This window comes from Phodopus roborovskii, unplaced genomic scaffold (assembly GCF_943737965.1).
Source record: "Phodopus roborovskii unplaced genomic scaffold, PHOROB, whole genome shotgun sequence".
In the NCBI taxonomy this organism is placed as follows: Eukaryota; Metazoa; Chordata; class Mammalia; order Rodentia; family Cricetidae; genus Phodopus; species Phodopus roborovskii.
The window spans coordinates 13,086,941-13,225,494 of NW_026126599.1; the positions used below are offsets into that span (position 1 = coordinate 13,086,941).

At 48.2% G+C, this 138,554-nt stretch overlaps 9 protein-coding genes across 19 annotated transcripts; 6 read left to right on the forward strand and 3 right to left on the reverse strand.

The window, feature by feature from the left end:
- Positions 1–9,134: 9,134 nt before the first annotated feature.
- On the forward strand, positions 9,135–30,358 carry Camsap3 (calmodulin regulated spectrin associated protein family member 3). 8 transcript variants are annotated; one of them, XM_051205341.1, is made up of 19 exons: positions 9,135–9,429; positions 18,783–19,036; positions 19,635–19,757; positions 19,840–19,935; positions 20,125–20,157; positions 21,218–21,265; positions 21,535–21,673; positions 23,217–23,356; positions 23,453–23,546; positions 23,638–23,695; positions 23,817–23,890; positions 24,636–24,705; positions 24,810–26,289; positions 27,656–27,795; positions 27,894–28,198; positions 29,055–29,154; positions 29,458–29,570; positions 29,648–29,766; positions 29,860–30,358. In XM_051205341.1, exons 1-19 carry the CDS (start codon positions 9,282–9,284, stop codon positions 30,163–30,165), a joined length of 3,840 nt encoding a protein of 1,279 aa, XP_051061298.1. In that variant the 5' UTR covers positions 9,135–9,281; the 3' UTR covers positions 30,166–30,358. The 8 variants fall into 8 exon arrangements, with proteins under 8 accessions (XP_051061298.1, XP_051061299.1, XP_051061303.1 ...); XM_051205342.1 differs by having other exon boundaries at positions 23,641–23,695; XM_051205346.1 differs by lacking the exon at positions 21,218–21,265.
- Positions 30,359–31,438: 1,080 nt separating this feature from the next.
- Xab2 (XPA binding protein 2) lies at positions 31,439–43,596 on the reverse strand. Its single transcript, XM_051205350.1, has 19 exons — positions 43,467–43,596; positions 40,349–40,497; positions 39,947–40,070; positions 39,484–39,681; positions 37,486–37,620; positions 37,230–37,394; positions 35,642–35,786; positions 35,207–35,358; positions 34,997–35,116; positions 34,761–34,892; positions 34,540–34,671; positions 34,342–34,455; positions 32,998–33,160; positions 32,719–32,909; positions 32,480–32,602; positions 32,215–32,386; positions 31,887–32,016; positions 31,672–31,781; positions 31,439–31,571 (listed from the first exon to the last, which is right to left on the reverse strand). The coding sequence occupies exons 1-19, from the start codon at positions 43,515–43,517 to the stop codon at positions 31,510–31,512; spliced, it is 2,568 nt and encodes an 855-aa protein (XP_051061307.1). The 5' UTR covers positions 43,518–43,596; the 3' UTR covers positions 31,439–31,509.
- A 115-nt stretch (positions 43,597–43,711) lies between these two features.
- On the forward strand, positions 43,712–46,541 carry LOC127237233 (protein PET100 homolog, mitochondrial). The gene is made up of 4 exons (XM_051205364.1): positions 43,712–43,799; positions 44,534–44,620; positions 44,794–44,826; positions 45,386–46,541. Exons 1-4 carry the CDS (start codon positions 43,773–43,775, stop codon positions 45,467–45,469), a joined length of 231 nt encoding a protein of 76 aa, XP_051061321.1. The 5' UTR covers positions 43,712–43,772; the 3' UTR covers positions 45,470–46,541.
- Positions 45,601–47,901, reverse strand: Pcp2 (Purkinje cell protein 2). Its single transcript, XM_051205366.1, has 4 exons — positions 47,851–47,901; positions 47,158–47,272; positions 46,866–46,990; positions 45,601–45,720 (listed from the first exon to the last, which is right to left on the reverse strand). The coding sequence occupies exons 1-4, from the start codon at positions 47,899–47,901 to the stop codon at positions 45,601–45,603; spliced, it is 411 nt and encodes a 136-aa protein (XP_051061323.1).
- A 5,722-nt stretch (positions 47,902–53,623) lies between these two features.
- Stxbp2 (syntaxin binding protein 2) lies at positions 53,624–64,781 on the forward strand. Of its 2 annotated transcripts, XM_051205355.1 has the most exons (19): positions 53,624–53,715; positions 54,746–54,795; positions 55,026–55,107; positions 55,975–56,051; positions 56,594–56,672; positions 56,767–56,870; positions 57,243–57,391; positions 58,085–58,169; positions 58,251–58,381; positions 58,466–58,573; positions 58,822–58,879; positions 59,005–59,070; positions 59,158–59,238; positions 59,759–59,897; positions 61,738–61,847; positions 63,112–63,207; positions 63,742–63,827; positions 63,906–64,063; positions 64,636–64,781. In XM_051205355.1, exons 1-19 carry the CDS (start codon positions 53,679–53,681, stop codon positions 64,719–64,721), a joined length of 1,782 nt encoding a protein of 593 aa, XP_051061312.1. In that variant the 5' UTR covers positions 53,624–53,678; the 3' UTR covers positions 64,722–64,781. The 2 variants fall into 2 exon arrangements, with proteins under 2 accessions (XP_051061312.1, XP_051061313.1); XM_051205356.1 differs by lacking the exon at positions 64,636–64,781 and having other exon boundaries at positions 53,635–53,715; positions 63,042–63,207; positions 63,906–64,053.
- An 8,472-nt stretch (positions 64,782–73,253) lies between these two features.
- Retn (resistin) lies at positions 73,254–74,866 on the forward strand. Its single transcript, XM_051205363.1, has 3 exons — positions 73,254–73,384; positions 74,271–74,348; positions 74,591–74,866. The coding sequence occupies exons 1-3, from the start codon at positions 73,261–73,263 to the stop codon at positions 74,725–74,727; spliced, it is 339 nt and encodes a 112-aa protein (XP_051061320.1). The 5' UTR covers positions 73,254–73,260; the 3' UTR covers positions 74,728–74,866.
- Positions 74,867–80,368: 5,502 nt separating this feature from the next.
- Mcemp1 (mast cell expressed membrane protein 1) lies at positions 80,369–83,903 on the forward strand. Of its 2 annotated transcripts, none has more exons than XM_051205362.1 (7): positions 80,369–80,645; positions 80,874–80,963; positions 81,967–82,098; positions 82,225–82,275; positions 82,368–82,514; positions 83,151–83,204; positions 83,291–83,903. In XM_051205362.1, coding segments are annotated over exons 1-7 (531 nt in total). In that variant the 5' UTR covers positions 80,369–80,590; the 3' UTR covers positions 83,293–83,903. The 2 variants fall into 2 exon arrangements, with proteins under 2 accessions (XP_051061319.1, XP_051061318.1); XM_051205361.1 differs by having other exon boundaries at positions 80,370–80,660.
- Positions 83,904–95,262: 11,359 nt separating this feature from the next.
- Trappc5 (trafficking protein particle complex subunit 5) lies at positions 95,263–98,173 on the forward strand. Its single transcript, XM_051205360.1, has 2 exons — positions 95,263–95,354; positions 97,568–98,173. Exon 2 carries the CDS (start codon positions 97,577–97,579, stop codon positions 98,141–98,143), a length of 567 nt encoding a protein of 188 aa, XP_051061317.1. The 5' UTR covers positions 95,263–95,354; positions 97,568–97,576; the 3' UTR covers positions 98,144–98,173.
- Positions 98,174–100,084: 1,911 nt separating this feature from the next.
- Fcer2 (Fc epsilon receptor II) lies at positions 100,085–110,681 on the reverse strand. Of its 2 annotated transcripts, XM_051205357.1 has the most exons (12): positions 110,443–110,681; positions 108,715–108,814; positions 107,548–107,667; positions 107,265–107,318; positions 106,288–106,350; positions 106,012–106,074; positions 105,819–105,881; positions 105,653–105,715; positions 105,462–105,551; positions 101,403–101,554; positions 101,189–101,292; positions 100,085–100,865 (listed from the first exon to the last, which is right to left on the reverse strand). In XM_051205357.1, the coding sequence occupies exons 2-12, from the start codon at positions 108,734–108,736 to the stop codon at positions 100,667–100,669; spliced, it is 993 nt and encodes a 330-aa protein (XP_051061314.1). In that variant the 5' UTR covers positions 108,737–108,814; positions 110,443–110,681; the 3' UTR covers positions 100,085–100,666. The 2 variants fall into 2 exon arrangements, with proteins under 2 accessions (XP_051061314.1, XP_051061316.1); XM_051205359.1 differs by lacking the exons at positions 108,715–108,814; positions 110,443–110,681 and adding an exon at positions 108,410–108,452.
- Between the last annotated feature and the right edge of the window lie 27,873 nt (positions 110,682–138,554).

The window sequence follows — 138,554 nt, forward strand, 5'->3', positions numbered from 1 at the left end:
CCACATAATTTGTATCAGTGGGCTGGATAATTTTGTGTCGACTTGACACAAGCTATAGTCATCGGAAAGGAGGGAACTTCAGTTAAGAAAATGCCTCCGTAAGATCAGGCTGTAGGCAAGTCTAGAGGGCATTTCTTGACTAGTGGTTGATGCAGGAGGGACCAGCCCATTATGGGTGGGGCCATCTCTGGGCTGCTGGTTCTGAGTTCTATCAGAAAGCAGGCTGAGCAATCAATGATGAGCAAGCCAGCATCCTTCATCCTTCCATTGCTCTGCATCAGCTCCAGCGTCCAGGTTCCTGCCATTTGTGCCCCTGTCCTGGCTTCCTTCAGTGATAGACTACAATGTAGAAGTGTAAGGCAGAGGAACCCTTTTCTTCCCAACTTGCTTGTTGGTTGTGGTGTTTCATTGCAACAAGAGAAACCCTAACTAAGACAAACAGCAAGGGGAATGTGGGCTGGAGAGATGGCCCAGCAGTTAAGAGCACTGGCTGCTCTTCCAGAGGACCAGGATTTGGTTCCCAGCCCCCAAAGGGGATCTCACAACCATCTGTAACTGTAGTTCCGGGGGGATCCAACATCCTCTTCTGGCCTCCATAGGCACTGCATGCAGGTGGTGCACAGACATCCATGCAGACAGAACACTGATACACCTAAAAATATATAATAAATTTGATGACACATCCCAGCACTTGGGCAGCAGAGGCAGGTGGATACCTCTAAGTTTGAGGCCAGCCTGATCTACACAGTTAGTTCTAGGCCAGCAAGAGCTACATTGTAACACCCTGTCTCAAAATGTCTATAAATAAACTGGGTGGTGGTGTTAGTGGTGCATGCCTTTAATCCCAGCACTCCAGAGGCAAAGGCAAGAAAATCTCTGAGTTTGAGGCCATCCTGGTCTATACAGTACCAGGACATGGCTATGTAGAGATGTAGAGAGACCCTGTTAAAAAAAACAAAACAAAACAACAACCCAAAAAGCAAAAACAAAACAAACAAAACAAACAAACAAACAAACAAACAAAAACCCAAACAGGACCCAGTTTTGGGGGGTTTACTAGTCACTGTATCTATATGTTACAAACTTCTGGCCTCCTTGATAATCCCTTGAAGACCTGAAACTGAATCCAAGCAAAGTGACACTAGCCCTGCTCTTCCAGCCCCTCATCGAGTGTCCCCATTTCTGTCCCTAGAAGCATCAGCTTCCTAGTAAAGGCAGAGAGATCTGAGCATTTCAAGGCTCCTCCCCCACCCTCCCACTCCTGCCCGCCTGAGTACATTCACTGGCAAGTTCTGTCAATTCTTGAGTCCCTGCATTCTTCCTGGCCCTAAAACCACACCCTAAAGTTGGCCTCCTTAATGGAGCCTGTGTGGTCCCCCGGGTACCAGTAGGAATGTCTTAGAAATGGTGGATACCTCAGGGCCAAGTCAAAGCTCATATATGTACATGGGTACCTCTGGAACATATATGTTCAGTTAGGCTCTGTCCCTCACTCACCTTTGGTCACCACACCCCCTTCCCTGCCTCCCTTCCTTGTGCTAAAGGATTGAACCTGGAGCCTCATACACGCTAGGTCAGCGTTCCACAGCTGAGCCCTACCCCAATGTCACTGGTGGTTTTTGGTGGGTATCAGAGTTCCACTGCTGAGCCCCGCCCATAGTGTCACTGGTGTGTTCTAGGCAGATGCTAGTCTTCCGAGCACCACCCCAGCCCCTCACTGACAGTTTTGAGGCTCTTCCAACAAAGTACCTTAGACTATAGACTATTTAAAGTTTTTATTTATTGTTAGAGAGCTTGTATTCATGAGTGCAGATGTGTAGGCTGCCACAAGGTGTGGAGGTCAGAGAAGGTAAGAGGACAATTTGTAGGGCTTGTCCCCAGTCCTGATGACTTCTGTTTGATTCCTAGGAGCCACATGCTGGAAGGAGAGAACTGACTTCTCCAAGCAGTCCTTTGTTTGAGACACACACATGCTAAACAAATAAAAGCCTACATTTTCAAAAGTAAGGAAGCATTATATTAATTATACTTTTAACTTACCATTATTAGCTCAAATCCACTCATTGCTTTGATTGCCTCAGTTTTCCTAAGAATGCCCACCTTGGATCCGAAATGATTTTTGTGTGAAACCCAGGGCCACAAGCAGGCTAGGCCAGTTCTCTGGGCCACACTCACAGGCCCACATGTCCCATAGTCAAGTCTCCTCAGATTCCTTTTGGCTGGGACAGTTTCTCTTCCTGTCTGATGCTCTTGGCAGACTGGAGGAGGCTAGGGTGTGTGGCAGGACCTCTGTCTTTCTGTCTCTGTTTCTCTCTCTCTTCCTCCTCCTCTTTTGTCTTGAATGGGTCTCCAGTCTCAAAAGCTGGCTTCAGTAACCAAGGATGACCTTGAACTCCAGTCCCTCTTGTCCCTATTTCACTACCATATCCTTGGTTTGAGGGTTGCTGGGAAGGGATCCAGGGATTCATTCCCTAATGGCAGGCAGATTCTCCTCTCTCTCATACACACACACACACACACACACACACACACACACACACACACACACTTCCTCACCTCTCTCTCCCCACCCCTCCTTTTTTCTTGAGACAATCACTGTATCTCAGGCTAGTTTCCAACTCTTAGCAGTGCTCCTGCCCCGGCTGCCCTAGGTTGAGGTTACTGGCATATAGCACAACTAGTCACCTCGTTTTTTCTTTTCTTTTTTTATCCTTTTTTACAGACTGTCTGGAACTCCTGCCTCAGCTCCCCTACATGTCTGGCAGATGCATTGCCTTGTGTTTTATAGATTATAGGAAGACTGAGACAGGAGACAGTATGGGATTATCAGAGAGAGCAAATGCAGGAGCTCCTTTTTGGGGTAGGGGAAGTTTGAAACAAGGGTTTCTCTGTGTAGCCATGGTTGTCATAGAACTCTCTCAGTAGACCAGGCTGGCCTCAGACTCAGATCCACCTGCCTCTGCCTCCCAAGTACTGAGATCAAAGGTGTACACCTGGCCTACGAGCCTTTTAAATTCCTTATCCCACAGGGCTCATTCCTGCCTCAGGGCTTTGCCCTTATAGGTTCCTGTGTTTGGAATGTTCTTTGTAAAGATGACTCCTACCAACATTCACTCCAGCATCTATTCTACCTCCATTGCTCCAGGAAGCCTTCCCCTGATAATGAATGTCCTAGTATATATACTTGTTCTTGCAGAAGACCTGGGATCGAGTTCTGTGGGCACCTGCATGCATGCACACACACATAATTAAAAATAAAGAAAACAAAAAATATTTAAAACTACATTTTATTTATTTATTTATTTATTGTGTATGTGTCTGCTTGTATTGGCATACTTGTGCCATGATGTATGTAGAGATTGAAAGACAGCTTTACTGTGTGGGCTCTGGGTGCTAAGCTAAAGTTGTCAGACTTAGTGACAAGTTCCTTCAGGCACTGAGCCACCTTACCACCTCCATGTTTAGTTTAGTTTAGTTTAGTTTTGCTTTTGAGATAGGGTCTTGCTATGTAGCTTTGGTTGGTCTGGAACTCTCTGTGTTGACCAGGAGGCTATCCTGGAACTCACAGAAACCTATCTGCCTCTGGAGTCTGAGTACAAGGTGTGCACCACCACCCTGTTCCTTGGTAGGGTTTCATGGAGCCCAGGCTGACTACAGTTTTTTTTTTTTTTTTCAAATTTTATTTTATGTACATTGGTGTCTGCCTGCATGTATGTCTGTGTGAGGATGTCAGATCCTCTGGAATTGAAATTACAGACAGTTGTGAGTTGCCACATGGGGGCTGGGAATTGAATCCAGGTCCTTTGGAAAAGCAGCCAGTGCTCTCTCAACTGCTGAGCATCTCTCCAGCTCCCCACAAATTTATATAGCTAGAGATGTCCTTGAACTTGTAATCCTCCTGCCTCTACCTCCCAAGATCTGGAATGACAGGTGTGCCCCATCATGCCCATTGTATAGGGTGCTGAGGGTGTAGGGCTTCCTGCATGCTAGCCTGAGCACCCCACCTGCTGAGCTACACCCCCAGCCCAGAGTCCTTCATCTCAAGGGGGAAGCCATCCTATTAGCCTGTTTCAAGAGTTAAATTATTATGTTGATTTTGAGGATTAAATGAGAAAAAAATGCACACACAAGAAAAAAATCTTGCGGATGACTTTTGTGGGAATTCCCTGACTCCCCCAAAAGTAACCTTGAACACCCCTGACCTATAAACCTTCTAAGTCATCCCCACCCCCAAGCTTAATAATCTTTCTGTCTCATGAGGCAGGAGGCGTGAGAGAGTAAGGATCCAGGTGAGGGATGAGGAAGGAGGCAGGAATTTGCTGGAAGAGTGAGGGAGGCTGCTGGTTGGGGGCTGCCTGTGTACACAGAAGAACCAGTGTGTCTCAGGCTGCCCTGGCTGCAGGAACAGGCCCCCAGGGGCAGGTGGGACCTCCATTCCAGCCTGCCTGGCCAGTGTGTGGGTGGGGCGGTCTAACCCAGCCAGGCTTACAGGTCTGCCAGGTGTGGGGGCTGGGCCCCATGAGGGCCCTGAGGGCCCTGGGGTTAGAGCACTTAGCCTGGCTTCTGCTAGGACACTTTCATATGGCCCCGGCCCTTCCAGCCCAGTGTGAATGAAAGCCTGCAGCCCTCTCCTGGGATGGAAAACAAGTGCCTACATGTCCTCCTTGTGCTCCTGAGTGTTTGCTGCAAGCTGCAGGAGCTATGGCTCACCTGGGCTTGTCCTTGGGGTCCAGAGGTCATGAGAACATTCTTAGGTAAACAAGTGGGTGAGATGGATAGGACATGCCAGGCTCACCATGGTAGTGACAGGATGGTAAAGGGAACACCCATTCTTGCCAAGGAGTCTCTTTCGGTGTTCCCCACCCCAGGAATACAGCAGATAAGGAAACTGAGGCTGAGCACAGAACTCACCTGGTATGCCTAGTCAAGAGACTGGGCCAGGAGCCAGACTGATGTGAATGTGCACGTGTTCTCCAACACACTACACACACTGGCCGCTTTGTGCACCCACACCCACTCCTGCTTAGGCACATCCAGACAGGAGGACACATGCCCCAGCTCCCCTCCCTCAGGCACACCCATCCCCCTGCCCAGTCACATGCTCTGCTCTCCACTGGGAGACCTACGCCTAAGTATGTGTGTGATGTGCAGCAGGACATTGAACTTTTAACAGAGTTGGCTGTGGAGATGGGGAGCTTGAGGACCTGCATTTATTATTATATGAAATAGTAATAATAATAGTGATAACTCAAGATCCAGGTGATCCAATGCCCTTCTGCAGCATACTGGCACCAGGCATGAATATGGTACACATATGTATATATACAAATAAAAATAAATAAATAAATATACCGGGCAGTAGTGCTTTAATGTCAGTACTTGGGAGGCAGAGGCAGGTGGTTCTGAGTTCAGGGCCAGCCTGGTCTACAGAGTGACCAGGAGAGCCAGGGCTACACAAAGAAACCTTGTCTCAAAAAACCTAAGCAAATAAATAAACAAATAGTCTGAAAAATAAAGATAATAGCATAATATTTGCATATTCTCACACACTTTTTATATTGCATGCAAGTGTGTGGCACATGCACATGGGTGTGTGGGTATTCGAGCATTTGGAAGCCAGAAGATGTTGAATGTCGTCCCCACCACTCTTTGCCTTGTTCCCTTAAGACCTGATCTCTCACTAAATGAAAAGCTTACCATTTCAGCTAAGCTGGATGGCCAAGGAACTCCCAGGACCTGCCTGTCTCTGACCCTTGATGCTGGGATTATAAGTACACAAAGTCATACCTCTCTCTTCAGGAGGGTTCTGGGGATTTGAACTCAGATCTCCCTGCATTTACAGCAAATGTTCTTATCCTACTGAGCCATCTCTTCAGCCCGTACCATATATATGGAGAGAGAGAAGCAAAGAGAGAGGATAGACAGAGAGACCGAGACAGAAGGAGACACAGAGAGGGTGCCAACATGAAGTCCAAGCTGGCTTTGCCTTAAACTCACAACAATCCTCCTGTTTCAGGTGTCAGAGTAGTAGGATTTCACCTTGCATGTACTGGTTCTTTTTTTAATGAAGCAGAGTTGGGGTTTAATAAGGGCATTTTAACATAGGCTTAAGCAGGAGAGATGAGAGAGAGGAGCTCAGAAGAAAGTAAGACACATGGGAGCATGGGTGGGGACTTCTTAGATTGTGGCTAAGAACTCTTTCTTCATGTGGGTTTTATGTAGCACAGGCTGGCTTTAAACTCCTGATCCTCCTATCCCTGCCTCCTAAATGCTGGGATTGAACCCGAGTCTCTTGTACTTGGTAGGAAAGCATTCCTACAATCCCAGCCCTCATATACTTTCAGTCATCTCTACATGACATGATTATATGTGTGCTGTGCATACTGTCATATTGTTTGTTTGTCTCTTTTGAGATAGGATTTCACTGTGCTGTTCAGGCTGGTTTGGAACTTGATATGTAGATCAGGCTGGCCTGCAACTCATAGAGATCTGCCTGCTTCTTCCTTTTTGAGTGCTGGTATTAAATGTTTGTACCACCACGCCCAGTTCTGTCATCATATTGTATTGCTTGGAGGATAACTTTTTAAGTTTACATTTACAGTTTAGTTAAAACTCCAGTCTGGGAGCTCGAGAGATGACTCAGAAGTTAAGAGTTTGTGCTGTTCTTGCGAAGGACTGGAATTTAGTTCCCACAATTTACACTGGGAGGCTCACAACCACTGGACATTTCAGATTCAGAGGACTTGATGCCCTCTTCTGGCTTCTATGTGCACATGCACTGATGTGTGCACACACATGCAAACTCAAACACACACTCAATCTCAAACACACACACATACACAAAATAAATAATTTAAAAAATACTTTTTTAAAAAACCTTAATTTCTTGATCCTTCTGCCTCCACCTCCTCCTGAGTGTTAAGATGACAGGTGTGTGACATGACACCTGGGTCTTAGACACCATCTGATCTATTTCTTATTGGTTGGTTGGTTGGTCTGTTGTTGTTTTGAGACAGTTGTACTATATAGCACTGGCTGGCCTAGAACTCACATTGATCCATCCGCCTCTGCCTCCGAAGTGCTGGGATTCAAGGCTCTTGCTTCATTTTTGAGACAGAGTCTCATTCTATATTCAAGGCTGGTCTTAAACTCATGGACTGTACTTCTGCCTCAGCCTCCTGAGTGCTGAAATGATAGAAGGAAGCCACTGTACACAGCTGGACTCCATGATTTTTCCAAATGCCCTTTTTCTTTCTTTTGAATCATTTATTTTCTGACAAGTTCATACATATATAAAATGTGTTTTGATTATATCCACCCCAATTCCTCCATCCATGGTGGCACTCACCCCAAAATCCCCCCTCTCAGCTTCATACCACTTTTATTTTATTTTATTTTGTAACCCACTGGGTCCAGTTAGTGCTGTCTGCTGCAATATTGATGGATAGTGCTGGCCTGGTCTTGTGCAGGTCTAATGCAAGTAACCACGGCTGCTGTGAGTTCATGAGTCCCACAACGGAGTCCTGTCCAGAGACTGCTTGTCATAGCACTGCTCCCCATTGTCCTGTCAGTGCATGTTTGTGTGAGACACAGATGGTCTATTTTTTTAGGGCTGACCACTTAATAGCCACTTATTCTCAGCATTTTGGTCAGTTATTTCCAATCTGCTATTGATTGAAACCACGGCTGCCAAACCTGAAAACACAAAATACAGACTATGTGTGTGCAAAGTTACACATCTAGAAATCATTACTCACACACACACACAAAGCCCTATGCATACAACCACACCCACATACTCACATACAAACCTACTTAGAGCCAGCATATCCTTACTGACACCCACTTCAGAGTCCTCCCTCAACAAACACTGCAGACACCAAAAGTACACACGTGGACATTTGCAAAAACACCTAGTACCAAACAGAACCACTCTCATATACACAGCCTTTCTCCGCCCAAATACACCCACTCAGTATGTCCACCATCTTCCTGTCTTGACAGAATCAACAATCACACCCTTACATGATAGACAAGCTTACACACACACACACTTCTCACCGGTTTCAGTCTTGGAACACAGAAACTTTAATAATACAAATCTTTGTTATTACTTATTTACCAAGTCTCATGTAGACCAGGCTGACCTTGAACTCACGGAAACTCTCTTCTCTCCACCTTCCAAGTGCTGTGACTACAGGCCTATGCCACCATACCTAGTTTATGTGGCGCTGGGGAAGAACCCATAGTTTGTGCAAACACTCTACCAACTGGAGTACAGCTGAAGCCCTGTATTACAGATCATGCACATACAACATGTGTGAAATAGACACAGATGACATCACATAGCTAGATATCTAGGGACAGAGATGGTCCCTTGAATCCATTCACAGGTGCTCTCAGGCACATGTATATAAATACATTCTTTTTCTTTTTAAACTAAGATGGGGCCTTGGTTGGCCTCAACCTCATAGAGACCCACCTGCTTATGGCAGGATCAAGGGCATGTGGCACCATTATTTTTCTTATACAGTTGTAAATCTAATTTAAAAATCACTATTAACGGAAGGTGTGGCATGGAGGTCAGAGAACAGCATGTGGAAATCAGTGTTTGTGTCCACCAGAGATTGAATTCAAGTCTTCAGGCTTGTCAGCAATTTCATTTACCTCTTCACCACCAGCAGTAACCATTCCTATACCCATACAATTATTAATAGAACAGGGTGCATCCACACACACCGACTGGGAAAAGCAGTATAACCACACAGGTGCTCACTCAGCGACCTGAATGTGGACACGAGCCTGCGTGGATATCCACCATCCCTAAGCCTCTCCAGGGTTCAGGCGTGAGCAGGATTACACACACACACACACACACACACACACACACACACGCACGCGCGCACACACACACGCACACGCGCACATGCGTTCCTCTGCAGCCCTTCCCTTCTCCGCCATCACCGCAGCTCTTTACAGCAGGACGACCCACAGAAGCATTGGTGGTGCGGGTGTGGACCCGTGGGGACCTAGGGGACTCAAGAAGATTGAGTCCAACCCAGGGGGCGGGGCGCACCTGGGCTCCGCCTCGGGGCGGGGTCGACGCAACGTCGCCAGCGCGATCGGCCGCACCTGGTTCAGCGGCGCCTCAGCAGTGTTAGCAGCAGCAAAGCAGCAGCAGCAGCCTAGGCAGCGGGGACAGTGGTGGCGGCCGCCCCGCAGTAGCGTAGCCCAGCCTATCCGAACGCTCCGATCCGGGCGGCTGCAGCCCCGGCGTCGCCATGGTGGAAGCGGCGACCGCGGGGTCCGGGCCACTGCGGAGGACTTTCCTAGTCCCCGAGATCAAGTCATTGGACCAGTACGATTTCTCTCGGGCCAAGGCGGCGGCGAGCCTGGCGTGGGTGCTGCGGGCCGCATTCGGGGGAGCAGGTAACCCGAGGGCCTTTGGGGAAGGGACAGGGGCGCCAGGCTGGGGCGCGGCAGGTGCGGGGGGGCGGGGCGCCAAGCCGGGGCCGTGGGAACAATAGCATCGGGGCTGCCCAGGGTCCCCCGAGCTCTCCGTCTCTGCTAAGCTGGGCCTCCAAGCTTCCTGCCCGGCCCGGGCCCTTGGACTTTGCCCGCCTGGGTCGCTGGAACGCAATGGGGGGGTGGGGCCCGCCAAGCGGCTGTGCACCGGGGGGCCCTGGGATTAGAGCCCCCAGGTGAGCAGGGGCGGGGTCTGCAGACCAATTTTGGGTGTGTGGGGGAAGGGTCTCCTGCTATAGTTCTCTGCTTCCCGCCTCCACCCCATTCCTCAGACCCCAGGGCCTGACTGCTTGGCCAACTCCCCTTTTACACACATCGGAAACCTATGAGGATTCCCCCTACCCCACCCCGATACCCACCACGCTGCACACATCGTGGCTTGGGCTTCCCAAGGAGCGTTTTAAGAGCCCAGATCTACGGCTCTATAGCTCTGTGACTGGGACACACACCCTGCATTGGCAGTCTGCGTTGCGGGTGGCCAGAGTGTGTGGGGGGACTCTGGAAAACCCCTCTTTTCATCTCCATGGCTCTTGCTACTGGATGGCAGCTGTGACTTATTGCCCCATTTATCTGCGGGCATAAAAGGCTCATCCACCAGGTGAACTGCGGTGGCAGCCCTGGCTGGCAGGCCTTATTGAAACCGACCCTCCTCTGCTTCTGCTCCGTTCCCCATGCTCACAGGCCTGAAGGACTAGGACCATCCTTACTGGGAAGAATAAGGGTGGGTTATCCGATCTGGGAAGGCTCTCCAGGTTCTGGCTCTGGGCAGCTTCAGCCACCTCAGGCCAGAGCTGTGAGGCCAGGCCTGGTCTTGGGAAAAACAGGGGTTAATTAAGGTCTAGGCCTTCTTTGGGAGCAGCAGCAAACTCTGTGTGTGTGTGTGTGTGTGTGTGTGTGTGTGTGTGTGTGTGTGTGGTGGGAGATGCCCTGCCCTCCTGATCTTGGCACTAACTGGGTGCAGCCCCTCCCCCGACTCTGTTGCCTTCCCAGACCAACCTGTTCTGGGTGTGGGTCTCCTGTGACAGCTGTCCATCAGTTGCTTCTGCCCAATCCTGTCTTTCCCACTTTGTTTTAGTTTCTCTGTACCTTTTCCTGTGTGGCCATCTAGCTCCGACACCTGCCCACCCTCTGGGATTTGCTAGAGAAAGAAAAGATTTGGGAGTTGGGACCTATGTCCCAGTCCCTCACATGCTGAAGTAATTGGATTAGAAAGACTGGCTTTGTAGGCTTTTAAATTTTACATTTTCATTATTATGTGTGCACGTAAGTGTGGGTGTGCGACACATCATAGACATGGGGGTCAGAGGACAACAACGATGGAGTCAGTTTTCTCCTTCAACCTTTATGTGAATTCTGGACACCTAACTGAGGTTGTCTGGCTTTGGAAGTAGGCACCTCTACCCCCTGAGCAGTCTTGCCTGCCCAAGAGCACAACTTTGTTGCCATAATTGAGTTTGAGCCTCGGCCCCTCTACAACATAGAAGAATAATTCAGGTTCCTGTGCCCATTTTGTATCCAGGCCTGAAAACACATAGAAGTTGCTTCCGTGTGGCACATGCTGTGGTTTTCCACCCCAGTACTTTTTTCTTCCCCTGAGACAGAGTTTCTTTGTGTAGTCCTGGCTGTCCTGAAACTCTCCCTGTAGACCAAGCAGGCCTTGAACTCACAGAGATCCCCCTGCCTCTGCCTCCCTAGTGTTGGGATTAAAGGTGTGTGCTACCACAGCTGGTGACCCCAGTGTTTTATTTATTTATTATTTATTTGTGTGTGGGGCACATATATGGAGACTAGAGAACAACATAAGTCCTGAGTATCAAACTCACATCGTCAGACTTGGTGGCAAGCACCTTCATCTGCTGAGCCATCTCACTAGCCTAAGACCCCCTTAAGAGCCAAGTTGCTGAGAGGCGAATCCATTGTATTATGTGGCACAAGCCACAGCTTGGTGGGTGCTCACAGTGGCTGCTGCTGGGAATGGTGAGTGTTTTTTTGATGCCTTTCACTGTTCCTTAGCCAGAGGATGGTGCAGAAATTACTATGTCATTTACAGAAGGGAAGGAAAGCCCTTTGAGGGAGCCCCTCAAGCTCGGATTAACCAGTTCTCTTCATATTGATCCAGCCCCATCCACTGAGTAACTCTGCTCAGTGGCTGCAGCTGTCCCCAGGATCAAATTCAAGTTGTCATCTCCCTGTCTCTCCCAAAGGGTGGAAGGGGCTGGAGGAAATGATGGGGAACTAGGCTAGATCTATCTGTCTATCTATCGATCTACATATACATGTAAAAAAAAAATATATATATATATATATATATATATATATATATATATAGTGTGTGTGTGTGTGTGTGTGTGTGTGTGCCCCTGGGTGCTACAGGGTGTGTGTGTAGAGGTCAGAAGACAACTTGGGGTTGTTCGGTCTCCTTTCCTGGTGTATCAGGACTTGAACTCAGATTGTTTTTTTAATTGCCAGAACTTGGGTTGAAGCCTAGACCTAGGATGCTAATAAGTGCTCTCCAGCTGTGCAATTACCCCAGCCCCTCATTGGGGACTCTATGGAGGTCCTGTGACAGGAGCCATACGTCCAGCTCCTCACTGGTGCCTCCTAGGTTTACACTCTGCTACTGAGCCAAAGCCCTACCCCTGTTTTTGCTTTTTATTTTGAGACAGGGGTCTCATTAAGATGACCGGGTTGACCTATGCTCTCTCACTCTGTAGCCCTGGCAGGCTTTGGACTTTTCTGATTTAAAATAATAAATATTTTTGTATACACATGTTTACCACAGAAGGCATGTGGGGGTCAGAGGACAACTTTCAGGAGTTGGTTCTCTACTTCCATCTTTGTGTGGGTTCTGGGCCTAGAATTGGGTCACCAGGCTGGCTTGCATGTTAAGCACCTTTACCTGTTGAGCCATCTCCCCAGACCCCAGCTTTGAGTCTCCTGCTTCAGCCTCCTGATTTGATGAGATGGTAGGCTTATGCCACTAGGGTGCTTAGGGTGTGGAGGAGATGCTGGGAGGGATCCAGGAGAATGGAGTGGATACCACATTAGATCCTGGATACCTATATTGGTAAGACCTGGTGTGGTCCAGGCAGCTGGGCCTGCAGGAGAAATTCCCAAAATCTTCCTAGATACCAAGGAGTAGGGGCGCCCCCTTGAGAAGCTGTCTTGAAGGTCACCAAGGGGAGGAGCTTGAGTATACAAAGAACTTAGAGAAGAACCTGAAGCTCCTCATGGTGGCTGGAGGTCAGAGCAGAAGGATGCAAAGCAGGTTCCTAAAGGAAGGTCTCTCAGGTCTCTCAGACCAAGAGCGGAGGGCATTGGGAGTCAGAGAAAGTGTCTGAGGACCAGCAAGATATGACAGGCAGTGAACTGAGGCTTGGGGAGGGGTAGTTCTGTTGTCCCCAAGGCATGGGTGTGAGGAATGCGGGCTGGTGGGCTCAGAGGAGACATATCCAGAAAGGAGTCCATGTCATATTGATAAATACCAAATGCCACTCTTTAGGCTTTGGGAGTATGAGAGAGTTGCTGAGGGAAGCTGGTTTCATTTGGGCACCACCATTTACTGGTGTGTGATCTTGGGCAAGTTAGCTTAGCTCTCTGAGCCCAGGGTATTAGACTAAATGTCTCAGGTATTAGAATAAATTAGAATGGAGCTCAGTCATACACAAGACAACAACAGAAGTATGTTTTAGGATTAAACACACAGAAAGTCATGGAATGGACAATATCTACAATGTTATAGAAATGTTCTGGCCAGTAGGGTTGGAACTAATCCCCATGTGGTTATTGAGCACTTGAAATCTAACTAGTGTAATCCAGATGTGAGGTAATATAAACACTGGAGCAAAGTATGGTGCTCCACACCTATCATCTCAGTACTGGGGATGCAGAAGCAGGAGATTAAGGTTCAACACCCCTATTTTAAAAAACAAAACAAAGCAGCTGGGTGTTGGTGGTACACACCTTTAATCCCAGCACTCAGGAGGCAGAGGCAGGTGGATCTCTGTGAGGTTGAGCTACAGAGCGAGTTCAGAGTGAAACCCCGTTTCAAGAAAAAAAAAAAAAAAAAAACCGAACAGAACAAAAAGTCAACAACAAACAAATCTCAGAGTGTGGGGGGTGTGGCTCAGCTGATACAGTGCTTTGCCCAGTGCACAGGAAACCTTGGGTTCGATGCCCAATGTCATATAAACTGGGCACGGTGGGGCACACCTGTCATCCTCAAACTTGGGAGGTAGAAGCAGGAAGTCAAAAGTTCAAAGTCATCTTCAGCTGAGTCTGAGGGCAAGCTAGGCTACAAAAGACCCTATCTCAAAACCAAAAGTCAATATCCTCTTAATGTTTTGATACTCTTTATGTACTGAAATGGTGTTCAGTGTGCATCGGGCTGGATAAACATACCAGACTAATGGTGTTTGTTTCTACTTTTAACTTTAGTTTTAGTATTTTCTCATTATTTTTATTTTTTAATTTACCATTATTTATTTATTTATTTATTTCCTTTTGATTTCTCTGTATTGCTTTGGAACCTGTCCTGGAACTCGCTGTGTAGACCAGGCTGGCCTTGAACTCATAGAGATCTGCCTGCTTCTGTCTCCCAAGTATTGGGATTAAAGGCATGCACCACCAATGCCTGGTACTCTTTTATTTTTTAATTAAATTTTGTGTGTATGTGTGTGTGTGTCCCCCATGCATTGCATGCATGCCATGTACGTGCCGTGGTGAGTGTTGCAGGGTCAGAGGGCAACTACTTTGGGAATCAGTTCTCTCCTACCATGTGGGTACCAGAGATTAAACTGAAGTTGTTAGGTGTAGTGTCAAGTGTCTCTATCCTCTGAGCCATCTCGCTGGTCCTTTTTGTTTTGTTTTGTTTACATAGTATTATACTCTATAGTTCAGGTTACTGTGCAGCCCAAGTTGGCCTCCTGCCAAGTGATCCTCCTGCCTCAGCCTCTGAGTGTTGGGGATGCAGGCATGAGTTACCTCTCATCTGGCAGTTTTGCTTTTTTGAAACAATTTTACTCTATAGGATAGCCTTGAACTCATGACCCTCTTGCCTTTGCTTCCTAAGTGTGGCACCATGCCCAGCTGGCTTTGTCTACATTGGAGGAAGATGGTACAGTTATGAATATTGACCAGGGATTTTCCTAACCTCAAACAATACTACCTTATTTCTCCTCACCCCAAGTGGAAGGTCACCGGTGTAGAATGAGTACTTAATAATACATCCTAGACAGGAGCTGTAGATGTACCTTAATTGATAGAATGCTTGCCTAGTATGCTCAAGACCCTGAGTTCAATCCCCAGCAAGGCATAAACTAGGCGTGGTGGCATTTGGGTGGTTGTACTCCTGGCACAGGAAGATTGGAAGTAGAGTTCTACCTTGATTACATAGCACATTTGTGGCTCACCTGGGCGACTTGAGACCCTGTCTCAAAACAAAATGAACCAAAAGTCAGTGATAAGGGGCCCGAGGTCACTTTTCCTCCTCAGGGAATGTCTTTACGCTTTGTTCTTGGGAACAGGAAGAGGTCAGTGGGGGCTGGGAAGATGAGAGTCAGGATTTGTGTGATGTTGGGAGGCTGGATGCAACATGGGGCAGGTGAAGGCAGGGTGGTGATTTATTATTGGGGTGTAGACTGGGGGGTGGGGTGGGAGATGCTAGGAACAGTAGGACATATCCTGGTCTGCAACAGGTGGAAATCAGGTGGCCACACAAGCCTACACAAGATGGGGTGGGGCTTGTCCCTCTGGAATAAGATAGCAGGAGGAAGGGCTCTGGAAGGAGGTACTGGGCACAGAGCCTAGGTGCATCGTGGGCCTGTGGGTGTGTGTTTGGCTGACTGCTGTTGGCCTTGGGGAGGCTAGGAACAGGAAAACAGAAGCTGGGTCTAGGATAGAAGCCCGGACAGGGAGGTTGAAGCAAGGCCAGTGTTAGGGCAGTAGGGGTAGGGAGCAGGAGGAGTTGAGCCTTTGAATCATTCATCTTTCTTTAAAAATGTAAAGAGTACATAAACAACCATGTATGGGCATGCACCTCTTGTGGCACATGTGTGGAGGTTAGAGGACACTTCCATCACAGTTCAGTCCTGGGCACTGAACTCAGGTTTTGAGGCTGGACAAAAAGTGCCTTTACCGGCTGGGCCTCCGGCCAGCCTGAAATCCCTCATGTTTCAAGGAGCAAAGCTAAGGACAGGGAGGTGCACTTGAGTCCCCATAGGGGTATTGCTCCTGGAAGGTCAAGTGTGGTTTTAGGGGGTGTGGAAGGAGATGTGGCAAGACCCGGTTTCTGTCAATGATGCCAGGTCCTTATGTCAAGTGGTCTTGTGGGAGCCTGGCTTTGAAGAATGAATGATTTGGTCTGATGTATCTTGTTCACATTGTTGATGTATCTTATTTACTTGTTGTGAAGACAAAAGGCTCACAATTCCTTTAAAAAGGTTTTCCCCCCTCTGGTGCTGAGCCACACCTCCAGCTCCTCACTGGGGGATTCTAGGCAGGAGCTTTACCTCTGAGTCACCCCCCTCCCAAGTGCCTCACTGGGGGCTCTACCCTGAGCCCCTCCTTCAGCTTCTCCCTCACCTACTTTGCTTTGTTTTGTTTTTTGAGACAAGGTTTCTCGGTGTAACTCTGGCTGTCCTGGAAATTTGTCTGTAGCCCAGGCTGGTCTTGAACTCACAGAGATCCACCTGCTTCTGCTTCCTAAGTGCTGGGATGCCTGACTCCCTTACCTACTTCTTTCACACACACACAGTCAGCTGGGCTGATTGAAGCAGTCCTTGACCAAGTGATCTTAATTAGTCAGCACCTCCACCTTAACCAGGAGTTCTTCCTGGTTTTCTCCTCTTTTTAAAATACACTTTGTTCTTCATACACATATTTATACAGTGTATGTTTTTATCCCATCCACTGGCAACTCCCCTCTGACTCTCCCTGTTTGATTTTTATTGTTGTTGAGTATTTTGTTTGTTTTTGCTTTTCAAAATGGGGTTTCTCTGTAGCTTTGGAGCCTGTCCTGGAACTTTCTCTGTAGACCAGGCTGGCCTCCAACTCACAAAGATCCACCTGCCTCTGCCTCCCAAGTGCTGGAACTAAAGGTGTGTACCACCACCCCCCTGCTGTTGTTTTAAGATAGGGCCTCTCTTTGTAGTTCAGGTTGACCTGGACTTTGCAGGCTCAGCCTCTTGAGTGCTGAGATTACAGGTGTGGGCCACCCCTTGCTGGTTTCCGTGTGTGTGTGTGTGTGTGTGTGTGTGTGTGTGTGTGTGTGTGTGTAAGGGCTGTTGATTGTTGTTGCTGTGGTGCATGTATGGAGGTCAGAGGATGATACTGTGGAGTTAGTTCTCTCCTCCTTTATGTGGGTTCTGGAGTGACCTTAGGGTTGTTACTTTATCAGCAAGCATCTTTGCCCACTTGCCCATCCCATTGCCCCTCCCTTTTGATTATTTGTGTGTGTGGGAGGGGGGAGGTCAGAGGACAACTTGTTGGAGTTGGTTCTCTCCTTCCACCAAGTGGGTCTTGGGGATGTAACTTAGGCTGTCAGGCTTGGTGACAATGTTTGAGCCATATTATTGACCTTTTTTTTTTTTTTTTTTTTTTTTTTTTTTTTGAAGGCAGGGTCTCACTGTAGCTCTGAGTGGTCTTGATGTCAATTTGCTTGCCTCTTGAGTGCTGCAGTTACAGACACGGGCCACCATACTCAGATTTGGTGGGCTTTTTGAGTTAGGGTGTCATAGTACAAACTGGCTTGTTACTGCTTCATAGCCATTCTTTCTCAGTTTCCCGAGGCTAGGATTGTAGCTGTGCACACTGGGCCTGGTTCTCCTCCATACCCCTCAAGTGTGTTTTCCTGACTGACTCAGTATTCCCCTAAGTCCCTGATCCTTATGTCCTCTGCTTTACGATGTCCCTAAGGCCAGGCACACCCAGCTTTTACCCTGTCATATGGAGCCCTGGTCATCTTCCCCTCTCTCCTCTTTCTCTTTATCACTAAATTTAACACCCTCTGTTTCCTCAAGGAACCTGGTCTCTCCCTGCCTTTGGCATGTCCCTGTAGGTAGCCTCATAACCACCCAGCCACAAAGATGACAGACGGCCTGAGTCTCAGTCCTGGCATCGGAGAGCCCATAGCCTTAGGCTGGTCACTTCCTTCCCTGTGTATTCTCTGTAACATTAGTTCCCATCTGTAAAAAGAAGTTTCCAGGGCTATGGATGAGGCTTGCTGGGAAGAGTGCTTGAGGAGCATGTGGGAAACTTCGTTCAGTCCCCAGCAGGGCATAAACTGGGTGTGGTCATACATGCCTGTAGTCGTAGGACTCTGGAAGAGAAGATGGGAAATCAGAAATTCAGATAATTCTCAGCTCTGTGGCAGTTTTGAAGCTAGCTTGGAAAACTGAGAAACAACCTCTAAAATCTAGACAAACAGGGACGGAGGAGATGGCTCAGTGGGTAAAGTGTCTTGCTGGAAAATTATGAGGAACCGAGTTCAGATCCCCAGCATCCAGAGGAAAAAAAAAAAAAAAAAGAAAAAGAAATGGACACACTATAACCTAAGCCCGGAACAGGTGAAGTCCCATGGATCGTAGAGGGCTTCCTGGCTAGCTGGTTCAGCTGGGATGGCAAGGCCCAGGTTCAGTGAGACTCCCAGATTGAGTGAGACTTTGTCTCAAAACACCAGTAGAGGCTGGAGATATGCTCAGGTGTCAAGAGTTATTGCTGTCCTCCCGGAGGATCCCATTCATTTCCTGGCTTCCAAGTCTGGTGGCTCACAACTACCTGTAACTGGCTTCTGGGACTCTGATGCCACCCTCTTCTGGCCTCCAAGGGCACCTGTTCAGGGCAAGCGCGTGTGCACACACACACACACACACACACACACTTAAAAATTTAAAAGCCACAGAGAAACATAATTAGGAGGGGACCTCTGGCTTCCACAGGCACACAGACAGGCATGTATGTACACCTGCATACACACTCACACACACACAGGGAGAGAAAAAAAGGAGTACCATGGTGCCTGGGCTACTTTCTAGATTTGAAGCCTTAAAATGAATCCAACATTCAGAATTCTCACTCCCTTGCCAGCTCAGGTGGTCTGAAACACCCTGTAGTAGCCCTGGTAAATGGCTTGTACCTGTGTGTATGGCTCCATAACCCCTTCCTAGGCATACCTCCTTTCCGTGGGATCATGTCTTTGTAGGGGGATGACAGGGTGGGCTATATGTTGATCCGACCCGCTGTGCTCCTCCCTACTGCAGAGCACGTGCCCCCAGAGCTGTGGGAACCGTTCTACACGGACCAGTATGCACAGGAACACGTGAAGCCCCCGGTGACTCGTCTGCTGCTCTCTGCGGAGCTCTACTGCCGGGCCTGGCACCAGGCACTGCCACAGCTCGAGCCACCCCCCAGCCCCTCTGCGCTGCTGGCCATGCTGGCAAGGAGAGGCACGGTGCCCTCCCTACCTGAACACCCGGTCCGTGAGGCTGACCTGAGACACCAGCCAATTCTTATGGTAGGCTCTGCTCCTGGCCTGTGAGGCCCCGCCTACCAGTCTTGGCCCCTCCCCTTAGCATCCCTAAAAGTTCTGTTCACCTTCCTCCAAAGTTTCTAGTGTCTCTCCTGAACCTCCTTTCAAATCCACCCACTAATCTTGGCTTTTCCCACCAATCTTTTACTTCTCTAGCCACACCTCCATGCTCAACCCATTAGATATAGCTCCTCCCACAAGCTTAGCTCCTATCAAACCTATCTCCATTTTCCAAACCTAGCTTCCCATCAAGCTAAGGGCATCACACTCAGTTCTGCCTATCATGCATGACTCCTCCCTCACTTCCTATAGCCTTCCACTCCACAATCTCCTCCAACCAAGCCTGATTCTGCCTTTGATTTCCCTACGTGGGCCACTCTATTGTAAATCCTGGTAAAGCCTAGCCCATCCTGTGTGCCTCTTCCCTCTAGCCCTCAAGTTCCCACCTGCCAATCCCTAGCCCATTGCCTATTGCTGGCCCCACTCCTCCTACTTTCAGGTTTTTTCTTCTTTGGAAGTAGAGGCAGAAGGGTAGTCCCCTGCCCTGCCTTCTGGTCTCATCTCCCAGCCTTTGCCCCCACAGGGAGCCCACCTAGCTGTCATCGATGCCCTCATGGTTGCCTTCTCCTTTGAGTGGACAAAGACACTGCCTGGTCCCTTGGCTCTGAGCAGCTTGGAGCACAAACTCCTTTTCTGGGTAGACACAGTAAGTAGGGTCAGGTCAGGCCAGGAGTGGAGACATCGGCATTGGCCAAGAGACCAGTCACTGACTACTCTCTGACCCCCAGACTGTCCGGCGGCTGCAGGAAAAGACAGAGCAAGAAGCAGCCCAGCGTGCATCTCCTGCAGCTCCTTTGGACGGGGCTGCTCCTGCCCAGCCCTCGGTGAGGCTCGGGCGATGGATGGATGGATGGATGGATGATTGTAAGGCTGGGTGGGAAAGGATGGGCTTTACCTCCTGGCCGTTGCTGAGGTTGGGGGCTGGCCTGGAGGTGACTCTCTTTTCCTCTTTCTCTCTGCACCTCTTCTTGCACCGGCCCCTGCTGTTCCCTTCTCTGTCCCTCTGGCAATAGTGCCCCACACGCTGGTACTGGAAGCTGGTTCCTGTAAGTGGGGCTGTCTGTCGGTCTTGTCTGCCTGTCCTGCTTGTCTCTGTTTTGTCTGTGTCTGTTTCTGCCCGAAGGCCTGCATCCTCCCCTGCCCCCAGCTGTGAGCAATGGAGGTAGCCCCCTGGCCCTGGGGGTTGGGAGAGCTCTGGAACTTGAGATGTGGGGAATCTCTGCCATTAGCAAAGGTAGATGTGGGCATGCTTAGGCATGTCTGTAATCCCAGCCTCTGGGAAACTGAGGCAGGAGTATTGCAAATTTCAGGCTAGCCATCTGGAGACAGTCTTAAAAGAACCACAAACAGACAGATAGAGGGTTGAAGCTGGAGAGATTCCTGTAACTGCAGCTCCAGGGGATCCAACACCCTCTTCTGGCTTCCATGTATACTACATGCAGATACATATAGCCATACATAGACACACACACATACACATATGATAAAAACAAATCTAAAACAAAACAAAGTAGATGAGCATTCCATTAACTAAGAAGGCAAGACTCCCTGCACCTGTCCTTAGCTTGAGGAGCAGGGCCCCTTCACCTACCAGACACATAGACACTGACCACAAAGTGCAGGTACATGGAGGGAATCTTCTAGCCAAGAGCAGGTCAGGAGTGGGGTTGAGGTTTAGAAGATTTTAAGTTCTCTCTCTCTTCCACTAATTAGCTGTGTGATCTTGCAGTTATCTGAACCCTCCTTGCTTCATATCATTTATTCCTGTAGTCTATAAATAATGGAAAGCGGGGGCTGGGTAGGGGCCCCCACCTTTGCTCACTGCTTCTCCCCACCCTGGGGTCTGGGTTGGGGGGTTGATTATTTCTTCTGCCTACCTGCTTCCTTTGCATCTTCTTCCTAAGCCGGGGCCTGGGCTTGTCATGGGAGGCTGCTTGGTGGGGTTCCTTAGGGCTGGGAGGAGCTGGGGTCCCCGAAGCTGGCCAGCATATAATTAGGGAGCTAGATGGCCAAGGCTCAGGACAGGGGGTCAGTACTCCTCCTTTCCCCAGAGGGGGCTTTGGGGGCCCAGCAGGCCTTGCTGACGGCCGCTCCTTCCCCCCCCAGCACGCAATTGCCTTCTGTTTGAAGGAGTCGGGGAACAAACCCCCTATGGTAATGTATCCCCCTTCCCTGGGGTCGCAGGAGGCCCTGTCCCTAGCCCCTGCTGCTGGCCTGGCTGCTCGCAGACAAGTCTTCTGCCTCTTGCTGCTGTCCTTCCCTTGCTCCAGGCTGGCCCTCCCTCCCCTCCCTCTGGCTCTGGGGATCCCAAGCTTCCCACCCCTTCATGGCAGAAATCCCGGTCTTCCCTGTTCCAGCCTGCATGACTGCCAACCTGGGGAGGGCCAGCCCGACTGCTAACCTCACTTTGCTCCTGTCTGCAGATTCGATACCGAAAGGACCGTGCTATTGCCCGACGGGCCCCCTGCTTTCCAAATGTGACCACCCTTCAGGACCTGGCCAGTGGGGCAGCACTGGCTGCCACCATCCACTGCTATTGTCCCCAGCTATTGCGGCTTGAGGGTGAGTAGTGGATAAGCCAGTTCTGATCCTCGGAAGGCATCTAGTCTGCAAGGCCGGTATGATTCAGTATTGAGCCGGTCTCACACAGCCTGGGCTAGCCGTGACCTCACTTTGAACTTTTCATCTTCCTGCCTTCCCCTCCTAAGTGCTGGGATGACAGGTGTGCTACCATGTCTGGTTCATGCAGCGCTGAGGTTGGAAACCAGTGCTTCATGCACACTGGGAGAATACGTTGTCAGCTCAGCCACACCCCCAGCCTCTAAAGTCTCCTTCTAGAACCAGAACATTCAGGCTTGCATCTCTTTCTTCCCTTAGCTCTGTGACCCCGTAAGATAGTCTAAACTTCTCTGTGCTTTTAAAAATTTATACTTGTTAAAGGTCATGTTCCAGATCCCTCTTAGGTGCCCAGAAACAGGCAATTCTTGACTTCCTAGACATTCCCATTGAGGAAAAGAGATAATGAAGTCATCTAGAAGTATCGTTTGGGTAAATAAGGTGCCCAAAGGGCAATGGTTGGCTAAGAAAAAGAGACATTGTTTTGAGACAGAGGTCTCTTTGTAACTCAGGCTGGCCTCAAGCTTCCTATCTCCCTCCCTGCCCAAGTCCTCCCTTGTGCTGGGATTATAGGTATGTGCTAGTACATCTCTCTAGGAAAAAGTGTTTTGTTTTTTTTTTTTGTTTTTTTTTTTTTGAAACAAGAGTCCTATATAGCCCAGGCTGGCCTCAAACTCATTATATAGCCAAGGACAGCTTTGAGGTCCTAATAGTTCTGCCTCTACCTTCCACGTATTGGGATTACACACATGTTTCCCCAAGGCCAAATTTATGGGATGCTAGAAGTGGAAGCCAGGCTTTGTATATTAAAAGCAAGCACTCTTCTAACTGACCTATGTTCCCAGCCCTTGGGAAGCTGAGTTTTTGTTTTTAGGATTTAGTTTAGTGTTCGGATGTGTGTATATGTGTGTGGGTCTGTGGACATGTGAATGCAGGTAACCCTGGAGTCTAGAAAATGGCGTTGTACCGCCTGTAGCTAGACCCATCTGATAAGGTGTTGGGAACTAAAATCAGGTCCTCTGCAAGAGCCGTGCAAGCCTTTAACTGCCAAGCCATCTCTCCAGAAGATGTGTTTTGAGGAGGTTGGGAGATGGTTCATTTGATAAGCTGCAAAAACATGAGGACCCAAGTTCGTGTTCTCAGCCCCCATGTGAACATTTCCGTATAGCAGTGAGTACCTATAGTCCAGTGCCATGGAGGTGGAGACAGGAGGATTCTGGGGACTCACTAGCCAACTCGTCCAATAAGCAAGCTCCAGTTTCAGTGAGAGATTCTGTCTTAGAATCTTAAGGTAGAGAGCGCATGAAAGAAAGATGCCCACTGTCAACCTCTAGCCTGCAGACTTGTGCATACGCATACAGAGGGCGAGGAGTTAAGTCTTAGGGGGTCAGCACTTACAGTGTGCACTTTGCAGAAGGTAGTAAACCTGGGACTCCCATTTTCCTTTCCTTTCTGCTGAGTTGGAGACCCACACATACTGTCCCCACAGAGGTGTGCCTCAAGGACCCCATGTCTGTGGCAGACAGCTTGTACAACCTCCAGCTGGTACAAGACTTCTGTGCCTCTCATCTTCCTCGTGGCTGCCCCCTGTCCCTTGAGGACTTACTGTATGTCCCACCACCTCTCAAGGTAAGGCTATCTTGGGAGAGTGGGGATGAAATTCAGGGCCTGCGGTCCACACCTAGGCTTCTTCCACTAGTTGGCTAACTTCCCTTTGGCCTGCAGGTCAATCTGGTAGTGCTGTTGGCCGAGATGTACATGTGCTTTGAGGTTCTGAAGCCTGATTTTGTGCAGGCCAAAGATTTGCCTGATGGACATGGTGAGCCCTGGGGTCCTGGGCTTGCCTTGGGGTCTGGAAGAGGAGGGTACAGGAGCCCTGGCCTGCCTGATCTCTTCCTTTGTACATCTAGTAGCTGTCTCCCCCCGCGGTACTGAGACTTTACCATCTCAGAACAACAGCGGTAGCAGGTATGGGTCCTCATTGGGCAGGATTTCTTTCGTGGGGGTTCTTCCTGCTACCTGGGTGCTGGGGCAAGACTAGGGACACCTGTGAGTGGTGACTTAAGGTTGATGTGTATCTGTTTGGCAGTTCTCCTGTGTTCAACTTCCGTCACCCGCTACTGTCACCTGGTGGTCCCCAGTCCCCACTCCGAGGATCTACAGGTGAAGAAAGACTATGGCTTTTATTACCAGGAAACTTTAAACACAATAATGAATCCCCAGCTGACTTCATGTTGAGTCCTCGAATGGCCCTCGCTGGGTCTTTCTGGCTTCCTTTGTGGCTAGCTTCAAGAAACCTTGAATCAGCTGGGTGTGGTGTCTTATACTTTTAATCCTAGCACTGAGGAGGTAGAGATAGGCGAATCTCTGTGTGTTGGAGGCCAGCCTGGTTTACATAGAGTGTTCCAGTCCAGCCAGGAGTATACAGTGAGATCCCATCTCAACAAAACAGAGAAGACTCCTTGCATGACACCATATAGCTCCAACTGTTAATATTTGGTCATTTCATATCAATTTTTAAATTGTATTTATTACTTGTATATGTGTGGGGGTGAGCATGTACCTCAATGCATATGTGGAGGTTCAGAAAGGATAACTTTCAGAAGTTGGTTCTCAGTTCATCCAGGCTTGGAGTTAAGTGCCCTTATTGTTGAGCCATCTCATCAGTCCAAAAGAAGCTGCTAACTGTGTTTCACAATACTAGAGATTGAATCGAAGGCCTCACACATGATAGGCAACTAGTGTATCATTGAGCCATGGCAGGAGCTCCAGCCAGCCATTTCTGGAAACCTAGCACAACCAAACACATACTGACCCATCCATCAGTGACTCATTTGGTGATATTACGGAGGTGGCCCCAGATACTAGGCAGCCCCTGCATCAGTGACCATGTACTGTCTTTCCCCAGGATCCCTAAAGTCATCCCCGTCTATGTCTCACATGGAAGCCCTTGGCAAGGCCTGGAACCGCCAGCTAAGGTGAGTGCATCTTAAGGGGCCCCGCAGCCTTGGAAAAGGGCTAATGAGGGCAGGGCAGGGCAGAGGCCTGTCCCAGGGGCTGACCCCTCCCTCTGGCCGCCCAGCCGTCCCCTCTCCCAGGCTGTGTCGTTCAGCACTCCCTTTGGCCTGGACAGCGATGTGGACGTGGTCATGGGAGATCCTGTCCTGCTCCGCTCCGTCAGTTCAGACAGTCTGGGTCCCCCACGTCCTGTGTCGTCGTCGTCATCATCCCGGAACCCTGTTCAGTCAACTCCAGAGTCGGGAGACCTACCCACAATTGAAGAGGCCCTGCAGATCATCCACAGCGCTGAGCCTCGGCTGCTCCCAGATGGGGCTGCCGATGGCAGCTTCTACCTCCATTCTCCTGAGGGTCTCTCCAAACCACCACTGGCCTCTCCCTACCCTCCTGAAGGAGCCTCAAAACCACCATCTGATGGGCTCAATAAAGCACCCATCTATATATCCCACCCTGAGACCCCTGCAAAACCATCTCCCTGCCCAGCAGGGGAGGTGTTGAAACCACCACCCCCATCTGATGGGTCCCCAAAAGCTGTGGCTTCATCCCCAGCAGCCAACAACTCAGAAGTGAAGATGACTAGTTTTGCTGAACGCAAGAAACAGTTGGTGAAGGCTGAGGCCGAATCAGGAATGGGATCTCCAACCTCTACTTCCGCAGCACCTGAGGCCTTGAGCTCAGAGATGAGCGAGCTAGGAGCCCGACTGGAGGAAAAGCGCCGAGCCATAGAGGCTCAGAAGCGACGCATTGAGGCCATCTTTGCCAAGCACAGGCAGAGACTGGGCAAGAGTGCTTTCCTGCAGGTGCAGCCTCGGGAGGCTGCAGGGGAGGCTGAGGAGGAAGCTGAGCTGGGCTCAGTTCCTGGAGGGGAACGACCAGCAGGTGAGGGCCAGGGTGAGCCATCCTCACGGCCTAAGTCAGTCACCTTCTCTCCAGATCTGGGCCCACTGCCCCCAGAGGGACTGGGGGATTACAATCGAGCTGTCAGTAAGCTGAGTGCTGCTTTGAGCTCTTTGCAACGGGACATGCAGAGGCTTACAGACCAGCAACAGCGGCTTCTGGCCCCTCCAGAGGCCCCTGGACCTGCCCCACCACCTGCGGCCTGGGTCATCCCTGGACCCACCACTGGGCATAAAGCAGCATCCCCTAGTCCTGCCCGTCGTGCCCCAGCTGCCAGGCGCAGCCCAGGGCCAGGCCCCAACCCAACACCCCGTAGTCCAAAACACACAAGACCGGCGGAGCTGAAGCTTGCACCCCTAACAAGGGTGCTCACACCACCCCATGATGTAGACAGTCTTCCTCACCTACGCAAGTTCTCGCCCAGCCAGGTACCTGTACAGACTCGCTCTTCTATCCTCCTGTCGGAGGAGACACCTCCTGAGGAGCCCACCACCAAGCCTGTCCTCATTGAGATCCCCCTAGCCAGCCTAGGAGAGCCTACTGCTGAGGAGGAGGGAGATGGGAGCCCCGCTGGGGCTGAGGATTCCTTAGAGGAAGAGGCATCTTCAGAGGGAGAGCCCCGGTCTGGGCTTGGATTCTTTTATAAGGTGAGTCACCCGGGCAGGCGAGGAAGGGGAAGAGTGAGCCAATAGATGATGTATGGATGGAAGTGGGGTATCCCAGGGGGATGGGAGGTGGTGGATAGATGTTGGGTGGAAAGTGGGGGTGTCCTAGTAAGGGGATGAGAGGTAGTGGATGTTGGATGAAATGTCCTAAGGGGACAAAAATGGGATGGGAAGTGGTGGACAGATGTTGGGTGGGCAGTGGGGTGTCCTAGGGGACTAGTAGGGAGATGGGAGGTACTGGATAAACGTTTGGGGATAGAGCTTTACTGATGAGTAGGTAGACTGACGAATATATAGACTGGGTGCATGGATGGGTACCTGGCTGGCTAGGCAGTGGCTGGTTTGCTAGCTCTTATGGATGGATGGATGGATAGATGGATGGATGGATGGATGGATGGATGGATGGGTTGGGTAGGTGGGTGATTGATTGGCAGGTAGAGAAATAGGTTGGCTATGTGAATGGCTAGCTAGGTAGGTTGATAGGCTGATTAGGTGACGGGTAGATAGGTTAGAGGGAGGGTGGATGGATAGGTAGATGGATAGGTTGGTCAGACAGATGAAAGAGGAATTGATATGTGGATAAGTGGGTGAGGAGACAGAGGGAAGGTTGATTGGTAGACAGACTAATAATTGCTGGGCAGATGGAGAGGGTGAGTGTGAGACAGACAGACAGGTGTGGGTGGTTGGACAAACAGGGCTAGGGTGATCCTAGAGTTCCTCTTTTCTGACCTGTCCATCTTCATCCCACCTGTAACCTGGGCCACAGTGGTGTTGCAACTGAACAAACCTGCTTATTTTTGTTCATTTGTTTGTTTTCCTGAGCAGTTAGGGATTTTGACTGTGCCCTATTTCCCTGAGAACAAAAAACCCTGTCCATTGCTTTTTTTTCTGATTTCAAATTACACCATTCTCCCCAGCTCCACATCCCAGACACATTGGTTTGTTCTGGCCTCAAGGCCTTTGAACTTTCTATTCCATCTGTCTGGAAAGTTCCCCTGACTTCTCCCCAATTAAGTAAGTCCCTTTCATTATCCCCCAGGAGTACTTTTGGGAAGCCTTGCTCGGTGCCCCAGAGTAGGATAGAGTGTAGTCCTGTCTGGCGGCACTCCAAGCATAGTTATAGCATTAAAGGTCTGTGTATCACTTGATTGTTCCCCTTTGGGTCAAATGCTTTATGAGTGCAGCTCCCAGGTCTGTGGGGCTGTGCATAAAGTAGGCACCAACTAAATACTCTTGAGTGAGGACTTTAGAAAGGTCAGGTGGGCCACAGTCTGGGTCAGTAGAAAAAAATCAGACGTCAGTTGTAGCAGTGAGGGGTGGTCTGCTGGACTCAGATGTCATCCTCCAGGACGAAGACAAGCCTGAGGATGAGATGGCTCAAAAGCGAGCTAGCCTGCTTGAGCGACAGCAGAGGCGGGCAGAGGAGGCCCGGAGGCGCAAACAGTGGCAGGAGGCCGAGAAGGAACAGAAACGGGAGGAGGCGGCGAGGTGAGTCTAGAGCTGGAATGAAGGGACCCTGGTCTTTGATATTGCTGCCCCAGTGCCCCCGTATTCTATTCTGTTTGCTCCTTCTGTTTAATCTGCAGGCTGGCTCAGGAGGAGGTCCCGGCCACCCCCATAGCCTCTGCTGCCCCAGTGGCCACCCTGGCTCCTGCTACCAGAGCCGCAGCCCCAGCTGAGGAGGAGGTGGGCCCCCGGCGAGGGGACTTCACGAGGCTTGAGTATGAGCGTCGGGCACAACTGAAGCTGATGGATGACCTTGATAAGGTGCTACGGCCCCGGGCCTCAGGGACCGGGGGACCAGGGCGGGGCGGGCGCAGGGCCACCCGGCCACGCTCTGGTTGCTGTGATGACTCGGCCCTGGCACGAAGCCCAGCCCGCGGCCTGCTGGGTGAGGACCCTGTGGGAAGGGCCTACCTTGTGGCTGGGAGAGGCTCCATGGTTGTGGAGAGAGGGACGCATCTGCTGTGGGGCAGTGATGGGGCACGTATTGGGGGTGAGCAGAATTTCAAAAGAGGTGAGGGGACTTCCCTCCTTGGCTAAAGAGTGAGGAACTCCCTTGGATGTTTGAGAATGCTTCTAAGCAATGCTTCCTTCTCTGTAGGTATGTGGATGGGAGGGTGAAGTGCAGGGCTAGTGTTTGTCTGGAGTATATGATGCCTTAGGTTCAGTCTCCAGCACTAGAGGCTGGAACAGGAGGATTTTGATTTTGATCCCAATCTGTCCTACTGAGCAGGTTGCAGGCCAGTTTAGGCTACACATTGAGATCCTGCCTCAAAACACACGCGCGCGCGTGCACGCACACACACACACACACACACACACACACACACACACACACGGGACAAGTTCAGAATAGTGGTGATGTGGCCCAATTGGTAGAGTACTTTGCCTAGTATACAGGGAGCTCTGGGTTCCTCCCCAGCATAAACAGGTATGGAGGTGTAGGCCTATATTTCCAACACTCAGTAGAGTCAGGAGACTCGGGAGTTTCAGGTCATCCTCAGCAAATAGGGAGTTTGAGGCCAGCCTGGGCTACAGTGGACCCTGTCTTTAAAAAAAAAACAAAAAACAAAAAACAAAAAAACAAACAAACAAAAAAAAAACCAATGAGGCAAACACAGAAAGTGGAGTAGTCAGATTGCAAAAGGCTGTCAGGGTTTTGGGAAGGGCAGACCCTGGACCCTTGGGCACTAATGGAGGTAAAGGGGCCTTGGGTAGGGCTGACGGGTCCTATCTCTTCCTAGGCTCACGGCTCAGCAAGGTCTATTCCCAGTCTACACTGTCCCTGTCAACTGTGGCCAATGAGGCTTCCAATAATCTTGGTGTGAAGAGACCCACATCTCGGTGAGTCTGGGCAGGCAGGGTTCTCTCTGGAATCTAGAGAGGGATATGGATGGATTGTGTAGATGGAGGGAAACATGTATATACAGATAGGATTTGGGGAGCCTGATGGAAAGGCCTGGAAAACATGCCCCCATGTCATGTGGGTGTTATCAGAGGTTAAGCATATGGGAGGGCATTGCATGGACTTGGATCATGCAACATACATGTACCTCTCCTGCAACTTACCTCTTCCCTAATGTCACTGTACATTGGGGGGGGGGGGCTTCACACACCACTGACCCCACTTCCTCCCCTCCCATATAGGGCCCCTTCTCCATCAGGCCTAATGTCTCCAAGCCGCCTGCCTGGCAGTCGAGAGCGTGACTGGGAGAATGGAAGCAATGCATCCTCCCCAGCATCAGTGCCTGAGTATACAGGTAAGTGAGGCTTTGGATAATGGGAGAAGCCATAGGCTCTCTACCTGCCCCAACCCTGCTGACTGACTGCCATCTAGGTCCCCGGCTGTACAAAGAACCCAGCGCCAAGTCCAACAAGTTTATCATCCACAATGCCTTGTCACACTGCTGCCTGGCAGGCAAGGTGAACGAGCCCCAGAAGAACCGAATTCTGGAGGTGAGCCCTGCATCTGCCTGGGTGTGTAGGGCTGTCTGGTGGGTCAGTGGTCCAGCCTGAGCAGCTGACCAGCTTCTTAACGCCATCCCTTAGGAAATCGAGAAGAGCAAGGCCAACCACTTCCTGATCCTCTTCCGGGACTCAAGCTGCCAGTTTCGGGCGCTCTACACTCTGTCTGGGGAGACAGAGGAGCTGTCGAGGCTAGCAGGCTATGGGCCTCGTACTGTCACTCCAGCCATGGTTGAAGGCATCTATAAGTATAACTCAGACCGCAAACGCTTCACCCAGATCCCTGCCAAGACCATGTCTATGAGTGTGGATGCCTTCACAATCCAGGGACACCTTTGGCAAAGCAAGAAGCCCACCACGCCCAAGAAGGGTGGCGGCACCCCCAAATAGCACCCACCTTGGCCAGTGCACAGGCTGGGTCTGCTGTGTCTGGGCCACTGCACTCTTGAAGGACAGTGATTGGTTATTCCTGGACCCTGTCCTGGTCATGCTTTGGGGGGCTGAGCTGGGAGCTTCAGGGACTCAGGGCTCAGTTCAGCCCCCGTCTGTCCTCCTTTCTTGAATAAAATAATTGAAAAGAGAAGCTGAGACATGCTGTCTGCTCCCTGAGCCAGACCTGACAGTTTGCCTGGTGTTCTCACCAGCTCCAGCCGTCTTCACTGCCCTCTTGCTGGCCGAGGCAGCTTCTGCCAAGGCCTGTGGTGACACTGCTTCCCCGGGGATGTTCTCAGCCACCTCTGAACTGGCCTGGCAGGAGGCTCTGGACCAGCTACCCTCCCCTGGGCCTTCCCCACCCCCACCCGCTACTTTCCCTTGGCCATGAGGCGGCTGTTGTTCATCTTTCTTGGCATTTGGTGTGCAGCCAGCAGCTTCTTACTTGATCTCCATTTCCTCCTGCCAACCTGCCTTCATTTCTGGGCTCAGTTACAGTCTCTGAACCGGGGGTTCTGTTTCTTCCCCCCGAGTCCCATATCCAAGGACCCAGGTGCCACTGAAGGTGCAGGGCTCAGGTGTAAAGCTCACTATGCCTGGCTTCCCAGACACCGCCAAATCTTACACAGCTCACCTCCTAAAGCGTGGCACCCACCCCTCAGACTATCCCATGATCCAAGCCAACAGCTGTCTCCAACTGCCCCCTGCTCACATGGCAGCCTGCGTGACCTGCTCAAAACACAAATCTGATTATATCCCTTGATGCCAAAAGCCCCTAATGGTTTAGAGGCAACTAATGGCTTTCCAGAGCTTAAGCAGTAAGGCCTCCACCCAGGATGTGGCCTGTGTACAGGGCCTGGTTCCTGGCCTCCAGCCAGCGATACAAATGCCTCACTGGTAGGTTCACAGGGCCTGTTGACTACATGGAGCTCATTGGTTTGTGAAGTCCCAGAGCTGTGACAGTGCACACAAGTGGGGACAGGTGTCCCTCAGCTTGGGGCTCAAGGAGACTTCTTTACTGGGCAAGCCTGACAAGAAGCCTGGGGTGGGGCTGGGAACTGGCCCTGCAGGGTCCAGAACTGGCTCTACAGGGTGAGGGCCCGATTGTCCACCTGCCACCACCTCAGACTACCCCACCTCCTGTCCCAGCCAATCAGGGCTCAGGGCCAGACAGCTCTAAGGTAGCATGCCCTGAGGCACCTGGGCAGCAGGAAGGAGGCTGAGACAGATGTACAAAGAGGAGCTGTATTACAGAGGTCATTATGGGGGAGGGGCCACGGAGGGAAAAAAGTGTGGAGGGTGTCAGTCTTCCTTTAGGCTCCCGAACACAGCAGCCGGCACACTCTGCTGTTCCAGTCGGACTTCTGTGGGGGAAGGTGGGATGGGAGTTGTTACTCCGTTGGGGGTGGGGTGGAGAGTGACCCACCTCTGCCCTTGACCCTGGCCCCTGGGCAGGCCACTGACCATTGGGCTCCAGGTCCATCTCATCCTCGTCCTCATCCTCGCCCAGCTGGATCTCCTCGGGGTTGGCCTGTTGAGCCAGCTCTGCCAGCTCCTCCCTGGATGCATCACTTCTAGAGTTGGAGAGGGAAGGTGGTCTCAGTGGACTCTTCCCCCACAGCCTCCCTGGAACACCCCTTTCCTAAGAGGAGGTGAACCATGACCCTTCCTGCCCTCACCTCACAAAGAAAATCTTGCTCTGGGCCCTAGGAGGCTGGTCCCGCTCTGCCTCAGCTGCGAGCTGCTCTGCCCGCTGTTCTAGCAACTTCATGTCATCCATGCCGCTCTGCCCAGGAGCCAAGTCAGACACTGGAGGTACATACAGGGTGGGTTAGAGGAGAGTTCAGGGTCAGACCTCAGGTGCTCTCCAAGGCCTGCCCAGGCTGAGGTTTCCAGGACTGACTCCAGGTGCTTCCAGACCCAAAAGTGAGCACTCTGGGGTGGGGAAGACATTATTGCCCCATGTAGCCTGGTCATGGTAAGAAAAGGGAGGTGACAGCAGCTCACCGGTGCCTGTGGCACTGCCCGACACCTTGAGCATCTGTGAAGCCATGAAGTTGACCTGAGTATTGTATGTGGCCTGCACACTCCGACGTATCCTCAGCATCTCCCTGATAGTGTCCTCATTTCCGTGCCGAACCTCAAAATCCTTCCATGTTTGCCAGAATGCCCCAGTTGTCTGTGGTGGGGTACAGGCATGTGAGTAGACCAGGTGTTTGGTACAGATCCCCATTGCCCACTCTTACCTTCCAAAACCCAGGCCCAGCCCTACCCTGGGGTCACAGATCTGGGAGCAGAAGCTGTAGATAGCCCGGGCACGGTCGATCTCACCAAGTTTGCACTCCATGTCTGCAAACCGTAGGCACATCTCACGGGCATGCTCATCAGACAGCACCTGGAACCATGCAGTCAGGGAGAACAGGGGTGAGGGAAAGGGGTCAGTACCTGGCTTCAGGAAGGCCTTCTACCAGCCTGAACCTCAACCCCATACCAGGTACTAGTAGCAGGTACCTCAATTGCCTTCTGATAGATGCCACGAGTGTGGGTGACACCATAGATCTCAGCAGCCCGCTTGATGTAGATGTTAAACATATCATACTGCTGGGCTGGCTCCACCGCCCTGGTAGCACGATCATACACTGCCATAGCATGACGGGCAAGGCCCCACTCCTCCTCCAGCTGTGCGTAAAGCAGGTATAGGGCTGCACAGGATGGAAAGGGCCAGTTAGCAGTTCACAGCTCAACTCACACCACTCATCCCAATGTCCTGTGACAGCCCAGACTTCTCACTCTTGGCATATTTGGGTGGGCAGCCATCTAACGCCTGCTCGAAGAGGTCCCGTGCACGCTCCAACTTGCGGCCCCCATAGCGGGCAATGAATTTGGTCAGGTAGGTGCTCCAGATGTCTGACACGTTGGGCCACTTGAACAGTGAGATGCCACGCTCGTATGCCTGTTTCCAAGGAAGCCATAGAGGTGTCAGCACCCAGCTGCCCTTGGCTCATGTCTTCTTTAAGCCTGCCCAGGGCCCCTTCTTTGCCCCCCCCCATCATGGCACATATAAGTGTGTCACGCTCTCTCCCTTCACCAACTACAGACCTTAGGTATGGGTACAACAGGGACTTAAAACAGAATTTGGTACCAAACAATCAGATATAGGCACCCAGTGTCCTGGGAAAGGGGTCACCTTCCTAGGCAGAAGGATTGGGGACATGTGAATAAATGCAACCTACATGCAGCATACATATGTATGTATCTGCCTATGGCCACCACAAACACAAAAGCACCCACAGCCACCAGTGCACCTACTTACACTCTACTACTTGAACAGTGACCAATGGGAACTACTCATGTGGCTCCCAATTTGTTTTGTTTCACCTAAGCACTTGGAGAGACTATCTGACTACGGGGGAAATGCCCACATCCCACGCCATTCATACGCATTTTATTTGGAAACGAGGAGACAGACTTAAAGTGGCATTGTTAGGGTAGGCCTAACCAGTCATGACTAATGGCTTCACATGAGATTCAGGACCGAGATGTCCTTCAGTGGTGAGAGGCCCCAGTCTGAATGTCAAAAGGGGTAAAAACTGCCCCCCCCAACAGTGACTGTTGTTGGCTTAACAGTATTCCAAAGTCAAATTAACAGGACTCTAGAATAACCTAAGGAATAAACTTTAGTCATGTCTGAAGGATTATCTTACTTAAATAAGACAGGAAGATCCACCCTAAATGTATGTGTTTGTGTGTGTGTTCCATCCCATAGGCTGAAATCCTACACTACATAAAAGAGGAAACTGAGCCAATCACAGATATTCATGCCCCTCTGCTTCCTGACTGCAGATGCAACATAAATAACCACAAGATGTTTCTGTTGCCATGCCTTGCCTGCCATGATGGAATATAGCCTCTGATCATGAGCCAGAATAAACTCTTCCTCCCTTCACTTGCCTCTGTCAGATGTTTTGTCCCAACAACAGTGAGAATAACTAATACAAGCCCCTACCCATGGTCCCTACGTGCCTACAGATACATAAAGACAGTGACAGTGAGGACACAAGTGGACATCTGCAGACACGGAGGAACTGCCTTACTGTGCCTTGGCCTTGACTTGCAGCCTCAGGCATGCCTCACCTTGAAGCTCTCCTCGAAGTACTTATGCTCCTCCAGGAACATGGCATAGTTGATGACAATCTGTGGTGTGGCTATGCGCAGGTCCAGGATTCGGTCATACACAGCCTTGGTCGACTGTGGGGACACAGATAGGTCAGGGAATGCTCTGCTCTGGGGCTGAGAACCAGCTCTTCCTTGCCCCTGCCCATGGCAGCTGACCTGGAAGGTGCCCAGACTTTCCTCCAAGTCAGCAAGCATGGACCACACCTTCAGCGACTTGTACACACGGTTCTGCACGGGCTCCGAACCATCAAAGTACTCAGCCCGGCGGGCAGGCAATGCTGTAGCTTTCTGTACAGAGATAGTGGCATAGGCAAGGAGACAATGAGTGGCTGTCCTGTGCCCCACCACACATCCCTGGCTGGTTTTTACATCCTTACCCGAAGCAGCTTCAATGCCTCATCATAATTCTCATGCCGGAGCTCCAACTCTCCACACTGGCACCACACGCTTGCCAGGTCATCCACTTGCTTGAAGTTCACCTTGGTGGCCTTCTCTAGGATCACACGGGCCTATGGTGATAGGCAGAAAACTGACTGAGGCCCTGCCACTTGGCCACCCCCAAGCCCCACGGTGAAAAGACCTGTATATAGATGCATATATAAAAGCAACTCACATCATCTAGCTGTCCATTATCTTCATAAAACTTGGCAAATGCAACCCATAGTGTGTGAGGCTTGCCTGTGGCCTTGAAGGGGTCCACCGTCTGCACAGCCTCTGTGTATGTGTTGATAATCTGGAACAGGAAGTCAGACAGGAGAGGGCAGGGTTAGGCCATTGCAACTATAAGGGGCAGGGCAAGATGGGTTGGGGGACTGTCACCTACCTCCCGGGGGCGGCCCTGATGCAGGGCCACACGCTTGTGCCACTCATGGACATGGTGTGGGTTCTGGCGCAGCAGGACGCTGTTAAGGAGTAGGGGCCGCCGGCTAATGAGTTGCTCAAAACGGGCCAGGCGCAACTCCAGGTCCACATCATCTGGGGGCCAAACATGTTCATGAAGCTAGAGGTTGGTACTGACAGCACAGGCCCTTGGCTCCCTGTCTCTAAGCTTCCTTCCTTCCCTCCAAACCCGAAAGAGCCAGGGGCGGACCACCCAACATCTAGCCCTAGTCCTCCTTCATGCCGGTACCCCCTTACAGCTACTCCAGGACACCCTGGCTCCCGTGTCCACCCAGCTTCTTTCCTTGCTAGCCTCTGTTCCACCGCAATGGCTGGGGAATCAACTCTCTCCTCCCCAGCCCACTGTTCCACATCGCACCCTCCTCCTCACGCCCCAGTTCAGAGGCAGTCTCCATCTTTGCCGCAATCATGCTCTCCTCGAACTGGGCGTAGCTGTCGAACACCTGGGTGAAGTCCCGCACAGTCATCACAGTGCGTACAGCCTCCTCATACACGTCCCGAGCCTGTGGGGTTCAGACACGGCATGAGGAAAAGTACAGCGCAAGGGAGGCAGATGCAGGAGGATGTCTGTGAGTTCCAGGCCAGCCAGACCTACACAGAAATGCTGTCCCGAAAACCCCAAACAAAAGAAGTGAGCAGCGACATTCCAGCTCCCACAGAGCCCGGAGCTCAGCTTGCTGTGAAGCTATTTCTTTCTAATTGCAACATTCCCCGTTCTGGAGGAAGGAGGAGGCGCCTAAGGCTGGGAAAGAAAATGAAACTTGGAAGACTCATGAGACCCCCTCCCCAGGTTACATAAGCAGTGATAACTGCTAGGGAGGGGGGTCTCCAACCAGCCCCCAAGGCCCAGGCCGTCTCAAGTCACACAGGAAGGTCCAGGAATGCACCTTTGTAAACTGTTACCCAATCAGGTGGGTTTTCACTGATGAGACTACTTTCAGTCATCCATGTCCCTCACCCATGTTTCTGTAAGGAAGTCCAATAAATTCACTGGTGTGCTATGTGTTCGCATTTGTAAAATACAGAAATAAATCACCAGGTACTCTATTTATGGTGAAGAGACATCTCTTCGTGTCTTACCAGGGAATGTCCCACAACTCATGAGCTCGTGTTTATCTAGACTTTTTATACCCCTACAGAGCACAGTCTCATTTCTGTACCCCATATCCTCATGTAAGCACCAGGGGAAGGGCATTTGTGAGCTTTGCAACTATCTTGCCTGGACCCTCTTGCCTTGCCCGGCCCAACCACTGCAAATCCCAATCCCCTGATGTTACTCACTCACTTCAGGCTTCCCTAGCAATTTCTTTAGACTATAGTAGCCCCAGTTAGTCCTCCGGAGACTCTCAAAGTCCCACCCAACCCTCTGTTCCCGGCACGCCTCTGGAAAGCAAGGCAGGAAGGATAGCCAGTCACAACATCACACCAGGCACCTGGTCAATACTCTCTGTTGCTGCACCAGTTCCTAGCAGGTGAAGTGAAGCCGTCACCCTCACTTTGCAAATTGGGACATCTGTCACCCCACTGAGACTTGGGCTGATTCAGCTGACTGGACTGCCTGGGCAGATGTCCTCTTCCTTCCTCACTGTACCACGTATGTCCCTCCTAAAGCTGCATGCTATGTCACTATGTCAAAAAGGACAATGTTCCTTGAATAGAGAAGCCTGGGCTTCAGTCAAGGGTACATGAGTGGCCACACTCCTTCAAACAAGCTCACAAATAGGATGCTCATGCTTACAAGGTCCCAAACTACACAGCTAGGAGGTAAGAGAAGCAGGCCCAGAGTCAGCCGGCCCTGAAGGGTCACCTGTCTACAGGGCTGCTGCACCTATCCTCTGGAATGGCAAATATGTGTATGGATGTGATGTGCCATACATTTCCTGCCCATGCACTCCGAGCGTCCTCCAGAGACCCACCTCATAGCTGAGGCCTAGGTAACCACATACCTTCTCGAAGTGGCCACTGCGGATGTAGTAGTCAGCCAGGGAGCACCACAGCTTGCCCAGCTGGTCAGTAAAGCGGGTGAGCCCACCACGGATGATGGCATCTACATTGAGGGACTGTACCTTGTCCGGATTCTGGGAGATAAGGTCGCACAGCTCATGCCATAGCTGCAGGACACAGGGTGTCAGGGGAACATCTCAGTCTTGGTCCAGGAGGGAGGACGCCTCTCACCCAGCCTCCATCTCTCAGTAGACCTACCTGGTAGTTGGACTTGCCCGCCTTGGACACAAAGCGCTCATCATTCACCACCGTGGCCAGGCGCTGTGCAGCCTCATCCAGCCGGTCACTGGATTTGAGGTACTCGATGTATTCCTCAGCACTCTCAGGACTGAGCTGGAGAACACCCACCCAACTTGTGAACGGGGCAGCAGAATATGACATCTCCCTCCTCACTAAGGGTCTCTAGGTCCCCCCCCCCAACTGCATGCCCCTGTTTATCAGTTTTTAAGCAAATAACCAGCCATGATTAAGCCAGCCTCAGCTCTCTTGTGGTCCAGCCTCAGACCTTACTGGTCTGGTCTTGGCTCCTCTGGATCTAGCCTGGCTACAGTACTTATGTGATGGTCAGTGCTAACTGTCAATCTGACAGAATCCAGAATCACTCAGAGCTAGGCCTTATAGCATGTGTGAGATTATCTGGACTATGTTAATTTAGACAAGAACATGTTATTTATGGATTTCCAGGCAGGGACCTTGTATAATGTGCAAAGAGTGAACGGCACACAAGCACGCATGCATAGCTATTTTCTGATCTTGGATGTGATGTGGCTAGCTTCTCTTCGATGCACCCCTGAACCAGGGTGTTTTGTCACAGCCACGGGAAGAGGAAGTGACACAGTAATCTAGCCGAGGCCTTTAGCCTCAGCCCTAAGTGGTTCAGCCTTGGCCTTTCTTCTAGCCTTGACATCTCTCTGATGGGAGGTCCTTCTGATGCTATGAATATGTTTCTCTTACTGGTTGATGAATAAAGCTGTTTCAGCCAATGAACAGGCAGGACGTAGTCACACAGAAAGTATAGGTGAGGCTACCAGACCAGAAGGATTCTGGGAAGAGGAACAGAGAGTGAGTCTAGAGAGAGAGGCCATGTAGCTGCCTAGAAGAAAGAGGTCCAGGCATCACCAGTAAGCCAATACCATGTGGACATACATAGATTAATAGAAATGGGTTAATAACTAAGAGATAGCCAATAAGAACCCTGAGCCATTGGCCAAACAGTTTATAATTAATATAACCTCTGTGTGTTTACTTGGAACTAAATAGTTTTGGGACCAGGCTGGACTGAAATTTCTGTCTATACCTCTGCCCACCCCAAACCCTGTCCAACACTCCTATGTAGTCCAACTCAGACCTGCTTCTCTCATAAGCTGCTACCCATGCAGTACCATGCTAAGGAATTCACCATAATAGACAGCACAACCTGAGCACACATGCTCTGCCTGCAATGCTGTCCATTGCACACATGTCTTATTTCTGGCTCTGGTTTTGGTTTTCTTGTTTCACACAGCTGGTTCATGCATGTGTCTATCAGTTAGACTGAAAGTCCTACGCAGGTGGTGATAAATGCCTTATGCATGATGTCCCTAGCTCTCATCTCTATGCTCACAGTGGAAAAGGTATAAGCCAAAAGCTAACTACTTAGAAACTAAAGATAATAAGCCACAGGGTTAGGGAGAGCATTTGCCTTGTAAGTGTGAGGACTGGAGCTTGCATCCTTAGAACCCACATAAACATTGGGTAGCATGGTAGTACTGGAGAGCCAGAGAGAGGGGTTGCTGGGGCTAGCTAGAACTAGCCAAATCTGGTTCTAGCTGGTATGCTCTGGGATCAGTAAGAGATTCTGCCTCAATAACGTGGAGAGTAATTAAGGAAGATATTCAGTGTCAACTTTGGGCCTCTACATGCATGGGTATGCAAAAAACACACACCACAGGGGAGGGGGTGAGGGAGGGAGGGAGAGTGAGGGAGGGAGGAAGGGAGAGGAAGGGGGAGAGAGGGAAAGAGAGAAGCAGAGAGAGAGAGGAGGAAGGGAGAGAAAGCGAGGGAGGGAGGGAGGGAGAGAGAGGAAGAGATAAATCACAAATAAACTCTATCTATACATAGGAGCCTCTTCCTGTACCCTGGTGCATGAGGGCCCTTATGCCAGTGAGCCAAGGTTTGGAAGCTGATCTGGCAACAAGGCTATTCATTGGTGCTTACCTTGAGGAAGCGACGGTAGCCTCTCACAGCAGTCTCAGGCAGTGGGTGGGAGCGCAGGAAGCGAAGATACAGGGGCCAGATTCGAGAGTGCTGTGTGATGGGTAGTGCCCGGAGAGCACGATCAAAGGTGCGGCGGGTATGTGTTACTCGTCCCTGATCCATTAGGAACTGGCAGTAGTCTAGCCACAGACGTGGCATCTGGAAATAATGGAGAGTGATAGGCCAGATCTGAGCCACAAGCTCCACGGCATGCTTACCATCCATATCTAGGGCATAAGGGCAGCAGGGAGGCAATAGGTCTCATTATCCCTCACTCAGGCTCTGTGAATAACCCTAATAAACTCGTTAGTTCCTCAAGTTGGTGGGACATTTTGGTGGACGCACTATAAGGAATGGGCAGTCATCTGTTTATATCTCCCTGGGGAAATAGTTCCCTCTGGCTATCCCTTCCCCAGCTCCCCACCTTGTGCATGAACACGAAGGCCCTCTCATGGCAGTTGTTGACATCTTCATAGGCAGGGTCAGTCACGCAGCGATGCTTCACCTGTGCCCGGCGTGCCTTCAGATAGCGGTACCAGAGTTTGTAGCTAGAGAGCAGTGAAGATGGATATGGCTTATAGAACCCTTCCTTTGTTCTAGAGGCAACTGTGCTACAAAAAGGGACTGAGGAGGGGTGAGAGAGCTCACAAGGAAGGGAAAGACTGGGACACGAGGGAAGGGACATCAGGGGCTGTGAATATACAGGAGATACAAGGGAATATACAGCGATCACCTGGGACATATTACCACTTGTGTGGGACTGTATGTGGAGGGGTGGGGGCTGGCGAGCAGGGTCGCTTGCTCGCTCGGGGAAGGCCATATGCACCTGCAGGGAAGCAGCTTGAGTGCCCGCTCGTACAACTGATTAAGCCGGGGTTTGGGGGCCCCCTGTTTGAACTCGATGTAGCGGAGCCAGCATTTGACGGAGAACTGGTTCCGCATGATTTCTTCTTCATAGGGAAGATCCTCTTCCTCCTGCCAGGGCCAGGGAAGGGGAGAAGAGAGGCCTATCCTTAGTTTCAGTGGAGTCACACCCCACACTGGGGCTTAAATGCCAAACTCTAGGCTTTTACTACAATTCCATGCAGCACCAAAAGACAGTGGTGCAAGCCTACACTCCCAACACTTCGGAGGCAAAAAGGTCTCAAAGAATAAAACAAATGGGAGGCTGGTGAGAAGCCCAGTGTGTAGAGGCACCTGCCACCAAGCCTGAGGACCCAAGTTTGATCCACATGGTAGGAGTGAATCAATTCCATAAGCTGTCCTCTACTTTTCACTTGCACACAAGTGGCACACATGATTTACCTCTTGTACATGCTAAAATTACAAAAGATGGCCCAGTCAGTATGCATGAGCATGATTACCTGAGTTCAGATCCCCAACACCCATTTAACGCCATGCATGGCAGTGTGTATCTATAATTTCAGTGCTGGGCAAGCGGACACAGGGAGAACCCTTTAGCTCATTAGCCAGCCAGTGAGCTTCAGGTACAGTGAGAAGATTGTCTTAAAAAATAGGATGGAGAGCAACTGAGGAATACAGCTACCATCTATTTCTGGCCAACACACATTCACACATTACCAACACAGTATACTTGGAAACAAACAGGGCTGGAGACATGGCTCGGCAGTTAAGAACATGTAGTGCTCTTGCAGAGGACTTGAACTCAATCCTCATCTTCCCTGCTCTCATGTTAAGCCACTCAGAACTACCTGCAACTCCAGCCTCTGGCCTCTGTGGATACCACACAAACACATACAAACATGATTTTTCTTCTTCTTTCAAAACAAGGTTTTTCTGTGAAACAGTCCTGCCTGTCCTGGAACTCACTCTATAGGCTAGGCTGGCCTCAAACTCAGAAATCCACCTGGCTCTGCCTCCCCCCCACCCACCAAGTGCTGGGATCAAAGGTGTGTGCCATCACCACCCAGCTCACATAAACACGATTAAAAAAAAAAAAAATTCTTTAACAGGCAAAGAAACACAAAATAGCAAGGTCCCAGGCATGTTTTCTTCTTCTGTTGAAACTGGATTACCAGTTTTCTCAGTGTTTCTCAGCCTGTGGGTTGCGACCCCTTTGAGGGGACAAAGAACCCTTACACAGGTGTCACCTAAAACCATTGGAAAACACATTTACACTGTGATTCATAACAGTAACAAAAAACTAGTTATGAAGTAGCAATGAAAATAATTTTATGGTTGGGGGTCATCAAAACATGAAGAAAAGCATTAAAGGGTCACAGCACTAAGAAGGTTGAGAACCACTGTGCTACAAGTGTTAGTTCAGGCCTCTGGCCCTCAGAGCTCAATGTCCACACAGACTTCTTGGTCGCTGGTGTTTAATGAGACCCCTGCCCAGACATGAGCTTTAGCCAGCAAATCCTACTGCCCACTCCCTGGTCCCAATCACCACACTCTAAAAAATTCTTTGGCAATTTCATACACACATATTTCCGCCACCCATTATCCTCTCCCTTGCATTCCCCATAATCTCCAGACTCACACAGCACCAGGGCACAGCTCCAGCTGCCAAGCCTTTGCCATGGACAGCAAGTTGTATCTACTTACAGCACACTTCTTCCCAGACATTAGGGTTTTGTTCCCCATGCTCATACCGTCACCATATCTTCACACCAGGCCCAGATAATGAAGCCTCTCTCTCTCTCTCTCTCTCTCTCTCTCTCTCTCTCTCTCTCTCTCTCTCTCTCTCACACACACACACACACACACACACACACACACACACCTGCCAGGGTCTCATTTTTCAAGAACTCACTCTGTAGACCACATTTACCTCAAACTCACAGAGATCTGCCTACCTCTGCTTCCCAAATGCTGGGATCAAAGGTATGTGCTACCATACCTGGCCCAAAATTTTAATGCTTTTAGTTTCTTTTTTCTTCTAGCCTCCTCTAGGAGGCAGGTACAGATGGATCTCTATTAGTGCGAGGGCAGGCTGATCTATATGGTAAGTTCCAGTCCAGCCAGGGCTACATAGTGAGATACTATCTCAAACAAAACGAAAATAATTTTTGAGTGTGTGTATACATTCATGAACACACACGTGGGAGCTGGTGCTGGCAGAGGCCAGAGGTCCTCTTCAATTGCTCTCCACCGTACGTTTGAGACAGGATCTCACTAGCATTTTATGTAGGTGCTAGGGCCCTGAACTGAGGCCCTTCGCTTATATAACAAGCAAGCACATTACTGATTGCACCGCCTCCTCAGGCCCACGTGACTAAATGTTTACTTAAGCCACCTAGTTCATCAAACTTCTGGTCCTTCTGGGTCCCGTTAACCTGTACTTGAGCTCAACTTTATCCCAGACACTGCAAACTAAAGGATTTTCTCTCAGGAAGTGGGGTGCACATGTGCGCGCGTGGGGGTATAGGTCAATTGTGGAGTGCTTGGTTTGCATGCACGAGACCCTTGGTTAAACACACAGTGCGGTTATGGCCCTTAACCCAGAACACTATGAACGCGGTTTAAATATGGGGCCTGTATTTCAGCCACCGAATTTTCACCTTTTTAGGATTCCAGGGGCCATCTGCATCACTAGTCTTTTTACATACTCCAAGGTTCTTGTAGCCCCAGAAACCAAGGTGCTATCCAGAAGCCACAACTCTAACCTTGCCACTATGCCTATCAACATCCATGCCGTTTCTTTCCCTGCTATCCCATTCCCCTCTTGACCTCACTTCTTCCGGCACGAGACATCAAGGCCTTAACCTCAATAGCAGTTCCTCACTCAGGCCACGAAGAATCCGGTTCTTTAATCCCAGCCTGGTCAGTGTTTTGACATGTCGCCTTAGACTCGCTAGTGTCCCCATGGATTAACATGCACAGTCTGGGCCTAAAGTCCCAAGAGCCAGATTCCGATCCTAGAAAGAATCTAGCTTCGGGCCTTCCCTCGAGGAGCACCCTTGGTCTCGCCGCAGACTTACAAAAACAAGATCCGGCCGCTCGGGACGCGGAACTCGCGCCATCACCACCATCTTCCTGGCTCTCCAGGTACAGACGAGAGTCGTTCTCTGATGGCGTCATTCACAGAAGGCCCGCCCTCTCCGGCCAGACCTGTATCGTCGAGGCTGTGACCGGAAGCAGAAAGGGGCGCCATAAGATGACGTCACCACCAACCGGTTATTGGCCACTGAGCTTCAGTATTGGTTGTTGAGATGCACCAATGAGATTTCGCACTGCTGGAGAGTCGCCTTTGGGCGGAAGTGGCTTCGTAGAGCCGGACAAGCGAGATGGGGGTGAAGCTAGAGGTGTTTCGGGTCAGTGAACTCAGGAGTGTGTTGGACGTCTGGACCCAGGCTCTTTCTGAATTTGAGAATAGATCTGGGAAGCGAGAGAAGTGCAGAGTGGGGAGTTCCACGGAGAAAGTATCTGAGCTGTGTATCGGATCCTCAGCGGAAGGAGCGTTAGATGTGGGGACTTAGAATGGAGAGTCTGGGTTTGGTCAGAGGAAGCGTCTCAGAGACGGGTGAAGGGAGGCTTTAGATCCAGAGCGGCATTTCCAGAAGGAGATCCCTCGGCTCATAATGGGCCTCAGATAGGGTTACTCCTAGATGTAGGAGAATATGATTGAAAAAATGAGGCCCCTCTATTTGAAATGCTTCGAAGATCAGGTTGGGAGGTAATAACGTCTCAAGGATGTCTTTGTAGTAGGAGCTCTTGGACTGTTGGTCTTTCCCGTTCCTCCGTCCTCCACCCCCGCGCGGCTTTGTGCCTGTGTGTGTGTGTGTGTGTGTGTGTGTGTGTGTGTGTGTGTGTTTGAGAATGAGATTTGGACAGGACTATTACGAATAAAGCTTGCTGAATCATGAAGGCCAGGCTTTAAGGTGCCTGGTTTGCGTTCTGGTAGGATTTCTGGGGTTCCTAGGGAGGCACGGAGACCGGGATCCCGGCCTGTGTAGGAGGATAGATCTGTCTTTTGGGCTCTCCTGTAATCTCCCTGTACTAGAGTGGTGACAGTTCTGGGCCCTGTCCATCCATTCTGCTTTTGCAGATGTCACTCTATCTCACTTTCCCCGTCGTTATGTTCTGGATCTCCAATCAGGCAGAGTGGTTTGAAGACTATGTTATCCAGCGCAAGGTGGGTATCAGGAGAGTGCTTGCTGGATCATTCCTAGGGATGGGGAAAGCAGGGTATGAGGCACGGATTTGGTGCTGGGGACCACTGCCTGCCTCCCATGAGTCAGCCCTGTGCTGCATATTGGACTCTGGATTCCTCTGGCTTGTGTTCTCACCTGTGACTTTGTCCCACAGAGGGAGCTGTGGCCACGAGAGAAGGAGGATCAGGTAAGTAACCCATTCTTCCAGGGGGCTCGAAATACATTTCACCCTCAGCCATAGATAGGAAATTGGAAACAGAAAATGAATAGGAGTTCCCGGCTATCCTGAGCTAGAGACCTCGTTTCCATGCATATTTCTTACTGTTTGTGATGGTATACACCTGTGATCACTTGGAAGCAAGGGTAGGAGGATTATCAGATTGAAACCAGCCTGGGCTGTATAGGGATAGAGAGAGGGAGCGGGGAAGAGGGGGCTGTAATTCCAATATTTAGGAGATGGATACAGGAGGATTGGGAATTCTGGATATTCTCTGCTGCATAGTGAGCTCAAGGCTAGCCTATGGTATGTGAGACCCTGTGTTAAAAAGTGGGGAGGACACAAATTTCATATATTACCTTCTCTCTGAAGGACGAAGCTGAACTCACTGGCATGGTGGTTATGATTGGCATGGGGTTCCAGTATGGATACTGAACTCTGAAGCCAAAGGGAGGGTAGTGGGAGTAAGTCCAGGCCCTGAGGTGTGTACCCCTCCTTCCTTTCCATCACAACCCTTTCCTCATTCCAGCGCCAGGAGCTAGAAGAATTCAAACAGAAGATCCGGAAGCAGAGGGAAGAGAGACTTCTTCAAGCTTCTCAGCAGAGCTCCTGAGACCTCCAAATTCTCAAGTCCCCAGCCCCACCACCCAGGAAATAACACACACTCAATTCTTCGTTACTAGTGCCAAGTGTTTTATTGTTGTTTTCAGGGGCCAGTCTGGGGGCCCAGGATGGCTAGAACTCTCAAGGAGCTTGTGTCTGGGGTTGGGGGCTGCTGTTCCTGCGGAAGCCAAGTGCAGCAGGGTCCTGAGGGGTGAGCAGGGGTTGAGGGCTGAGAGTCCCAGGTCGTTTCTGCATTCCATCCTGTGGATGAAGAAGAGTCAAAGAGGGAGGAGACCAAGAAAGTACAAGCCAGAGGTGCCTTCAAACAACATTTTTTTTTTTTTTTTTTGTCTGCCTTTGTCTGTCAATCAGGGTTGTATTTGGTGTGACATGGTCAGCTCTCAGTGGGTTCTTGATCAGAACTTGGGCTATTGGTTTACACCCGTCATCCCAACATTCAAGAAGAGGCTAGAGAATTATCTCAAGTTCAAAGCCACCCTGGTCTACACAGAAAATTTCAAGCTCACAACCCTGACTCAAAAACAAACAAATAAATGTGCTGAGGGGATAACTCAGTCATTAAAATCCTTGTTATATGTACATGAAGACCTGAGTTTATTCCCCAACCCCAAAGTGAAAAGCCAGATGTGGCCTTATGCACTTGTAATCTCAGTGCATGTGTAGAGTCAGGGGGATCTCTAGGGTTTTCTGGCCAGAGAGCCTGGTCTACTTGATGAGTTCCAGGGCAGCAAAAGATCCTGTCTCAAATAACAAGGTGATGGCGCCTGAGGAACATTATTGAGGTTGACTTCTGGCAAGTGGACCTGTAACATGTATGCTAGTGTACACAAACACAGCATTGGGAGTACAGCTCAGTTGACAGAGAGTGCACCAAAGTTCTGGATTCCATCCCCAACCACACAGATGCTCTTGGTGGCTCACACCAGTAACATTAGCACCTAGGAGGTACATATAGGAAAATTAAAAGTCTAAAGTCATCATTGGCTTGTGCATTTGAGGTCACCTGGAGCTACATGAAACCCTATTTCAAAAACAATAAAACAAAACACACCAATACAGAACCAATGTTAATGCGTGGATGTGTGAGCTCATATGCTTTCCTCCCAGCAGCATCACCATAGGAAAACTGCCTATTTTCTCCCTGTCCCCTCTCCCAGATACACAGATATAGCAGGGGCTTTAACCTTTTGCCGTGCCTCTGATACTGGAATGAGCCCTCCATGATCTTCAGCTCCTCTAACATCCACCTGCACTTTCCTTTTCCAGAGTTCAAGACGTGTAGAAGATGTGTAGAGACAGGGTCCCACCCTATCTTGGCTGGAGATGGGGCATAGACCTACAGAGCTATATTGCTACACTCTACAGATTATCTAGACATCACCTACCTTGGGACCGATAGGTTGGAAGCCAGGCAGGGAATTGACTGTTACCCGCTGGTCGTCCATGCGGCGGCCCTGGGTGTCTGCCAGCATATCCATGAGGTTGTCCATCTCTGGAGCAGAGCCACCCTCTGCTTGGAGCAGAGACAGGTGGTCACGAATACGGACTCCAGAGGAGGTCACATAGTGCTCCTGACCCTGACTCCCACGGATCACAGAACTTCAGAACCCCTTCACCCCTGGCACATTTGTGTCTCAGGCAGCACCCCACCCCAGTCCTGCGACATGTCCAGCTTACGGCTTTCTGGGGTCTGGCCTGGACCAGTCTGCAGGGAACAGCGCTGCTCCTCCATCCGATCGCCCTGCACGTGGCTCAGCAGGTTGAAGAAGCCTTCCTGGTCCGGTGAACCTGCCTTGGGGACAGATATGCTTGGTTTAGTTGGATGCTGTGCCGTTGCTGTCTTCCATCCAGCTCCCACCTGAACTGGTGCCTGCCTTCCCATCTCTGCTCTCACCATAGTCCTCACAGGTCTGTAGAGTTGCTCCAAATGAAACATGAGTCTCCTTCCCTGACCTACCCCTACCCCCCCACCCCCACCCCCCACCTCCCAGCCTGGGGCCCCAGCCTGCAGCACAATTTTACAAGGTACTGCCTCTAGAGACAGTATTCCACCCCTGTCCTAGATCAAGACCAGGATGGGGATGGTTTGGGGGTTGGGCACTTCCAGGGAAATGGGGCTCAGAAGTGCCCCTAAATCATAGCACCTACTATCTCTTGGGGGGGGCAGTATTAAGAATCCATCCATTTGCCCTGGGCAGGGGGAGGGCAGTTATACCCTCCTACTATACCCCCCATGTGTTACGGTAACTGGGTCAGGGAACCCCAGAGATTTGCTTACTAATTAGATGCCCTACAAATGAAGTGATCCTGTCAGTCACGGGTGCTGAGACCTCAGGAAGCTGGTGGTAGAGTCAGACAGAGCCCTCTTACCTTGTCCAGAAGGTCTGCGCCCCCCTCACCCCTTTCTTCTTCCTGGTCCATCATGTGTCTCTACCACACTTTCCTCCTGGCCTGTGACAGGTCCCCCACACCTGACAGGGCCTTTTAAAAGGTCAGGATGTGGGGGAAGAGGAGGCAGATACCTTTCCCCATCCCCAAATCCCCAGCTCACATCCCATCTGCTACCACCCACGCTTAAGCCCCAGAAAGATGATCTCTAGGTAATTGTTCATCCAGACTGATGCTGAGGTGGGTGTGGGTAAAGGGAGTAGGGCAGTCCATGTTAGGACCTCACTGGGCACAGCCATACTCACAGGGCCTCGAGGACTCTCAAGAGGGGCCAGGAAGAAGCCAGTGCAATGTTGAAGAACAACCAACAGGAGGGTGGAGCCTCCAGGACGTCCCTGCCCAAGCCATCCAGTTCCTGTCTGTAGGTTCATCCCCTTGCAGGGCCCGTGGCATCTGTAGGAGGATAGCCAAGGAGGGAGTTGGGGGTCTACAAGTCCTCTTCAAAGTCCTGCACCCTCCACAGACACACAAGTCAACTTGGCTCAGGCTACTCACCACCCCTGAGGTCTTGTAGTGCCCCCAGGGCCACCCTGAGAGAAACTCAGCTCTCCTATCCATCTGTCCCTCAAAGGCCTAGTTGAGTATCTTCGGTCTCTCATTCCCACATGGAACAGGAGAGGAAGTCCCCGTCTACCCCAGCAAACAGCTGTGGCTTTGTGCCCTGAGAGCCTGGTCCTGTCTCCAAGAGCCTTTCAGGAAAGTTAGGCTTTTCCAGAACTGCAGACTCCTGGGTAAGAGCACGGGCTCTTCAATTCCCAGCACCCACCTAGCAGCTCACAATCATCTGCAACCCTAGTTCAAGAGGATCTATTGCCCTCTTCTAGTTCCCTGTGTACCAGGCAAACTCTTGGTGTACAGACATACATGGAGGCAAAACACCCACACACTTAAAATAGAACAAACCTTTTTAAAAGTTCAAATAAGTAAAGTTTAAAAGTTACTCTTCTTCTTTTGGGGGTGAGTGGGTGGGCTTTGTATATTTAGTGTATGTGTGCACATGTGGTGTGTGCATGATCTTGTGAAGACCAGAGGGTACACATGAGGTATCTCCTTCTTTCGATCTCTACCTTCTTTCAAGACACAGACTGAAAAAATTAAACCTTGAGCTCCTAGATTCAGCTAGACTGTCTTGGCATCGAACATCCTGGCTTTAAATGTATTTTTTATATTTATTTTATGTGTATGGGTGTTTTGCCTGCATGCATGTATGTGCATCACATATGTGAGGTGCCCAAGAGAGGTCAGAAGCAGGCATTGGATCCCTTGGAACTGGAGTTATGATGGTTGCGAGACACCGTGTGGATGCTGGCAATTGAACCTGGGCTCTGTGGAAGAGAAGAAAGTACTCTTAACTACTGAGCCATTTCTCCAGCCCTGGTCCTGGCTGTCCTAGAACTCATCCTTCCTTCTGATGCTACCAGAGCCCAGCTCTTTTTTTTTTTTTTTTTTACATCCAGGCTCACATGCTCAAGGATGGCACTTCCCACAGTGGGCTGAACACACCATATCAATCAGCAATCAAGAAAACGTCTCCATAGACATTTGCACAGGCCAGTCTGATGGGAGGCAGTTTTTAACTGTAGTTCTCTTTTTCCATGTGTGTCAGCAACCAAGACTAGTCCTCACACCCTCCTGAAGCGATTCGAACCAGCACCCTTACCACCTGCCCTAGCTCTGCCACAACCATCCAGGCCCCAGTCCTCAGTAAACAGTATGGTGTCCTATTCATTGTAGAATGTCTGCACTTCCTAAGGGCTGCTGGAGCAGAGTGTCCCTCGTAAGATGGCTTAAAGCTGCAGGAATTTATTGTGTCAATAAAGGTTAGGGAGGCCATATTCCTTTTGAGGCCCAGGAGTGGGGGCATTCTTCCTTGCCTCTCCATACCTTTGGTCTTGGGATTCCTTAGCTGGCAGCTGCTGCCCTTGGGTTCCTGCCTATGTAAACGCATGGTACTCTTTCTGTGTGTCCTCATCTGTATAAGCTAACCAGCTTTGGGTTTTTGTTTGTTTGTTTGAGATAGGATCTTGCAATGCACCCCCAGCTGGCCTAGAGCTTATTGATCAAGCTGACCTTGAACTTGCAGTGACACTCCAGTCTCTGCCTCCTGAGTGTGCCACCATGTCCAGTGGCTGTAAGGCCATTTGCATTTTTATTCATTTATTGTTGTGTGGGGGTTAGCTCTTCTTTCGCCTTCATGTGAATTCCTGGGATCTCACACAGGTTGTTAGAATTGCACAACAAGCACTTTCCACTGAGCCATCGTGCCAACTCAAGGCCATTAAAAAAAAAACCTGTGTGTGTGTGTGTGTGTGCATATACTCATATGTCTGCAGGTGCATGTGTGTGTACATAAGTGTGTAGGTCAGAGGACAACTCCCTTGCCAGAAACACTGTCCACTTCCTTTGACACATATATCTGTAAACCCAGCACTCAGGAAGATGAGTCAGGAAGATCTCAAGTTCAAGGCCAACTTGGACTACTTAGGAATGTCCAGGTCAGCCAGAGTTACGTAAGGACACCCAGGCTCAAGCAACTGTGAGACCAAACCAGGAACAATATACCTTGAAAGTTAATGTGGAACCAAAGCAGGAATGATATACCTTGTAGGTTAAGGGTTCTCTTTGCAGTTAAGACAGTTAAGAATAAGTTTGTCCTGTGCAGGTTAAGGTTTCTGTTTGTAGTGAAAGAATAAGTTGCTGTTTGTTGTGTGTTTAAGTCCTTGCAAGTTAAGGTTTCTATTTATAGTTAAGAATAAGTTCCTGTTTCTGGAAAACATGTTTTCAACCTGCACTAAACTTGTGACCCTATTCATGTGACGTATATCCTCACACTTGTTCCCTCCCTTTCATTGTACCTTTCTAACAATGTGTGACACGCCTGTGAACACCTCTCTCCTGTAAGAGCGACCTCAAGAGGCGGCCAGGGGCCATTCTCCAAAATCTCAATTTAGGGAGAAGCAGCCGGACTTGTCAGGCCCTGGTACGCCTCAAAATACAGCTTGCTTTAAACATTCTGAATGAAAATAAATAAATAAAGAGGGTGAGAAAGGGAACATGACTGCTCCTATGTATGATGGAAGAGAAGGTTTATTGTAGATATGTGGGACGACATAGCCATTGTCAGGGACAGGGACATCTGGGAGAGTCCAGAGTGGACATGACCAGACTGAGCTCTTCCATGTGTGGAGGGGGGGGGGGAAGAGGGAGGAGAGGTGGGAACCAGATGCAGCAGCCAGGAGGCCCGAAGGTCAGAGGGTGGGTAACTGAAATGGTTGGATTACATAGGGAAGGCCAGCCCAGCCCCTGGGCTGGAGAGGGGGTGGGGCATGCCAGCCAGGAGGGCCCTGTAACAGGTAGGGACTGAAGGATGCTGGGAGAACCTGGTGGCCAGGTCCGTTTTGATGTGTTAAATAGGCACACAGATGCAATCAATTGTCACCCTGTGTGATTCTTTTTGTTTGGTTTTGGTTTTTTGAGATAGGGTATCCTCTGTGTATTTCTGGCTGTGTTGGAACTTGCCCTTGTAGACCAGGCTGGTGTCGAACTCACAGAACTCCACATGCCTGTCTCCCAAGTGCTAGGATTAAAGGGGTGCATCACCACCTCCCAGTCTGTGTGTGTGGTTCTTGATATACTAAGACTGTAACAGCTGGAGTTGTATGTAGCTCAGTGGTAAAGTGCTTGCCTAGTACATGTGAGACCCTGGCTTTGATCCTCAGTCACCACCCCCCACATGCTTTTTTTTTTTTTTTTTTTTTTTTTAAAGAAGTAGGAATCTACTCAAAGCTCAGAAAACATATGGAAGAGAGGGGCAGGACAAATGTGAAAGGAGGAGGAAGTGCTATAAAATGCTGTCTTCAGGACATGACATGCTGTTACATTCATGAAGTCCCTGCACTAAGGTGTTACCTGCACAAGATCAGGCCAACCGTGTCAGTCAAAATTCCAGTAGGCAGCACTAACTGGACACAATGGGTTACAAAACACACAAAATAAAACAAGAGAAGACATGAAGTGGGAGGGATATGTAATGGGAGGTATCTGGGGGAGTGGGGGAGGAATTTGGCTGGATATGATTGTCACAGGCTCAGAACTATTGGAAGTTAATGTTTCCTGAAGGAGAGGGAGACATTTTCTTCAGTGATGTAGCCACTGGGAAGTTGGCTAATGCTCTTGTAAGCAACCCCAGTTAAAACCCATCGGGACACACATACACATACAGGTAGAAGAGGGACACTAGCCCACTTAAGCACATGACTGGCAGGCCTTGCTCTTCTTCCCTGTTCCCTCTGTCTTGCTAAATACCATTAGATTATTTGGACACTTTCCTATGCCAGACTCATTCCTGAGTATGTGCACCAAAGTCCAGCAATCAAAAGGCCCTTTGGTCCACCTAATTAACATGCCCCATCAAAAAATGCCCCTGCATCCTAGCCCATCCTAACACAGACCTCTCTGTTTTCCCCTCTGAAAAATTACATCCATGATATCCATGATGTCATTTGTTGCTGCTTTCTTCCTGAGTCAGAAAGGAGCTGCTTTATCTTTTCTTCCCCACTTAAAGGATCTCGGTGGAAACAGATGTTTGGGTATGATTTGGGCATAATTCAGGGTCCAGGAGGGAGCCCAAGCTGCGCCAGGGATCTCCTTTTGGGACTAGCTGGAAAGGGAAGTGGGAACATAAGAGGGGAATAAGGATGAATGGCCAACATACATTACATGCATGCATAAAAATATGTACAGGCAGGCAGTGGTGGCACACTTGGGAAGCAGAGACAGGAGGATCTCTGTGAGTCTGAGACCAGCCTGTTCTACAAGAGCTAGTTCCAGGACAGCTTCCAAAGCCACAGAGAAACCAGGTCTCGAAAAAACCAAAAAAAAGAGAAGAAAAAAATATCATGGAGGCTGGAGAGGTGGCTCAGAGGTTAAGAGCACTGTCTGCTCTTCCAGAAGTCCTGAGTTCAATTCCCAGCAACCACATGATGGCTCATAGCCATCTGTAATGAAATCTGGTGCCCTCTTCTGGTGTACAGATACATATGGAAATAAAGGCAGATGTTGTGTATATAATAAATAAAAAATATTTAAAAAAGAAAATATCATATATGCTGATATAAAAGGCTGGGAAGCATTTCTTCATGAACAGGCACAGATACATGGTCACAGCCCCCGGGTCTTATGTTTCTGTTTCAGCATGAGTTTCTCACAGAATGATCAGACTGTGAGAAAACTGCATAGAAAAAGTACATAGTACATGGTGGGGTCTCCAGGCTTCCGGAGTCTACCTGATATTGCCCAGTCTGGTGTTACTAGTCTTTGGATTACAGAAGGCAGTTGTAACAGTTCTAGATCTAGAAGGCCCGGTTGTCCTTTGAGTGGGCACACTATAATCACAGATGGAACTTCTGGACAGGATGGTCCTGATATCTAGGTGAGATGGGTATTTTTACAGTGCTGTCATCGCGCTGAGCAAACTGATCTCAGTATGTGTGAGCTAGGGAACACTCCCATGAAGGACTCCTCCAAGGCGCACACAAACTGGGGACTGCCGGTCTGAGACCCTGTCAGTGCACCTGCTGCACTGGGACTCAACTTCCTGGAGGCGGGGAGAGAACCGATGATCGCGGGGCGGGACCAGGTGCGCAGGGGGTGTGGTCCGAGCCCGCGGGGTGGGGCCCACGTGGATGACGGGCGGGGCCACGCCCCCACCTTGGGACCAACCCGGAAGCGGCCTTACTCCTTAGGGGAAGATGGCGCCCTCGGGGCTGAAGGCGGTGGTGGGGGAAAGTGAGTGTCACCCCAGGGCGGGGCTCTGCTTTTCCCTCGGTTGTCCTTTGGGGGACCGGAGGCCTCGGGAGAGGGGCGGTGCGCGGATTCTGGGATCCCAGGACCCTGACGGTGGGGAGAGCACCTGACTCTTGATGGGACGGGCGGGGGACTTGGGCCCAGCTGGGCTGCCTGCCCCTCAAATGCAGCTGGTGGAACAAAGTTAGGACGCGGAGGACTCAAGGGATCAAGGAGAGGGAGGTACATGCTCGAGTCTAGACGTCTGGGCCTGCTCCAGCTACAGGCTGTTGAGTGTCTTAACCCGGAAAGTTCATTGGCTGGACTCGGGAGGTCCTACAGTGCCTTGGTCAGCGACCTCAAGTAGCTTGTGAGCACACAGGTGGTGTGCACATTCCCCAGGGAGGTGGAGAAGTGGGTGCTCTCCTTTTTGCATCATATCTAGGAGCTCCTTGCAACTGAAGATTGGCTTCTCTGCCATTCAGGCTCAGGTTCTTGGTGGGGAGAAGAGGGTTTGAGGACTCCCCTCCCCCACCTCCAGTAGTTCCGGCCTCAGCTGCTTCTTCCGCCTGATAACAGTGGACTCGACACTTTGGTGCACTGGCCAGGCCCTGGGCAAGGCTACCTTTCTTTCCCCTTTCCCCTACGCCTTCCTCTGGGCAGAACAGGCTTTGTGGAACGGTCCGATACGTCGGTGTTAGAAAGGACCTTGCCTATGCAAGGGTTAGTGGGAGATGGGGGAAACGGGCTTGGAGGCTGATGAGAATCCTCAGAGCTGGGAACCAAGCCTTCTAGTCCAAGGAACACCAGGAGGCCCTTACTTCCATTCATTCAGTTCTCTAAGATGTATCTCTGTTCTGAGCATTGTTCCATCTAGACATGAGGGTGCTTGGGTAAGTTGCCTGACCTCACAGAACTTCAGTTTGAATATCTGTAAATTAAAGGTGATGCCAGGAGCTGTCATGCAGGATCCTGGTTGGGGTCAGAGGACAAGTGTCCCAAGCCCTCTTCTCCCCTTCTTCCTTCCCTGTAGAAATTCTAAGTGGCGTTATCCGGAGTGTTAAGAAGGATGGCGAGTGGAAGGTAGGGCCGAGGCACAATGTCTTGGTACCCAGAGGTAGTCTTTTACCCAGTCTGTGCAGGAACCCCAGAATGTGAGAGTCCCCTCAAGAATTCCTTGTAGAAGCCTTTGGTCCACTGGGATTCGGTTGGGTGGATGGGTACCCCACTCGCTCTGATCCTTGTGGGGCCAGCTGTAGGCCCTTTTTGCATGGCTCACCTTTCTGTGTCTGTGTGTCCATCCATCTGGACAGGTGCTCATCATGGATCACCCAAGCATGCGGATCTTGTCGTCCTGTTGTAAAATGTCAGATATCCTGGCAGAGGGCATCACCAGTGAGTGGATGCCTGCCCCCCCTCGTGGTCCCCAGATAGAACCTGAGTGTGGGGTCTCTTGAATGTGGGTCCTTTGGGTATAGCCTTAACTGTGGGATCCCTTCAGGTTGGTTCAGCATATGACCATGTGCATCCTCTGCATTCCTGATTGCACCCCCTAAAGAGTCAGCCTCATTGACTGTAACCAACTCACCCCGCTGGGCTGAGAATGTAGCTCCTTTGGCAGAGTGCTTGCCGACAGTGAACAAAGGTTGATCCCTAGTGCCATATCAAATGGGCAGGGTGGCAAGTGTCTGTAATCCCAGCACTCAGGAGGTAGAAGCAGGAGGATCAGAAGTTCAGTTAGTCAGCTAGTGTGTTCAAGGCCAGCCTGGGCTAAGTGAGATCCTGTCTCAAACAAACAAATAAAACAATGACTGTGCACCCCATACTGGTATCTCTGTAAGAAGCTTGGGTGAACTTTGGGTTCTCTCATTTATTTATTTACTCATTTACTTCCATTTGTTTTTCAAGACAAGATTTCTCTTGTCTTGTGTAGCCCTGGCTGTCCTAGAATTCACAGAGATCCTCCTGCCTCCACGTTCTGAGTGCTGGGATTAAAGGTGTGACCCATTGCCCAGTGACTCTGGGTTCTCAAGAGTCTGTAGACTCAAGGGTATGGCTGTGTTGCTTCAGATGTGCAGAACCCTGACTCTGTAGCTCTTTAACTGGGGGAATCTTAGGTATATATTTCTGTTTAGGAATCCAAGGGAGTAGTAGTACAGCCCTTTAAAACACCCTTACCATGGGTCCACTTCTGTAAACCTGAGACTCCCCTGCCTTTTTCTCCATGCCGCCTATGTGTGTCTCATCCTCTGTTGCTTTTAGTTGTGGAAGACATCAACAAACGGCGAGAACCTATTCCCAGCTTGGAGGCCATTTATTTGCTGAGCCCCACGGAGAAGGTGCCTGTAGGAGTTAGCCTGTGTGTGTGTGTGTGTGTGTGTGTGTGTGTTTATGTGTGCTTGCATGATGTACATGTCAATGCATGTATCTGAGTGTACATACATATGCCGTAAAGCATGTGTGTGCACACACGATGCATGCATACACACATGTCTCAGTGCACGTGTGTGCCAATATATGTTTACGTATGTCCATGTGTATATATGAGTGCCAGTGCATATGTATGCTGCATATGCATGTGTACTTGTCAGTGTGCACATGTCAGTGTATGCACATCAGAATTTATTTGTGCATATATGTGTGTGCAGTGTCAGAATTTGTGTGTGTATATGTTGCAGGCATTTGTGCATTTACATGTGACAGTGTATATGTGTGCGTGTACATGTCAGAATGCATGTATGTGTCAGTCAATGTATATGTTTATGTGAGCACCCTCCCAACAATTGCACATAGTGAGGGATGAGCATCAGTTGGGGAATCCCCTGCAGAAGATAGGTCTGGGGTGCAGGGTCTGATTCCAACAGTAATCTGCACCCCACAGTCGGTTCAGGCCCTGATTGCAGACTTCCGGGGGACACCGACCTTCACATACAAAGCAGCCCATGTCTTCTTCACTGACAGTGAGTGAGGAGAACCAGGGGGACTGGGTGCTGTGATGAGGTAGGGAGTATGGTGACAAACATTGGTCTGATGGTCCTTCTCTGCCAACCCCAGCATGCCCTGAGCCCTTGTTCAGTGAACTGGGCCGCTCTCGCCTCGCAAAGGTGGTGAAGACACTGAAAGAGATCCACCTTGCCTTCCTCCCCTATGAGGCCCAGGTACAGCCCTAGCTTGTGGTGGGGGAGGGGGTGGGCTGTCCTTGACCAAACAGTCCAAGCTCCCTCCAGAACAGACAGCACCAACAAGCAATGAACAATTAACAGGTCCTTGCCTGGAGTGCTAGCCCTTTGGGCATTCCTAAAAGGCAACGTAGAGCACAGGGCAGAACTTTCTCATTCCCCAAGGGGGAGGGAACCAGGAACTATCTCTATTCCCTTTCAACTTTTAACTGGGGCTACCCTATCCTGCTTCAAGGCTGGCAAAACAGGTTCCAGAAGGTGGTGAAGGCCCCAGGGAAATGCAGGGACAGCAGCTGGAAGTTGGGTTGGGTAACCCCTATGGTGTGGCCATGACATTTCTGTCCTCCCCAGGTGTTCTCTCTGGATGCCCCACACAGCACCTACAATCTTTACTGCCCATTCCGGGCAGGGGAGAGGGCACGGCAGCTTGACGCATTGGCCCAGCAGATAGCTACACTATGTGCCACCCTTCAGGAATACCCATCCATTCGCTACCGCAAGTGGGGACCCATCCCCACCCCAACCCCAATGCTACCTGTTTACCTTCACTCATTCTGTGTCCATTTCCCCCTGTGTGTATGCATGTGTTCATGTGTGTAAGCGTGTGTGTGTATGGAGGTCAGAGATCACCCTCAGGTGTCTTTCTCAGTTACTTTTCCCTTTTATTTTTTTAAAGATGAAAAAAAATTATGTGTATGTTTGTGTGTGTGAATATGAGGGTTCTCACATAGTCCAGGAGAGGGCATCCAACCTCCTGGAGCTAGAGTTACAGACTGTCAGACTGCATGTGGGTGCTGGGAGCTGAGCTCAGGTGCCCTGGAAGAGCAGTTTGAGCCTTTAACTACTTAGCCATGTTTTTGCAACAAGCTTCCTCCCTGGGTCTAGGCTTCTGAATTTGACTAGACTAGCAGGCCAGGTCCAAGGACCCCCATCTCTACTTCTGCAGAGCTGCAAATTCAAGCACACTTTTTAAACAAGGGTTCTGGGGGACTGGAATCTGATGGCCTTCATGCTAGCATGACAGTCTTTTTACCAACTTAGCCATCTCCCTGGCTTCTGTGTTCAGTCTTTTGCTTGATCCCCACCCAGTCCCTAACTCCCATCCTCACCCCTACCCTTGATGTCCCCAGTCTGTGCCCAGTCCTCCCAATCCCAAGTCCTGACGTTCCTGTGTCTGACTGCATCACCTCCAGGGGTCCAGAAGACACAGCCCAGCTGGCCCATGCTGTCCTGGCTAAGCTGAATGCCTTCAAGGCAGACACTCCGAGCCTGGGAGAGGTGAGAGGGATGTTGGGGAGGGGCCAGAGAAGCTTTAGAGGGTCACAGCCCATGTCTTCATCCTTGTCTCTCCTTGCCCAGGGCCCAGAGAAAACACGCTCACAGCTACTCATAATGGACCGGGCAGCAGATCCTGTATCTCCACTGTTACATGAACTCACATTTCAAGCCATGGCCTATGATCTTCTGGACATCGAACAGGACACATACAGGTGGACAGATCCAGGAAGATGCCTTCCGCCCCTTTCTCTGCCAACTTAGGTCCTTCCATCCTCCAACATGTCCTGTCCCTCCAGGTATGAGACCACAGGACTGAGTGAGTCCCGGGAGAAGGCTGTACTGCTGGATGAAGATGATGACCTGTGGGTGGAGCTTCGACACATGCACATAGCAGACGTTTCCAAGTGAGAGTATATTGAGGGTGCTGGAGGGAGGGCCCAGGCCCCCAGGCCTCATCCCTCATGATTGTCCCCCCTATAAGTTATGTACTTTGGGGGGGACCCTTGACTTGCCTTTAACCGCCCTTCACCATACTTTATCCCACGGCTGGGACTGGTACATGCATCTAGGTGTCCCCCATCAGCTGGCAGGAAGAGGCTCTCCTCAACCATCTCAGCATCCTTTCTCTTCCCCTGCCCTTGCTCATGGCTAGGAAGGTCACAGAGCTCCTGAAGACTTTCTGTGAGAGCAAGCGGCTGACCACAGACAAGGTAGCAGTCCACGGTGGGACAGAGCCTCAGCCTGTGTGCCCAGCCCAGAGTGGAACCTCCCCTGGTGTAGGGCAGGGGCCCAGCCTCACCCCTACCCTCTCTACCCTCTCCTACCCCTACTTCAGGCCAACATCAAAGACTTGTCGCACATCCTGAAAAAGATGCCTCAGTATCAGAAGGAACTGAACAAGGTAAGTTTGGGCAGTCGACTTCTGCCCCCAGGCTCAGTGCAGATGTCTGACTTGATTATGTCTCTTAACCCGGTCCCCACCCTGTAGTATTCTACACACCTGCATTTAGCAGACGACTGCATGAAGCGTTTCAAAGGCTCGGTGGAGAAGCTGTGCAGTGTGGAGCAGGTGGGCCATCAGAGGGGTGCCCCCCCCCCCCGTGAGGCAGAATCGGGAGGGGTGGGGCTCCCTAGAAGGTAGAACTTGGGGAGGAGTGAAGCCTGAAAGAGGTGGTCAGGGCCCTCCTCCATGGGGCAAAACTTGGGGGGTAAGGGGAGCTCATTCAAGGGTTGGGGCCCTCTGGCAGGGAGAACTTGGGGAAGGGTAGGGCCTCAGATAGAGGGTAAAACCTTTATAGTCAGCTTGTGGAGGGGTGGGGTTTGGGTAGAAGGAGTCTTGGTGGGGTGGGGCCCTGGTTGAAGGTTTTGGATAGGTGGGCAGAGTTGTGCTTAGAGATAAGACCAGAATGAGAGTTGGAGATCATGGGGAGAGCCTGGTCTGTGCTCAGTTAGATGGGCTTCAGGAGACCAGTTTCTAGGCTAAGAAGGGTGGGAACATCTTACAAAAGTCCCTGATTTGCCCCTGCTCTACCACCCTCCTGATGCTTCCCCCAGCAGCTGGTTGGACAGTTAACTCTCATGCCATGCAGGACCTGGCCATGGGCTCTGATGCCGAGGGTGAGAAGATCAAGGACGCCATGAAGCTGATTGTCCCGGTGCTGCTGGACGCTTCAGTGCCGCCGTACGACAAGATCCGGGTCCTGTTGCTCTACATCCTTCTTCGGAATGGTGGGTGAGGGGGTGGCCAGAGGAGGCTCAGGTCCTAGAGACATCGCAACTACGAGGCCACCATCATCTTAGCTTGCTGTCTGAGTTTTATTGCCTGTTGCTATGATAAAATGCCCCGGCAAAGCAACTTAAGAGAGAGGAGAGGTTGGGGTGGCAGGAGCTCGCAGCAGCTGGGCATGTCCACAATCAAGCAGAGAATAGATGCAGCTATGCTTGAATCTGATTCTGTTTCTCTACTCTACACAGATCAGGGTCGCCTCCCCAGGCTATGGTGCCATTCACAGTGGACAGGTTGTCCCTCTTCAACTGTAAAATTAAGAAAATCCCTCACAGGCATGCCCACAGGCCAGCCTGCTCTCATTATCATTTTTTAAAAGGCCTATTTCATTTTATGTGAATGAGTGCTTTGCCTACATGTATGTTTGTATACAGTGTGTGTGCCTGGTACCTGCAGGGGCCAGAAGAGGGTATCAGATTCCCTGCAACTGGAGTTCAGGTGAGCCTCCACATGGGTGCTGGGAACTGAACCTGGGTCTTTTGAAAGGACACCCAGTGTTATTAACTACCGAGCCACTTCTCCAGCTTGTGTGCTGCCCACTTGTAACCCTGGGTCTGGGGAAGCAGAGACAGGAAGACCCTGGAGCTTGCTGGTTAGCTAGTCTAGTTGAACTGGCAGGCTCTGAGCTACTGAGACTCAAAAAACAAGGTGAAGGGTGATGGTCTTCAGCCTTCAGCTTCCACATACACATATATCCACATGCACACACATGCACAACACAGATAAATACCCACAATGCACACATACATGTACAAATACAAAAAGAAGAAAGGTTAGCCAAGACTCCCTCATCTGATTCTGTGAGGGGGCATGTGTGCAGCTATATGTGCTGTGTGCTCATGTGGGAGACCAGAGCAGGACATTGAACCTTGCTCTGTCGGTCCCTCTCGTACCCCTGGGAAACAGGGTCTCTCCCTGAATATTGTGTTAGGCTAGAGTCCTGCAAGTCTGCGGTCAGCCTGTCCCCATCCCCGAAGCCCTGGTTACAGGTATATATTACTACTGGGTGCTGGGGATTTGAACTCAGGTCTTTTTGCATGTATGTGGGAGACCAGAGTATGACATTGGGTGTCCTGCTGAATACCAGTGTTATTCTCTGCCTTATCCCCTGAGACAGGGTGTGGGGAAGCTGAGGAAGTCATGAGTGGACATGTACTGTTGACATGGGCACAGCCATGCCAAAGACCCAATGCCTCAGATCCATGGGGTGGCAAAGCCTTCCTTAGGTCAGACTTGGAATGGCAAGGCTTTCTCTGATCCAAGTACAAATACATGTTTCCAAATGATTGACCAATGCGGGCAAAAGCTTGTAACTGTGCCACTCCATCAGTGTGCACAGCCCACCGGACCCTGGCTTCTCTGTACATGAGCCTATCGTTTCTTTAGTGTTTGTTTCTTCATCCCCTCACTGCCCCTAGTCAGGTCAGGCCTCAAATCTCTCCAATCTCAGCAACATGGTCTCTCTCCAAACCTGACATAGGCCGAGGCCTGGAAATTTCCAGTGATCTTCTTGTTTTTATGTGGGTGCTATGGATTTGAACTCAGGGTTTCATGCTTGTGCTGCAAACAGTCTGCCTCACTCAAGCATCTCTTAGCTTTCTCAGATCATTCTGGAAGACTCTCCAATTCTCCCTTTTGAGAGATAGCTGTCTACAATTCCTCTTTGTTGTAACACCAGAAGTTTCTGGGTCCAGGAGACATCCTAGCTGTGAGAATCTGTTTTCAAATCCCTTCACACAGGACACTACCAGTCACTAACTATGACCCTGTCTCTCTACCCAGGCGTGAGTGAGGAAAACTTGGCCAAGCTGATCCAGCATGCCAATGTGCAGGCCTACAGCAACCTCATCAGGAATCTGGAGCAGCTGGGTGGCACCGTCACCAACTCTTCGGTATGTGGGGAGTTGAGGAGCCATGGAGCTGGGCCCTTGCAGGATACATGACCAGTCCGTGTGTGCAAGCATGGCTTGGCTTTTTGGTGACCAGGCGTACCAAGGCCTTCCCCAGTTCCCTAACATGATGGGTAGCAGAGTTGAAATGGGCCCTGTACATGCTGGTACAGTGTGGGTATGCAGCCTCAGCTCTCAGGCAGGTGGGAGAGTGAGCACTGTTAATTGGGAGACAGTCAAAGTGGGGCCTTTGGGGGCCTCTGTAAACCTCTTACCCCACCCAACACATGTGGTGGTTTCTTATGCTCTACTCTAGTCTCTTCTGACCTATGTGTCCAGTTTTCCTTCATTCTGCTGTACCACAGGCCTGTGACCTTGCCCCATGTCCTTCCCCCTGTCCCCTTTTCTGTCTGTCTCTCTCATACATTCTTATTTTGAGGCAGATTTCACTCTGTAGCTCAGGCTGGCCTTGACCTTGATCTTTTTTTTTTTCTTCTCCTTAGACAGGGTTTCTCTGTGTAGCCTTGGTTTTCCTGGACCTCATTCTGTAGACCAAACTGGCCTCCAACTCGTAGACATCCATCTGCCTCTGCCACCCTAGTGCTGGGATCAAAGGCATGAGCTCCCACCATCCAGCTGCTAAGGCTGATTTTAAATTCACTCCATAATTCAGACTGGCCTCAAATTCATGGCCATCCCCTTGCATTAGTCTCCTGAGTACCTGGGATTATAGATGTGACCTGCCAAGCCTGGGTTGTCTCTTGCCTCTTGCTGTTTCTGTATCCTTCACCTGACCTCCATCTTCTTTTTCTTCGTTCTGTTTTTCCCCTTCCCATTTCTGTTTCTTCTGTCTCCCTTTTCATCCATCCCTACCTCTCTGACTCCCTGCCTCTGTGTCCATCTATGTGTTTCCATGTCTGTGTGCCTCTTTCCAATTTTGTCTGTTTCTTTGCCTTTTTTTTTTTTTTTTTGTCTTTTGCATCTTGTGTCTTTCTCTATCTCCCATCTCTGTCTATCTTCCCATCCTTTTTCTGTATCTTCATCTCTCTTGACCTGTTTCTGCCTCCCTGTCTGTATCTCTTGAATTCCTTGTCCCTGTCTCTCTGCTCTGCTTCTGTCTTTCTGTGTCTCTGTCTCTCTGTCTCTGTTTTTCTGTCTCTTTCTGCTCCATTCCTCCATCTTTCTATACACTCATAGTCCCTTCCCATCTGTGATGGGTTCCTTCCCTTCCCAACCCCATTCCATCCCTACCTGGCCCCCTCTGTAGGGCTCAGGGACTTTCAGTCGGCTGGAGCGGAAGGAGCGCATGGAGCCCACCTACCAGCTGTCCCGCTGGTCCCCAGTCATCAAAGATGTGATGGAGGTACACATGTTGGGGGCCCCTGTTCCTCTCTGCTGATCCCATTAGCCACTAAGCCCTCCACCCTGCCCTCCCAGGCTCTCAGTGCTAAGCCTTAGAGCTTAGCAGAAAATCCTTTGTTATCAGCATACCCCTGGCAACCTATCTGCTCTGTGGGGAGGGAGGCACACAAAACTGCACCCCAGGATTTGGGGCTGCTGAGGAACTCCTTGATAGAGACTGTAGCTTTCTCTATACCCTGTGTTCTCATCTATCAGTACCTCGTTACCCAAGAAGCCTATCGTATGCTGGCCCCTGGCCACCCTGATACCCCAAAGCCTCAACATCAAAAAATAATGTATCAGGGCCTTTGTTCTCTAGTCCTTGGAAGGTGGCACCTCCTGCTTGGGGGCCAAGCAACCTTGCACCTTGGCATCCTGGAATCCTGGGTCCCCAAAAGACAAGTTGCTGTAGGCAGTGGTGCTATGACCCGTGGCCATTTCAGTTCCTGGGTCCCACTGGCTAGGATTCTTTAACCTTTCCTGTCTGGCTACCCAGGATGTGGTGGAGGACCGGCTGGACCGAAAGCTGTGGCCCTTCGTGTCTGACCCTGCCCCTGTGCCTAGTTCTCAGGCAGCTGTTAGGTGAGGGCCTTGGAGAGGCCTGGGGTGGGCCCTGGGGGACTGCCAGCCTGTACTGATCTCTACTCATCACCCCAGCAGCGCTCGTTTTGGCCACTGGCATAAAAACAAAGCTGGTGTCGAGGCTCGGGCTGGGCCCAGGCTCATTGTGTACATTGTGGGTGGTGTGGCCATGTCTGAAATGAGGGCTGCCTATGAGGTGACCAGGGCCACTGAAGGCAAATGGGAGGTGCTTATAGGTGAGTAGCTGAACTGGGGTCCCTGGGAACTTGACTCTAGGGATTCTTAGGGTCTCGGGATGGATTTGGGGATCCCTTGAAGTCTGCAGTTAGATTTGATATCCCAAAAGGCCTTATATGGGGACCCTTAAGACTTGGGGATGGATTTGGGCTTCCTTGGAGCCCGGGGCTGGATTCTGGGTCCCTAAAAGCCCAGGACTAGACTCTGGAGTCTTTTGGAATCTAGGGCTGGCCTCTGAGGCCCCTTAGGGTCTGGGGCTTACCTGTGTGGTTTGTGAGGGGCTGGGACTGAATTCAAGAGTCCCTCAAGGCCTAGGATTAGACTCTGAAGTTTTTAGGGCTTGGGGACAGGAATCTGGGGTTTCTGAGGGGCTGGGGCATGAGTCCCCAGGGGAGTAATCACCTGGGGCTGGGTACCCATGTTCCTTAGCTTCGGGACTCCTGAGGCATTGAGAAGACAGGGCCTTGGCTTGCAGAGGGACAGGAAATTGTTCTCAGTAGCCAGGACACTAGCCAGGAGTGACAGACTCCCAGGCGGGACCTCTACCTCCCCACCTTTCCCTCCTGCCCAGGCTCTTCACACATCCTCACTCCAACACGCTTCCTCGATGACCTCAAGACCCTGGATCAGAAGCTGGAGGACATGGCCCTGCCTTGACTCAGCCCCTGCCCCTGTGCTCCTCTGTTTTTGAGAAATAAACTCCCCCCTCTGTCTTTCCCTCAGGGCTCATCTCATTTGCTCCCCAGAGGGAGCTGCACTGAGCCAGATCTGTGCTGCAGGCCTTCCACACCTTTCCCTGCCCCCCAGCCACATCATCAGCTATCATGAAGCTCAAGAACCTGGGCTGTAGGTTCAATATTGGCTGGAGGTTTATTAGGCCCTGACAGCCTTGCTGGGAACCCCATCCGAAACCCAAGGCCCGATCTTAGCACCGGAATTGCAGAGAAGAGAGCAGGAAGGTGCAGATCAGAGGATGGCAGAGCTGGGACCCCTATTGTTATTAGAAATCTTTAGCTGTTTGGTTAGAATTATAGAAAAAAATTTAACCTTTATTTTTATTGTATGTGTATGGGTGATTTGCTTGCATGTATGTCTGTGTATATGCATGCAGTGCCTGCAGAGGTCAAAGTAGATTGTTGGGATCCCCTGGGCCCAGAGTTATAGATGGTTGTGAGCTGCCATGCGAATGCTAAGAATCAAACCTGGGTCCTCTGTAAGAGCAGCGGTGCCCTTAACCACAGGCATCTCTCCAGCCACAGAAAGAGAAGCAGGTAGAATAGGCCTGCGTTCTGACTCTTCCCCTGAAACCTTCTAGAAGGTACTGCAAGTGGGACTTGCCACCACAATTCCAGGAATCAGAGCCAGCATTTAGAACACAGCAAACTTGCCCCCACTCCCAACCCCATGGTATGCCTGTAGACTCCAATTGCAGGACTTATCAGAGCTTTTCGTGGAGACATACTTGTTCATTATGGCCAACTTAAAAAATGTCCCCAGGACCTGGATGGCTCAGAGGTTAAGAGTGCTTGCTGCTTGAAGGGGCCTGGACTTTGGTCCCCAGCACCCATACTGAGTGGCTCACAACTGCCTGTAACCAGGGATTCAGTTCTCTTGTGGCCTCTGTGAGAACTCAGGAAACATGCATGTGTGTGGGTGTGCCCATGTGCACGCATACACATGTGCACACATACAAATAAATAAAAGCACTTTTGCTCTGCATGCTTTAATAGGATTCATTGTTCCACAGCTCTGGAAGCTTGGCCTTTACCCAGGTTGGCTTGGTTGGCTTTGTAGATGGCCATCATTTGTTTTCTTTCAGGGAAGGGTATCCTGTAGCCTCAGGCTGGCCATGTTAAATAGCCAAGGATGGCTTTGAACAGATTTTCCTGCCTATGCAGTGCTGGGGACAAACAGTTTCCCACGCATGCTAGGCAAGCACTCTTGCTGCTGAGCCACATCTCCAGCTTTGAGGTCGCCATTTCCTGGTCTCCTCACATAGTGGCCCAATTTCCTCTTATGGCACCACATACTAGGTTAGAGCCCACCCTGTGGCCTCATTTTCTAAAAGTTACCTTTTAAAAGACCTTCTTTCTAAATATAGTCACAGAGCTTGGAACATGAACTCTGGGGAACTTACAGTTTAGCTCATAGTATTTGGGTGACAGGAGGTATGTTTCACTGAGTAATTCAGAGAAGGGTCCGCAGCAAAGGGCCCCTGGGGATGTGTGGCACGCCGAAGTTTTTCACCCCGAGGTGATGATGTGAGTAGGAGGGTGTGGGGAGGGAAGCTCAAGGCAGCAAAGCTGATAACTAACATGGAAAGAATGTGGGCTATTGATGAGCACTGGGACTATAGAGCTTGCCCTGGGTTCCATCCCTGGCCTTAGGATAAGGTAAGAACTATATGGGGCCTTGCAAACTTGTTGAAGATTCTGGTTACTGATGGGCAACTGGACACCATGGTTGGTCCTGAGCAGGGAGATCAAGAAACATGATCCGAGTGTGATAGAGGCCTGGTCTGGCTGGAGCCGAACGAAGCGACCCCTGGCGGCATTATGTTTACTTCTAGGGGCTCTTCTGGGCATGTGACCCATGCATGCTAAGAGTTGCAGGCAGCAAGTAGGACCCTCTTGATTTTGAGTTCATCTAAGTCGAGGGAATCTAAAGACATGTCCCCAAAGAATTGAGAACGCGTCCCAACTCAGGACAGAAAGATCATGAAATTCGTGGATTGAGTAATAGTGTGTGGAAGTGGGTCGTAGTAGATCCACCCCTCCCCCCCTCCCACGAGACAGGCTGGCCTGGATTCAGTGCTGAAGGGACAGGTTTTACCTGGAGGGAGATGAAGGGTGTTTTTTCCTGCTCTGTATCTCAGGCTGACCTGGAATTCGCTATCCTCCTGCCTCAGGCTCTCTGAAGTGCTGGGGTTGTCTGGCACGGAGGTAATTCTAAAGTTTAAAATGGCTCTCTCCTGCTGTTCTCTGAAGGGCAGACAGGACTTTTCCTCTCTCTCTCTCTCTCTCTCTCTCTCTCTCTCTCTCTCTCTCTCTCTCTCTCTCTCTCTCCCCTCCCCATCTCTCTCTTCTCTCCCGCTTCTCCCTTCCCTTTCTAATAAAACTTCTAACTTAAAAAATGAAAATAAAAAAGAATAAAGTAACGTAAACCTACGATCCCTGGTGGAAACTGCGGGTTCTTTCCCAGGATCTATTTGCGTAGTTAAGCAAGGTGAACGCCAGGGGACGCTGCGGCTCATTTTTCCGGTTTCTTTGCTCATTTCAGATTGTAGCCAGGGCTTGGGTGACCTTAATTATAAAAGACGCCTGGGAAGTTGGCTAAGGGTTATTCAGTGGTGCTCAACAGAAACGACGTTCTGTTGCTTAAACTGCTCTCATCCCTCCTTTAAAAAAAGAAAAATCTCATCACGCTGTGTAGTTCTGGCTATGGAACCATGTGGACCAGGGTGTGGGCCAGTGCTGGGATTAAAAGGCACGCTTCACTACCCCTGGCCACCTTCTAATGATACCCACGTGAGATGATGTGACTGCCTTAGGGTTACTACTGCTGTGATGAAACATGACCAAAGCAATTTGGGGGAGGGGGAAAGGGTTTATTTCACTCACAGTTCCACATAGCAGTTCATGTGAAAAGCAGCGAGGGCAGGAACTCATGCGGGAGCTGATGACAGCCCATGATGGGGTGCTACTTACTGGCTTGCTCCTCATGGCTCGCGCATCCTGCGTTCTTTCTTTTCTTTTTCTTTCTTCCCCTTTTTCAGAGACAAGGTTTTTCTGTGTAACAGTATTGGCTGTACTGGAACTCACTCTGTAGGCCAAGCTGGCCTCGAGTGCTGGGATTAAAGGTCTGTGCCACCACCGGGCCGGGCTGCTTTCTTATAGAACCTAAGACCCACAATGGGCTGGGCCCTCCCACATCAATTACTGATTCAGGAAAGTTCTGCAGGCTTGCCTACATCCTAATGGAGTTGAGCCTCCCTCAGATGATTCTAGTTTGAATCGAGTTGACATACACTTAGCCAGCACAGCATCTATAGCAAATACAAATACTGACTGTGCAAGTATTTATTGCCCCCCTTGGCCAATGTCATCATCTGATGTCTTGGCACACGAAGAATCTCTTTATGAGAATAAAATGTCCACTCTTCTTTTCTGTGTTATGTGGGTATACCCCTCAGGAGGACTTGTTGACCTTCTTCTAACCAGTGACACTTTGTTCCTGCCCCAGAGCCTTGCATCTGCAGCTCTCCATCTGCTAGCTCCCCACATCATCACTACTTGCTACCTGGTGTTTTCCTTTTCCTGCCTTGTGGAATGTCCCACATGGTGGCTTCCTTGGCACCATCCGTAATGGGTCCCCCAGCATCTATGGATCCCTGCTCCTGCCTTCCTGCCTTCCCTAAACAGAGACTTAGAATCACAGCACCCATTTTAATTAGGTTCAGTGGCCAGCAACCAGAAACACGCTGCTCTTGCTGGATCCTTCCTCTTGCCTCACATCAAGAGGCTGTGCTGTCATCTCAGGGGATGTCCTTTAGTAACTCTCCAGGTAAGATGTTAGGTGGGACTATAGGCATGACTTAGCAGTAGAGTGCTTGCCTAACATTTCCCAGAAAGCTGGGGCTATGGCTCAGAGGTACAGCCCCTGCCTAAAATCCAACAGTGAGGTAGGAGCGTGCCTCAGCAGTATAGCATTGGCCCAGCATGGTTAAGGTCCTAGATTCAATCCTCACTACTGCACAAATTAAAAAAATAAAGAGAAAGCCATCAAATCCTCTACCCAGAACATTTTTGTGTTGTGTGAAGTTGCTCAAATCTGGCAACACAAGTTGGCCAACAGCTCCTTGCTGCCAAGAGCATTGTGAAAATGTGTTTGGTGTGAGGGAATGGCCTGCTAGGGGAAAGGGTGTTCTCTCTGAGCCAAGGATGATGTCCCCTGGGCTCAGTGTCAGCAACACCTTGTGATCAGCAGTCCACAGTTCTATTTTGTGTTTGTGTGTGGTGTTTGGGATAGAATCCAAACACCTTGGCATACCCCTGAGCCATGCCCCAGTCGTTCACCGAGGGATCCTCGGCAGGGACTTTTCTCCTGAGCCACAGCGCTAGATCCCCACTTTATTTTTTGAGGCAGGGTGGTCTTTTGATTGAACTTGGAGCTTGCTGATTCCAGCTAGGCCCTGGCTGGCCAGCCCTAGGAGACTTTCTGTTTCCTGCACCCCCCTCCCACCCCACATCATCAGGATTATGGGCACACAGGTTTTTTGTTTGTTGGGGGTTGGGGATTCGAATTCAGATCCTTATGCTTGCAGAACAAGCACGATACTGACTGAGCCGCCTTCCCAGCGGTCCCAGTGGCCTTTTGAATGTGCACCCCCGTCACGTGACATCAGTTGTGTCATCTGTGAAATTGCACAGGACTGTTGCAAGAGTTGAGAGGGAGCATTGTGTAATCATGAGGCTTAATGGTAGAGGCTGAAGAGATGGGAGGAGGGAGTTGGAAGGAGGATGGCTCAACTTTGTTCCAGGAAGCAGTGACCAGATGGTCCTGGTCCCATGCTCTCCCTCCTTCAACACTTCTTTTGGAGGAAGTTTTGAGTTGCTCCATAAGTCCATGCCCCTGCCCTCTTTGGTTACATTTCTACTTTGGCAGTAGTAGAAATGTAAGGAAGGTAGCTGGGAAGATGGCCCAGTGGGTAAGAGCTCTTGCTGCTCAAGGATGAGGACCTGTGTGTGGATCCCCAGCACCCATGTGAAAAGCTGCACTTAGCTATGTGTTTGCCCTTAGTCCCAGCAGTAAGTGGGGCAGAAACAGGAGGCATGCAGGATTCGCTGGCTATCAGGTTCAGTGAGAGATCATCTTTTCAGGGAGTCAGGCTGAGGGTGATGGGTCTGGACACCTGATGTCCTTCTCTGGCTTCTGCATCTATGCATCTGTGTACACACATGCACATACATCACAAGTCCTGCACATACAACGCACAAGATAAATTTAAGGAAGTTTTTCATAAAGTAGTGTATTTTGAGATTCCTTTTAGCATTGGCATACTTTTTCAAATTAAGGTGAAGATGACATGGAGATTAACTTGGAGACTACAAGGTGTTGGGCCTAACGCAGCCCAGCATAAGTGGAGCATGGTGGAGGAGCCTGGAATCCTCCATTTGAGAAGAGAAAGCTGCAAGATCACAAGTTCAAGCTTGGGGCTGGAGAGATGGCTCTGGGGTTAAGAAGGCTTGCTGTTCTAGAAGACCTATGTTTGGGTCCCAGCACCCATGTCAGGTGGCTCACAAATCACCTGTGACTCCAGGTCTAGGGGATGTGACACCTCCTTCTGGCCTCTGAGGGCCACAAATCCCTACACATATAAATAAAATATAAATATAAATATATATAACAAAAAGTAATCTAAAGAGAATTAGTTCAAGTTTACTCTCTCTGTACCCTTGGCTAAACAGGAGTTCAAGGGCAGGTTTGGATATGTGAGGCTTGTGTAAACAAACAAACAAACAAACAATCCAAAACCCAACATGGATACTGGCTGCTCTTGCAGAGGACCCAAGTTTGGTTCCCAGCACCTATATGGTGGCTCACAACCACTATAACTGCAAGTGCCCACAGAGACCAGAAGGGGGCGTTAGATCTCCTGGAACTGGAGTTTACAAGTGCTTGTGAGCCTCCTGATGTGGATGCTGGAACTGAGTTCCACCACAGTAGTAAGCACTCTTAGCCACTGAGCCATCTCTCTGACCCCAGTTAAGGTTTTAACTGGTAGATGCACTGTAGTGATAGTGGTAGCTGTCCTCATAGGAAAACAGCTATGGTCTCAAGGGAACTAACTCCAATATCAGGCCTTTGAGACAGGGTCTCATGTAGCTCAGACAGGCCAATAACTCACCATGTGGCCAAGGATGAGCTTAAACTCCCAAGCCTCAGGCCTCTACCTATCAAGTGTTGTGATTACAAGTGTATGCCTTGCCCTGCTTACTAATACTGTACTAGATGCTGACAAGAGGGTTCACTGAGTAAAAGAACTTGTATCCAAGCCTGAGGACCAGTGTTCAAACCTTGGGAGCCACATGGTGGGAGAGAACCAACTCCTGAATATTGCCTTCTAATTTCCACACATGCATAGTGTACACACTGACACACACTGACACACACACACACACACACACACACACATTTAAGAATATTGCTGTCTGGAAACTGGGATTTCTGTTGAAAGATGTTGGGTTTTCTTGTTGCAGACACATGTAGCACATGTAGAGAATGGATAACCACAGGATGGGAGGGCCATGTTAACTTGCTTGCCAGATGCAAACATGTTGCTGCTGCCTGTGCTTTGAAGTGTGCTGAATACTTTACACACAGACAGTACAAAAGACAAATGAAAATTATGGAAATATTCTCAAAAAATTATTACCTTTCCCCTCCACCTTGATTCTAGGAATGGAACTTAGGGTCCTATGCAGGCATCCTTAATCATTTTTTCACTCTTGTTTTCTTTTGAGAAAAGGTTTCTCTGTGTAGCCCGGGTTTGCCAGAAACTATCTATGTAGACCAGGCTAACCTTACAGAGATCGACCTGCCTCTGTCTCCCAAGTGCTGGGATTTAAGGCATGCACCACCATGCTTAGCATGCACAAGGTTTTTTATGTGGTGGCTGGGGATCTGAATTCAGGTCCTCATCCTTGTTATGTAGGCCAAGCATGGGCTATATAAGATCTTGGTCTAAATGAATAAATACTTAGTCTTTTTGTTTTTTTCAAGGCAGGGTTTCTCTATATAGCCTTGGCTGTGCTGGAACTTGCTCCTGTAGACCAGGCTGGCGTTGAATCTGTAGACATTATTTGTGGCTCTTGCCTTTAATCTCAGCATTGGGAGGCAGAGGCAGGTGGATCTCAGTGAGTTCAAGGCCAGCCTGGTCTACAAATCCAGGACATCCAGGAGTGTTTCACAGAGAAAGCTTGAAAAACCACACACACACACACACACACACACACACACACAGAGAGAGAGAGAGAGAGAGAGAGAGAGAGAGAACTCAGACTGAAAACTGAGTTCAGTTGTCCTCTGCCCTCCACATAGGCACTGTGCGTAAATCCATACACATCACACATGCAATAATAACAACTTAATAATGTTTTTAAAGGCAGAAAAGATAAACCAGGTTCCATTGAGTCATTTACAGACATGAATATTCTGTATTTGGGCTGGAACTATGACCACCCAGTATTTATCATTTAAATAACATGAGAGAAAGAAGGATTTCCAAAGGACCCAGAGGGTCTGACCCCTTGCTCCCTGCACCAGAAAGTAGAGCTCTTGCCTAGAACCTCCCAGTGAGGAGCTTCAGGTGGTGGCTGACAGGTAGAGTGACTTCCTGGGAAGAGCTGGGGGTGTGGCTCTATGGTAGAGCTCTTGCTGACACTTCCCCAGTGAGCAGCTGGGGGCGTGGCTCCATGGTAGACCACCTATGTAGACACCTGAGGGGCTGGAGGTGTAGCTCAGATGGAAAGCACCTGTCTAGAAACTTCCAGTGAGGGGCAGGGACCATGGTTGAGAGGTAGGAGTCTGCCTAGAATCCCCTAGTGAGGGGTTGGGGTGTGATTCAGCAACACTTGTCTAGATTTTAGTGGTAGGGCTTGACTACAGTGTATAACCCCAAGCAAAGAAAGAAAACGTCCATGGAGCTGTGGTCACACAGGGACAGTGCCTCAGTTTGCCCCTCCAGCTTCTCCCTGAAGGTAAAGTCTTGACTCCTACTCCTGCCTCTCCCACTGTGGTGCCTGGAGTTATCCCCAGACATCGCCTCCTAAGCAGTAGCTGATGCAGGAAGGACTGTGCAGGAGGGAAGTCCCTGCTCTGGGACCTCTAGAGTCTGGTCCTCTTGGCCCAGATGTGGCAATGAGGGCAAGGGACCAAGGGACTTATTACCCAAGGCAGAATGGGCCACATCCAGATGTCTACAAGAAGGAGCTGTGGGACAGGGGCTCATGCCCAGAACTGATTTGTGTCTCGCTGAGTCCACTGCCACAGTAAGTGACAGCCCTCCCCTAGTCAGAGCTCGGATGTGGGGGACCTAGGGCAACTGAATGTCCATCCCTGTGGTCTGGCTCTCTCCAGCACGGGAAGGGGCTGAATTCAGGTGGGGCTCTTGGTTGTCTCTTGCAGAACCTACAGGATGAAAAACCTCTCACTTCTCTTCCTCCTCTTCCCTGTCCCGGGCTTGCTGGGCTCCAGTGGGTCACTGTGTTCCGTGGATGAAATCATCGACAAGAAGATGAAGCAAGGCTTCAGCTCCCTATGTGAGGAGCCCTCCACCCAACCTTACTGAGGGCCTCACAGGTTTTCCTCATCGCTGATGGGGCCACAGACCCACCCAGATGCAAGGCTAACCTGAGCCTCAAACTGCCCTGTCTACAAGTTCTAACCCAACCTCACCCTGCCTGTCCTATCTTGAACCACAGCTCTAACCCACAGCCTAACTTCTTCCCACCATCACCCCTAAACCTCCCCTCACCCCAGAAGGCATCACTCTGTGTTTGGATCACAGGTGTGAGCCACCATTCTGGCCTCTCTGGGGGTAAAATGTTTTACCATGTGTGCTGTACATGTATGTGCATATATGTGGTGCTCATGTGAAGGTGTGTGTGTGCATTGATGTGTGGAAGCCTGAAGTTGATATGGTGCCCTCATCCCTGATCACTCTCTACTTCATTTGTTGAGGCAGGGTCTCTTAGTGGAACTCAGGGCTTGTGTGCTTGGGATATTCTGGCCAGCTTGTTCTGGGGACCCCATGTCTGTCTGTCTTCTGGATGCTGGGATTATAGGTGGCCCTACACATGCCTGCCTGGCTTTTAGGTGGGTTCAGGGCATCTGAGCTCTAATCTTCACACTTGTGAGGCAAACTTTTTTTTTCTTTTCCCATTTTTTGAGGTAGGGCTTCTCTGTGTCACAGCCTTAGCTGTAGAGCAGGCTGGCCTTGAACTTACAGAGATTCTCCTACCTATGCCTCTGGAGTGCTGGGATTAAAGGTGTGCACCATCACTGCGGCTGTGAGTCAAACTCTTTATCCACTGAGCCATCTCTGCACTCTGCTGGGAAGCATTTGACCCCTTTGTTAGTGTCAAACCCAACAACTCTCCCAGGGACAGCCTGGTTCTATTACCTCTTCCGTCTTCCTTTCTGCAGTGTCAGAAGCAGTAAGGAACATTGGCCTACGATGCCGGACAGTTTCTTCCAGAGGGGAGTTGGCCTCCTGCCCAGAAGGTTAGTGCAAACTCTGTTGTTCAAACTTTCTGGAAGTTCCCCGAGACTCCTCTGCCTCCTTTGTCTCCATCCTCAATATCTACTTCCTTGAGGCTCTGTCCCAGCCTCCAAGCCCAGCTCCAGGTCTCCATTAGTCCCCATCTAGCATCCTACTCTCCTGGGCAACAGCCTCCGCCTCCTCCCCCCATCCCCAGCTCCCATTCCTGCAGGCTCCAGCTTCTCAGAGGCTTCTCTCCTTGCAGGCTTAGCAGTCACCAGCTGCTCCTGTGGCTTTGCCTGTGGCTCCTGGGATGTTCGAGAGGGAACAACATGCCACTGCCAGTGTGCGGGCATAGATTGGACAGCAGCCCATTGCTGTGGCCTGGGGGTTGGTGCCTGAGATCTTAAGAGTTGAGCTTGCCTGCCATATGCTGGAGCAGAGGGGTGGGGATGGGGAGAGAGCTGGGGAAAGTTCAAGATGAGGGGCTGGAAATACAGAATGAGATGATGGTGATGATAAAAGTGCATGGTAAAGTGGACATGAGCCTTGTGTGGTTTCTTCAGTGGAGAAGGAGGTGTATGTGGATTGTTATACAGCATTGAAACTTTTTTCTCTATCAGGCCTTTTATCCCAGTATGCCAGAGGCAGAGGCAGGTGGATCTCTGTGAGTTTGAGTCCAGCCTGGTCTATGAATGAGTTACAGGACAGCCAGAGCTACGCAGTGAGGGCCTGTTTTGAGAAAAAAAAAATTAAAAAAGAAGAATAGTAACAACAAATCTACATACATAAGAAACTTAAGGGGGAACCAGGTAGTGATGGCACACACCTTTAATCCCAGCAATTGGGAGGCACAGGCAGATGGATCTCTGAGTTCGAGGCCAGCCTGGTGTACAGAGCCAGTTTCAGGACAGCTATCTCTAGAAACAAAGCCATATGAGCCTCCCACAATAAATTCAATTGTTCCTATAGGAGATTCGTTTGTAGATTTAGTTTTAAAATGCCAGTTTGTACTAGATAATAGAGTGTGTTTTGGGTGGCTAAGGCTTCAGCCAATTCACCTGATAGTTGATCACTGTGCTTGCAGTATTTACAGATTGGGAGAGGGCTATCCTTGAAACTGTTGTTGCCGTGATGGAGGAGGCAATGGCAATAACAATTGCAGCCGTAATCCTGAAATCTCCTTTCCTCTATGCTGCACAAGTTGGTCATCTGTAGATGAGGTCTCCGGCATAGGTACCACCCCAGGTACATGGACCACAACAGCTGTTACTTTACACATACAGCAGCTAATCAGTCGCCAGACCTGCTGAGAACAATTGAGACTTCTTCCAAAATTAGTAGCATTAGTTACAACAATTTGTGCATAGACCGCTGGGTCAAAAAGAATTTGAGCTGCAAGGGTAGCATATTGCCCAGTGCCCATGAGCATATCTAAATTCCTAGCAGGAAATCCGGCAGAGGCATTACATTGGGCGGTTTCTTTGCAATTTTCTTGAAATTTACTTCTCCAGAGCAAATAATCACCCCCACTCCATATGGCTCTAAGAGCTGCATCCAATCACTAGGGGTGCAATTTAATGCTTTGAAAGACTCAAAAATTGCCTGAGTGAAAGGAGTCTGCATCCCATAAGCAGTGACAGCCTCCTAAAGCTGTTTTATATCCTTGAAATTTAGTGGGTTGTGCTCTCTAACCCTGTTACTTTGAGGATCTACTGTCTCAATCACAGGAAAAGCTTGTCTTTCCTTTTTTAATGCTTCTACCTTGGTTATAAAATCTTTGACCTTCTCCTCTATCCCTTGAGGCACAGAGGTCCTACTAAAGGGATCACAAAGAAAGGGGTTATGTCGTGGTGGACAGCATTTGGGTTCATCAGCTTCAGAAATTCTTTGTTTTAATTGTTCATTTTCTGCTTCCAAAGTATCTTCTTCATCAGTTATGACAGGACTATCATTTACTAGTTGGGATCCCTCTTGTTCCTTGATAGGTCTCACAGATTCTAAGTCTTGTACTTCTTTAAAAGTCCTAGTCATCCTTTAACATTGTTGCATCTTTAACCAGACACCAAAGGAAAAGGTGGCAATAGGGAAATTATCACACCCTTCTTCTTTATAAGCCTTTTGGAGATCTCCTTTTACCTGTTCCTAATTGGAGATGCTGAAGCCTCCAGAGTGCATAAACCAGGGTCTATGTTTCTCTAATATGACAATGAATTCTTTAGCTGTCTTAGTTTTAATCCTGGTGCCCTGTCTTTCCAATAGGGCCACTAATTGCCCACTGAGAATTTGTTTAGAGTTACTGACACTCATTCTTCCATACACCCTCAATCACTTACTTTGCCAGCTGGCCTCTGAGGGTGATCTCTTAGGTGATCCTTTCTTCCCAATCTCAGTGGGACCTCCACTTGTAGTGCCAGTGCTATGATCTGTTCCAGGAATCTGGAGAAGGCCTAGAGATTTAAATAAGAGACAAGACAGCAGGTCACTTGTTCAACTGCAATATTGGAGTGCTGAATGCCAAATGCTGTTTAATGAGTGGCTGAAGTGGGCTTATACACTGACTCACAACACAGTGAAAAACAACAGGGCTTTCAGGCTTAGCTCCTCCCCAGCAGAAGTGTGTTAGCAAAACAGGAAGGGAACCAATGACAACTCCGGGGCAAGATGTTTCAGCCAACAGCTTCAGGCTTGCTCAAGGTGCCTCTGGGGTCCACGCAGGGCCCTACAGGATCTGACACCTTCACACAGACATACATGCAATGCACATAAAATAAAAATAATGTATGAAAATAGTTGGCGGCTGGAGAAAGATGGGTCAATGGTTAATAGAATGCATTGCTTTTCCAGGGGACCTGAATTCAGTTCCCAGCACAATCACCTGTCACTCCAGTGTCAGGAATGTGTGACCCCCTCTTCTGGTCTCTACAGGCACTTGCCCTCAGGTGCACAGAACCACACATAATTATACATAATTAAAAAAAAAACTAGTCAGGCCAGGTGTGGTGGTCTCAAACCTTAATCCTAGTACTTGGAAAGTAGAAACAGACTATTAGTTTAAGGCCATCCTGGTCTATATAGCGAGTTCCATGCTAGGCAGTGCTACACAGTAAGACCCTGTCATAATGTATAAATGAATAAAATATTTTAAATTGTTTTTGATTTTGAAAGTTGTTTTCATGTAATATATTCTATCAGGCCTTCTCCTTCCTACCCCATCCATCCAACTCCACACCCTCTCTCTCTTTAGAAAAGAGAATCCATATCTTGAAAAAACAAAAAACAAACAAAAATCCCCCCAAGACTTTCAAAACTCATAGTAATAATAATAATAATAAAACCACAAGAAACATGCCTGTGCATGCATTTTCACACACACACACACACATACACCCCTAAACCAAAATAAAATAAAAAAAAATTTAAAAAACCCAATCCATAAAAACACAAAATTGGAAAGCATAATGTACAAGCAAAAGGCCAGTAACATAAAAAATATGAAATAAAGAGTCTAAAAAAACCACCGTTGAGTTCTTTATGTGCACAGAGCCTGCCCCTGAGTATGTTTCATTAAACCAGTGAGACTCCATTTGAGAAAAGCACAGTTTCCTTCGCAAGCAGTTGTCAAGTGGAGAGAGCTTCTTGGTTGGCTGTGGGAGCCCATGTACACTTCCCCTCTCCATGCTGGGACTCTGTCTGGATTGGATATGTACAGGTTCTATGCATGCTGCTACCCTCTCTGTGAGTTCATATGTATGTGAGTCCTGTTTCATCCGGAAGACACCGTTCCCTTCATGTTATCCATCCTCTCTAGCTCTTAAAATCTTTTCTCTCTCCTGCATAGCTCATTGAGTCCAGAGCAAAGGCTTGATGAAATAATTCCATTTAGGACTGAATGTTCCAAAGCCTCTCACTCTGAATGCTGTCCAGCTTGGGCCTCTTTGTTACCTCCCATTTGCTACAGGAAGAAGCTTCTCTGAAAATGGCTGAATAAGATTCTGATCTTTGGGTATTGCAGAATGTTGTTTGGAGACTGAGATAGAAAAATTAAAAATTAGGGCATATGGCAAGAAGGGAAAACTAGAGAGAACAATAATTTCTGCCAGGAGATAACTGTTTCGAGCATGTTTTCCCGCCAGCCTGGTCCCAGAGCTGCGGCAGCTCCAAATAACACACAGAGACACTGTATTAGATATAAAGCTGTTGGCCTGTTACTAGTGTTTCTTATTGGCTCACTCTATTTTAATATTAACCCATTTCTATTAATCTAAGTATTTCTGAGTGGTCTTATCTTACCGGTGAGAGGATGCGAAGTTGATCTCCCTCAAGTCTCTCCTCTCTCTCCCTGAAACCTCCTTTCTCCTAGTCCCACCTATCTTGCTTTCCTATTGGCCAACAGGGCTTTATTCATTAACCAATAAGAGAAACATTTTTACAGAATGACATCTCCTATCAGATAACTCCCTGACTACAGAGTACAAAGCCTACATGCTGTTCTCAGGCGATAAAGAAAAAGAAAGAAAAAGCCCCTAACCAATCTTGCCTATCCATGATGACCTTGTGAAGAAACTTTGTACTCTATGAAATGTCTGTAACCTTGAAAACCTTGTGATCTGAGACTAGCCATCTTAAGCCTCCCTTTCCCTTTTAAAAACCCTTCACAATTGTAAGCAGGTGTCTTACTCTTCTGATAGAGTTTGGTTCCAGCCGGTTCAGTTCTTAGCAATAAAAACCTTTTGCTTTTGCAGTCGGGCGTCACTTCCTGGGAGGTTGAGGAAACCCATAGGCACAACAGAGACATCTTATTGCTATGCTTCCTTTATCATAACAGTAGTATTCAGTTTTCCCCAGGCCCATGGCCACCGCAGCAGTGTTAGACAAGGGTACCATCTCATGGTGTCGGCCTCAAAGCCAATCAGATAGTTGTTGGTTGGTTATTCCTACCATGTTTGTGCCATCCCATCTTTCAGGAAGGTCACTGTTGTGTGTCACAGGGCTTGTAGCTGGGTTAGTGGTTCCTCTTCTTCTTTGGCAGCAGGCATAGTACCTTCCAGTGCCATGAACACTAGTCAGTAAGGATTCTAGGAGGAGTGGATGGGGGGTTAGCAGGGGGTGGGGAGTGGAGGACGGGAAGGAGAGGGAACTGGGATTGGTATGCAAAATAATATTGTTTTTAATTAATAAAAAAGAAAAAAACTTAAGACACCAGGTAGGATACAGACACACTAAATATGCAAATGTGTACACATATTCATGTGGAAGTAACACTTACAAAATAATGCAAATGGGAGTGTGGCATACATGCAGGAGCTATGACCAAAGGCATTTGGAGGTTTGAATGTGCATGTATGCATGTGTGGGGCCAGGTAGAGGAGCAGATAGATGGAGTGAGTGCCTTTTCTCTTCTGGTGGGGAGAATACTGTTGAGAACTGCATGGGGGGGCAGCTGTTAAGGATATGAGATGTAGGTGTGGTGCCAACGTGGTTTTCCCTTCTTGCCTCACATCCGCTTTGCTCTTCTTGGTGTTCAGAGTGTGAGCTTGGCTCCTGTGGTGCAATCGGTTAACATGTGGTGCTTACAAGAAAAGTAGAACTTGGATAGGGTAGAGCTGAACTAGGGAGTGGGGCTGGAGAGGGAGGGAAGGTGTTGTGTGGGGGCAGAACTCAGTTGTTGTTCTAAAAGCCAGATTCTGAGTTGATACAGCTTGTGTGTGTGTGTGTGTGTTTTCAGAAAACATGGAAGAATAGCTGGTCATGTTGGGCACCACTGTAATCCATCTGGGGAGGTAGAAAGAGGGATCCTTAGAGCTTGATGGCCAGCCAGCCTTGCCTGCTTGGTGAGCTCCAGGCTAGTGAGAAATATTGCCTTAAAAACAAGGTGACATTGCCTGAGGATCCACAGCTGGGGTTGTCCTCTGTTCCTGTCTATCCCCCCACCTTCAGGGTATGTGATGAAGTCAGGCACATTCCATCTGTCTGTCTTCCACCCAGACCCTCTGGCTTTCTCAAAAACCTCTCTTCTGTTCCCACATGTAGGGTCCCTTCTTGGATCACTCTAAAGACTCTCTTGATGTGGAAGCTGAAGATGCCTCTAAGCAGGAGATCTGGTGTGGATCCCTGAAAGGAGGAAACAAAGCCTTCTCCCCTCACCCCCCTCCCCACCAGATTTCTCCATCTGTCTTGATGCCTTCCGGTAGGTGGGGATGTGTGGACACTTGGGAGGTCCAGGCCCAAAGCTGTGCTAATCTACTTGAATCAACCAAGCAGAATGCAGGCATCAGCCTCCCAGGATAAGAACCGGAGGAAGCCAGGCCATAATGAAGGTCAGGACACTAGAGGTGAGATGGGTACTGAAGGAGCTTGAGGTGGGAGCCCTCAGGACAGAAGAGTTCCTTCCTTCAATGGGCTCACAGTTCCTGCACTGCTCAATCGTAAAGCTGATTTTTGTTCTTCATGCCTGCTTTATTATAATCCCCTAGATTGAGTTCCCCCACGAACTCTCCAAGTATCTGGATGAGTCTCAGCATCTCCTCTCACCAAATCATACACAGGTGCTCACAATCCTGACTATGAGAATATAACCTTGGCCTTCAGGAACAAGGACCAGCTCAAATTCAATCAATCGGCACCCACGAGACAAGGTGAGCAGACAGCTAGCTGCTTTCCAACTCCACTCCAAACTTAGGGAGTATGTGGACGGGGCGAGTGCTGGGGAGTGTGGTGTTGGTGAAAGGTGGCCAAGCAGCTGTGGTTGTGGCTCAGTTGGTAGAGTGCTCCCAGGTTCAATCCCCAGCTCTGTCTAAACTGGGTGTGGGTGCACACCTATTATCTCAGACTTTGGGAGGGCAAAGCAGAAGTTAAAGGTCATTCTAGGCTCCATAGAGAGTTGGAGGCTAGCCTGGGGTGTGGGAAACCTTAACTAACGAACTAGATTGTGGGACTGGGGAGGTGGATCACTCAGTGGTTAAACGTGACACAAAGAGTTCAGATCCCAGTACCCACAGGACAAACCAGCTGTCCTGTGTATGCCTGTAACCCTGCTCTGAGGGTGGAAACAAGAGGATCGCTGTGACATGCTGGTTCCCAGCTTCACTGAATAAACAGGAGAGTCTCTGTCCCAAAGAAATAGGTAGAGAGTGACAGAGGAGGATACCCTATCCTCTCTCCTGTGATGGCACTTTGGTGGGGGTAGCTTTGTAGGTAAGATAATGGGAGTGGGGTTTCTGACAATGTTTCTGGTGCTGCCGTTGGCTGTGCTTTTAATATTTTGGTGACAGAATTTGTTAAGAGGGATGTGAGGGTCACAATGTAAAGAAAACAAGTTTCTGAACAGTGATGGTGCATGCCTTTAATCCCAACACTCAGAAGGCAGAGGCAGGAGGATCTCTGTTAGTTCAAGGCTAGCCTGGTCTACAGAGCTAATTTAGTTCCAGGACAGCTAGGGCTGTTAGACAGAGAATCCCTGTCTGGAAAAACAAAACAAATCAAAAACAAAAGAAAATACAAGTTGGTAGTACTGATGCTGACTGACTGGGGATGTCCTTGATGGTCCTTGATGCTGGCTATAGGTGTTACAGACAGAATTGATGGCTTGGATGGTGGGGTTGGGCTCTGCAGCTCACATGTCCTGTATTTCTGTCCCAGCCCAGTTCAAGACATCACTGGCTACGTCTCAGATCCCACCTTGGTTGCACAGAACCATCATGATCTTGTATGTCCTCCTCGCTCTCATTTTTTTATCATGCATCATCCTCTCTGCTTTGGTCCTGGTCAAAAGTAAGTCATCCTGGGAGCTGGGATGGGATTGTGGAATTTCCACCAGTTCCCTTCCCTCAACTCCATTTCCAAGAAGGCTAGAATGGGGATAGGGACTTAACAGCTTTCCTATCCTTTCCTAATCAGATTCTGAAATGTCCAGGGAGCTGTGGAGCTTGAGAGGGGGGCTTTCGAACGGTGAGTGGGAAGTGCAGGGGAGGCCTACAGGTGGTACTGGTAGGGGTAGGAGAGACGTGGCCACCCTAACATCTCAAAATCCATGCCTTTAGTTTCAAGCATGGTGCTGAACTGCCAGAATCAGGAAAGGGATTATTGGAAAGCTGTCCAGAGGGTCATCCAGGAGGCCAAGAATAACATTGCCATGGTCTTGAGCCAAGTGCAGAGCGGAAATGACAAGCTGAAGACTGTGCCATCAGGTATCCCTTGCAGGCCTGGCTTCTTTGGGTGAATTTGTTTGGATGTACAGAACAAATGGGGTGCTGGTTACTCAGGGAGGAGGTGGGTGGGCCCTGCTCTCTGTACCAGGAAGGGAGCAATAGATGTTTCCTGTGAGTTCAAGGAGCAGGGTGTTTAAACAATGATGGGGCTCTGGAGGTGGCCTCAGTAAAGTACGACATGAGGACCAGAGTTTAGGTCCCCAGGACTCATATAAGAGCTGGGCATGGTGGCACTGGTCCATAACCCCAACGGTTGGACAAGGGTGGTGGTGGTAGAGATAGGCAGATATATGTGGCTTACTGGTCAACTAGTCTAGCTAAAAGGGAGAGGTTCAATGAGAGACCCTGTTTCAAAAACAAGAAAGATAGTCCTAAAGTAAAACAGCTGGCGGATGTCAGCTTCTGACCTTTTCACATATTTGCACACACAAGTTGCAAACACATATGAACATATACACAGGCACACACACCACACACACACATACACACACACCATTCCACTACTGTGAACCTCCAATATCTGAATCTATTTCACTCAAACTGGAAATTGCTAATGATATTAGGGCTTTGTCTGCAGCCCCACCCCAGATTTGCCTGTCTCTTCTTTCCCACCAGATATAACCGGAATCAAGAAATCTCTCGAGGCACTAGAGAAGAAAGCGCTTGCTTGTAAGCCAGGGCCAGGGAGGTGGACTGGGGTGGAGTTCCAGACCTCATGCTGGTCTGCCTGACCTCAGGTCTCTCCCCTCTGACAGAGCCCAGTCCTCAGTAAATAAGAGGCCAGCACAGACACACCTGAAGGACTTGGGATTGCACCTGCTAGTGAAGATGGCAAATGGGGGTACTCAGCTTGAGTGTGAGTCTGCCATTCATCTGCATCGAGAAAACCATCCATCCAGGGGAATGAGTGTGTATGTAGGGGAACATTTTGTGGCATATGGAGTTTCCATGTATCCAAGGGGAAGGTGATATGATGAAAAGAGCACATGGAACGCCCAGCATGTGTTACTTTTTATGGGCAACATAGGTGTATGGCCTGGACATATATGATGATCGGCGTGTCCTGGTGAATAGCTGTTCCCATGAAGCCTCTAAAGTATGTCATTGTGAGTGTGGGTGTAGGTGACATGTGGGATGTGTCTCCACATTAGGTTGAATGTGCATGTGTGCATTTGGCTATTTGTGTGTGTGTCACTGCAGTGTTGGGTTAATGTACACCCTGGGATGTACTGTGGTGCCTTGGGGGGTGGGTCATTGCTAGTGTTCTTGACTGTGTTACCTGTGTGTTCAGAGCATGTACAGAAATGTACCCGTTAATTCCTGCACTTGTATTTTATGACTCATGAAGGTAAATGCCAAGAGAAATGATATGACTCTAGAGCTGTTATTGAGTTCCCTGTGGGACAGAGCTTGAGGACATGGTAAGGAGACTGGATTTAGGGCTCGGATTTGGGCATAGGACAAAACACTCAGTGCTGTAATCCAGGTATGATGCAGCTAGGCTGTAATTCCATCACTTGGGAGGCTGAGGTAAGAGGATTATGAGTTCAAAGCCAGCTCTGGCTACAAAAGACAAGTTGGGGTGGACAGTGAGCTGGTTCAGAATTTAAAGCACTTGGCTGAGCCTTGCCTGAATTTCATCCCTGAGACCCACACACTGGGAGAAGAGAATCACCTCTGACCCCCACACACATACCATGGCACATGCACACACACAAATACTAAAGTAAAAATTAAAAATGCCCAAAGGAATCTATATCCTACCACAGAGACACTTATACATCCATGCAAGGCATTATAGAATAGAGCTTATTGCTGCTCTACTCATAATAGCCAGGAAATGGAAACAGTGTACACACACACACACGGAAACAGTGTACACACACACACACACACACACACACACACACACACACACACACACAGAGGCATGTTTAGCCCGGCAGATATGCACGCCCTCTTGCGGCTGCTCTCCGGAACAGTCTGGGTGTGCATCTTTCCATCTCCCCACCCCTCGCTACCCCCTAGGACTCGAGCTCTTCCTGGCACCCTTTTTACGACTCAAAGCACTTGTGAATGGTGCACCCGGGGCACCGGGGTTTCGGTGAGACCCCAGCCCTGACTGCACCGGTCTTTCTCTGTGCATCTCAGTTGCATCTCTCATTCTATCAGCTTTGGATTGTTCTGGGGGGGGGGGGGTGAGGGAAGATCTCAAGGCACCGGTCCTGGAGCAGCTCAGCTCAGAGTGCCAGAGCATACAAGTGGAGGGGGCTCCCCACGCATTCTGCACAGTCTCCTTCCCGGCTGGCGTGCCTAACCCCACAGCTGCAAACTCGGGTCCTGGTGCATGCGCAGTGGGGAAGGACTCTTCATCCCAATTCCACAAGAGTGTCTGTCGTTACTTCACCCAGAGAAGCATCCCTTCGTCTCCTCCACCAGGATGCTTTCTTGGAACCTTCCGCGCCCGCCCCCCCCCCCCCCCCGCCGCCACTTCCCTCCCGCACCCTCCCCTGTCCCACCATGTCCCACACGCGCTGCTGTGGCGATGATTTTCTCTAGGTGGGGACCATCCTTGTCTCCTCCCAAAAAGGTATGCATTGGGGCAGATTAGGGTCCTGGCAAGGGACCACCCGTGGGAAGGCGGCTTCACCTTCAGAAGATGTAATTCCTCTTCCCCCAGCACAGGTTGAGCTAATTAGGTACAGCCGAGTCTATACCCCCTGCCCCCTCCCTTCTTCTCCTCCCCCTCGCCCCCCCCCTGCCCCGCCTTTCCTTCCTTTTATTTTAGGATGATGGCCATAGTCTGAGTATGCTGTTAAATTCCCTAACCGTCTAGCTTGGGCTCCTTAGCTTTTTCCTAACGCTCCAGCCCCTACCATGTGTGGCTGACCTCCATGACAGCTTATTGTCTTTGTTTTCGGGCACCTTGCCTGCCCTGAAACCTACCGTTTGCCCGTGCGCTTTTCATTTTAAACTCTACTAAATGGCCCTCAAGATTCCGTTTTAGTCAACTCTTCCCACCCCAGTGTGTTGATTTCTGACTTTTTGTTATGGCACTAGGAAGACTTCATAGACAGAACATAGAATTTGGGGGACATAAATCTGTGTCCCCCCCTATGGCCATTGATAATTTGCCTCCAGAATAAACTATCTTTTCTTATCTCTTTTGAAGTGTGAGTTGTGTGTTTACACTGATAAGGTAGAGGCAGGGGGATTGCCTCAAGTTCAAAACCATCTTGGGATACATATATCTGGCCAGACTAAAAAATATGTAACTACGTTTTGTTTTTTTTTGGGGGTGGGTGTTATTAGATAGTGGTAGATGCAAAACACTTGTCAAATACATTGGCAGAGACATCAGGTAGGCAGGTGTCAAAGTGGAGAAATCTCTGCTACAGGCCTCAGAGGTCATCTGATGATAGTGTTTCGGTTTCTGGACCCTAGTGTTCTGCCAGTTGCTATCTTCATAAAGAGAACCCAACATAAATTGTAATTAAGCTCTGGACCTGTAACACACCAACCTCTCCACCATCCCAGACTCTCTAATCAGTGGATCAGCCTTGCAGAAGGTTCCTGATTCACAGCCTCCAGCATGCTCAGGTTACAGGCATGCACCACCATACTCAGCAACAGTTATCCTTTTGGTTGTTGTTTTGTTTTTGTTTGTTTTGAGACCAGTAGAAATTTTCACTGATGTAAACTGTGTTGTGATCCAGACAAACCTGGCCCTGCCTCTCACCCACCTGCTCATGGGTCTTTATATACCCTGGGTCTTTAAAAGAAAGACTCCCACCATCCCCCACCCCACACACTTTACTCTCTTTCCTGCTGTTCCCCTGGGGCAGACAGGACTTTCCCTGTCTCCCTCTTCTCTTCTGTCCTCTCTCTGTCTCTGTGTCTTTACCTCTTTTATCCCCTCCCCTTCCACCTTCTAATAAAACTTCCCACTTAAGCTCTGTTTGCCCGACATGTTTGTCCCTCACCTTGCCATGGGGTCTACCAAGGTCCCCCATATGCTTTATTATAACAACCGGGCAAAAAAAAGATTCTTAATAATCATTGACTTCCAAGACTGACCTGTGGGCCCGGTGTGGTGTGGTGGTGCAAGCCTTTAATCCCAGCAGGTGGCTCTCTGTGAATTCAAGACCAGCCAAGTCTACAAGAACTAGTTCCAGGACAGCAGGGCTGCTACACAGAGAAACCCTGTCTCAAAAACAGAATGGAACAGAACAAAACAAAAACAAACAAGAAAAAAAAAAAAAAAAAAGAGAGTGACCTGTGAACTAAGGATGACCTTGAACTCCTGACCTCCTGCCTCTACTCCCAGATGCATGGTTTTTGTGGTGCTAGAGACTGAGCAGAGGATTTCCTGTGTGCCAGCACTCTCACTGAGCCATATCTTCTGCCCTAGCTTCCTCTCTTTCCTCTTTAGTGTAAGTGGGTTCAGGTGGCGTGAGTCTTCCTTTCCACATAGCTTCGGTGCCAATGTGACTTTAGTTGCTATCACCACAGCTACTTTAGATGGCGGGCCTCCATCTGCAGGCATTCTAGAGACCCTTTTTGTTTTGTTTTTCTCTTAAAAATTTTATTTATTTTTATGTGCATTGGTGTTTTACACATCTGTATGTCAGTGTGAAGGTGCCAGATTCAGTGGAACTGGAGTTGCAGAGAGTAGTGAGCTGCCATGAGGGTGCTGAGAATTGAACCTGGGTCCTCTGGAAGAGAAACTAGTGCCCTTAACGGCTGTGTCATCATCTCTCTAGCCCATGAGATTTCCTTTTAAAGGTCAGTTGTAAAGTTACCTGGTTCCGTGGTCATGGCATCTGTTACAGCTACTCAGTTCTGTTATTGATGTGTGAGGGCCATAAAAATGAAAAGAACCACAGGTCAGATGTAAAAGGGGTGTGTGTACTTGTGTGGGGGTCAGCAGTAGAGCTAACTAGAATCCCCCAGTGAGGAGCTTCAGGTGATGGCTGATGGTAGAGTGACTTCCTGGAACTTCCTGGGAGGGGCTGGGGGCGTGGCTCTATGGAGAGCTCTTGCTTACACTTCCCCAGTGAGCCTCTGCTGGGAGTGTGGCTCCACAGTAGACCGACCACCTGTGTACAGTTCACCTGAGGGGCTGGAGGTATAGCTCCCCAGACATCGCCTCCTAAGCAGTAGCTGATGCAGGAAGGACTGTGCAGGAGAGAGGTCCCTGCTCTGGGACCTCTAGAGTCTGGTCCTCTTGTCCCAGATGTGGCAATGAGGGCAAGGGACCAAGGGACTTATTACCCAAGGCAGGATGGGCCACATCCAGATGTCTACAAGAAGGAGCTGTGGGACAGGGGCTCATGCCCAGAACTGATTTGTGTCTCGCTGAGTCCACTGCCACAGTAAGTGACAGCCCTCCCCTAGTCAGAGCTCGGATGTGGGGGACCTAGGGCAACTGAATGTCCATCCCTGTGGTCTGGCTCTCTCCAGCACGGGAAGGGGCTGGATTCAGGCGGGGCTCTTGGTTGTCTCTTGCAGAACCTACAGGATGAAAAACCTCTCACTTCTCTTCCTCCTCTTCCCTGTCCCGGGCTTGCTGGGCTCCAGTGGGTCACTGTGTTCCGTGGATGAAATCATCGACAAGAAGATCAAGCAAGGCTTCAGCTCCCTATGTGAGGAGCCCTCCACCCAACCTTACTGAGGGCCTCACAGGTTTTCCTCATCACTGATGGGGCCACAGACCCACCCAGATGCAAGGCTAACCTGAGCCTCAAACTGCCCTGTCTACAAGTTCTAACCCAACCTCACCCTGCCTGTCCTACCTTGAACCACAGCTCTAACCCACAGCCTAACTTCTTCCCACCATCACCCCTAAACTTCCCCTCACCCCAGAAGGCATCACTCTGTGTTTGGATCACAGGTGTGAGCCACCATGCTGGCTTCTCTGGGGGTAAAATGTTTTACCATGTGTGCTGTACATGTATGTGCATATATGTGGTGCTCATGTGAAGGTGTGTGTGTGCATTGATGTGTGGAAGCCTGAAGTTAATGGTTAATCTTGTTTGTTACCTTTATAGGGTCAAGAATTACGTAGAAGACATACATCTAACAGTGCCTATGAGTTGATTTCCAGAGGTTGCCATGGTTAGGCACAAGCACTTTTACTCACAGAGCCTTGTCGCTGCCCATTCCCTGACTTGGTTTTTTGAGGCGGGGTTTCTAACTTGCCTGGAGCATGCTGACCAGGCTAGACTGATTACGAGGCCCAGGGTCTGTCTCCCAAGTTTTAGACCTATTCAAGCAAGAGAATTAGGCCACTGCAGTTTGTCCTTGCTCTGCCCATCAGAGCAGTCACTAGTGATCCGTTTATATCCTCTGGCTGCGAGGTCAGAAGTCAGTTGTATCTTAATGGCTGCTTCAAATCTCCATTACATTGATTTGATCTTTTCTGGATAGACAGAATATGGACCCAGAATAGAGGAGCATTCCAAAGAGAACTCAATTTAGCCAGAAAATTCAAATCAAAATGTACAGTTCCCACTCCCCCACTATTAGGCAATCAATTCACTCTTCTTCCTCCTCTTCCCTTTCTGTATCTCTTCCCTCCCTTCCTCCCTCTGTACCCTTCAGACAGGGCCTCATGTACCCCAGGCTGGCCTTGAACTCAACATGTAGTTGGGGACAATCTAGAATTTGATTCTCTTGTCTCTGTCTCCCAAGTTCTGACATTACAGATGTCGACCACCATGCACAGCTTACGTGGTGTTGAGGCTCAAAGCCAGGGCTTTGGGCATGGGAGGCCAGCAATCTAATCATTGGAACCCCAGTATCCTCTTCTCTCTCTCTCTTTCTCTCATTGGTTCGTTTGCGACAAAGTCTTACTCTATAACCTTGGCTGGCTTTGAAGCCATTCTCCCTCAGTCTCCCAAATGCTCAGGTTACAGGCATGAGCCTCTGTATCGGGCTTCCCTTTCTCTGTTTTCTGGGGACGGTGTTTTGTTTTGCTTGTGAAAGGGTCTCACCATGTGGCTTTGGCTGGTCTGGAGCTTGCTATGTAAACCAGGCTGACCTCAAACTCACAGAGTTCCACCTGCCTCTGTCTGCTGAGTGCTGCCATGAAAACCAGGCTGACCTCAAACTCACAGAGCTCCACCTGCCTCTGTCTGCTGAGCGCTGCCATGAAAAGCATGAACCACCTGGCTTAGCTAGTCTCTTTTTGAAAGAGCGAAAACGGTAACAGTCCCCACTCATGCTGTCCAGCAGCAGATGTCCTGTTCTTCGAGAGTGGGTAGTATGAGCTGAGCTGTGTCTACCTGAAAATACACACTTTTTTATTAACATATTTTTTAATTGATTCTCTGGGAACTTCACATCATGGACCCCAATCCCATCCATCTCCCAGCCCATGTTCCTCTATCACATATTCATTTGTTGTAGTGGACTTGGGAGATGCTGTGTATCATGCTGTAGGTCCTTTTGCCCAAACAGTTTTACTTGCAAATGTTCATTGTAATGAGTTGTTGGTGTAGTTCAAAACCTTTGGCTTCTGGTATGTCATCAAGACTGGACCCCCATATAACTCCTCTTGGGTATCATGCTGTTGTCCCGACTCACGGAGATCTTGTAGCTATGGCTCTGCAGGACCAGTCCTTTCATGTACTCCAGCAGGTCATAGATGGGTAGATGTTGGAATGGGACCACTCAAAGTCCTTGATGTGGAACTAACTGCATGGTAGCCGAGTTGGTCAGTCTGGACCTCTACCAGGACTGGCCCCCTCAGGTGATGGTCAGGGCCAGCTCTCCAGCCAGAATGGAGAGGGGTGAGGTCAGCTCTCCTATGCTCATGCCACTGAGGCCAGTTGGGGGGGGGTTGGGGAGATGACCACTCTCCTGCGAGGCAGCTGATAAGGGGTGGGACCAATTCTCTGGTCCCTAGGCCACCTGGGACAGCTCTGCCATCGCCCTCAGTGGTAACACAGGTCACAGACATCATCACAGACCCTGGCTGCAGTAGGACCACGGACCCGGACATGGCCCTAGGCAGCAGCACAAGTCTGGATATCTTACAGCCCCAGGTGGCAGTGTAGGTCATCCGTTTCAGCCTGTTCCTCACCCTCATTGCAGATTCAGTTCTGATTTTCTCCACAGTGCACAAAGCATGCTGCTTCTCCTGCCCTCATTTTTTTTACCACACACCTGTTCATCATAGTGGTGCCTGCCTGTGCCAGCTGAGGGGTGCCTGGAAGACCTGTGGTCGTCTTTGCCCACCCTGGCCACACTTGGTTTTTAACGCTAGGAAGAAATGACATCAACAAAGACAAGAGTAAAGGAGAAAGGAAAAGAAAAAAAAAAAAACATGCTATCTCAGTATCCACTATAATATTTATTTATTTATTTATTTATTTATAGGGAGAGTCTTGATGGTATTGTTTAGGCAGCTCATGCCCAGTTTCTTTAATGATTTTTAAATAACACCCATGTGATGAAATGATATTATTTTGTGTCTTAGGGTTTCTATTGCTGTGATAAAACACCATGACCAAAAGCATGGGGAGGAATGGGCCTATTTGGCTTACATTTCCATATCACAGCTTATTATTTAAGGAAATCAGGGCAGGGACGTTAGGAAATGAAGCAGAAGGCATGGAGGATCTCTGCTTATTGGCTTGAACCTCTTGGCTTGCTAAGCCCATTTTCTTATACAACCCAGGATCACCTGTCACAGTGAACCAGGTCCTCCCACACCAGTCACCAACTGAGAAAGTGCCCTATAGGCTTGCCTTAGGTAATCTGATGGAGGCAGTTTCTCAATCAAGGTTCCTCTTCCCAAGTATATCTAGGTTTGTGTCAAACTGATAAAAACCCACCAGGACAATAGGGAAGGTATTATACTAATTAAAAACAGTACTAGGGCTGCCAACCTGAGTTCTATCCCCAGGTCTCAAATGATGGAAGAAAAACGACTCACAAAAGTTGTCCTCTGACCTCTAGTCACACCATGGCACACACACATACAAACACACATACATGCACACAAAATTAATAAAAATGCAATACAGTGTTGCTGGAGTTTCCTTTTTAGCCTGGTCCCGCAGCCGCCTTGCCCTAAATAAGCACATAGAGACTTATATTAATTATGAAACTGTTGGCTGATGGCTCGGGCTTCTTATTGGCTAGTTATGTCTTAATTATTAACCCATAACTACTAATCTATGTATATCTACATGACATTATCTTACCAGAAAATGCCTGGCATGTCCTATCCTCCTGGTCTCTCTCTGCCTACCTTTCCCAGAATTCTCCTTATCTTCTAGTCCCACCTATCTTCCTGCCTCTGTTGGCTAAACAGTGTTTTATCCATCAACCAATAAGAGAAACATATATATACATACATACATATACATACATATATACAGAAGGATATCCCTCATCAATACAATTACAAAAATTTTAAAGTTAGGTTTATTCATTTTATGCTATGGGTGCTTTTACAGCAAGTATGACTGCATGTATGTATATGTACCACATGCATGCCTCATGCCTGTGGAGATCAGAAGAAAGCATTGAATCTCTGGAATGGTTGTGAACCACCATGTGGGTACTAGGAATTAAACCCTGGTCCTCTGCAAGAGCAACAAGTACCCTTTGAAGGAACACCAGCCCACTCCAGCATGTGGCTCTGGCAGACCTTGCCTTTCCCCCCATTCCCTCTGCTTTGCTAAAAACTGTAACATTATATTTCTAAAACTAGCCACTAAGATCTACCCCCTCATTTGGTCATTTCCTCCTCCTGAGGCTGACTACCAAAGTCTGGCAATCAAAAGCCCTCTTTGGCTTACCTAATTAACATGCCCAATTAAAACTGAACACCTCATCCTAACATGGGGGTTTCCACTTCATCTTTGTAAACCATTTGACTACGCGCCATGTCTATCTCCTCTCTGTCCAGAGACAATCCTTTGTCCCACTGGGACAAATACCCCTGTCCTCTTTCCCTATTCTCTTCTCCCTGATTCTCTATCTCCTTTAACACAGCATCCTAGTCCATTCTAACACAGACCTCCCCTTTTTTCTCTTCTTAAAAATGACACCTGCAAGGTCATTTGCTACTGTTTTTCTGCCAGAGTCAGAAAGTAACCACTTTAATTTTTCTTCCCCCCACCCCTCCCAGATAAAGCTGTTTGGGTGTGGTTTGTGCCTAATCCTGGGGTCTGGAAGGGAGCCCTCACTTTGCTCTGTAACCACTGAGCCATCTTTCCAGTACCCAAAATATTATAAAACATTTACAAAATAGTATTTGGGGCCAGGGGGTTGAAGGCTCTAGCAGGCCCTAGCAAGGCAGACACAGGCCTGAGCATGGCAAACATGGCACTGACAGGTATTGCCCTTACCCCTTCTTTTTCCTTGCTAAACTGTTAGATTACACCCCTAAAACTAGCCACCAAGGTCTATTCCCTTATTTGGCCTCTGACTCATTACGGAGACCGATCACCAAGGTCCAACTATCAAAACATCAAGGCCCAGCAATCAAAATTATTATATTGACTAACCAAATTAGATACCCAATCAGAACCTACCAACACATCCCAGTTCATTCAAATACAGACCTTCGCCCTTTCCCTCTTATAATTAACACTTGCAAAACCATTTGCTGCTGTTTCTGCTCTATTAAGATTCAGCTGCTTTGTCTCTTCGTCTTGATTAATAAAGGATTCCTTTGCATTTGGTTGGTGCTTGGAAATTGGTGATTGGGTGTGGTCTGTACCTGATCCCAGGTCCAGGGTGGAGCACCCACAAGTGCAAGGGTCCCTCCAGGAATGATCCACTCTTTAAGAGTGCCCACTGCACAAGGTTGAAGGCCCGACTTCAATTCCCAGAACCCTCATGAAAGGACAGACATGTTGGTGCACAACAGTAATCTCAGGGCTGAGGAGAGAGAGCCAGGGGATCCCTGGGGTTTATGGTCAGCCACCCTGGCTGAATTGGAGAGCTCCAAATCCCAGCAGGAGACCCTATTTAAAAAATGAAACCACAACCAGGCTCTTGCCTTTAATCCCAGCAATCAGGAGGCAAGAGGAAGGTGGAGCTCTGAGTTTGATGTCAGCTTGGTCTAAACAGCCAAGGATGACATCTGGCCTCCACAGGCACATGACCTCTTCCACTTCCTTCTCCTCTCTTTTGAGACAGGATCTCTTTACATAGTCCTGGTTGGTCTGGAGCTCCCTATGTAGACCAGGATGTCCTTGAACTCATTGAGATCCACCTGTCTCTGCCTATTGAATGGCAGTATTTATTGAAGGTGTGTGCCCCTATGTCTAGCTACATGCACATTTCTGCATATATCTGCACTCATGCACACACACACACACACACACACACACTATTAAAATGAACTTAGAATCAAGGGTGTGGCTCATCCATAGAATATTTGCTCAGTACATGTGTGGCCCTGATCTCCACACCTAGCACACACACACACACACACACACACAGAGGAAAAAAAAGAAAAGAAAAGCAAACAATTTAGCTTACTGTTTTATATCTTTTAAAACATGGCTGCTAGAAGGTTTTAAATTAAATGTGTGGGGCTGGGTCATAGTTGAGAGGTAAAGTACTTATCTAGCATGTATGTGGCCCTGCGTTTTATCTCCAGCACTGGAAACTAAATCAATTAAACATGTAGCTGTTGGAGATATGAATAGACTTCAGGAGGAAATGATCTACAGTCTTTCTGCCTTTTGCATTTCCTCTTATCAAGGTGGATACACACAGCAAGGTTCTTCCAAACAACCAACAACCAACCAATAAACAGCACAAAAATATTAGGGGCTAGGAGAAGTCTCAGTGGATAAAGTACAAGCATAAAGACCTGAGTTTGATTCCCAGTGCCTAGAAAAAAAAAAAAAAAAAAAAAAAAAAAAAGCTGGGTGGGTGTGTTGGTGTATACCTGTAACCCCAGAAGCTGAAGACTTTTTCCTTCCTTCCTTCCTTCCTTCCTTCCTTCCTTCCTTCCTTCCTTCCTTCCTTCCTTCCTTCCTTCCTTCCTTTCTTTTTGTGGGGGCAGACAGAATTCCTTGAGATGCTGGCCAGCTAGCAGAAATGGTTACTCCAGGTTCAGTAAGATGGACACTGTCTTAAAAGTAACTCCAGGAGTGATAGAGATAGCCACTCAATGTCAACCTCTTGTGTCTCCACACAGAAGTGTAGGCACATGGGACACAGACACAGACACACAAAGGAAATACAGAGGTGGTCAGACGGCTCCCCAGGTAAACTGCCTGCTGCTGAGGCTGATGGCCTGGATTTGATCCTGATGGAAGGGGAGAACCCATTCCTGCAAGCTGTCCTATGGTTTCCACTCCTGACCATACAAATACACACACACAACAATTACATACATGTAATCCTACTATTGTTACTAAAGCATTGAAGCCACCCTTTTGTGGAAGATGAAAAAACATTCCCAGATTAAATGTCCTTCATCACATGTCTGGGTAAACCGCGAGAAATCACACCTACACTTCAAGGATATTCATAAGAAAACATGTGCCTGAAATCATGCATGTACTCCTGCTCAAGGCCTACTTCAAAGCAAGATCTAGCTGCGGGCCTGGGAGGACACGCGCGCCTCCTCGCGGCCGCCCTCGGTCACCTGTCACCCCGCCCTCCGTGCGCTCAGGCTAACCCACACACGCCTGCGCACTCAAGGGCCTTTTACGACGCCGTCAAGAAGTTTCGCGGAACCTACTGCAGCTTGGTTCCGGTTGAGACCTTTCCTGGCTCGAAACCCTACTCCCGCGCGCAAGGGGCACGTTTTTCCTCCGTGCGACCGAGCAGCGTTTTCGGGTCAGTTTGCTTTGGGTTTTCGGGGTGATGCGGGTTTCGGGGTCTGGCCCCCGAACAGCTCAGCTGAGCAGCCTTGTGGCGCGCTCTGCAGGTCTCCTCCCCAGCATCCTGATCTCCCAAGTCCGAGTCCCTGGGACACTCTTTGTAGGGGCGGGCTGTCGGCTCCAATCCATCCCCCAGGCTGCACCTGGAGACGCGTCAGGGCGCAGCTCCTCCGGGAAGTCTTTCCTTCAACCTCCGGATTCCATTTCGGTCTCCATACACAGCTGTGGCTCCCTGCTGCAGGCACGGGAGGCCCAGAGGCTCCCAACGCCGCCTCCCGCCTCTTCCACTATTTTCCTCACTTTCCGTGCAGCTTTCTAGAGAGTTTGTGGGATTGCGACCTTCCAACGGGATCTCTTCTGTAGTTAAAGGTCGCCGTGGAGATGGCTTCCTTCCTGACAAACTGACACTTTCGCCCCCCCCCTCCCCGCCCGCTCCCTGTCTGTGCTCCGATAATGTCTTGGCCATGACTCACCCCTGCCCCTTTCTGTCAGACACTTGCTTTCCTGGAGGGGTTGAGCAGGAAGGTCTTTAGGGTAGTCAGGGCTGGAACCCGCCAGGGAGAACATCTGACTCCCTTCCACTCCTCAACTCTCCCCTTTGAAGGCTTTCTCATTGTTGCTGTGGTTAAATACCTGACAAAAGCAACTAAAAACAGCATATAAATGTTTGTTTATATGATTATCGACAAGACATGGCAGGAGCCCGAGGCAGATGGTTGCAGTGCGTCCACAGTCAAAAAGCAGAGAGATGAATGGTATGATCAGATGACTTCGTCCTTTTCATTCAGCCCTACGGACTCACGGTGGGTCCTCCCTGAGTTAAACGTATCTGGAAACCCAGAGGTGTGTTTTTCATGGTGACATCATGCAGGGTCTCACTGTGGCCTAGACAGTCCTGGAACTCACTTGGGCTGGCCCCTTTCAGCCATCATACTGCTTCATCCCCTGAGTGCTGGAGTTGCAGGTGGGCACCTCCATACTCAGTTTCATGTCATCTCTATATGCCGTCTTAATTTTTAGCCATTCCTCTGCCAACTTCATAAAAATTGCATTTTTTATTCATTTCGTGTTTGTGTGCTCATGAGTGTGCATGGAGGAGGTTAAGACTTTTGAGAGTGAGTTCTCTTCTCCTACTGTGTGAGTTCTGGGGTTACTAGGCAAGTGTCCTTACTCCAAGCCATCTTGCCAGCTCCATCGGTAGTTCTTTAGGATGGCTCTTAATTTGTTTGAGGTTTATTTTATGTGTATGGTGTTCTGTCTGCATATGTGTATGTGCACCGTGTGTGTGCCTGGTGCCTTCAGCAGGCAGATTATCTCCTAGAACTAGTTACAGAAGGCCATGCATCATCCTGTGTTTGCTGGAATTCAAACCCAGGCCTTCTAGAAAGCAACAAATGATCTTAACTCCTGAGCCATCTGTTTTTTGAGACAAGGTCTCACGTAGCCCAGGATGCTCTCACTCCATACATAGCAGAGGTGACCCCCCCCCAACCCCTGATTCTTCTGCCTCTGCTTCCATTCCTGAGTCCTGGGATTGCAGGAGTGTGTCACTATACTTGGCTTTATGCAGTGCTGGGGATTGAATTTAGGATTTCATGTATGCTAGGTGGGCACTGGGCTGACTGAACTTTATCCCCAGCTCCAAATGCTTTTTGTGAATAAGAAATCCCTTGGGTCTCCAACTTTGGGGTAGTTTCCACTGCTCCCCTCTAAATATTTCTTTTTATTTTTAATTATGTATATGCATGTGTCTGAGTGTGGGTTTGTGCATGGGGGTGCAGTGCCAGCAGAGGCCAGAAGCACTGCTTTTCTGTGGAGCTAGTTACAAGTGGTTGTGAGCTACCGGAAGTAGATGCTGGGAATTGAACTCAAGGTGTTTTGCAAGAGCAGTACTTGCTGTGAATTGCTGAGCCATCTCTCCATCTTCTGTAGTCCTCATCTCTCTTTTCCTCACTGGGGTCTGCCTCAAATATTTATGTTTGTTTGCTAATCCTTACTGCGTACATTTTACCAGCAGTTTGAGTGCCGGAAATTCTCAACTCTTTGGTACTATAGTGCCCAATGTTGGTGCAGATGGGGTATGTGGGTTTCCTGGAGCCCCTCCTGGTTCTCCCTCTGGCCCTTGGTGCCAGGTCTCATCCATCACCCTGACTCTTGGTTTCCCTGCAGGGCCGCAGCATGGAGGCGCGTTTCACGCGCGGGAAGTCGGTGCTGCTGGAGCGTGCCCTGGTACGGCCGCGCACTGAGGTGAGCCTGAGTGCCTTTGCCCTTCTCTTCTCCGAGCTGGTGCAGCACTGTCAGAGCCGCGTCTTCTCAGTGGCTGAGCTTCAGGCACGCCTGGCTGCCCTAGGCCGCCAGGTGGGCGCCCGAGTCCTGGATGCCCTGGTGGCCCGTGAAAAGGGTGCCCGGCGTGAGACCAAGGTGCTGGGTGCCCTGCTGTTCGTCAAGGGCGCAGTGTGGAAGGCTCTGTTTGGCAAAGAGGCCGACAAGCTGGAGCAGGCCAATGATGATGCCCGTACTTTCTACATCATTGAGAGGGAGCCGCTCATCAACACCTACATTTCCGTGCCCAAGGAGAACAGCACGCTCAACTGTGCCAGCTTCACGGCGGGCATCGTGGAGGCTGTGCTTACGCACAGCGGCTTCCCTGCCAAGGTTACAGCGCACTGGCACAAGGGGACCACACTCATGATCAAGTTCGAAGAGGCCGTTATCGCCCGAGATCGGGCACTGGAGGGACGCTGACTCCACAGGAGATAAAGGATGAGCAGATCCTGTTCCAGGCTTGTGTTGTGTCTTGTGTAGGGGCGCCATATCTGTTCACACTCTGATCCGGGTCTTGAGTCCCAGGCTGAGGGATTCTGAGGCAGGCGTGAAGTAGACAATGGGCCGACCTAGTTTCTGGGTATACTGGGTAGTTAGGGCACCAATGAAATTGTAGTTGGAGCCTGTAGGCTGGAGAGGTGGGGCCAGGGATAGGAGGTTAAGAGGGACCAAGGCCTGGCAAACTGCCAGTGCTCTAGCCCAGTTGGTGGATTTGATTTTTTTTTTTTTTTATGCCACATAAATTGGACATAGTGGTGCATATTGTCTCATCCCAGCACTAGGAAGGTAGAGTGAAAAGGATCAGAAGTTCAAGGCCGTTTTCCGCTACTTAGCAAGTTTGAGACCAGCTTTGGCAGTATAGGACTCTTTCTTAAACAAGTTTCAGGCAGGGGTACTTTTCCTTAATCTACATTTTCTGTAAAAAAAAAAAAATAGTAGATAGTAAAGGAGAGGGTGTGGTTGTATGACTAAAAATGTATATGTAGAGTGATTCTTCCTTTAGACTTTTGCTACTCAAAGTGGCGTGTGGCCTGTCAGCATCAGAGCCAATATCAGCATCAGTATTACTTCACCATCAACAGTATCAATAGCAGCATTAGCATCACCAACTCACATGCAGAATCACTTACTAGACCAGAATTTGCATCCTAGTCCCATTCCCAGAGTCCCTCAGTCTCTTATTTTGAGAAGCAGTGCTTCAGGGCTTCAGAGTCACCTGGAGGAATTTTTAGAACTCGCGTGGTTGGGCTCTACCCCTACAGTCTGATTCTGCAGTTTTGGGGTATGCCTAAGAATTTGTTTCTGGTACATTCTGGAGAACTGCTGAGTGCCCCAGGTATCACACTGAGAACAAATGGCACACCAGCCTCTCAATGGGGGAAGAACCCAGAAACATCCAGAAGCTTAACAGTTCTTAGGATATGTATGTATATATGTATGAAATTTGGGTTTTTGAGACAGTTTCTCTGTGTAGCCCTGCCTGTCTTGGAACTCTCTTTGTAGACCAGGTTGGCCTCGAACTTGCAGATATCCACCTGCCTCTGCCTCCCAAGTGCTGGGATTAAAAGCATGCATCACCACCACCAAATTTAAGGTTAATATTTCTAAAAATTTATCCTGAGACATGTTGCTGTCAGCCCATGCTGGCTTTGAGCTTGCTGTATGTTCCAGGATGACTGTGAATTCCCAACACTTCCAACTCTACCTGAGGTTGGGTGTTTAACTTAGTGGCTTGTTACATTATTTTAGACAATCTCAACTATGTTGTCCTGGCTGGCCTGGAACTCACTACGTAGACCAGGCTGTCCTCAAACTCAGAGATTTGCCTACCTCCCTAGTGCTGAGATTAAAGTTGTGCACCACCACCCCTGGCTATTTTTTCTTTTTAAAGACTATTCATATATGTATGTTTGTAGGTTTGTGAACATAAATGCAGAAGGGGGCATCAGATCTAAGATCTGTTGCAGGTGGTTGTGAGTCATCTGATGTGAGTGCTGCAATCTGAACTCCCTCTCTTAGGAACAGAGGTGCGTTCTCAACTGCTGAGGCATGTCTCTAGCCTCCACCTTGTTTTAAGAATTATGTTTGAGTGTGCATGTGGAGCCAGAGATGTGAGATGTCTTCCTCAGTTGTACTCTACCTTAAACATCTTTAAAAATGTGTTTATGTGTTTAAGTGTGTGGGGATGGTGGTGTGGAGGACAACTTTTGGGACTTGGTTCTCTCCTACTACGTGAGACTCAGGAGACTTGGAGATTGAACTCAGGTTATCGCTGGCCCTCCTCAGCTTTGTTTGGGTCTCACTGATTTGGACAGGCTGGCCCAAAGCCATGGTTAGGAATCACATGCTTCTGAGCCGTACTTCCACACCTACTCAGCATGTTACCACGATAATGTAGGAAAAGAAATATAATGAAGATATACAAGGTGTAAACTTCTGTATCAGTTGCATTGCATTCTCAGAGAGGGTGTTGGGCATCAGGTCTCTGACACTGTCCGCTACTGGCCCCACCTGGAGTACACCTGGTGCAGCCTCGGAGGAGGGGGGGAGTGCTGGGGACCAGCTGTGGTCCCTTTTCACTGATGCGCACAAACTTGCTGGGCGGATTCGCTGCCAGACCCTGGGGAGAGGGGAACCTCTGCTCTGTGGGACATTAAGTGGGAGGAAGGGTGGAGGAGGAGGAAGCCCCTTCAGAAATGTGTTCTCAGATCCCTGGATGGCGCAGCCGCCCATACACATGCTGCATGGCGGGGCTCTGGTGTGAGGAGGGCTTAGTTGAGTGCGGAGCTGGTGTCTACCAGCTGCTTCAGTATGGGTGGAAGCATAATCATGGAGGCCTTCAGTCACAAAGAGGGGTCCAGGCCTTGGTATGGGGGGATCCTCAGGGCCTGTTTCCATGATGAAGGTAGTAGAGAAATCCAGAAGAGGGGGAGCAGAGGTTTGTCAGGGTTCATTACTTGGAGTGGGTCCTGTTGGACTCACAGAGGCTAAAGATGTGGAAGCCTCACATGTGGCCAGCTGCTCACACACCCAGGCATCCAGGAAGCTGCGGCAGTAGTAGTCATTCCACTGTCCGGACTCTCGCATCATCACACAGTCCTCACCCTGCTCTGCATTGTTGGGCTCTCCTGGACTCCAGTTGCTGGAACAAGAAACACCTCCAGTCATAGAATATCATGAGGGAGGTGTCCTTTCTCTGCAGGTCCTTCCCCACTATACTCCTTTCACATTTGGGGGCTCTGTGCCTGGGCCTCCCCCATTTCTGTACTCTATGCAGCCCAAGACCCACCTTTCCAGTCTGCTCTTGCTGCTCTCTGCCTCAGGCCCTTCATCCTTTCCTTATGGCTCTCTCCTGTATCCTATAGGACCCTTTCCCCGAGCCCTGGACTCTTCCATGAGGTACTTATCCAGGGGCCTGTTTCCTTCTTGCTGTCTCTCTTACCTTGTTTCCCACAGGCCCCTTACCTGTAACCCACAGGGCTCCCATCCATCCATATGAACTGTCCCTCCACATTGAGATCCCGGAGGCCAATCCAGGAATCCTTGTTGATGTGTTTTGTCAGGAAGTCCTAGGGGGAGATGCATATGGTCCTTCCCATCCATTCCAGGAGGCCAGGGTGGGGTCCCCTCCCCTCCCCTGCCTTCCAGCTGTCCATAGTCTCCATAGAGCCCAAGCCACCTGCTCCTCCTGGCTGTGAATGCTGACTAGACGCCCTTCTAGGTCACTGCAGGCGAATCGGGCCTGGATCCACTGCTTGGGGCTCTTGCCAAAATAGTAGCACTTCTGTTGGAAATGGAGCCAGTTCTTGGGACATGTGCTGCATACAGCTCCTGGTGTCACAGAGAAGAGAGGCTCAGGAGCATCATGGCGTGCTGCCCCTGGCTCCCATGGTCAGAGTATGCATATGTATGGATGTAGTGTCTCCTCTGCAGTTACCCAGGGATCTGGGCTGGAAGAACTGTCCTGTCCCTGCCAGTTTAGAGCCTAGCAGCTGGTCTGCAGATTGCTTTCTTCATGGGTTCTGGCCAGTTCACTGGTGGAGCTATCTCAGTCACCAACACTATCACCATAGTTACCCCAGTGGTTAGCAGAGCGGCAGTTGTCACTAACCTCATAAATAATTCAACCACTGGCTCCAGCAACAAATAGCCAAGGCCAGCTATAACTCAGCCACTAGTATCATGTAACACTTTCAGTCCCAAAGTTACTAACACCTCCATGGTTAGCAACATCTCAACTACAAGAACCATAACCACAGACACCTCAGCCATCCCCACCTCGCAGAAACAGCCACCCCACAGAAACTTCAGCCACCCCACAGAAACTTCAGCCACCCCACAGAAACTTCAGCCACCCCACAGAAACTTCAGCCGCCCCACAGAAACTTCAGCCACCCCACAGAAACTTCAGACACCTCAGCCACCCCACAGAAACCTCAACTACCCCACAGACACCATCTTACCCTACAGATACCTCATCCACCCCCACAGAAACCTCAGCCACCCCAACTCCCGCAGACACCTCAGTCAAAGCAGAGATTTCTGAGTGTTTAAGAGCAGGTATGGCTTTTGCAGAGGACCCAAGTTCAGTTCCCAGCACCCAAATTAGCCAGCTCGCCACTGCCTATAACTCCAGCTCTATGGACCTAGCATCTGCAGGCACCTTAAACTCATGTGCACATTACCCCCCTCCATAATTAGAAGTAAAATAAACATTAAAATATATTTTAATGAGGAGATAAATGAGTAAGGGAAGGAGGGAGAGAGGGAGAGAGACTGAGACTGGAAAGCTTCCTGGCTGTGACACCTAGGGACAGTATCAGCTGAGTTCAGACACCAGGATGTAGGACTGGATTTATGTGGGGAGATGTCTTAGTGGGTAAAGCACTGAACAGGCATGAGGCCTGTGTGGATGGATCTCATGGGTGGATGGATGCACCTGTAATTCTAGTATCCTGTGGTGAGGTGGGAAGCAGTGTGTGTGTGTGTGTGTGTGTGTGTGTGTCTGTCTGTGATCTGTGTATGTGATGTGTATATTTGGTGTGTGTGTATGTGGTATGTCTGTATGTGTCCTGTGTATTTGGGGTGTGTGTGTGTGTGTGTGTCTGTCTGTCTGTCTGTGATCTGTGTATGTGATGTGTATATTTGGTGTGTGTGTATGTGGTATGTCTGTATGTGTCCTGTGTATATGGTGTGTGTATTTGGGGTGTGTGTGTGTGTGTGTGGTCTGTGTTGTATTTGGTGTGTGTGTGTGTGTATGTGGTATGTCTGTATGTAACCTGAGTATTTGGTATGTGTGTGTGTGGTCTGTTATGTTTGGTGTGTGTGTGTGTGGTCTGTGTTGTGTGTGTGTTGTGTGATCTGTGTGTCTGGTCTGTGTACATGATGTGGTGTATGTGTGGTGTGTGTATATGTGGTATGTCTGTATGTGACTGTATTTGGTATGTGTGAGTGTGATCTGTGTATGTGATGTGTGTTTATGTGGTGTGTGTATGCAGTCTGTGTATGTGGTGTGTATATTTGGTGTATGTATATGTGGTATGCATCTGCGTAGGTGTGTGTATGTGGTGAATGGTACATGATATGGTGTGTATGTGAGGCACATGTGTATAGTGTGATGTGTGTATATGTGAAGTTTGTGTGTTGTGTATATGTGCATTGTATTGTGGGTGTGGTGTATATGTGGTGTGCATGTGGCGTATGATGTATATGTGAGGTGTGTGGTGTGCATGTGGCGTATGTGTGCATATGTGAGGTGTGTGGTGTGCATGTGGTGTATGTGTGCATATGTGAGGTGTGTGTGTATGTATGTGTGGTGTGCCTGTGGTGTTTATATGCGCATATATGAGGTGTGTGGTGTTTGTATGTGTGGTGTGTTAGGAGTAGGGTGTGTGTGTGTGGTGTATGTGTGAGGTGTGGTGTATGTGTGAGGTGTGTGTACCCATGTAGTGTGTATGCATGTGTGTGCTCAGGGAAAGGGTAGGAGGTGAGAAATGTGTAAGCAATGAACATGACCTAGAGTCTGTCCATCTCCTGCCACATGAAACCACAGGGGTTTTCTGCTGGAATCCCCAGAGCCACATGTCCCAAGGGATGGGGACTCCTTCCAAGCAAGCAAAGTTCTTTCCTCTCTCTTGCCCTCTGGGACAGCTGGGACTTTCCAGAAGTGGAAGGGACAGAGTCAAGGGTAATGAAGCAATGGTGGTATGAGCACAGCACTGTGACCACACTCTTATCCCATGTCACAGGCTCTACAACGACTTGTGGGCAAGCGTGGTGGCCTCCTGAGGCCAACATCACTTCCATCAGTACCATCCCTGGTGGAGATGTCATGTCCCTTGGCATTGAGTGGGTCAATTCATGGAGGCTGCTGTAGTGATGGGAAGGTAGGACACAAGGAGAGGGAACATTAGGGGGACACGAAAAAGGAAGGAGCCCCTCTGCTGGAGGTTGGTAGGAGCAAGAATTCAGCACAATTAGCATTTGTTTGAAGGCTGCCATGACTATCTCTATATTCTTCTCATATATGCTATCTTATATTAAAGCAGTGAGTCCGGCCCAAGGTCTGGCCGGTGTATATGTTTTCAGGTTGGACTTCATTCCTCTGCCAGCTAAAGTCTAGGACTCTCAAACAAGACCACAAATTGTTTACAGTAAGAATGTCTTATCTTCTGGCACCCTGTGACCTTTCACCTCATCAATTGTAACTTGGGAACTGCCCTGAGACCTCAATCACAGTTTCTTGGCTGAGCAAGCATGAGGACCTAAGTTCCAATCCCCAGAACTGATTAAAGCTGGATATGGTGGCATGCACCTGGAATCCTAGCACCTCCAGGGTGAGGTGGGTGGAGGGAGACATGGGAGAACCCCTGATGCTCATGAGCCAGCTAGCCTGGCTTCTGCAGTGGCTAACAGATCCTACCTCTAACGAGATGGAAGACAAAGACTGGCAGCTTGACACACACACACACACACACACACACACACACACACACACACACGCATATCTTCAGCGGGCCTTTGAAGATAACCTCAAAACTCACTAAATCCCACCTGAGATTATTGGAGAGAGCAAGAGGCAGCTGCTTTAGAAACCCACACCTAGATCTGTCTGTATTAGGATTGAGATTGCTCAGTGAGTAAAGGAGCTTGCTGTCAACTCTGAAGATCTGAGTTCAAATCCCAGAACCCATGTGGTAGGAGCGAACCAACTCTTGAAAGTTGTCCCCTGACCTCCAAATATGTGCCCTGGCATGCCCTGGAGGGAACTCCATGCTTGCATAACACACATAAAATAAATAAAAATATAAAAATAATTTAAAAACTCATGTTGAAGTCTCTCTGGATAAACTCCAGTTCTGCCTCACACTGGCTTGTCCTGAAATCCTCTGAGTCAAACAAAGAGCCCTGTTTTACCTGAGTTGAGTCCCTAGAGGGCTGTGAAGCTGTCCTTCTGTCCCTGCCATCTATGGTAGGGCTGCTGGCTGACCACATCCCCACTAAGGCTGGGTGGGCAGACAACAGCAACGGAGAGAAGATAGCAGTGGCTAGCTTTACCTGGAGGAGCAAAGGGTGCTCTTCTATGTCCCCATCTGTCTTGGTCCCAACATAAACTTAGATCGGTGCACATCAACCCCCAGTCACAGCGTGCCACACAATTGTACCAGCACAGCCTCCTCAAGTGAGGCACACAGGCTGCCACAGTATGTGGTTATAGGCCACCGCAGGGCAGACTCACCCTTTGATATTAGCATCTCTATCCACAGCTTTGCCACCTCTTCCTGGAGTTTCTCCAGAGAATCTGAGGCTGTGCGCTTCTCATTCAAGCCTTGGGAGGTGGGGGGCGAGAAGGGGGTTGTATAGGATTCAGAGAGTGACAGGCAGCTCCCAGCCCCGCCCCCTTCTCACTCAGTTTGCCATTGGTCTCACCTTGGGATTTGACCTTGATTAGATCCTCCTGGAGCCTGTTGAGGTTCTGGGAGAGCTCAGAGTCTGAAAGGTATAGGGGTGGTGCAGTTTTCAGAGACTGACAGTTCCCAGCCCCGCCCCCTTCTCACTCAGTTTGCCGCTTTCCCCTGGCAGTTTCAAGTCTCACTCTGGGATTCGACGTTTTTTAGCTCTTCTTGGAGTCTGTTCAGGTTCTGGGAGAGTTCAGAGTCTGAAAGGAGTATGGCTGGCCTCAGAGATGCTGCATATGGATCACCACTCCCCTCCCCCAATCCCGAGCCTAACCTCCAGCCTCCAGTGTCCCTGTAGTTCCGAGGGTGGGGACTTTCATCCTGTCTTACCCTGAACTTTCATTTGCATCTGTTCAGCTTGGAGCTCTTGCACGCTTTGTGACATTTGAACAGCTGCCCACAGAGCAGAAGAACTCAGTGATGAGAAGGCTCCTGGAGATCCCTCACCCCTACCCCTACCCCCACCCCGCCTCATCCTCCACGGGCCTTAGGGCTGCCGCCTTGAAGCCCTGCTGTGGTTTGCAGCAGGGCAATGACTGGTCATCACTGACTATGCAAGGCCTTTCCCCCTTCCCCATCTCAGTCTGAAACAGGTGACAGGCTCACCCTGGGATTTCTGGGCCAACTGATCACTCTGGTATCTGTGTAAGTCCTTGGAAACATGAGAGACTGGGACACAGGGAAGAAGAGCGGTGTGTTTCAGAACCACAAAAACCCACCCTCCCTCCATCCCTTCTCCCGTCCATTCCCTTCTCTCTTTTCCCTCCCTCCCTCCCGCCCTCCCTTCTTCCCGCCCTCCCTCTTTTCTTTCCCATTGTACAGCTCAGATGCTCCCTCACTTGCAGCCCTCCTGCCTCAGCCTTCTGACACCCAGGCAAGCACACAACCCCCACACCCAGTTGAAGTACATCACTGTACTTCAGCCCAGTTCTCAGTGCAGGGACCTCTTTCACATCATCACAGAACTGCAGCTTTCCCCATATTTTGGATGGAACAAGGGAGAGGCAGAACGTAGGAGGTGCAGGCTAGAACTGAATTATTGGCTATGTCCTCCTTTCCCTCTGGGATTAACTATGAAAGCAGTAGCCATATTTTCCGAGGACTTTGCCTCCCCCCTCTCTTTCTTTTCTTTTTGAGAGAGGGCCTTGTGTAGCTCAGGATACTCTGGAACTCAATATGTAGCCAAGGATGAGCTTGAACCTTCTGATTCTCCTGCCTGCACTTGGCGAGTGCTGGGATCGCAGGCATGCACTAGGTGCCCAGTTAATGCAGTGCCGGGGATGGAAACCAGGGCAGGCACTCCATCAACTCAACTACATCTTCATCTTCCTGCACTTGTTTTTTTCACGCCTGTGTCGCAGAACGGCAAAGGGAGGCACAATGGGTGTTGTGGATAACCAGGCTTCTCCAGAGATTGAAGAAGTTCCCTACTGGGATGGGAAGGGTATTCTAGACTGTCCATTCCTTCCTTACGGAGAAGATGACATCAGTGCAGACCACTGACAGTGGTCAGTGGCAAGAAAATGGCAATACCTGGCCATCCCAACACTTACTTTTGCTAGCCCACCTTGACCCCTGCATACCGTTCTGTATGGCGGTATCTCCCAGCTGTTTCAGATTCTTCTCCGTTTCCCAGTCTAGGGGTCAGTGGAAAGAGGAACAGACAAGAATAATTACTTGCCTTCTGCACCTGGCAGGTGGAGTGGGGGGTACAAGTAGAACCAGGGATGCTGGGTGATGGGGGACATTAAGACGGAGCAGAAGATGGGGAAAACAGATTCCAAAGGTGTTGGGCCCACCCAGGCATTGGGATGGGAGCAGAACGGCTTGGTGGTTGGGAGCTATGGGGGCTGGGGATGTCCATACGCCATAGAAGAAGCAGGATCATCATGGCCGCCCACATTGCCGTGCTCAGCAACCCCACCAGCACGAGCTGTGTCCCTCGTCGTGCACAGCAGCAGCGCTTCCGAGGAGGCTCCCAGTATCCTGTTGACAGTACGGAGAGAATTGAAGAGTACAGGGGAGTATGGGCTCCACCTCTGTTTCCCCATCATTCAGAGTCCCACTATCCAAAGAGCTTATGAGCTTATCTAGAGTCCCATCTGAAGCAGAGAGTCTCAGCAGACCCCAGGCTACTTCTTTCTCATTTTCCCTCACATGTAAACTACCCCACCACTGTGTCTATCTGTCCGGTACATGTCCGTCAGCCCTCCTCCATCAGCCCTCCTCCATCAGCCCTCCTCCGTCAGCCCTCCTCCGTCAGCCCTCCTCCGCCAGCCCTCCTGAGCTTGGCCTATCTCTCCTCCGTGTGTCTCTGAGTCTGCCTCTCTGATTTTGACCTGTCCAGCCAGGGTCTGTCCACACTCCAGCAAGCAATGAGTGTGACTTCAGTCCAGGTCATTTCTAGAGGGACAGACAGAGCCAGGTGCTTCTAAGCCTTCCCTTTGGCGATGCTGGGTCCCCCAGCCTCACCTCTAGAGGGTTGAGCCTTCTTTTTCTAGTCTTCTGACCCCCAACTCTCAGTGCTTATACCTCGACCCTCAGGTCCTAGCAACTCTAGTGTTTGTCCCAATGCTGAGCCCCTTCCCTAGTCACAAGACACTATATCCCAACTCTTGCTCCATATGGAGGTTCGATTCCCAGATACCACACTCCAGGCTTCACCCCGATCCCTGATATCCCCCAACTTTGTCTTGATGTTCCCCATGCAGTACCTGCTCTTCCTTACCCTGGTTTTGAGAACTCATTCCGAATTCCAAGTTCCCTTCAACTCTGAGTGACCCTGAGCTATCTATCTGGGTCTGAGTTTTGTTGGGAAGGTGTTGAGTCATAGAAGGGAGGGGCCCTGGGTTTCCCTGTTCCACTGGGCTGTGTGCCATGGGCCTCAGTCAGTGCTTACCTCCACACTTCCCCCTCCCTCTTGGCTTTCCTTGGAAATTCACTCTCTTGGGTAAAGAGAGACTGAAGAGCCCCCCCACCCTCCACCCCCCCAGGCAGATGAGTGCCAGCATCAGCACCCGGGACACTTCTTACCTGAGTATTCATTCTCCTGCATGGCAGCCTGCTTAGTCTTTTAGAGATGGCGTATGCACTGCCTGCCAAGGTGGTCTTCACTCCACAGTTCGTCACAGCTCTGGAAGTACCTTGGTTTTAGTGGTCATTAGGATAAGTGTCACACTCTCTAGAGTGTGGGACAGCATCAGGGACCTGGAGATCCCAGGAGAGCTGGCTGATTTTGTTTAGTCCAGAAGTTAAAAGTGAATGTTATGGTGAGCTTAGGAGATTTGTCTAGTGTAGCCCCCCAAGGCCTGGGGCCACAAGTCCAGCGTGCAGAGCTCACACAGGAGCTCACACAGGAGGCAACAGTAGGTGCTCAATACATATGCATCATTGGCTACTGATTTAAACTAGAAATGTCTTCTTTATCTGTAAAAAGGGAATGTTTAGTACCTGTGTATATGTATGCATGCATTCAGGTACGTGTATGCCAGTGTGCCAGGTACATGTGTGTACATGTGGCTCATGCATGTGTATGCTGTAAGCTTGTGCATGTGTGTTAGTGTATACACACGTACACATGTATGCACAGGCCACAGGAAGATATCATGGTCCAGCTCTATTACATTCTACTTAATTCCCTTGAGGCAAGTCTCTCACTGAGCCTGGAGCTGGGTTAGCAGCCAGCAAGCCCCAGCAACCCTCCTGTCTCCACCTTCTGACCCCAGTGCTGGGATTACAGACATGACTTCATGCTTGTGTATGAGCATGCCTGGATCTATCTATCATCTGCATATCTATGTATCATCTATCTATCTATCTATCTATCTATCTATCTATCTATCTATCTATCTCTATCATTTATCTATGTATTATCTATCAACCTATCATCTATCTATGTGTCATCTATCAACCTATCATCTATCTATCTATCTATCTATCTATCTATCTATCTATCTATCTATCTATCTATCTGTCATTTCTGGGTGCTGCTTGCCCAGCAAGAGCGCTTATCCACTGAGCCTTGTCTGCAGTCTCCTACCATGGAGTTATCTTGAGACAGGATCTCTCAGTGGCCCAGAGTTTGTGAATTGGATGAGGTAGGAAGGCCAGTGAGTGCCAGGGTTCCTCGTGTTCATTTCCCTACACCGGGATGCCAGTCATGGACCACTAGGGCAAGCAGTGCTGTGGGGCTGTGGCAGGTCCATTTGGATGTGCACAACATCTATCATGAGCATGCACTCTGGATGCCACTGGGTCTGATTGTAGTTTTGGCTCTTTCTATCACATGCCCCTCCTCCATCCTTGTCCCCTCTCTCTTTCCCCTCCCCCCTCTCTTTCTGTCCTGTGTGTCCCTCAATTGTCTCTCTTACCTCTCTGTCTCTCTGGTTTTTCTTTCTTTATGTATTTTCTGATTATCAAGTCAGTGGTGTGCTAAGCACCTTTATACAAATAGAGTCAAATTGTTGCTCACTCCTTTTGTAAGTGAATAAACTAAGTCACTCTCCCAGGGAGAAGCCTGGTTTAGGCCCAGATCCCTAGGCAGAGGCTCATCTCCTAATCTGAGGCCTGAGTGCCTCTTGACTCTGTCTAACACTGTTGCCCCTGCTTGCCAACTGGGCTTTCTGGTGGTCTAAGGTAGTTTCTTTCAGGGAGCCTTTGCTGTCTAGTACCCATAGCTAGGTGCTGATGCAGAGAAAAACAGACCACACACACACACACACACACACACACACACACACACACACACACACACTTACTTACTGGAACTTGGAGCCTGTCTTGGTGTTTGTGGGCAAATTGGAGAGGGCAGCAGGGCCAGCTCGATGGAAATGCTTCTCCTTTGTGAGCAGCTCACTAATGGCTTGTATTTTCACAGACCTAATTATGGGCTTGCCATCTGGGCGATCACAGCACACACAATGACTTTTTTTGGTGCTCCTCAGAACCTGGGGAACTCCAGGCTATTATTACCTTTATTTCTCAGGTAAATGAACTGTAGGAGACTCTTGAATTTCAGAGGGAAGGAAGTGGTATAGCCTAGATCTGAACCGAAACTATGGCGGACTGAATCACTGTGTGAGGGGAGAGAAGAGAGAGAGAAGATGGTGAGAGAGGGAGGGGAGAAGGAGGAGGGAGGAAAGAGGGAAAGGAAGAGAGAGAGAGAGGAGATGGGGAGAGAGAGAGGAGTGTGCATGAGAGAGAGACAGAACAAGAAAGAGGGGAGAGATGGAGGAGATAGGAAGAGAGGAGTGGGAGAGACAGAAAGAAACAAAGGAGGCCTGAAGAGAAAGCAGAGGGAGGGAGAGGGGAGAGAGACCCCGAGGGAGACCCAGGACAGGACAGAAAGGGAGAGAGGAGGCAGAGGGAAGGGAAACAGGGAAGGGGCAAGGATGGAGGAAGGGCAGGTGATAGAAACAGAGAGAAAAAGGACATGCATTGCAGGGATGGGGTGGGGACTGGGACCATGACGCTGAGACAGGAGGAGGAGATGTGACTCTCGCTCGCTCTCGCTCTCTCTCTCTCTCTCTCTCTCTCTCTCTCTCTCTCTCTCACACACACACACACACACAGGTGCATTTAGGCAAGTCTGTAATCCAAGTACTTGGAAGTTGAGGCAGAAGGATTGTGATTTTAAGGCTAGCCTGGGCTACACAGTGAATCTAAGGCCAGTCTAGGCTACACATAGAACAAATGAAAACTCCGAGTTAAAACAATAAAACACTCAAATATTGACAACCACAGTTAATTTAGAAGCAACACAGGGATGGAACAATTCTTCTTGTCTTATATATAATGAAAATTTTAATTTTTACAACTACCCCAGGAGCTCAATGCTTTGGAAATCAATGCTGTCTTATGGAAGTCCAGAGATAAGTAACTTCCCCAAGATTACACAGCTCCTAGATGGTAGAGCTGGCATTTGAACCTAGGCAGTGTGGGCTGGGTACCTATATCCCTAAACTTGGCACTTCCCCAGCCTCCCACTAACACACACTTCTCCATCCTCCATCCAGCCTGTTATTCTTGCTGTGATTGCTACTTTTTTACACAATCAACTGGGAAGACAGTCTTAGTGAGGAATTATTTAGATCAGCTTGGCCCGTGACAATGTCTATGGGGGACTGTCTTGATTGTTACGTGATGCAGGAAGATTCAGCCCACTGTGGGTAGCATCATGATCTAGATAGAGAGTCTTGAGCAGTGTAATGGTGGAGAGAGGTAGCTGACAGCAAGTAAATGAACCCAAATGCATTTGTTTCTCTTTTGACCATGAGTGTCATGTGACTAGGAAGTTCCTGCCTTGATGGACTTCCCTATAGTAATGGATTTATGATCCCTTTCTTTCCTCGTTTGACTCTTCTCTTTTCTGTTTTGTCTTTTTTTTTTGGAGAATGCGGGTCTTTCTATGTAGCCCTGGTTGTCCTGGAACTTGCTATGAACTCTCAGAGATCTGCTTGCCTTTGCTTGATGCTGAGATTAAAAGTGTGTCTCACAATGCTCAGCCGTATTTTATTTTTGTCAATACACTTTTTTTTTAAATTGAAAATATTGTGAGCATGCTTTTCCCACCCACTAGCTTCTCCCAGGTCCTCCCCACCCACCCACTGAACTCCATGCCCTTTCTTTCTCTTTCCTAAAAAAAAATATAAGAAACACACACACACACACACACACACACACACACACACTTGCAAAACACATCCCACAAAATGGAACACAAAATATACAAGCAAAAGCCTAATAAGACAAAAAAGTGTCCCAACAAACCAATATGAGAGGAAAAGTCTACAAAAATACTGTTGAGGTTGTTGTGTATTGGTCACCTACTCCCAGGCATGGGGCCTGCTCTGAGTGTGGTTAATAACCCTAGTGAGACTCCATTGGAGAAAACACAAATTTCCTTCGCCAGTGACTGCCAATTCCGGGTGGCTTCTTGGTTAAGGGTGTGATCCCATGTCCACTCCCCACTCTCAGTGCTGAGACCCCACTCCATCTGGCTTGAACCTGCACAGGCCCTGTGTGTGCCTCCAGAGTCTTTGTGAGTCTGTGTGTGCATCAGTCCTGCTGTGTCTGGAAGACACTGTTTCTTTGTAGTCATTCATCTCCCCTTGCTCTTACAATCTTTCTCCTGCTCTTCTGTACAGTGGGGAGAGGTCTGATGAAGACTTTCCATTAAGACACACTGCTTCACAGTCTCCCATGCTCTGCACACTGTCCAGTTGTGAGTCTCTGTATGAATTCCAGTCTGCTGCAAGAAGCTTCTCTGGAGATAGCTGAGCAAGGCACTGGTCTATGAGCAAAGTAGAATTTTTTAGGAGTCATTCTCTTGCCATGTTCCTTTAGTAGAACAGTATTGTTTGGTTTTCCCCTAGGTCCCTGGTCTACCCAGTCTCAGGTTATTGGTCACATGAGCGGTGTCAGGTGTGAGTTCCATCTCATAGTGTGTGCTTTGGCCTTAAATCCAGAGTGGATGGGTATGCCTACAAACTTTGTGCCACCATTGCGCCAGTGTATCTTTCAGGAAGGTCGCTGTTGTGGGCCAAAAGACTTGTAGCTGGGTTAGTGGTTACTCTTTTCCTTTGGTAGTAGAATTGCTTTGAATTTCTCTCCACTTGAGTTGATATTTACTGTGGGCTTGCTGTATGTTGCTGTTATTAAGTTGAGGTATGTCCCTTGTATTCCTGGAATCTCCAGGACTTTTGTCATGAAGGGGTGTTGGATTTTGTCAAAGGCTTTTCCTGCATCTAATGAGATGACCACATGGTTTTTTTCTTTCAGTCTGTTTATGCAATGGATCAGGTTTACAGACTTATATATGTTGCATCATCCCTGCATTTTTCATTCACTGGTACATTGTTCAGTTTCCACAAGTTTGTAAACTTTCTGTTGTCTCTATTGTTGTTGATATCCAGCATTATTCCATGATAGTCAGAAAAGATGCAAGATGTTATTTCATCTTGTGTCTGTTGAGACTTGTTTTGTGTCCAAGTATGTGGTGTATTCTTCTGTGTTTGGGTGATAAGTTCTGTAGATATTTGCTAGGTCCATTTGATTTATGACATAATTTAATTCCAGAATTTCTCTGTTTGTTTTTTGACTGAATGACCCGTGCATTGGTGAGGTTGGAATACTGGTCACACACTATTACTGCGTGAGGATCAATACATAAATTTAGCTGTAGTAGTGTTTCTTTTATGAACTTAGGTGCCCTGTGTTGTAGGCACAATTGTTTAAAATTTCACTATCCTCTTGATGGATTTTTCCTTTGATGAGTGACCTTCCCTGTCTCTTCTCATTAGTTTTGTTTCGAAGTCTATTTTGTCAGATATTAAAATGGCTACTCTGGCTTGTTTCTTGGATCTCTTTGCTTGGGATAGTGTTTCCCATCCTTTTACCCTGCGATGAAGAAAAAGGATGAATCCTGTTTTTACATCCAATTTATTAGTAAGCCTTTTTTTTTCTTTTTTGAGACAGGATTTCTTTGAGTATCCTTGACTGCCCTTGAAATCACTATGTAGGCCAGGCTGGCCTTGATATCAAAGACTTGCCTGCCTTTGCCTCCCAAGTGCTGGGACATGTACCACCATTGCCCAGGCTAGCCTGTGTCTTCTTTTTATTGGGGGATTAAGGCCAATGATATTGACAGCTATCAATGAATAGTACTTATTGGTTCCTGTTATTTTGTTGTTAAGGTATCCCTCCCTTTGATTTCCTGTTCCTTATGTCTTCTTGGGTGTGGTTAACTTTTTTCAACTAAAGGTTTCCTTTTAATGTCTTTTGTAGAGCTGAGGGTAGATGAAATGTGGATACGGGGTTCTAGAGGTGGACAGGTCCAGGGTCTTCCCTAGAGCATCATGGCAGAGGTGTGTTCAGTCATCTGACATCATGACAGGGGTTATATACAAAGTTTATGCTCCAGAAACTTCCCAGTTGAGCCTCTTTATTTTTCTCTCCTAATGTTTTAAGGAGATTTGTGGTTTTTGTGTTGAGCTATGTTCACAACTATTCTAGGGCTGTGGGACCCAGGGTTGCAGATGGGATACACCTGTAGTAATGGAGACCCAGGAAAGAAAAAGAAGCTTATGAATAGATTCATGGGTCTTAGTGGAGGACACAAGATGAAATCTTAATCCAGGATAGAGCCAGAGGGAGTTTAGCGACCTAGCCCCTCAGAGTTCTTCTGGACCAGGTATCCTAGCCTAAGGCCAATATTGTGTCCATTGGCTTGATAGTGTCCATTCTTTCAGATGGACAGTTGTGTTCCTACCAAGACTTGCCTCAGAGAAGGGAACACCTTGGGAGGGAAACCAGTCACATGCAGCCCTCACCCCTTCCCCTCTGTGGTTTTACTCAATCTTTCAAACAGAATGTGAGAAAGTAGGAAGTTGTACAGACATCGGCCCCAGACCAGGGAGTACTGGTTCTCTTTTACTATTTGGAATTACAGAAAGGAGGCCTTACTCATCACGTCCTGGATCCTGACTTGTCCTCAGTATTTTGTGTCACCATAGGTTCCCCTTAGGGGTTCATTAACATGGTACCTCCAACCTCCATGAGCATGACATCCACCTGTAGGAATATGGAACATTCTTTTTCCATGGATATGGAGTTTTTAATCTCAACAAACATGATACCTTCCATTTCCATGAACATGGTGTGCTGGCTTTATGTCAACCTGACACAAATTAGAGTCATCAGGAAGAGGGAATCTCTTCTTTTTTGTTTTTTTTTTTAAGATTTATTTATTATGCATACAGTGTTCTGAGTGCATGTATGTCTGCAGGTCCTAAGAGAGTGCTAGATGTCATTAAAGATGGTTGTGAACCATCATGTGGTTGCTGGAAATTGAACTCAGGACCTCTAGAAGAGCAGTGTTCTTAGCCTCTGAGTCATCTCTCTATCTTCCATGAAGAGGGATTCTCAAATGAGAAAAGTCTCTATAAGACTGGCCTGTAGGCTAGATTGTCAGGCATTTTCTTGATTAGGGAAGGCACTGTGGGTGGTACCGTTCTTAAGTAGGGAATCCTGACTTATATAAGAAAGCAGTCAGAACATGCCACAAGAAGCAGGTCAGCCTCCTTCATGGCTGCTTCAGTTCCTGCCTCCAGCTTCCTGTTCTGAGTTCCTGCCCTGACTTCCCTGAGAGGTATAAACTGAAATTAATCTTTTTCTTTCCATGTTGCTTTTGGTCATGGTGTTTTATCACAGTAATAGAAACCCCAGCAAAGACACATGGCATGCCTGAGCTCCACAGAGGAGATGTCTTCAACCTCCGCTGATACCATATGACCCACGTCAAAACCACTGGCTGTGTGGTCTGGTCCAAACTTACAGGTGTGGTTCAAGCATTATCTGTGTCCCCAGACCTGTATCTCCACACAGAGGTGAGTACTGGAGTTCTTCCGGTAGCTTTTTAAGTGTGCTGGCTGACTTACCCAGGAAGGATCCAAAGACTTATGACCTCAAGTGAACTCAGCTCCCTAGGGAAAAGGCAAAATCTGAAAAGTTAATGTGGGGTCCACATGAGGGCTGTTCTGATCCAGCAGGGTGAGGAATGTGGAATGTGAAGTGTAGGGGCCCCAATACACACACACACACACACATACACACACACACACACACACACACACACACACACGAGCCACAATATATTACTAAACTACAGACAAATTTGATATATATGGACATCATTAAATAAAAGCTCTAAGGGACACACCACAGAAACATTACATGTATACAAGGATAAATACATATAGATGAACAATAAGACCTCACAGAGAGACACATGCACCATATACACAATATATACATGAAGACAGAGGCCACACAACACAAATCACAGACACCACACAATAAAAATCTACACACAGGAACCTGGAGGCAAACAACCCATGCATATAGACATACAGAGACAGGCAAATACAACCCAACCAAGCCAAAACATCTCACACTAAAAAAAGTGTTTTGTTTTGTTTTTTTTTCCCTCACAGATTGTGATAGTTTGTCTTGACTATCATCTTGAATTGTCATGAAAACAAACCTCTGGCATGGCTGTGAGAAATTTTCTAGATTAAGTTAATCCAGATGGGAAGACCTGCCTTACATGTGGGTGTCGCCATTCAAAAGCTGGAGTTCCGAACTGTGTAAAAAGGAGGAAGTGAGCTGAGCACCAGGGTTCACCCCTCTCTGCTTCCTGGCAGTGGCAATGTGACAACCGCCTCAGGCTCCTGCTGCAGGGACTTTCACACCTTGATGACAGTACCCTAAACTGTGGGCCACTGTTAACTCTCACTTCCTTAGGGTTCTCTTTTCAGGTATCTTACAGCAATAACAGAGGAATACACTTATAGCAACAACTAAGGAATACACAGATACAATGTACAGATAGCTACACAACACTCATTTAACACAACAGAACCGCAGTGTACTTCCACACACAGACATCATGGTATAACCATGACTTGTACACACAGACGCAGCACACACATTAACACACAGCCTAGCAAAGGCAGACAATTGTACATAACCATGGTCAATTATAGTACTATGGTAGCTTGTCATGAAAGACCCCCACTATACATGTTGCCTGTTTGAACTTGTCAATTTGCCAAGGTCAAGTTATGGGAAAAGTACAGGAGGGAACCAGATGCTGCTCTCATCCAACACCAACCAGGTATCTGTGGTCTGCAGCTTGGACCAAAGCAAGGTCAGCAGGACGATATCTGGGAACAGAAGGTCCTGGGAGCATTCTATCGAGACCACCAGAGTGCTGAGATAGTCATAACTGAATTCTTTGTATTCTTTGTGCCCAACCCGAATAAGCAACTCTGTCCTTGGTTAACCCCAATTGCCTTAATTAAATGGACCAATGAAATCCCTGTAACCATGCTTCTGCTTCTGTAAGCCTGCTTCTTGCCACCCCAACCCTATATAAACTGCCTGAGTTTTAACCTTGGCACGCTCAGTCCCCTGAAAGACTGAAGCATCCACAGGTACCTGTGTAAGCAATAAATAACCTCTTGCACTTGCATCCAGTGGTCTGGTCTCGTCTCTTGTGGGCAAGGGCCTTCCCCCTTAACAGGCTCCAAACTCTTGGGGTCTGCTGGGGTCTTTCAGTCACAAACTGACGTGGTGTACTGGGAGTGACACACAAGGCATGCACAGATAAACACAAATGCCATATGTGTGCGCGCACACAAACTCATTCATAAAACTCAGAGATAGGTAGCTGCAACATATTCTATGGCTTCCATAGACTCCAAGCAGTTACCCAAACTCGTGTGCCCTCTGCTGCCTGTGGAGCTGTTTCTGAGGAGGAGGTGTTGATGGCTTTCTGGTTCCATCCTGTTGTCCCTGATTCTATGTTTCATCCCTCCTCCCCATCATCCCTTGCTTTCAATCATCCTAAATCTCCTCTGACTTCCTAAGTCCCTTCTTCAGCCTAACTCTGTGTGTGTGTGTGTGTGTGTGTGTGTGTGTGTGTGTGCATGCAAGTGACTCTGGAGGCCAGAGAAGGACATCATATTCTCTGGAGCTGGAGCCACATACACACAGACACAGACAGACAGACAGACAGACAGACAGACAGACAGACAGACAGACACACACACACACACACACACACACACACACACACACACACACACACACACAAAGTTGTGGTGGGGAAGTCCCGTCAGCTGAGGCAGCTGTCACATTGTATCCATTGTCAGGAAGCAGAGAGGGAGGACTTTCTTCTTTTCATGAATTTGTTCCATATATTTTTTCTTAAGGGTTTTTTTTTTTTGTTTTTTTTTTGTTTTTTAAATCTCACACAGCCCAGGCTGGCCCCAAACTTGTGATCCTCCTGTCTCCATTCCCTCAGTGCTAGGGTGAGAGGCGTGGGCTGCTATCTGGTTTATGTGGTGCCCGGGACAGAATCCAGGGCTTTTTGAATTCTGGGACAGCACTTTACCAACTGAGCCACATCGGCAGGCCTTTAAAAGTTTTTTTTTTTTTTAATTAGTATATATTATTCTCTGTGATAACGGGCTTCACTATGGCATTTCCGTACATGTGTGTATGTGTTTGGTCACAGTCACCCCGTAGCTCTGTCATCTCACTTCTGCTCCCTCTCAGCCTCTTCTTCCAGACGAATCCCCCTTCTATCTTCTTTCTACTCACTGGGTCCCTGAGGTTCCTTAGGGAGCATGAATGAGGGTTACTTCCTGGAGCTTGGGCATCTTCCCACTGGCTACACCACTAATGAAAGTGGCTCTCCCTCCTCCGAGCAACACTGACAGCCCATGCAGCAGGGCTCCCTCAGCTCTTCTCCTAGCATCTGCCTACCCACCTTAGGGAATGCTGACAGGCCTGTAGTACTCACAGGATGGGGGGGGGGCGGGAGGGAGAGAGCGAACACTTAAGGTCACATTGGGGGAGGCAAACACTATACTCACTGGGTGAATATGAGAAAAGAAGCTCAGAAAGGCAAAGCTAGGAGTCCAAGCTCACACAGCCAGTAGCCAGCAGCCAGCACAGGTTCCTAACTCCCAGCTCCGGCGCTTTGTGGGGGACGGAGGGATGTGTCTGATGAGGGAAAGGGCTTCCGAGAGCTTCAGGGGAGTAGCCAAACCCCATTTGGAAATACCCTTGAAGATTCCCCAGGTGCTTCAGCCTTCTCAGGAAGAAGAAACTGGAATGCAAGGGAGTTTCTTGGGATCAGGAGGAGAGCTCAGAGACTAGAAAGGTCATACTGCCCTGTCTCTAGGCCTTGTCCTGGGAGACTGTTGTGATGGCACATTCAGGAAGCCCCATCTGGCTTCCGAGGTCTCCAGGATTTGCTAACTCAGCCCTGCTCTGGGACTGCTGTGGGACCCATTTATGCAAAGGCATGGGGATAACTGCGGGTGGTCTCCTTGACCCCACCCTCCCTTCCCACTCCCCATCTCTCTGCCCTCCACCAGAAATGCTGACAAAGGGAGTTTGCTTTCCTAGAAGTTTCCATTTGCAACCTTAGCACACAAGCACCCAGTTTCTAGTTTTCGAATCCCCTTCTCCTGATTGTGTCTCCTGGATTGTGGCCTGCCCTCGAAGAGCAGCAGTTGTCACCAGAACCCCAGCATTTCATCAGGACACAGCTTTCAGTCATCCAGAAAGTCTGAATTTCGCAACAACCAGTCTTTTGCTGGAATCTGCAATTCATAGCCTTGAATTTACCTTGCCACAAATTTATCTATTTGCTTCTCATGCTAGTGCAGCAAGAATTTTTATCTGCTTAGCCATCTCCTAAGTTTGTAAATACTTGCAACACAAATTCTATGTGTTAAATAAAAACAGTTTAAAGATTACCAAGAATGAAACACACAAACAAGGGACTGGAGAGATGGCTCAGCGGTTAAGAGCACTGACCGCTCTTCTAGTGGGACCTGGGTTCAAATTCCAGTATCCACATGGCAGCTTAAAATTGTCTGTAACTCTGGTACCAGGGGATCTGACATCTTCATACCAATGCACATAAAATAAAGTTAAAAAAAAAAAAAAAAAAAAAGAAGCACACAAAATTTCTTCCAGTTGTGAATCATGTAACCCAAACTTAGTAACACACAAAAGAATACTCTAGGAAGTTATTTCTTGGCCTTTCCCGGGAAATCGCCCCTAAACTGCAGGGATCCTAACTCCTTCCCAGGCTGGAACTACCTAGCAGGCTGTCACACCCACACCAGGTGCTTACTAGATTCTGGGGGTCCAAACTCAGGTCCTCCGGCTTGCACAGCTGAGCCCCCCTGGTCCTCAGGCCGTCCTTTTTCAAATGAGCACGTGAAGTTTCGGTTTCATCATGGCATTTTCAACCTCGGCTCCCTGGAAGCCATTGTTTTCATCCCCACACTAGAGCTGGTTTTGATTCTCTTTCCTCCTCTGGTCTCCTGTCTTTTTTGTTTGTTTGTTTTTCTTTTTGGAGACAGGGTTTCTCTGTGTAACTCTGGTTGTCCTGGAACTTGCTTTGTAGATTAGGCTGGCCTCGAACTCACAGAGATCCACCTGCCTCTGTCTCCCAAGTGCTGGGATTTTGTCTCCTGTTTTACTGCCGACTTTGTACCCTACTATCTTTTTCTATTTCACAGTCATGTGTCCTTTTCCCTTCTTCCATTCCTGGGTATCTCTTTCGCCCCCTGGTGGTTTCCATTCTTGTTTCATCGCCTGTACCTGCACCCAACCTCACTTACATGAACACATATAAACTTTGTAAGCTGGGATCTGCATGTTAGACAGAACATGGAGCTTTTGTCTTTCTAAGCCTGGGTCACCCTACTTGATAAACTTTCCAGATCCACCCATTTTTTCCCCTACAAAAGTCAGGATTTTATTTTTCCTTATAGCTTAATACATTTCTGTTGTGTATATGTAACACATTTTCATTATCCACTCATCTGTTGATTGACATCTCAGCCCAGTCAGAAAGACTTACAAGGGCATTTGGCCAAGGCTCTGTGGACAAGGGCATCAGGGCTAAATATGATGACCTGAATTCCAGACACATGTCTTTTGTGGTAGAACGAGAGACTTGATCTGTGCAAGTTGTCTTCTGACTTCCACAAGCCCACTATGGTATGTGCTTTCCCGATACTAAATAAACAAACAAAATAATGTAATTTAAAACTTAAAAAAGAAGAGTTCTGACAACGAAACTCTTGCTAGGATGGGAGGGAAAATGTGATCTTCAGCTGTTATGGAAATCAATATGGAGGTTTCTGAAAAACATAAAGTCAGATCTGTATGCTCATTAGTTTTTGTCAATTTGACTTGAGAAGAGGAAACCTCAGCTGCTGAATTTCCTCTCCCAGATTAGTGTGTGAGCATGGCTGTACGGCATTTTTCTTGATTGCTGATTGACGTGGGAGGGCCCAGCTCTTCCAGGGAGGGGGGCCTGAAAGGTGTAAGGAAGGAAGCTGAACATGGATTAGAGTAAGCCAGTAAACAGCATTCTTTCATGGATCCTGCCACTGTTCCTACTAGAGATGCTGCTCAACTTTCTCAATGGTCAACTGTGACCAGAATGTGTAACTCAAATAAATACTCTTCTTCCCAAGTTGCTTTTGGTAAGCATTTTAATTACAACAATAGAAATCAAAATAGGACAGAAATTGGCCCCAGAAAATGAGATCTTGCGGTAGTGGATCTGACCATGGTGTTCCTTTGGGAGGACTGTAGAAGCACTCTGGAACTTTGGGTCAGAAAAGCCATTAAGTGATGGAGGATGTCCTTCTGTATGCTGTGAATATATGTTTCTCTTATTGGTTGATGAATAAAGCTGTTTTAGCCAATGGACAGGCAGGATGTAGCCAGGCAGGAAATAGAGGTGGGGCTACCAGATTAAGAGAATTCTGGGAAGAGGCATGGAGAGTCAGTTGTGAGGGAGATGTCACGTAGATGCAGAGGAAGAAAGAGGTCTGGGCATTCTCCAGTAAGCCAGGACTATGTGGAAATACATAGATTAATAAAAATGGTTTAATAATTAAGAGAGAGCTAGCCAGGACAAAGCAGGACAAAACTTCTGTCTACAGTTGAATGCTTAGAATTTAAAGGGTTATACTGTTGGAGACTGGAAGATGAGAATCCTGACAGAAATATAGACAATGGAGGCTTGGCAGTGAATTTTAGGAGGACGTTCTTCAGAGACTATCTGGGGTGTTTGTGTGGTGCTTTGAATTAAGAATCTGTGGTTTCTGGTCAGCCGGGGCAGAGTGTAACCTTTGCTTTACTTTGCTGCTGGTTAGCCAGGGCTGAAAAAAAAAAACAAAACAAAAAACAACTGTAACTAACCAGACCAGCATCAAAGTTCTTCAGTGTCAGCACACAGAAGCTGTGGTCCAGACAGGGCCAGGTTGAATCTTAAGCTGGCAGCTGAACTTGGTAATGTGTAGATGTATGTCTTGTATGTGTATTGGCTTTAGTAATATAAAAGCTTTAAGACAGCAGAATCATAGATGGCTGGAGCTTGGTGCTGTGAGAAGCCAGAAAGGGGAACCTCAGCACACTGGAAATGTCAGAAGTGTGGGATAACTACCTAGGACAGGGGCAGGTATGGAGTAGAGTTGGCCTGAGCCCACCAGACAAACTTGGGTGTTGCAAATGGTAGAACTGGAAACGTGGGTTAATCCAAGTCCTTTGGAGCCCAGATGATCATGATTACTAAACACTGGGCACTGATCCTCTTTGATCATACTGTAGTTGTGACCTCGTTCTTTTATCAGCCTGGCAAACTAGAGTCACCTGGTAAGATTCCTCAGTTGAGGAATTGCTTCTATCAGTTTGGCCTGGGGCAAGTCTTTGTGGCATTTTCCTGATTTTTTTTATTGATAGGAGATGGTACAGCCTACTGTGGGTGGTGCACCACTGGGCATCTGGTCTTGGGAGGTATAAAAAATGTAGCTGAACATGAACAGGAGAGCAAACCGATAAGCAGCATGCCTCCATGGTTTCTGACTATGCTTCTGTTTGAGTTCCTGCCTGACTCCCGCAATGCTCAACTAATTGGGAACTGCAAGCCAAATGAACTCTTTCTTTCCCAAGTTGTTTTGCTAAGGGTTTTATCACAGCAATAGAAAGCAAACTTGGACAGTCTACCATAGGATCCAGTGAAACCACTCCTGGGCGTGTATCCAGAAGTTTACACAAGCAGGGGAGGTAACCTGATAAGTGTCCCCAACACCCTCTATGTCTTCCTAGGGGACTCTGAGCTGCAGCATGGTGGTGCACATTCATAATCCCAGCACTGCAGAGACAGAGGCAAGACATTTGTGGGTTTGAAGACAGCCTTGGCTACATAGTATGAGGCCATCCTGGGGCGTAGATGAGACCCTGTCTTACAGAAATAAGAAAGCAAAACAGAACAAAACCAAAACTGCAGAAGGAATTGCATTCCACAAAAACAAATGCAATCAAACATGTTAAGGGCCGGGTGTGGTCACAGATACCATTAATCCCAGCACTCAGGAGGCAGAGGTAGGCAGATCTCTGTTGAGTTTGATATTAGACTGGTCTACAAAGCAATTTCAAGGACAGTCAGGGCTACACAGAGAAACCTCATCTTGAAAAAACTAACCAAAACAAACAAACAAACAAACAACCCCCAACCTCCCCCACACAAACAAACAAAAAAACTCAACCCAACAAAAGACCAACAACCAAAACCAACCAACCAACCAACCAACCAACCAACCAACCAACCAAAGAAACAAAAATAAACAACAAAAATCCTGCAAACACATGCAATCAAACACATGTCACCACCACTTCCTGCCTCTCTCCTTTATCTGCCTCAACTTCTGGTTTCACTTCCTGCCTTTCTTCTCCACTTCAAAGCAAACAACTCCACCTGGGCTGCAGAATTACACAAACCCTGGGGTAAAAGAAAATTCCTCCTGGAGCAACCAGGGTGCCCGTGCTCTGCTGGTGGAGAGTTCGTTTGCCCTCCCTCACTTTTTTCCTTTCATTACATTTGTTCTTTGAGGCTGACCAGATGGCTCAGCAGATAAAGGTGCTTGCCACCAGGCCTGGGTGCTACATAGTGGAAGGAGAGAATGGACTCCAGAGAGTTGTCCTGGGATCTCTCACAGTGTGTCACCCTTCCAGGATAAATCAATGTAAAGATTGGTTTTGTTCCTTAACATTTTCAAACTTCAGCAGGGGTGGTAGGGCTCTGTGAGGGCCCCCTTGATCCACAATTGACTGTTGTCAGGCCAAGTCTGTGCATGCCCCATGCAGATAACTTTTGCTGCTGTGAGGTCATGCCTACAGTGTGAGATCATGCCTACAGTGTGAGATATGCCTCCAGCGTGAGGTTTTGACTACAATGGCCATGTCATGCCAAGAAGACAACATTTCACAGCCTTCCTCCCAAATCCCCCATCCCAAGTGCTGGTGACTTCTTTTAAAATCTCTCATACAATAGTTTCCCCTTCACTCCCCAAAGCCCTCCCCCCATCCCCCACTCCCAGATTCACTCCTCCTCCATTTCAGTTTTTTAAAAATTAGTATGATTTTCTAAGTTCTTTTTTTAACGTCTTCATCTGAGTTTCCCCTCCCTCTTCTCCACCCAGTTCCCTCCCCCACCTCCTCTCTGCTGCCCCCTTCCTCATCTACACCTTCTCCTCAGTTTCTCTTTAGTTAAGCACAGGCCTCCAATGGAAATCAACATGGCATATCAAGTTGCAGTAAGACTAGGCACCTCCCCTCTTATTAAGGCTGGACAAGGCAACCTAGTAGGAGGAAAAGGTCCCAAAAGCAGGCAAAAGAGTCAGAGTGCCCCTGATCCCACTGTTAGGAGTCCCTCAAGAAGGCCAAACTACACAACTGTCACATATGTGCAGAGAGCCTAGGCCAGTCTTATGCAGGCTCCCTGGTTTTGGTTCAGTCTCTGAGAGCCTCTATGAGCCCAGGTTAGTTGATGTTCTGGGTTTTCTTGTGGTGTCCTTGATCCCTCAATCCTTCCACTCCTTCTTCTACAGGATTCCCCAGGCTGCACCAAATGTTTAGCTGTGGGTCTCTGCATCTGTTTCCATCATTTACTGGATGAAGCCTCTCTGAGGACAACTGAGCTGGACACCAATCTGTGAGTAGAGAGAGTATCATTAGGGATCTTTTCATTGACTTTTTTTTTTTTTTTTTTGCCAGTTGTGTTTGATTCTATCCTAGGTCTCTGAGCCAACCAGCCTCTGGATCCTGTCTCTCCAGGCAGTGTCAGGGTGGCATCCCTCTCTTGGCATGGATTTCAAGCTGGACCAATCTTTGGTTGACCATTCCCTCAATTTCTAGGCCACATTTACTCCAGCGCATCTTGTAGGCTGGTCAAATTGTAAGTTGAAGGTTTTATGGCTGGGTTGGTGTCCCAATCCCTGCACTGGAAGTCTTGCCTGGTTACAGAAGATGGCTGGTTTAGGCTCCAAGTCCCCATCCCTAGGAGTCTTAGATAGGGACACCCTGATGGATTCCTGGGAGTTTCCATGGTACTAGGCTTCTAGTCATCCCTGAGTTGCTCCTCAATTCCAGTTGTCTCTCCCAGTACTCTCTCCCTCCATCTTCCCCGACCTCATCCATTCTGTTCCCCACCCCTCACCCCACATGACCCATTCACCCTCAATGTCTGTAGTATATCCCCTTCCCAGGGAGATTCATGCCCTCCTTCCCCCAGCCTCCTTGTTACTTAGCTTCTCTGGGTCTGTGGATTGTAGCACGGCTAACCTTTCCTTTATAGCTAATATCCACTTACAAATAAGAACATACTATTGTGGTTAAATAAGGATCAGGATAAACAAATAGGCCGAATAGATGTTTATTCAGGGAGAAATAACTTACAACCTAGACAGATGAACACCAGCAAGTTCCACCGGATGCTCTCCTGTCTGAGTCTCACCAGCAAGAGAGCTTTCCCCAGCTCTTCCTCAGACCTCCTTCCACAGGTCACTTCCGCCCATGGCTCCACCCCAACGGGCGTGGTCAGTGCCACAGAAGGAGACAAAGTAAATATCTCACTACAACATACCATGTTTGTCTTTCTGGAGCTTGGGTTAACTCGCTCAGGATGATTTTTTTCTCGTTCCACCCTTTTGCCTATAAATTTCATGATGTTATTATTATTATTTTTTTAACAACCGAGTAATATTCCATTGTGTAAATGTACCACATTTTCTTTAACCATTCTTTGGTTGGGGGCATCTAGGTTGTTTCTCGTTTCTGGCTATTATGAATAAAGCTGTTATGAGCATAGTTGAGCAAGTGTCCTTGTGGTATGATGGAGCATCCTTTGTGTATATGCCCTGGAGTGGTAAAACTGGGCCTTGAGATAGATCAATTCCCATTCATTTTTCTGAGAAACCACCATATTGATATTCCAAAGTGGCTGTACAAGTTTGCACACCCAGAAGCAATGGAGGAGTGTTCCCCCTGAGCCACATGAGCTTTCATTCTGACAGGTGTAAAATATAATCTCAGACTTGTTTTTATTTGAATTTCCCTGATGGCTAAGGATGCAGAACATTTCTTAAAGTGTTTCTTGGCCATTTGAAATTTCTCTGTTGAGAATTCTATTTATTATATCTGTACTCCATTTTTAAATTGGATTATTTGATTTTTTAGATGTCTAGTTTCTTGAGTTCTTTATATATTTTGGAAATTAGCCCCCTGTTAGCTATGGGGTCGGTGAAGATATTTTTCCATTCTGTGGGCTGCCTTTTTTGCCCTATTTACAGTGTCCTTTGCCTTACAGAAGCTTTTCAGTTTCATTAGGTCCCATTTATTAATTGTCAATATTAGTGCCTGTGTTATCAGTGTTTTGTTCAGGAAGTGGTCTCCTGTGTCAACGCATTCAAGGCTATTCCCCTCTTTCTCTTCTGTCATTTCAGTGTATCTGAATTTATTTTGAGGTTGTTGATCCACTTGGACTTGAGTTTTGTGCAGGGTGATAAATATGGATCTATTTGCATTCTCTTACATGATGATATCCAGTTAGACCAGTACCATTTGTTGAAGATGCTTTCCTTTTCTATTGTATAATTTTGACTTTTTTTTGTAAAAGAATCAGGTGTCCATATGTGTGTGGATTTCTAACTGGACCTTCAATTCTTTCCCATTGATCCCCCTGCCTTTTTGATGCCAAAACCATGGTTTTTTTTTTTTTTTTTTTTTTTTTTTTTTTTTATTACTATAGCTCTTTAGTAGAGCTTGAAATCAGGGATGGTGATTCCTCTGGAAGTTCTTTTATTATACAGCATGTTTTAGCTATCCTGGGTTTTTTGTTTTTCCATATGAAGTTGAGTATCGTTCTTTCAAGGCCTGTAAAGAATTGTGTTGGAATTTTGATGGAGATTGCACTGAATCTCTAAATTGCTTTTGGTAAGATATTGCCATTTTTACTGTTGATCCTACCTATCCAAGGGCATGGGAGACATTTCCATTTTCTGTTATTTTCTTTAAAGACTTAAAGTTCTTATCATACAGGTGTTTCATTTGTTTGGTTAGAATTATCCCAAGGTATTTTATGTTGTTTGTGGCTACTATGAATGGTGATGTTTCTCTGATTTCTTTCTCTGCCTGTTTATCATCTGTATATATGAGGACTACTGATTTTTTTGAGTTAATTTTGTATCCTGCCACATTATTGAATGTGTTTATCAGCTAGAGTTCCCTGGCACACACTGCTTATGTGTACTATCATATAATCTTGAATATTGATATGCTGACGTCTTCCTTTCCAATTCATATCCTGTTGGGAGAGTTCCTGCAGAGTTGTAGCTGGTTTGAGTCTGGAGTGTTAGCACCTAGCTTTGATCTGCCTTTTGTGATTGCTACCTTTTATTTCTGATTAAAGTCTGTTTAAAGTCTTATCTGATGCTGTGTAAAACCTGGTTACAGAAGAACTCAGCAGAGATGTCCTATGATTTTGGGAATTTGCATTTGGCATTGTCCCTTTGGGCTGCTTAGTTGCAGAAACTGGCTTGCTAAAGGAGTGAATTGTATAACAATAAAAAAGTCCTTTGCTAATCTACAGTGGCTCAGTCTGTAAAGACTGATTGCCCCCACCCTGTGCTGTCTTTCCGTGTACCCTTGTGAATCTACCACAGTATCCTCTTGACCTCCTTTAGTTGTCTTATTGCTCTAGTTAGAACTTCAAGTATATTGAATAGATAAGGAAAGAGTGTACAGCCTTGTCTTGTTTCTTATTTTAGTGGAATTGCTTTGTGTTTCTCTCCGTTTAATTTGATGTTGGCTATAGTAATGGGGGAGGTGTCCTTCTGTATGCTGTGAATATATGTTTCTCTTATTGGTTGATGAATAAAGCTGTTTTGGCCAATGGACAGGCAGGAAATCTAGACAGGGATAGAGAAAAGGTGGTAGGTGGAGTCAGGGAGATGCCATGTAGCTGCCGGAAAGGTAGGATGCCTGGGCATTCTCTTGTAAGCCAAGACTACATAGAGATACATAAATGAAAAGAAATGGGTTAGTAATTAAGAGAGAGATAGCCAATAAGAAGTCTGAGCCATTGGCCAAACAGTTTATAATTAATAAAAGCCTCTGTGTGTTTATTTGGGACTAAATGGCTGTGGGACTGGGCAGGACAGAAACTTCTATCCACAGTATAGGCTTGTTGTTTATTGCCTTTGTTTCATTTAGGTATGTCCCTTGTATTCCTGATTCTCTTAGACTTTAATCATGAAGGGGTGCTGGATTTTGTCAAAGACTTTTTCAGCACCTAATGAGATGATCATATGGGTTTGTTTCTTCCAGTTTTTTATATAGTAGATTACATTGCTCGATTTTCATATGTTGAACCATCCCTGCATCTCTGGAATGAAACTTACTTGTTCATGGTGGGTGATTTTTTTTTTTTTTGATGTGTTCTTGGATTTGGTTTGCAAGTATTTTTTGCATCTATTTTCATAAGAGAAATTGATCTGTAATTCCCATTCCTTTGAGTGACTGTGGCATAATAAAATGAATTTGGCAATATTACTTCTTTTGTTATTGTTGTTGTTGGGAGACTTCTAATGACTGCTTCTGTTTCCTTGGGGATATAGGTCTATTTAAATTGTTTATATGAACCTTGATTTAACTTTGGTAAGTGGGATTTGTTAAGAAACTTGTTCATTTATTTTAGGTTTTCCAATTTTCTGGAGTGCACCAATTTTGTGGAGTGCAGGTTTTTGAAATATGACTGAATGATTCTTTGAACTTCTTTGGTATCTGTTGTTATGTCTGCCTTTTTGTTTCTGATTTTGTTAATTTGGATTTCTAGCTCTGCCTTTTAGTTAGTTTGGATTAGGGTTTGCCTATCTTGTTGATTTTTTTCAAATAACCAACTTTTTGTTTCAATTGATTCTTTATATTATTCTGCTATATTTTTTTATTTCAGCCCTGAGTTTGATTATTTCCTGCTGTCTACTCCTGTGGAGCATGCTTGCTTCTTTTTGTTGTAGAGCTTTTCAGTGTGCTGTTAAGTTGCTAGTATGAGATCTTTCCAATTTCTTTATGAAGGCACTTCATACTATGAACTTTCTTCTTAGCACTGCTTTCATTGTGTCCCATAAGTTTGGGTATGCTGGGCATTTATTTTCATTGAATTCTAGGAAGTCTTTAATTTCTTTATTTCTTTCTTGACCTGGTGGTCATTCAGTAGAGTTGTAGTTCAGTTTCCATGAGTTTGTAGGTATTTTGTTATTTCTGTTGTTAAAAATCCAGCTTTAATCCATAGTGATCTGATAAGACACAGGAAGTTATTTCATTATTTTTCGTATCTGTTGAGATTTGCTTTGTTGAGTACATGGTCAATTTTGGAGAAAGTTCCATGAGGTGCTGAGAAGAAGGTATCTTCTTTTGTATTTGAGTGGAATGTTCTGTAGATATCTGTTAGGTTCATTTGGGTCATAATGTCTATTATTTCATTATTTCTATTATTTATTAGACTGTAGTGTGTAATTTCATATGTTATGTACATGTAATCTTATGATTGCATCTTAATCTTATAGGCACATATATCCGTGGTTAGGAAGATGACTACTCAATTTAGCTGTATAATTTTGATATACTAGAATATGCTTCATAATTAGATATATTGTCTCATGAGGATTGTAAGACCCTGAAAAGCCTACTTTGTTCCTTTCACTCAGATTAACACAGAAAAAACAATTTCTTCCCAGCCTAAAACAAGCTACACACGATTAGCTCATTTTCATCCCAGAGCAAGTTCAATCCGGACTGAATGTTTCTGTAAATGGATCATAAGTTAAAAACTTTATAGATATGCACAAGGTCAGAGTTGCAGATGTCTAGCCAAAGTTATTAACACAAAACAACCTAAAAAATCATGCCAATTCTTCTCTCGCCCAGTCTGGCTGAAAAGGACCTATGTCTCACAGCTTGTCTCACTGGGCACTGTGCCCCTGGTCACAGTCTTATACCAGAAATCTTGAAACCTTGTGTTGCCGTGGTAAGTGGCTCTGTCCTTATTGTATACGGAGGAATGTGCTATGACCAATGAGATGTAATTCTTGTATCATTTTTTTCTTATTGTATCAAGTCTCTTGCAAAAACTGTATTTTAAGCAGGTAAACAAAGAAACAAGGGGAAATTGAAACAGAGAATCGGAGTATGAGTGTCCTTTCCATCTCTTTTGAATAATTTTGGTTAAAGTCTATTTTGTTAGATATCTGAATGGCTATACCAGCTTGCTTCTTGGATTCATTTGCTTAGAAAATCCTTTTCCAACCTGATACTCTGAGGTAATGTCTGTCTTTGGTGTTGAAGTGTGTTTCTTTTTTCTTTTTTTTATTATTTTTTCTTCCTCCCTTCCCTCCTCCCTTCTTCCCTCCTTCCTTTCCTCCCTCCCTCCCTTCTCCCCTCCCTTCTTCCCTCCCTCCCTCTCTTCTTCCCTTCCTCCTTCCCTTCCTCCCTCTCTCCCTTCTTCCCTCCCTCCCATGGCTCCCTGACCCCCCTCCCATCCCACAGGGAGAGTGATGCCTTCCAGGAGGGATCAACAAGATCTGTCAAGTCGTTTGGAGAAGGGTCTAGGCCCTCCCTCCTGCTTCTATGTTAAGGAGTATCCCTCCATGGGGAATGCGCTCCCAAAGTCCTTTTGTGCACAGGAATACACCCTGGTTCTACTGTCAGAGGTCCCTTAGACTGCCCAGGCCTTCTTACTGAGACCCATGTTCAGGGGATCTGAGTTGGTCCAATGCTGGATCCTCAGCTATCAGTCTGGGGGTCCATTAGCTCCCCCTTGTTCAGGTCAGCTGTCTCTGTGGGCTTCTGTAGCCTGGTCTTGCCACCATTTTCTTACCACTCCTCCCTGTCAGAAACTGGATTCCAGGAGTTCGACTCAGTGTTTAGCTGTGGGTGTCTGCTCCTGTTTCCATCAGCTACTGGATGAGGGCTCTATGATGGCAGATAAGTTAGTCATCAATCTCATTATCAGGGAAGGGCATTTAAGATAGCCTTTCTCCACCGTTGCTCAGATTGTTAGTTGGGGTCAGTCTTGTAGGTCTCTGGACATTTCTCTAGAGTCAGTTTTCTCTTCAAACTTATAATGGCTCCTTCTATTATGGTATCTCTCTCTCTCTCTATCTTCTTTTTTTTTTTTTTTTTTTTTTTTTGCTCTTGTCTATTCCGCCCTGACTCAATCTTGCTAGTCCCACATGCTCTCCTCTCCTCTTCTCTGACTCCTAACTCCCTCTCTACTCATTGCTCCCACACTCCCAATATGCTCCGGAGATCTTGTTCCTTTCCCCTTCTGTGAGGGACCTTGTATGAATCTCTTAGGTTCCTCCTTGTATCCTAGTTTCTCTGGCGGTGTGAATTATAGGCTGGTAATCTTTTGCTCTATGTCAAAAATCCATATATAAGTGAGTACATACCATGTTCCTCTTTTTGTGACTGGGTTACCTCACTATGAATGGTTTCTTCAAGTTCCATCCATTTGCCTGAAAATTTCAAGATTCCATTGGTTTTTTCCCACAGAGTAGTATTCCACTGTGTAAATGTGTCAATTCTTCTTTATCCATTCTTTGGTTGAGGGGCATCTAGGTTGCTTCCAGGTTCTTGCTATTACAAATAATGCTGCTATGAACATAGTTGAACAGATGTCCTTGTTTCATGGATGTGGATCATTTGGGTATATGCCTAAGAGCAAAATTGGTATTTCTAATTTTTGCCATTCTGGCAGGAGTAAGATGATATCTCAGAGTTGTTTTGATTTGCATTTCCCTGATGGCTAAGAATGTTGAGCACCTTCTTAAATGTCTACTTTATTTTTTCAAAAGCCTATAGACTAACCTTTAAAGAAAGTCTCATGTACCTGATTTGTGTGTTCTAAATACTCTGTCTACTTTGAAAAAAGAGAAAAGTAGTTTGGAAGGGATTAGAAGAGCCTTACATCTTCATCTGATAAGCAGTCATTGTAACTGTTCAGATGGGCAGTGCACATTGAAATCTCAACACCCCAGTTTGTCTTGACCCCATGTTTTAGGCACAAAGTGCCACTTTGCTCAAGGAGCAAATGAAAATTATGGTAACTGGGCCTGCCTGTGTGTTGTGAAGGTTAAAGAGAAAATTTGTTCAATATCTACCTCCTAGTAATGGTATATTTCTACCATTACCAAAAAGTGAAATAACAATGGTCATTTGCAATTTTTCCTTACACTGACATCCTAAGTAACGACAAGACACTTTTGAGCATCTTTGGTGCTGGTGACTTGTAATAAAAAGAAGAAGGAGGAGGAGTAGAAGAAGGAGAAGAAGGAGAAGAAGAAGAAGAAGACATAAACTGATTCAAGTACTGGGCTAGCTATAAGCAGACTTTCTCTAAATCCGACTAATTCATAGACAGGCCTGCAGTTTTTCTGTAATAGACTAAAACTGAACAAGGAAGCCAAAATCATAAGATTATGACAAAGACAGGAATACTTCTTTATGTCATTCATTGGAAAAATGATGGCTTACATATATTATTGAAGAAAACAAAGTTCAACCCACAAAGACATCTTCAGCCAGGTCTAGTGGATAATGCTGTAAGCTCGATTCTCAGGAAGGAAAGTCAGGAGTATTCCAAGTTCAAGGCCAGCCTTTATCCTACCCACCCAAGAGCATGGGAGATCTTTCCATTTTCTGGTATCTTCTTTAATTTCTTTCTTTAAGGCACAAAGTTCTTGCTATATAGGTCTTTCATTGGTTTGGTAAGCATTACCCCAAGATACTTGTGGCTATTGTGAAGGGTGATGCTTCTCCGATTTCTTTCTCAGCCCCTTTGTCATCTTTATATAGTTGTTGGGCTACTGTTTTTTTTTTTTTTTTTTTTTGAGTCAATCTTGTATCCTGCTAATTTGCTGAAGGTGTTTATCAGCTATAGGAGTTCTCTGGTAGAGTTTTTCAGGTTGCTTATGCAAACTGTTATATCATCTGCAGTTTGACTTCTTCCTTTCCAATTTGTATCCCCTTGATCTCCTTTTGTTTTCTTATAGATTTAGCTAGAACTTCAAGTACAATATTGAAGAGAGATGGAGAGAGAGGGCAGCCTTGTCTTGTTACTGTTTTTAGAGGAATCACCTTAAGCTTCTCTCCATTCAGTTTGATGTTGGCTGTTGATGTACTGTATATGGCTTTTATTATGTTTAGGTATGTTCCTGTTATCCCTGATTTCTCTAAGACATTTATCATGTAGGGGTGTTGAATTTTGTCAAAGGCTTTTTCAGCATCTAGTGAGGTGATCATGTGATTTTTCTTTTTCAGTTTGTTTATTTGGTGGATTACATTGATAGATTTTTGTATGTTGAACCATCCCTGCATCCCTGGGATGAAGCCTACTTGGTCATGGTGGATGATTTCTCTGATATGTTCTTTTATTTGATTTGCCAATATTTTATTGAGTATTTTTGCATCAACTTTCATGAGGAATATTGGTCTGTAGTTCTCTTTCTTAGTTGTGTCTTTGTGTGGCTTGGGTACCAAGGTGATTGTGGCCTCATAAAAAGAGTTTGGTAATGAACCTTCTGTTTCTATTGTGTGGAACAATTTGAGGAGTATTGGTATTAGCTCTTCTTTGATTTTTGGTAGAATTCTGCACTGAAGCCATCTGGCCCTGGGATTTTTTTTTTTTTTTTGGTTGGGAGGCTTTTGAAGACTGCTTCTATTTCATTAGGGGTTATAGGTCTATTTAAGTTGCTTATCTGTTCTTGATTTAATTTTGGTGATAGTTATCCAGAAATTTGTTCACTTCCTTGAATTTTTGAATTTTGTGGAGTACAGGTTTTCTAAGTTTGACCTGAAAATTGTCATTATTTCCTCAATGTCCGTTGTTATGTCCCCCTTTTCACTTCTGATTTTGTTGATTTTCATGTTCTCTCTCTGCTTTTTGGTTAGTTTGGATAAAGGTTTGTCTGTCTTGTTGATTTTCTTGAAAAACCAACTCTTAGTTACATTGATTCTTTGTATTGTTTTCCTAGTTTCTACTTTATTGATTTTAGCCCTCAAATTGATTATTTCTTGGTGTCTTCTCCTCCAGGGTGAGTTTGCTTCTTTTTGTTCTAAGGCTTTTAGTTGTGCTGTTAATTCTCTAATGTGACTATCCTCTGTGTTCTTCATATGGGCACCTAGTGCAATGAACTTTCTCGTAGCACTGCTTTCAAAGTGTCTCATAATTGCAGATATGTTGTGTCTTCATTCTTGCTGTATTCTAGGAAATCTTTGATTTCTTTCTTTATTTCTCCAGGAATGGTGCAATTGCGCATTGTTCAGTTTACATGAGTTTGAAGGGTTTCTGCATTTTGTGTTGTTGTTGAATTCCAACTTGGTCATCTGATAAGATACAGGGGACTATTCCAGTTTTTTTTTTTTTTTGCATCTGTTGAGGTTTGTTATGTTGCCTAGTATGTGGCTGATTTTAGAGAAGGTTCCATGTGGAACTGAGAAGAAGGTGCATTCTTTTGTGTTTGGATGGGATGTTCTATAGATGTCTGTTAAACCCAATTAGGACATAACTTCTGTTAGTTCTTTTGTTTTTTTGTTAAGTTTCTGTCTGGTGGTCCTGTCTAGTGATGAGAGTAGGGTGTTGAAGTCCCCCACTATGAGTGTGTGAGGTTTTATGTGAGCTTTGAGTTTTAGTAGCATTTCTTTTACAAATGTGGGTGCCTTTGTAGTTGGGGCATAGATGTTCAGAATTGAGAGTTTGTGCTGATGGATTTTTCTTGTGATGAATACAAAATGACCTTCTTCATCTCTTTTGATTGATTTTGGTTTGAGGTTTAACTTGTTAGATATTAGGATAGCCACACCTGCTTGCTTCTTGGGTCCATTTGATTGGAAGACCTTTTCCCAGCCCTTTATCAGTTTAGATGTTGATTTCTGAGTTTATCTTTGTTAGATGGATGTTATTGGTTACTCCCCCCACTCCCCTTGGTTTCTGTTTCCCCTCTGGTCTTCTGGCCTGAGTGACCCATGTTTCTGATGATCAGAGGTTTTGGCTGCCTGTGTGGCCTCAGGGGCTCTGAGTATCTATTTGGTCTTGGGTTTTTAGTATTAGTTTGACCTCTGGCAGAGCAGAAGTCTTCTGCCAGAGTTGTGGACCGAGATATGGAGGTCAGAGGAGGGGCCTTCCAATATTCATGCTCTTAAATTCTTTATTTTCTGGGATGTTCCATGACCCTCAAAGGAGGAGGTGGTAGGAGTGTTGGATGGTTACAGGAACTTTGGGAAACTGTTTGGCAGTTGTTTGTATAGTTAAGCAATGATTGTTATAGAACATGTTGTATGAATTTTTTAAATTAAAAGAATAAAATAATAATCAGATTGCTAGGGAAGAAGAGATGGTTCAGTGGGCTATGAAGAGCTGTGAAGCTATGAAGGCATAACGACATGAGTTCAAATCCCCAGCACCCACATAAATAGTGGGCATACTCACAAGTGTGACTTAATCCACAGCCCTGTGAGGGGTGGAAACATGGAGGAATCGCTGGGGGTTTCTGCACCTAGTCTAACTCTAGGCTCAGGGAGAGACCCTATCTCAAAGAAACAGAGTAGAAAGTGACAGAGAAGGGAACTCAATGTTGCCCTCTGGCCTCTACAGACATCATAATCATGGATGTGTGCATTGGTATACACATTTGCACAAATACCACACACACATGCACTCATGCAATACACACATATGTGCACATAGAAAGTAGATTGCTTATAACTTTTTATAATGTAAAAGTTCCCATCAACTCTGACACTAAGAATGCGAAGCCTCCAGCCAGGGAGATTGCTCCATGGGTGAAGTGCTTGACTTGCAAGCATCAGGACTGGGCCTGACAACAGGAAATCATGGATCAGGGAGGCACTCACAGAGCCCTGCCACTCCTGCTGACATATTGGCTATTGTCGAATTCCGGGGGAAAGGAAGGCATCATCTTCAGGGACATAACCACCTCTGAGGTCATCAGGCCCCTGCAATTGATGGCTCCAAAACTATGGGCACACAGGTGGTTGTGGTTAAACTCAGCAGGTCACAAAATAAAACAAAAGCCATGCATGGGGGAAAGGAACTTGCTGGGAGGAGAGGAGGCTAAAGAGGCTTAAGGAATTCAGAGAGGTGACAGTTTGAAACTGTCAATGAACAAAACCAATCTTTACATTGATTTATCCTGGAAGGGTGACACACTGTGAGAGATCCCAGGACAACTCTCTGGAGTCCATTCTCTCCTTCCACTATGTAGCACCCAGGCCTGGTGGCAAGCACCTTTATCTGCTGAGCCATCTGGTCAGCCTCAAAGAACAAATGTAATGAAAGGAAAAAAGTGAGGGAGGGCAAACGAACTCTCCACCAGCAGAGCACGGGCACCCTGGTTGCTCCAGGAGGAATTTTCTTTTACCCCAGGGTTTGTGTAATTCTGCAGCCCAGGTGGAGTTGTTTGCTTTGAAGTGGAGAAGAAAGGCAGGAAGTGAAACCAGAAGTTGAGGCAGATAAAGGAGAGAGGCAGGAAGTGGTGGTGACATGTGTTTGATTGCATGTGTTTTTGTGGAATGCAATTCCTTCTGTGGTTTTGGTTTTGTTCTGTTTTGCTTTTTTTTTTTTTTATTCTTTTATTTATTTCTGTAAGACAGGGTCTCATCTATGCCCCAGGTAGGCCTCATACTATGCAGTCCATGCTGCATGCTGCTGCTCAGAGTCCCCTAGGAAGACATCAGAGGGTGTTGAGGACACTTAGCAGGTAAGAACCTATATATAAACCAGTCATGGCAGTGGGTACCTATAATACCAGCACTGTGGAGGCAGAGACCAGTGGATCCTAGAGGCTGGCTGGCTTGCCAGTCCTTTGAATTGGCGACTGTCTCAAAAAATATAGTTAAGTGTCATTTAGGAAGACAACCTATGTGAAGCTCTGACCTTCACACATCTTCACAGGTGAGTGTACGCCCTCATGGAGTTTTTCTCCTTACATTCTTCCATTATATCCCTGGTCACATTTCTGTGTCCAGCTGTAACCAACCAAAGATGAAATCAGGATATAGACAAGCTAAGACTCGTTCCCTGCACTCTCTGAATGAAGTCGTGTGCTGTTTGAGGGTCAAGGAGGAAACAGTGGTGTAGTGTAGACTACCCACTGAATTTGGGGGCTATCACAAAGCATCTACAGGGGTCAGAAATCATCTGAATGGGTCATAACAAAGGCTCAGCAATAAAGCTTTTAGCAGATTTTTGTTTGTTTTGGCTTTCTATCAAAGGTAGTTAGATGGACAAAGGCCTCTCCCTCCCCCATGGCATTGATTAGCCAGCCATGGCAGATTGTAAGTCAGCCTCCCATTAATAGGTTAGGATGTAGTTGCTGTCTGTACTAGTGACAAAAGACAGGTCATTTGGCCAGATATGCTGCTGGTTACCCTGCGTTGGGTTCTGGTGCTCTCTTTTTAAGAAGAGAGATCACCTTTGCAAGTTACTTTTTTTTTTTTTTTGTATGTTCCTTCATGCGACACTGAGAATACATTGAAATAAAGAATAATTTCTTTTCCAACAATTTTGGGCTTGCTCAGGATTTCAAATCCAAATGGGGAAGGTGCCATCCCTGTGGGTGTGGTCTCCAGGAACTTGGGTGAATGACATTCAGTAAGATCAATAAGGATCTTAGGATAGGAAGTCTCTTGGCAATGAGGGAGGACCCAAGATAATACTATGAGAGCCAGTTAACTCTTCTGCAGAAGGCCAAGGTAGGAAAGGCACAATACTTCTTGATTGGTCAAGTCACCCTGGAAGTTCAAAAAGAGGCGAAAGAGAAGTGTTGCTGACACAAAGCAAATGTGGAGGCCTGATCCATGGCTCTGTGCATGTCCTTGGTGACCTCTGATTGCTAATAGACATTTAACATAGGACA

Excerpts from the sequence above, each read along its gene's own strand:
- Camsap3 (XM_051205341.1), top strand. The coding sequence starts at position 9,282 with ATGGTGGAAGCGGCGACCGCGGGGTCCGGGCCACTGCGGAGGACTTTC. Across the intron at positions 19,758-19,839 it reads TCCTTTTCTGGGTAGACACA|ACTGTCCGGCGGCTGCAGGA; the intron begins GTAAGTAGGGTC and ends TCTGACCCCCAG. Across the intron at positions 23,357-23,452 it reads ATGTCCCACCACCTCTCAAG|GTCAATCTGGTAGTGCTGTT; the intron begins GTAAGGCTATCT and ends TTTGGCCTGCAG.
- Xab2 (XM_051205350.1), bottom strand. The coding sequence starts at position 43,517 with ATGGTGGTGATGGCGCGAGTTCCGCGTCCCGAGCGGCCGGATCTTGTT. Across the intron at positions 40,498-43,466 it reads AGCGGCCGGATCTTGTTTTT|GAGGAAGAGGATCTTCCCTA; the intron begins GTAAGTCTGCGG and ends TGGCCCTGGCAG. Across the intron at positions 31,572-31,671 it reads GATGGACCTGGAGCCCAATG|AAGTCCGACTGGAACAGCAG; the intron begins GTCAGTGGCCTG and ends CTTCCCCCACAG.
- LOC127237233 (XM_051205364.1), top strand. The coding sequence starts at position 43,773 with ATGGGGGTGAAGCTAGAGGTGTTTCGG. Across the intron at positions 43,800-44,533 it reads TGAAGCTAGAGGTGTTTCGG|ATGTCACTCTATCTCACTTT; the intron begins GTCAGTGAACTC and ends CTGCTTTTGCAG. Across the intron at positions 44,621-44,793 it reads ACTATGTTATCCAGCGCAAG|AGGGAGCTGTGGCCACGAGA; the intron begins GTGGGTATCAGG and ends TTTGTCCCACAG.
- Pcp2 (XM_051205366.1), bottom strand. The coding sequence starts at position 47,901 with ATGGACCAGGAAGAAGAAAGGGGTGAGGGGGGCGCAGACCTTCTGGAC. Across the intron at positions 46,991-47,157 it reads AGGCCAGACCCCAGAAAGCC|AGGGTGGCTCTGCTCCAGAG; the intron begins GTAAGCTGGACA and ends TGCTCCAAGCAG. Across the intron at positions 45,721-46,865 it reads TCCAACCTATCGGTCCCAAG|GATGGAATGCAGAAACGACC; the intron begins GTAGGTGATGTC and ends CTTCATCCACAG.
- Stxbp2 (XM_051205355.1), top strand. The coding sequence starts at position 53,679 with ATGGCGCCCTCGGGGCTGAAGGCGGTGGTGGGGGAAA. Across the intron at positions 57,392-58,084 it reads CCATCCATTCGCTACCGCAA|GGGTCCAGAAGACACAGCCC; the intron begins GTGGGGACCCAT and ends CATCACCTCCAG. Across the intron at positions 59,898-61,737 it reads CTACATCCTTCTTCGGAATG|GCGTGAGTGAGGAAAACTTG; the intron begins GTGGGTGAGGGG and ends CTCTCTACCCAG.
- Retn (XM_051205363.1), top strand. The coding sequence starts at position 73,261 with ATGAAAAACCTCTCACTTCTCTTCCTCCTCTTCCCTGTCCCGGGCTTG. Across the intron at positions 73,385-74,270 it reads GCAAGGCTTCAGCTCCCTAT|TGTCAGAAGCAGTAAGGAAC; the intron begins GTGAGGAGCCCT and ends TCCTTTCTGCAG. Across the intron at positions 74,349-74,590 it reads GTTGGCCTCCTGCCCAGAAG|GCTTAGCAGTCACCAGCTGC; the intron begins GTTAGTGCAAAC and ends CTCTCCTTGCAG.
- Mcemp1 (XM_051205361.1), top strand. The coding sequence starts at position 80,591 with ATGCAGGCATCAGCCTCCCAGGATAAGAACCGGAGGAAGCCAGGCCAT. Across the intron at positions 80,661-80,873 it reads TGAAGGTCAGGACACTAGAG|GTGCTCACAATCCTGACTAT; the intron begins GTGAGATGGGTA and ends AATCATACACAG. Across the intron at positions 82,276-82,367 it reads GAGAGGGGGGCTTTCGAACG|TTTCAAGCATGGTGCTGAAC; the intron begins GTGAGTGGGAAG and ends CCATGCCTTTAG.
- Trappc5 (XM_051205360.1), top strand. The coding sequence starts at position 97,577 with ATGGAGGCGCGTTTCACGCGCGGGAAGTCGGTGCTGCTGGAGCGTGCC.
- Fcer2 (XM_051205357.1), bottom strand. The coding sequence starts at position 108,736 with ATGCAGGAGAATGAATACTCAG. Across the intron at positions 106,351-107,264 it reads AGATACCGCCATACAGAACG|TCTCTCATGTTTCCAAGGAC; the intron begins GTATGCAGGGGT and ends CCTGTGTCCCAG. Across the intron at positions 106,075-106,287 it reads GTTGGCCCAGAAATCCCAGG|CTGTTCAAATGTCACAAAGC; the intron begins GTGAGCCTGTCA and ends CTCTGTGGGCAG.